The sequence below is a fragment of the Phyllobates terribilis genome, unplaced genomic scaffold (assembly GCF_046119375.1).
Source record: "Phyllobates terribilis strain yellow unplaced genomic scaffold, ASM4611937v1 Scaffold_140__1_contigs__length_4765195, whole genome shotgun sequence".
Taxonomy (NCBI): Eukaryota; Metazoa; Chordata; class Amphibia; order Anura; family Dendrobatidae; genus Phyllobates; species Phyllobates terribilis.
In genome coordinates this window covers 4621112-4765196 of record NW_027362900.1, presented here as the reverse complement: position 1 = coordinate 4765196, position 144085 = coordinate 4621112, and the positions used below count along the sequence as shown (strand labels likewise).

General features: G+C 44.7%; 4 protein-coding genes across 5 annotated transcripts in view; 2 read left to right on the top strand and 2 right to left on the bottom strand.

The window, feature by feature from the left end:
* Positions 1 to 6152: 6152 nt before the first annotated feature.
* On the bottom strand, positions 6153 to 8272 carry LOC141205531 (gastrula zinc finger protein XlCGF66.1-like). Its single transcript, XM_073664099.1, has 6 exons — positions 7937 to 8272; positions 7732 to 7833; positions 7423 to 7602; positions 7216 to 7339; positions 7035 to 7132; positions 6153 to 6585 (listed from the first exon to the last, which is right to left on the bottom strand). Exons 2-6 carry the CDS (start codon positions 7807 to 7809, stop codon positions 6487 to 6489), a joined length of 579 nt encoding a protein of 192 aa, XP_073520200.1. The 5' UTR covers positions 7810 to 7833; positions 7937 to 8272; the 3' UTR covers positions 6153 to 6486.
* Positions 8273 to 23048: 14776 nt separating this feature from the next.
* On the bottom strand, positions 23049 to 117249 carry LOC141205548 (uncharacterized). The gene is made up of 9 exons (XM_073664114.1): positions 117163 to 117249; positions 88716 to 88861; positions 88407 to 88586; positions 88202 to 88325; positions 88021 to 88118; positions 87732 to 87822; positions 83709 to 84626; positions 73774 to 73779; positions 23049 to 23644 (listed from the first exon to the last, which is right to left on the bottom strand). The coding sequence occupies exons 2-9, from the start codon at positions 88791 to 88793 to the stop codon at positions 23064 to 23066; spliced, it is 2076 nt and encodes a 691-aa protein (XP_073520215.1). The 5' UTR covers positions 88794 to 88861; positions 117163 to 117249; the 3' UTR covers positions 23049 to 23063.
* On the top strand, positions 40575 to 46407 carry LOC141205564 (oocyte zinc finger protein XlCOF7.1-like). 2 transcript variants are annotated; one of them, XM_073664133.1, is made up of 7 exons: positions 40575 to 40941; positions 42035 to 42184; positions 42314 to 42493; positions 42578 to 42701; positions 42785 to 42882; positions 43081 to 43171; positions 45444 to 46407. In XM_073664133.1, the coding sequence occupies exons 1-7, from the start codon at positions 40867 to 40869 to the stop codon at positions 46364 to 46366; spliced, it is 1641 nt and encodes a 546-aa protein (XP_073520234.1). In that variant the 5' UTR covers positions 40575 to 40866; the 3' UTR covers positions 46367 to 46407. The 2 variants fall into 2 exon arrangements, with proteins under 2 accessions (XP_073520234.1, XP_073520233.1); XM_073664132.1 differs by having other exon boundaries at positions 40576 to 40941; positions 45441 to 46407.
* Positions 117250 to 135212: 17963 nt separating the features above from the next.
* The window catches only part of LOC141205565 (uncharacterized), a 13686-nt gene continuing 4813 nt past the window's right edge, over positions 135213 to 144085 (top strand). Inside the window, exons 1-6 of the mRNA XM_073664134.1 lie at positions 135213 to 135288; positions 140983 to 141122; positions 141252 to 141356; positions 141440 to 141563; positions 141643 to 141740; positions 141899 to 141989. Of these exons, the coding sequence (XP_073520235.1) occupies positions 141045 to 141122; positions 141252 to 141356; positions 141440 to 141563; positions 141643 to 141740; positions 141899 to 141989 (496 nt within the window). The 5' untranslated portion in view covers positions 135213 to 135288; positions 140983 to 141044. The remainder of the gene's footprint in view (positions 135289 to 140982; positions 141123 to 141251; positions 141357 to 141439; positions 141564 to 141642; positions 141741 to 141898; positions 141990 to 144085) is intronic.

The following is a 144085-nucleotide window of genomic DNA, read 5'->3' as shown; positions in this document are numbered from 1 at the left end:
ACCCCACGGCCCAGGGGGCGCGTCACTTACCTGGAAGCACCTGCCAGTTACCAGTTGTGCCCACCAGCCTGTCTACCCGGAGCACCCGTCTGGCTATCTGCCGAATCAGCCTGCTTATCCGCTGTACCGGTCTGTTCCTGCCATCTGACCCATGGGAGTCACCTGCTCTAATACAAGGTTGGTCCCAGAGTGGCACCTGGTCCCCCTGCTCGGTCCCTCCCTGGTTCACGGAGTAGACTGAGACACCATGCGACCTTGGTCAGGAGGAGTAGGCACTTAGTCACGCCCCTCTGGTCCCTCCTTGCACCACAGCACAGAGGTTCCACCACCCGGACCCGTAACACAGCGCAAGCTGCTTTTCTGCTAAGCCACACTCAAGAGGCACAAATATCAGTTTTGTAGGCTACTATTGGTAGAAAAATTTAAGGATAGTAACACAGGTTGTTGACTGAAAGTAAGTGCAGGCCTGCCGGTCTGGGAGCCCTCCTGCTACAGGCAACACACATGAAGGAGACCCAACCACAAGTCTCCACATTTCTAAAAATTATTGCCATACACCACTAAAGTGGCATCAATTTCACCATAGTAGAAATAGTATAATGGGGCTCTGACACCCCTTCCACTACAGGCAACCCAGCAGACGGAGACCCAACTTGGAGTCTCCACATTTCAAAAAATTGGTAGTAACATCAGCAGCAGTAGCAACAGCAGGTACAGAAGGCACGACAAAGGTGTCACAGGCTGCAATAATGCGAGATCAATGCAGCACACTAAAAACTACACCATTGCCTAGTCTGCACAGTCTGCGATTGGGGTGCAAAAGTCATTGGAGATCCAGGACTTGTTCATCTTGATGAAGGTTAGGGGTCTACACTTTCATGGGAAAGTCAGCTGCGCTTATCAGTCATGACACCACCAGCAGCGCTGAAGACACATTCTGAGAGAACGCTGGCTGCCGGGCATGACAAAACCTCCAAGGTGTGACAAGTGAGCTCAGGCCACTCTTCCATTTTTGAAGACCAAAATGCATAAGGGTCCAAACCCCTCTTATGACATTGATATTGAGATACTCCAGCACCATCCTCTCCAGTTGTTCATTATGCGTCAGACTTGTACTCTGTTCTGCTGGTGAACGAACTGGTCTAAAAAATGTGTGAAACAACTTACAGAAATTGCTTGTGCCACTTACCCCTGCTGCTGCTAATGTTTTTGCGTTGACAACTCGACGTTCCCAGGATTGGAAGTCTAGAACTGCGATGCACATTGTGTGCCTCACTGCTGTCTTGGGGAAAAGCACTCTTAAGATTGTCTACAAGTGTGTTTCGATACTCCAGCATGCATGCGTCCCTTTCTAGAGGAAAAAGCATCTGGTAAAATTTACTCTTGTATCGTGGATCTAAAGGAAGGGCAATGTCAGGATTCTGTTGCCCTTCTACAGTTTGACCACTAGTGGCCGCTATTGTTCACTTTAATATTGTGTTCACTCCTTACCACAAGAGACTGCTGTTGTGTTCTGCAATTGCCCTTTACTAAGATGGCGGATTCTGAATCTATGGAATCCATCTTGTTTCCTGTTTGGGCCTACTTAAAGCCACATGGATCTCTCACTCATTGCTTGAGTAGTGTGTCTTGTTATTAGCCTAGTTTCAGTCTCCAGATCTTGAACATTCTTACCCAGACTGATCTATTCACCCTGGATTGTATCCTGCAAACTCCTTGCTATCTCCAAGAACTTTTACTACCACTTGCTTGCTGTTCCTGCTGGTGCTCCTTTGGCCACTGGTTTCCAACAGTACTACGCCAGTATCGTAACAAGCAACCCAGTAGTCAGCATTATTTCTAATCCTAACAATACGGCCATCATGTTGCAGATAGTACAGCAAGAAAGCGCTCATGTGAGGTCCAAGTCAATGATGTGTTGGTGGCGGGGTAACACTCAAGCTTGCTTCCTCTGTCCCCTCCCACCAACCACGGACAACAGAGGGGGGGGATCATTATCCTCTTCATCTCCTGACTGTTGCGTGCCCATCACCACTTCCTCCTCGTCCTCCTCCATTTGTTCCTCGGCTCCTGCACCTTCACTAACAGTTTGTCTGGTATCATGAGACCCCTCGATCACTGTAATCCACCCTCCCATGGCACCAGCTTGTGCGACGACAGTCCGGAACTTAGAAATATTGTTATCCTTTACGCATCCTCCTCTTCCTGTAGGACCACCACCTCCTCCAGCAGACTATTCTATGTGTGCTTCAGCATGTAGATGACCAGAATAGTGATGCGGATGATGGCATAGTCAGCGCTAACCATTTCGAAACTGTGCAGAAGGGTGCAGAGGTCCTTCATCTGTGCCAACTCCCCAAGCGTAATTCGCACGTCCGTACTGCGTTGGCCTGGGCTATGCAAAATTACATACTTCACCAGGGCTTGTCGTAACATGTGCAGAGTTGAATTCCATCATATCGGCACATTGCATATCAACCGGTTAACCAGTAAGCTGAAAGACCTCTGTAATGATGCAAGTTGATGAACTGTGGGGTGCGAACTGCAAAAGTGAGAACACATTGACGTGCTTTCTGCAGCAGCACATCCAGGCTGGGATATTGGAGAAGAAATTGCTTTACCACCAGGTTGAGGACATGAGCCATGCATGGCAAATGTGTGAAGTTGCCCTGGCGTAGGGCCGCCACCAGGTTCACACCGTTATCACACACGGCCTTTCCTGGCTCCAAGGTCAGTGGAGACAGCCATTGCTCAACTCGGCCTGGATAGCTGTCCACAACTCTTGAGCTGTGTGACTGTGGTCTCCAAGGCATATTCATTTAAACACTGCCTGACTGGGGTTAGCCCTGGCTGCGCAGTACGGAGTTGAGGGTATTCTCTGTCCACTGTTGGAACCCGTGTCTCATTAAGGCATAGGTTTAAGGCACAGGTGGAGGCCCTAGAGGAGATGGAGGCCCTAGAGGAGATGGAGGAAGGAGAAGCAGTTTTAGATACAGAGGTTTGTCCGGCAAGACTTGGGTATTCCAAGACTTGTGGAGCAGTCCCTTTCCCACCTGCCCCCACAGTTTCACAGTGCCCAGTCATCAAGATGTAATGCCCCTGGCCATGCTTGCTCTTCCAGGTGTCAGTGGTGAAATGCACCCTGTCAGACTTAGATTTTTTCAAGGAACGTGTGATGTTCCTTGACGTATGGCCCAAGACATCTGTAGCGATGCAAGTCGATGACTCGCAGGGTGCCAATGGTGGAAGTGAGCACACAGTGACCATACTTTCTGCAGCAGTGCAGCCAGGACGGGAGAGTGGCAGAGAAATTGCTGTACCACCAGGTTGAGTACGTCAGCCATACGAGGCACATGTGTGAGGTTGCACTGGCGTAGAGCCGCCACCAGGTTCTCACAGTTATCGCACACGGGCTTCCCTGGAACGCAGGTCTCATAAAGGCACAGGTTGAGGGCGCAGTTGGAGGCCCTGGTGGAGGGGGAGGAGGCAGAAGCAGAGGATGTAGTGTTACATACAGAGGTTTGTCCCGCAAGCCTTGGGAATTCCAAGACTTGTGGAGCAGTCCCTTCCCCTTATGCCCCCACAGCCACCAGAGTCACCAGTGCCCAGTCAGCAAGATGTAACGCCACTGGCCATTCTTGCTCGTCCAGGCGTTTGTGGTGAAAGCATCCTGGCGGACATAGATTTCTTTCATGAAATCGGTGATGTTGTCTGCAACATGCTGGTGTAGCACAGGCACAGCTTTCTTAGAGTAGTAATGGTGATTGGGCAGCTGGTACTGGGGGACTGCGATGGCCATCAGCTTTAGGAAACCGTCTGTATCCACCAGTAAGAAAGGCAGCATTTCTGTAGCCAACAGATTGGAGATGGTGAAGTTCAAGCTCTTAGCTTTGGCATGTGTAGGAGGAAACAATCTTTTACCTGACTACAACTGCGGGACCGAGGACTGGCTGCTGTGCTGAGAGGGTGGAGTAGGGTGAACACGACAAACTGCTGGACTGTGAGTGAGGTGCAGGCAGAGATGTTATGGTGAATTGAGAAAGATGTGGTGTGCTTGGTGTCTGAGATCGTGGGGCGGCCGGTGGTTGGCGAGGCCCGCTAGTCCGCATTTTAGCGTAGTGAGATTCTAACGCATGTTGATCGCACATGTGCCGGTTCATGCATATAGTAGTCAAATTATTGGAATTTTTGCCTCTACTGAATTGTTTTTTACAAAGTTGGCAGATAAAGTGAGTTTGGTCATCCTTTGCGGTCTCAAAAAAGGCCCAGGATAGCCAACCCTTCCGCCCCTGCAAACTGCAGACCCGTGACCACTGCTGGTCACAGCCAGAGTTGTGGCTGAGGATGCAGTGTTTGTCGTGATTGCACCACTCCGTGTCTGTGCCTGAAACTGCAACGTAATCTCCTCGTCTTCCTCCTCCTCCATCATCTCTGCTGAACTACTCAGCTGTGTGCCTCTGGGTTTACACCAATTGGGATCTAGAAGCTCATCATTATCCTTTCTATTCTCCCACTCCTCGCCCCGATAGTCACCCTCCTCCTCTTCCTGCCCTGACAGCACAGTACAGTCCATGTGCGCCTCAGGAATCTGAGTCTCATCAGGATCACCTCCACCCCCAGGGGTTAACGTCTGGTGACGAGGGCCTGGATTCTGCTTAGACCCTACTTCATTTGGCCCCGGATCCAACTGAAAAAAATTTGGGCATCGGTGCAGATGCTTTCCTCCTCTAAAGTCTTTAAATCTTTGGAGCAGACCTCTGATGCCCATGGAATTGAGTGTGTGAACAGCTCTGCAGACTCACCCATCTGTGGTTCTGCACAGTCAGTTGGATGGTTGGAGATTTGTGATGTGGGGGGAAACAAGAATAATTGGGGTGCCATCTCTGAGGATTGTACTGTGTGTGATGTTAAGGTGGAGGAAGAGGACACTTGATGCAGTGCTTGCCATCTATTGGAGCACATGCTCTTTCTGGCCCTGGTCTACAAAGCGCACCGCTGTGCGACTGCCAAAGAAAGGGAGTGGAGTAGTCCGTCCAGTAACAGAAGTTGTCAGTTGTCTTTGGATAGGACGAGCCGGTGTTTGTTCAGTAAAGCTTTCAGTAACATTACCACCTACCCCACATACACCTGGTACACCAAGCCTATTTCCCCTTCCACCATGACCTTGCTTTCCCCACTCATGTTGGATGTACCCTTCTCCTCTTTTAACCAGCTGTTTCACAACCCTAGACCCAGACCTGTCCGTCAACTGTCACTAGAATAACAATCAGTATTTATTTGCTGAGATAGTGTGGCTAGACCACAGAATTAGCACAAAAGATTTATATGCTGAAATGTGGAATCCTGGCTGGACCACACAATTAGCGCAAAGGATTTAGATGCTGAAATGTGCAATCCTGGCTGGACCACACAATTAGAGCTAAGGATTTAGAAGCTAAAATGTGGACTGCTGGCTGGACCACACAATTAGCACAAAGGATTGATCTGCTGAAATGTGGATTATTGGTGGGACCACACAACTAGTACAAAGGATTGATCTGCTGGAAGGCCGATTTGACACAATATCCTATCTATCTGAACGAGCTGACAAAAAGCCACCTAGCGAACGATCTGACTATTTCCAGCAGCAGCCTCACTATGCTGTTACACTGACAAAATAGCGCCAAAGCCACATGTCTGCTTTTTATATGGTGAGGGACATGTGGCTTCGGCAGCCAATGACACAAGCCCTTGTTTCTGGACGTTGTGGATTGTTTCTGCACCCTGATTGGCTGCCGGAATCTCCACACATTAAGTTAATAAACAACAAAAAAAAAGGATAACAGTCTGCCGCTCCTCTTCCCTCATCAAACATGTCATCCCCACACATCATACAGAACCACTATCCTAGACAAAGTCCTAACAAAAGCATTAGTGGAAACTCTATCATTTACCAAACTTTGGCCGAATTTTGCCGATTTTGAGGAAAATGCTCGGGGGTCCAAACATGAATCTGAATGTGCCATGTTCGCGTCGACTTTGAGATTGGCGAACGTTTTCCGAACAAGTTCACTCATCTTTACTTATAAACCCTTTCCTAATCTGTCTACATACTTCTTGTTGACCTCAAAACGGTTTGGCTTTTCACTTGACTGCACTTCCGAGACGTGTAGTGCTGCTAGATATTGACCTTGGCTTCTCCAGCTTAGATGTCCACCTGCCTGACTTCTGTGTGTGACCCGGCTTTCTTCTTGACATTCAGCTGTAATCTGGCAACTCACAACTACATTACAATTGGAGACATGGTGCCTTTCTGCAGCAAATAAAATACCATTTAACCACTGAAACTTTGCTACCAAAATGCGTTAATCAAAAAAGGTGTAAAAAAAAGCTTTTTTTGTTATGCATCAAATCTATCAGTAAGTAAAATGCACGTCAATTAATTGTGTGATCAAACTCATAACATAATGAGCACAGGATCTGTGACTTCTCTGCATTTTGCGGTCACTACTCACCTGGGCGGTCATATGTAGGAATCTCCTCTTTACGAGGCTCATCACCCCTCACATATGTCTCTGTAGTATTAATATGGGTCAGATCTTCACCCTGAAAAAATATTGTAAAAGTCATAGAAAAATGATGACCAAAACCAACATGACAGCAGTAGTTATAGGAGACAAATAGCTGCCAATCTCCTGTATAAATCTAACCTCTCAGCTCCATATTAAAAATATGAAGGTATTTTACACTACAAAACTGGTGAAAATACCGTGATAAATTGGGGCCCTAATGGCTATGGCCAACTTTATTCCTGTTATCTCCACCATTGTGGGTGGGTATTTGGGTCAGATCTTAACCCTGAAACAAATACTGTAAAAGTCACAGACAGATGAGAAGTCACATTTACGATCAGCTTTAATCCTGCCATCTCCACCGTTTTCATTACACAAGTAGAAACCATATAATACTGGTGGATAAAACAAGACTGAACACAAGACCTTTACAGCCATCTACACATCATAGGGGGGATCTCATGACACCTTCTCTCCATCTACCTGATGATCCTGAAGAACATTGGGATCTTCTTGTTTACAGTCCTGTGGAAGAAGAGGACAGGGACATCTCTCTGGTGTTGTCCTCTTACTGGATAGATCTGGAGGAAACACATACAGGGACTGAATTCATTCTTTACATACAGACAATTATAGGCCGTGTGTGTTTAGTCCTGTCTATTACCTGGTGATGTGAGGGGCTGGGGAACCTCCATCATGACGTCCTTGTACAGATCTTTGTGTCCTTCTAAATACTCCCACTCCTCCATGGAGAAATAGACAGCAACATCCTGACACCTTATAGGAACCTGACACATACAATGATACCATCATCCCCCCGATCCCTTCATAGCGTTACTGTATAATGTCCCAGCATTCCCAGCAGTGTCACCTCTCCATTCAGCAGCTCAATCATCTTGTAGGTGAGTTCTAGGATCTTTTGGTCATTGATGTCCTCATTTATCAGGGGGTGAGGTGGAGGCCCCGTGATTGGGCTCAGAGGTCTTCCCCATCCCTCAGAGACAGGGTCCTGACAGCACTCACTAGAGGTCTTCTTCACTACTGTGTAATCCTGGTTATGGAGAGACACATTAATAAATCTCACTCCAGACATTTCCCGAGTACTCACCTCTCCAGTTCTGTCCATCTGTTATTCCCATAGATAAGAATGATGTAATGTGACGTCATCAGAATCTCTCACCTCTCCAGTAAGCCGGAAGAGGATCTCTAGGGTGAGGTGTAATATCCTCTCCGCCATCTTCTTCTTGTCTTTATCCATCCACTAAGGTTTAAGGTAAATTTTCTAGAAGATGGAAGATAATGATGAACAACTCGCTGTTCACACGTTCAGTTTTTTCAGCTTCTTTTAACCCTTTCAGGTTTCTAAAACAGTTAGAAGAAGTGACCTGAAACAGCAGATAAGACCCCAAAGTCCTGTCAGGCGGCGTTCTGCTCTGAGGCCTGAGACGGGTGTTATAGTGGGATCACAGGACTCCGTCTGTTATTAGGGAGATTCACATTAACGAGAAAAGGAAAAGGATCGTTCCGTAATGGCCTCAATGTGCTGCGTGTGATCGAGGGAGCGGCTGCTGGAGGATCCTTCATTACATGAAGAACACGAGAAGAAAACGACGTCCAAGAGACCGAACCCGAATCCTGCGAGAGAGTAATGGAGACGGCACCGACCTCCACCTGCAGAGCCACCACCACATATATGGCTGCTCTGTGCGCACAGGACCTGTGATGAGGTCACAGGAGGGGAGGAGTCAGGGGTCACATGATCAGGGGCCTCAGTGGATGCAGGACTCTGCTGTGCTGGTTGTCATGGTGCTGGATGAGCTGAAGTTTATGTGTGGGGTCAGGAGGGGTTTACAGTGTGGATGTAGCAGAGCCGCGTGTGTACGAGGTGTACGGAGCGGAGCCGTGTGTGCACGAGGTGTACGGAGCGGAGCCGCGTGTGTACGAGGTGTATGGAGCGGAGCCGCGTGTGTACGAGGTGTACGGAGCAGAGCCGCGTGTGTACGAGGTGTACGGAGCGGAGCCGCTTGTGCACGAGGTGTACGGAGCGGAGCCGCGTGTGTAAGAGGTGTACGGAGCGGAGCCGTGTGTGTACGAGGTGTGCGGAACACTTAAGAATACTTATTAATCCACAAAGCTGTAAATATCCTAGAAATCAAGACTGAGGGGCTTTTATTTGTTTCTTCACCTTGACCATGAAGCTTCTAATCAATATATCCCGATTTATCTATCTGCATCCTCTGAATAGAGCGACTTCTGTGTCACTAAGACGAATGATGATGGAAGTGTATGTGCATGAAGGAAGTGTGGCAAGACGACTCGCTCGGCTCTCCTGGAGGCAGACTCAGGACACACGTTCTCAGGTTTCCTTTCTGCTGGTTTATTATCAGCCATAAACTCATGCAGGTTTCACGGGAAAAACAAACATGACCCCTCTGGGTTAAACGAAAAAAAACAAAAAACAAAGTATAACTCAGTCCATAGATGAGCGGGTTCCGCCCGCTCTCAGTAGCATAAACTGCACTGCTAAAGTCCATGTGAAAAGCTCTGCAGCTTCCACAATACTGTCTGGAGACTTCCCTCTCCAGACCACACTCCAGAGAAAAAAAAAGGGACTGAGCTTTTACACATTGCTCAGCCACACCCTGAGGGGAGGTAGGGGGAATGGCGTCCCACCCTCTTTGCCATTCCCATAAAACCGCACACCCTTTAACAGAGTAAGCCTACCAGCATATAACACGCTGGCAGAAAAAATAAAGTAGGTCTTAGTTCACACAGGAGAGCATCCTGAGTGACACATACCTCCCCTCACATATAAAACCAGTGACACTGTCACAGAAGCTATCAGTTTCTATGCACCTTCATTTACCTCACTATGGCTGTATACATGTTTGTATGTATTTCAGTCATAAACACCTTGCTCGGTCTAAGATGATGTGATGTGGCTTCCGGACACATAGTTGATGGGAGGTATGTATCACAGAGGTGGTAGTCCTCTGTGATGTAAACCTGGAGTATTGCTCTAGCGCACATAGTACTAAGAAGCTTGTTCTGTGCTTCTAGACCAGGGTTTTAAGGGCAGCTTGAGAGATGGGTAGGCCTGGCTGCCCACATACCCACCTGTGGGTGTGGTCCATAGGGTAAAATGGAGTCTGTTTGTTTTGACACGTGGTCTGTGTGTGTGGAGGTAAGAAGTCCTCCTGTGTGTTATCTCCAAACTGAGCCGGTGTACTGGATACTATCCAGCTTGTCTGATCTGGACTGTCTCTAAAGTGCCATTGTTGGAACTGTTTACTTTGTTTTGCCTGCATTGAAAGGCCATTTATTTTGCTATGCTTGTGATGTGGTTTATGAAGAACCAATAACCCAGCAAGGACATATAAATGGAAAAGGTTCCCATGTTGCTTCACCACGCACCCAAGTGAGTAGCATTCCCACAATTGGTGTTAGAAATACGGGCAGCGTTCCCAGGGAACACGTGTGACTGCTACAGAGGTCCTGCATGCCCTGGGCGAAGGCGGCCATAAGCCAGCAAATAGCGTCAGATAGCATGGAGAACCTAGTGAAACACCTGGTACAAGCCCAGCTGTAGCAGCAGTACCAACAACAGCTGGCGCAACAGGAGACAAATAAGCTGCTTTTTCAACAGAGGTTCGTGGCATGGCGGCAGATTCGACTCAAAGGTCAGCTGATGATTTTCCCATCCTGAAGGCGGTAAGGAGAGCCCTACAGAAAATGACCAAGGGTGATGACATACAGACCTTTTTGACCATTTTTGAAAGGGTCGCTGAGAGGGAGAAACTCTAGCCAGAGCAATGGAAGGAAGTGCTGGTGCCATACTTAACGGGGGAGCTCCAGAAGACCTACTATGACTTAGCCTTAAAAGACGCGCTTGAGAGTGACAATGTCAGGGTACAACGGGTCCACCGCTGGGCATATCACAGTGACAAACCCCCTCGCTACCAAATGTTTGATTTGCTGAACCACGTCCAAAAATGGTTGCAGGCAAAGTCCTCTACCCCTGCGCAGATGGTTGAGCAAGTGGTAATGTACTAGTTTGTGCACTCCTTTCCGAGGCCAATACAGACTTGGGTTGCCCAGGGTGATCCCCGGAATGCCAATGACCTGGTCAGACTGTTCAAAAGATATCAGGGGGTTGATGGTTCCTTGGGAAGGCAACCTACTCCACACTGGGGGTCCCAACAGGGATCGAAGACCCAAAAAGGGGTGGGGTGTCCATGGTCGAAAGGGTCAGTGCAGGGTATGCCAAAGGTCCCAGCTGGCAATATTATATGCTGGAAATGTCACGGCCCAGGCCATATAGCCCCATGTAGTCCCCTGACCTCCAAGCAGATGGACTGTAGCCTGGGTCGCCACTGTTCATACTACAGTCATGGCCAAAAGTTTTGAGAATGACACCAAAATTATATTTTCACATGATCTGCTGGCCTCTGGTTTTTATTAGTGTTTGTCTGATGTTTATATCACATACAGAAATATAATTGCAATCATATTATGAGTACCAATAGGTTCTATTGACAGTTAGAATGAGTTAATGCAGCAAGTCAATATTTGCAGTGTTGCCCCTTCTTCTTCAAGACCTCTGTAATTCTCCCTGGCATGCTCTCAATCAACTTTTGGACCAAATCCTGACTGATAGCAGTCCATTCTTGCATAATCAATGCTTGCATTTTGCCAGAATTTGTTGGTTTTTGTTTGTCTACCCGTCTCTTGATGATTGACCACAAGTTCTCAATGGGATTAAGATCTGGGGAGTTTCCAGGCCATGGACCCAAAATCTCTATGTTTTGTTCCATGAGCCATTTAGTTATCACCTTTGCTTTATGGCAAGGTGCTCCATCATGCTGGAAAAGGTATTGTTGGGCGCCAAACTGCTCTTGGACGGTTGGGAGAAGTTGCTCTTGGAGGACATTCTGGTACCATTCTTTATTCATGGCTGTGTTTTTAGGCAAGACTGTGAGTGAGCCGATTCCCTTGGCTGAGAAGCAACCCCACACATGAATGGTTTCAGGATGCTTTACAGTTGGCATGAGACAAGACTGGTGGTAGCGCTCACCTCTTCTTCTCCGAATAAGCTGTTTTCCAGATGTCCCAAACAATCGAAAAGGGGATTCATCAGAGAAAATGACTTTGCCCCAGTCCTCAGCAGTCCACTCCCTGTACCTTTTGCAGAATATCAGTCGGTCCCTGATGTTTTTTCTGGAGAGAAGTGGCTTCTTTGCTGCCCTCCTTGAAACCAGCCCTTGCTCAAAGAGTCTCCGCCTCACAGTGCGTGCAGAAGCACTCACACCAGCCTGCTGCCATTCCTGAGCAAGCTCGGCACTGCTGGTAGTCCGATCCCGCAGCTGAAACAGTTTAAAGATACGGTCCTGGCGCTTGCTGGTCTTTCTTGGGCGCCCTGGAGCCTTTTTGACAACAATGGAAGCTCTCTCCTTGAAGTTCTTGATGATGCGATAGATTGTTGACTGAGGTGCAATCTTTGTAGCTGCGATACTCTTCCCTGTTAGGCCATTTTTGTGCAGTGCAATGATGGCTGCACGTGTTTCTTTAGAGATAACCATGGTTAACTGAAGAGAAACAATGATACCAAGAGCCAGCCTCCTTTTAAAGTGTCCAGTGATATCATTCTTACTTAATCATGACTGATTGATCGCCAGCCCTGTCCTCATCAACACCCACACCTGTGTTAATGGATCAATCACTAAAACGATGTTAGCTGCTCCTTTTAAGGCAGGACTGCAATGATGTTGAAATGTGCTTTGGGGGTTAAAGTTCATTTTCTGGGCAAATATTGACTTTGCAAGTACAGTAATTGCTGTTAAGCTGATCACTCTTTGACATTCAGGAGTATATGCAAATTGCCATTACAAAAAATGAAGCAGTAAACTTTGGAAAAATTACTATTTGTCTCATTCTCAATACTTTTGGCCATGACTGTATGTGTATCCAGATTGCAGTGCGAACTTTCCACACAACAAGGGGCCACAAGCTTGTCCTTTAATGGGGAATGGTCAGCAAGTGCCTGGACTGCTAGGCTCAGGAAGTTTGGTGACCCTTGTGAGGGCCACATTTCCTCTCCAGCTTATCCCTGGGAAGAAGGTTGACGTCAATTGCTTTCACGAGGATGCTAAAGACTATCCAGTGGCCAGAGTGGACATTGAAATGCGCCCAGATACTGAGTCTCACGAGATTGGCATGGTCTAGGACTTTCTGCACCCCATTATTATAGGTCAGGACTTTTGTTTGTTTTAGGACTTTTGAGGGAGGGTGACAGTGCTCGATTAAGAGACGGGTGTGACACGCTGAGGGGAGGAATCATGACACCTAACATTTAATTAATTTTCCTTGATGGTAAACATGTAAACTTTTTGTCACTCGGCCTATAGGTGACCCCTCACCAGGTGGGACTATATCTTTTGATCTTCCAACAAATACGACTAGATCTGCAGTGGACTATTTACTATGAATTGTATCTGATCACTCCTCATTGTGGCCAGAGGCTAGAAATCTACTCTCTTAGCCTCGGGAATGGTCATCCCTTTTTGGTAAACTATTATATTCTTTGTCACTCTAAGCTCATAAACACTAAGATCATAAAAAGGCTATGATCAAACATGTTGCATTTTTCAGCGTTTTTTGCTGCAGATTTTTATGCAAATTTTCAGCTGCGTTTTGCAGCACCAGCAAAGTCTATGAGAAACCAGAATACTCTGTGTTACGCATCATGGTTTATTTTTGTTGCGTATTTTGTGCCTTGGTTGAGTTTTTGGAAAATAGAGCATGTCACTTCTTTCAGCGTTTTTTCACCCATAGGAAGTAATGGGTGGTGAAAAAACGCACCAAAATTTGCATCAGCGTTTTTTCTGCGTTTTTGATGGCAAAATAGAATGGGGTCTTTTTTTTCACAGAACTTTATGTACATGCATAAATAAAGACAGAAGGACAGTGAAAAAAATGCTGAAAAAAAGGCACAAAAACACATAAAAAAAGCAACAAAACCTGTGTTTTTGACGCAGCTGATTTCCTGCCAGAGATTAGGTTTTGCTGCAAATTTGTGATGCTGAAAAACCCAACATGTGTGAACATAGCCTAAAACTACTGAGTCCTGTGTTGGAAAATCACTTGCAGATGAGGATCTTATTGTAATAATGTGCAATTGTATGTTCAGGAGAATTAAACTAGGAGAGTCACTTGTATAAAAGGATCTGGGTGTAATAATGTGCAGTCATCGTATGTTCAGGGAAATTATACTAGAAGAGTCACTTATAGAGAAGGATCTGGGTGTAATAATGTGCAGTCATCGTATGTTCAGGGGAGTTAAACTAGGTGTCAGGATTTCTGTTGCCCTTCCACAGTTTGACCACTAGTGGCCGCTATTGTTCACTTTAAAAATTGTGCTGCAGTTTCACTCCTTACCACTGGAGGCTGCTGTTATGTTTTTCAATTGCCCTTTACCAAGATGGTGGATTCTGAATCTATGGAATCCATCTTGTTTCCTGTTTGGGCCTACTTAAAGCCACATGGAACTCTCACTCATTGCTTGAGTATTGTGTCTAGCTGTTAGCCTAGTTTCAGTTTCCATCTACGGATTGTTTCCTACAACTCCTGTTGCTAACTCCAAGAACTTCTAGAACCGCTTGCTATTCCTGCTTGTGCTCGTTCGGCCACTGGTTTCCAGCAGTACTATGCCAGTATCGTAAAAGGATACTCAAGCCTTCATCATGGATGCCGCCAAGGGAGGAAAATTGGAGGTTTGTGTATATAAGATGAACTGTTTGCTTACCAACATCTATGCAGATATGCAAACACTAAAAACAAAAGACACGACATTTGAAAATCAGACAACTCATAATGTTAACATTTTTGGACAAGCTACACAGGATCTACAGAATATTGTGCAAGATGTAAGCAATAAGATTGCACTGCAGTCTGAACAGATCCTTCAGTTACAAAATAAACTTATTGCTCTGGCCCCTCCACCCACTCTTCTGCTTCCACCTTCTAGGTTTGGTGGAGACCATGATAAATTTTGTGCATTCATCAATCAGTGCAGATTGTACTTTGGTGCACACCCTGCTCACTTCCAGACAGATCAAAAGTATTGTGTATAACTATGCTACTGACACATAAAGCATTGGCCTGGGCCAGCTCCCTCATTGAAACTCATGATGATCGACGTAATAATCTGCAGGCTTTCCTAGCAGCCATGAGACAGGTGTTTGATGACTCTAATCATTGTGCAACAGCTTAATCTACACTGATGGTGCTACATCAGGGTAAACCATCTGCTGCGGAGTACACTACAGAATTCAGATGGTGGGTGATTGATACTGAATGAAATAATGCTGCATAATTATCTTTTTATTAAGAACGGACTCTCCAGCGCACTCAAAGATGAACTAGCCCGGGCCGATGCTCCCACCAATTTTGATGACTTCATGCACAATCGTATTCGTATAGACAACCGATTATCAGAGAGAAGATTGGAAAAGTGGAATTCAAACTGCTCCCGCAACAATAATCGTTATCCACCTGCATTAACCACCAGTCCCACAGACTTTGAGATAAAGAGTCCTCACATATCTGAAGTTGAATCCATGCAGTTCGCCAGCCTGTTAAAACATGAAAGTGCTGAGAGAAAAGAACGGAGACTTCGGAAAAATCAGTGTTTTTATTGTGGCAAGACTGACCACTTTCTGGTCAATTGTCCTTCTCGACTACGTAAAACAGTGGCAGTTGTAGCGGAAGAATCAGTCTTGTCTGAACGGGCGCCTCCAGTGAATGCTGTCATCCATTCAATTTTCTCTATTGCACTCAAAATTAATAAAAAAAAATAAGGACTCTCATTGCTTCATTTCTATCAAGTTTCTACCCTAGTTGATTCAAGCGCAGAAATTTTATGGACATCTCTTTCGCAAAGGAACATGTGGTAAAAATTCAAAACAGACTTTCATCTATTATCATGGAAACTGTTGATGGATCTCCACTAAATTCGCAACCAGTGAATCAAGAGACTGAACCCTTAGAGATAGTTATGGAACCTAATCACCATGAGGTTTTATCTTTCCTACTAATCTCATCTCCATATTTTCCAATAATCCTGGGGTTGCCATGGCTTCAGACTCGAAATCCCACAATCAATTGGGGAACCAAAGAAGTGTTTTTTGTACCATCTGCTGTACACTCCCCACAGGCTTCACCAAATAAAGTTGTAAAGGATCCTGAACAATCTTCTAAATTACCATCCATTTTGTAAGGAATTTGTTGATGTAGGTGATAAGAAAAATGCAGACAAACTCCCTTCTCATCGGCCATATGATTGTCCAATTGATCTATTGCCTGGAGCAGCAATACCCTTTAGAAGCATTTACCCACTAGCAGAGCAGGAATTTAAAACACTCAAGGAGTACATTGATGTAGCTAAAGGGTTTATTCGTCCATCTTCATCACCAGCAGGTGCACCTATATTTTTTGTCAAAAAGAAAGATGGTTCCTTAAGACCAAGTTCCTTATCTTCTGCATTCTATCCCCAATCTAATGGTCAGACTGAACGCACAAACCAAACCTTAGAGCAATATCTCAGATACTAGATTTGTCATCTCCAGGATGACTGGGTTGATTAGAGAATTTAATAAAACTACTGTAAAGAATCATTACCCCCTGCCTTTGATCCCTGAGTTGCTGGACAGAGTTCGTCATGCAAAGTTGTTATCTAGAAGGAGAGGCTCAACAAATTGTTGTTCTAACTGACCATCGTAACCTTTAAGTTAGCAGATCTGCCAAATGTTTGCCCCTCCCCCTCCAGGGTCGATGGAGCCTCTTTCTTAACAGATTCAACTTTGTTATCTTTTACAGACCTGACCCCCGTAAGGTAAGGCAGATGCTTTATCTAGGATCTTCTCCAAAGACTTGCTGGAAGATATATTCGGGAAGCATATGAAACAGACTCAATTCTTCTACATCCACCAGATGATATATTTCTTACCTTTCAAAATAAAGTATGGAGTCATAATCTTTGCATCTATGTTCCAGAAACTGTGAGACTTAAAGTATTAAAACTAATCCATGACTCTAAGTTAGCAGGACACAAAGGAATTAAAAAACACAAGAATTTCTTTCTTGGTTTTTTTGGTGGTCCAATTGCCAAAAAGGTGTTAAACAATATGTATCTTCCTGTAGCACCTGTGCTATGTATAAAACTCCCGCATATCACCAATGGGATTACTGCAGCCTCTGAAAACGTCATTTTGTCCTTGGGGCTCTATATCTATGGACTTTATTGTGGAACTACCAGTTTCAAAAGGAAAGAGTTCAATCCTAGTAGTGGTGGACCGACTCACCAAAGCAGCACATTTTGTCCTGCTCTGGTTTACCATCTGCTAAAGAGACTGCTGATCTTATAATTCAATATGTGTTTAGTCTTCATGGGGTTCCAGACGAATTTTTGTGCAGCATTGGACATTGATGTCAGTATATCTTCTGCATTCCATCCCCAATCTAATGGTCAGACTGAACGCACAAACCAAACCTTAGGGCAATATATCAGATACTACATTTGTCATCTCCAGGATGACTAGGTAGATTTGCTTCCTATGGCAGAATTTTCATACAACAATTCGCAAAATGCTTAGACCAAACAAACACCGTTCTTCGCAAATTCTCGGTACCATCCAAGTATCCTTCCTAATTTTCCAAGAGAAACGCCTATCCCTACTATCAATGACAGGATACAATCCCTGCAATAGAATCTGGAAATACTAAAAGACACTTTAAGAATTGACCAGGAGAAACATAAGGAAGCAGCAGATAAATCTCGCAGACCTTCTCCAAGCTTCCAAGTATAAAGTATGGATTTCCACCAAGAATTTGAAACTCCATATACCTTCACCAAAACTGGGTCAAAAATGTATTGGTCCATTTAAAATAATTGGATAAGTTAGCTCAGTAGCTTTCCGCCTTCAACTTCCCAGAACAATGAAGATGCATCCAGTGTTCCATGTCTCCTTACTAAAGCCATTTGTTCCAAATCCTTTTCCAGGGCGTTGTCTGCCTCCTAATCCTATTGAAGTGGATCGGCAAGAACATTACACAGTTGAAAAGGTCCTGAATTCCAGAATATTCAGAAACAAGTTGCAGTACTTAATAGAGTGGCAAAGGTACGGCCCTGAAGATAACTCCTGGGGACCTGTTGAAAATCTCAGTGCTCCTCGACTGCTTATGTCCGGAGCATTTTCCGTTTCTGAGTTTTCGCTTTTTGCTCCCCTTCTTCCCAGAGCCATAGCCTCTTTACTTTTTGGTCAATATGGCCATGTGAGGGCTTATTTTTTGCAGGACGAGTTGTACTTTTAAAATCCATTACTAGTTTTACCATATCATGTACTGGAAAACGGGAAAAAAATTCCAAGAAAGATGAAATTGCAAAAAAAATGCAATTCCACAGTTGTTTTTTCTTTCCCATGTTTAATGATTGCTAAAACTGACCTGCGATTATTATTCTCCAGGTCATTCCGAGTTCGTAGACACCAAACATGTATAGGTTCTTTTTTATTTAAGTGGTGAAAACAAATTCCAAAGTTTGCTAAAAATAAATAAATAAATAAATAAATAAATAAATAAATGACGCCATTTTCAAAGACCGGTAGCGTCTAAATTTTTCGTGATCTGGGGCCAAGTGAAGGCTTATTTTTTGCGCGCCGGGCTGACGTTTTTATTGACACCATTTTGGGGTAGATCGAATGTTTTGATCGCCCATTATTGCATTTTATTGCAATGTTGGAGCGACCAATAAAACGTAATTCTGGCGTTTGGAATTTTTTTCACGTTACGCCGTTTACCGATTGGATTATTTTTTTATATTGATAGATCGGGCAATTCTGAACGCGGCGATACCAAAAATGTGTATGTGGGGTTTATTTTTTATTATTTTAATTTGAATGGGACAAAAGGGGGGTGATTTAAACTTTTATATTTTTTAATTTTTTTTTTTATATTTCAAACATTTTTTTACACTTTTTGCATGCTTCTCTAGTCTCCATAGGAGACTACAGAAGCAGCAACTGTCCGATCGCTTCTGCTACATAGAGGTGATGAGCAGATCACCTCTATGTAGCAGAAATGCTCCTGTGCTATGAGCTCCGACCACTAGATGGCGCTCATAGCAATCTTTACATGACAACCACTGGGGTCTACGGGAAAGACCCAGGGTTGTCATGCCCTCCCATCAGTGACCCGCGATCACGTGACGGGGTCACCGATGGGCGGAGTAAGTGATGTGCTTCCGGCGCTGCGCTGTTAAATGCCGCTGTCAGAGATTGACAGCGGCATTTAACTAGTTAACAGCTGCGGGTGGATCGCGATTCCACCCGCGGCTGTTGCGGGCACATGTCAGCTGTAATAATCAGCTGACATTTGCTCGGTTCAGTGCGGGCTCAGCGATGGAGCCCCCGCTGAACCGACCTTTCCGATGTGGTGCGTACTATTACTGACCACGTCGAAAAGGGGTTACAGAGTTTCACAAAAAATACCCACATACATCAAGCCAAGCATCATTCGGAGGCCGCTGTTGAAAGGGGGACTAATGTCAGGATTTCTCTTGACCTTCTACAGTTTAACCACCAGTGGCCGCTATTGTTCTTTTTAATAATTGTACTGCAGTTTCACTCCTTACCACTGGAGGCTGCTTTTGTGTTTGACAATTCCCCTTTACCAAGATTGCGGATTCTGAATCTATGGAATCCATCTTGTTTCCTGTTTGGGCCTACTAAAAGCCACATGGATCTTTCACTCATTGCTTTAGTATTGTGTCTAGCTGTTAGCCTAGTTTCAGGCTCCAGCTCCTGAAAAGTCTTACCCAGACTATTGTAATTCTTCTACGGATTGTTTCCTACAACTCCTTGCTATCTCCAAGAACTTCTATTACCAGTTGCTGTTCCTGCTTGTGCTCCTTCGGCCACAACAGACAGTCCCAGTAATATTAGTAGTAATGGATGGGGTAATATAGAGGTAACACGTGCCATGTCATCTGCCAGTGACAATTAGAGAGGCTGTAACACAAATATCCTTAGTATAGTAATATCAAAATGCAGCTTTTTGCTATTTGCGTTAAAGGGTTGGATATGGTCCTGGGAAACCTTAGAGTGTCATGGCTTTTCCGGGGAAATGGAGAGTTTGGCGTATTTTCATGTGTTAACTAATCGATTAGGTAGAAAATAATTTTTTTGGCTGATTTGGACTGCCATATATGGAGATATACAGATCAAAGTCTGGGAGCATCTGATCACTGCCTGCACCCCACACAGTGAATTGATGTAGGTTATCTGATGGAGAGCAGACATGGAGACTGTATACACAGTAATGAACAGATAGCTGTCACTGTTGGATAACTATTTGGACCAGCAGATGTGTCCCTGTAGGCCTCCACTGGCACATAGGTATTAAACGCAGGGGCTGGGGGTTTTCATCTTGAGCAGCTTCTCTGTCCCAGCTGTTTGTTTAATGTATGACTTTTTGTTATTGCTTAATTTGTAAATTTTTAAAAAAGCACTGTGCTTCTTTTGGATGTTAAATCTAACATTTAATAAGTTTGTTTTTCGTTGCTTTAAACACACCAACAATCTCGGGGAGAGAAAATAGCTTGGTTGTGTTGCCTGGTAGCCAGAGTGCAAGTAGTAAACTGTTCAGGAGCTTGGGAAAGCTGGATGTGCATGTATACCAATGTCTTGCCCAGTAAAGGCATCTTTCTGGCGTTGTAAAATGGCTAGTGGTGGACGTGTATGGTGCCCAGGGCAATAGCTGTGGGCAAGCTGCTACTTCTCTAAGCCCTAGCACCTCACAAAGTGTCCAGTCCATATGTAGTGTGCTGTGAAGTTTCTTTTGCGATCACATGTAGGACAGAGGCCTTCGCTGTATCCACGTCCTTAGGTCCAGGATCAGCCGCATACACATCAGGGGACAACCGGTTCATTATAAACAAGTACAACTTTACTGGACAGTTCAGATACAACAGTCTATAACACGCAGTTTCGGGAACAGCACCCTCCAGTTTCATCAACATAATACATTTCAAGCTTTTGCTTACGTTCAGCTCAGACTATCCCTATGCTTGATCTTCCTGTTAGCCCCAGAGATTTCCCATCTGGCACCACAGCACTCCCGAGATCTGTTACATTATTTCCCTCTCACATTTCCCAGTCCGGCTTCCTATGTATGAAAGGGATTAAGGCACACTTCTCAGTGCCTAGTTCGGCTGTAGGCCCCATACGTTACAGGAATTTTTGCAGAAAATTTGGTACGGCCTCATGCTGCCAGAATGATATCGTGCCCCCAGCCCACTGCAGCTTGAACCTCAACTTGACACAAACCTCACACTTTCTCTGTCTAACTAAACCAGGAAGTAATTCCCGTTTTTGCTTGACCCACCCCCTCCAATGCTGGGCTGGTCCCAAACATTTAACTGTATCCTAACCTATACCTATATCTTGCACACTATTAGGCCCACCACCGCCTATCTGCTCTAATGGTCTTATTTATCACTAGCTAAGCCCTAAACTATGTTCCTCACTTTCCCTACCCCTGAGCTGAGTGTACCAAGTTACCTTATGCATCACGAATACAGTATCCACACAGCAGTATCGGTACCTATAACACTATGCATTTTACATTACACCATAAAAACACAATACAGCCGCATGTTAGTATTCACACTACAATTGTCTTCAGGGGCAGTCTCTGTCACACCCTTAAAGCAGCGTTAAGGGTGGTGTGGATGTGTGGACCATCTGGGGGGGGCGCTTAGCGCACTGTTGACCCATTTCCATAGATGAGTGGACGAATGAGTGGAAGCAGAGTCCCCCTTTGCGGTTACATCCGAGGAACGCGCGTTGTGCTTGAGTGGAGTTTGTGACAAACTGGTGGCAGCGATAGTGGTTTTCATGACATGAACTAATGGAAAATTCGCTCATCTCTATTTCCTAATCATGATTTAGTTCTGAAAATAATTTCTCTTTCTCTTCTAAAACTTTGACTTTAATTTGAATGTAACCGTTAGATTTTTTTTTCTTTGTAAAATTTGGCAATAAAATTATTTTAATAAATAAGGTAATTGCTATATCCCTATGTCAGAAAAATATTAAGAAAATATTAAGAATTTCTCCCTCCCAGACCCCTCTTCATCCCCCCGTTCTCTATAGTATTTGGCATAGGAGAGGAGCTGGCACTCCACGCAGCTGTCCCCATGCAAATTAAGCCCACACAGGAGAAATAGCTTGTAGACAAATGCTAGCACAAAGGGTTCTACCAAACCCAATTAACACAGGCTAGCGATAAATCTACATCTAGCTGAGAAGGTTGTATTCCCAGAGCTTCAAAGGAAATTCAACAGAAATCTTTAGCCGGGCCGGCGCCGACATGGAATATGGAATATCTAAAGTTCTATACCTCCAATAATTACGGGACCTATATTTTAAGTGACAGGGTCAACCAAGGAACAATATGCTTATTTTTCAGTTGCTGTGAGCCCCTCCGTGGAGCAGTGGCGCAAAAGTAACAAAATAGCAGACTGCAACTATGTCATGTGTGGTCTCTAAAGAAAGGCAAATTCATAATGGAAATTATGGCGTCGTTTGCAAGCTTCCGCAATCAACGAGCGATAATTTACCCCAGAAGTTAGCGATTTTAATAAAAATGTGAAGACTGGAGCCCAGCTCACATGATGTCAGCAGAGGAGGTGTGTGGGCCGGCCTCCAACCTTCGGCATAAAAGACCCCACTGAGGATGGATCCGGATTCATTGCCAGGGGGTATAGAGACTATAAGCAATGGATCCCTTTCGATAACGGTCAAGGTAATAAGTGGGGTGCCCCCCCTCCAGCTACACTGAATCGTCTTTGCGATCTTATAGTAAGTCTTCCTTAATCCTTATTATTTTGTGTAACTGCATATGTATTGTATTGTCTCCATTTGTAAAATCTTGTATATTTTTCATAAACACTGCCCTTTTGAATTAATTATAAAATTTAATAGTCCTGTTTCTTTTGCTCTGTAATCGTTCCCTCCCCCGAAGCCATACGCTACCAGAACACAGGCGTCCGACCAGGCCTGTATTATATTTCAAACTCGGTCAGTGGTGGCAGCGAATTTAAAAAAATAAGTGGGTTATCGTGAAGATGGCAGTAACCATACTCGGCGTATACACATATTCCGTGGGTTGGAATCTGGAGGTGTGCACGCCATACGCTCACTGGGCGCTTGCCGATACCTACGTAGTGAGTAATCGGGGTTGTGTGCTCGCGAATCCCTGCTCAATGCTGACAATGTGATGGCAGCGGTGGAATATTGTTTGATCTCCCCAGTTTCGTCCCTGTCGTTCCCTGACAAATTGTTGGCAGCGGTGGGATATTGTGTGATCTCCCCAGTGTCGTCTCTGACACCTTACATGAATTTTTAGATGATGAAGAAGATATGATTCCCGAGAAGAATGTTTCCCACATTCTGAACATTAAAATGGTTCCTTCCCTGTATGAGTTCTCTGATGTGCAACAAGTTTTGACTTCCAACCATAACATTTCCTACATTCTGGACATGAATATGGCTTCTCTCCAGTGTGAGTTCTTTGATGTTTAAGAAGATCTGATTTGTAGATAAAACATTTCCCACATTCTGAACATGCATATGGCTTCTCTCCTGTGTGAATTCTTTGATGTTTACGAAGATCTGGTTTCTGGATAAAACATTTCCCACATTCTAAACACGAATATGGCCTCTCCCCTGTATGACTTCTGTAATGTATAAGCAAATTTGACGTATGGTAAAAACATTTCCCACATTCAGAACAAGAAAATGGCTTCTCCCCTGTGTGAATTCGCTGACGCATGAGGAAATGTGATTTCTGGTTGAAACATTTCCCACATTCTGGGCATGAATATGGCTTCTCCCCTGTGTGAATTCTTTCATGTTTAAGAAGGTCTTGTCTCTGGATAAAACATTTCCCACATTCTGAACATGAATATGGCTTCTCCCCTGTGTGACTTCTGAAATGTGTATGTAAATTTGACTTATGGTTAAAACATTTCCCACATTCTGAACATGAAAACGGCTTTTCTCCTGTGTGAATTCTCTGATGTGTAAGCAATTTAGATTTATGTTCAAAACATTTCCCACATTCTGAACAGGATAATGGTTTCTTCCCTGTGGGAATTATTTGATGTTCGACATCCCTTCTCTGGCTTTCATTTTGCTTAACAGTCTGTGATGAATCCAAGTAGATGATGGATTGAAAAGGCTCAGATGACTGATTTCTGCTCTGAAGGGCTGGAGGTATAGCTGGAATAATGGCACGCTTTTCATGGGTATCTGGTTTGACACCACAGTCATCTGCCAAGAATAAATCTGATTTTATTATTTTTCAATATCAATGCCTTATATTTTATAACATTTCCCTATACATAATTCTATACAAATCAAAGTATAATGAAACTATGACCTAAGACAGTGGTGAGCCATCTGTTCACAAATCCCATGGTACTGAACCCCTAACATCCAAGCGACAAACATAATACATACAGGCAGAAACATTTGAGGCAATAAAGGGAGGATTAAAAATAAGCTTTATTACATTACAATCTACAGCAACAGATAAAAATACACGCCATAAAAACATGTAAGATCGGGTATTCCCATCTCCGAGAAACTATCCCAGTATGTAGTAGGTGTAATAATATTAGCAATTATCTCCAATTAGAAATGTAGTATAGTTCTTCTGATGTTGCTTACGCCATTTGCAGGCCATTGCAGTAGCTTAGGTATCCATTTTTACTACCACTCATACAGTGACAGTTAGGTATCCATGCTTATGACCACTAGCAACTAAGTTACTGCAATACCGTGCACATGGGGTAAGCGACATTGAGAATCAGAACTATACTACATTTCTAATATTTCTATTTCTATTATTACACCTACTATATTTTGGAATAGGATTTTGGAGGTGAGAATACCCCTTTAAGGCTGTATGCTTAGGACTTATCCAGGGCTCATCCAGATGCCCCATTCCATTGTCTTGTGATTACATTTAGGCTGTGTGCCCACGTAGCGTTTTTCAAGCGTATATGCTGCGGAATTTCCGCAGCGTAAACGCTTGAAAAACGCATGTATATCCGCACCCCATGGTCCCCAATGGCATTCCGCAATGTCAATGCCCATGCTGCGGATTTTTCCGCAGCGTATATGCTGCGGTCAAAAATCCGCAGCATGTTCATTAATTTTGCGGAAGCGCAGCGGAATCAATGTGCGGATGGTACCCAAGTCTGGATGAGAGGAGACTCTCATCCAGACCTGGGTACCAAAGAACCTGTAAAAAAAAGAATAAAATAAAGTTTATACTTATCTTCTGATGTTTTCCCTCCGTCGCGCTGTTGTCTGAAGGACCTGCCACGTCATTGAGTCATGTGACCCACCACATGACTCAATGACGTCACCGCAGGTCTTGCACAACAGCGTGAGCCGCTCAAGACTCCGGACGGGGCAGAGAATGCATCAGAAGGTGAGTATAAAGTTTATTTTTTTATTTTTTACCATTCTGAACAAGTTGTCAAGCACTTTTCCAAGTGATGCTTGGAGAAGTGCTTGATAACCCGCATGCAAAGACGCCTCACAAACGCTTCTACCTGGCGGGAAAACCGCATTTAATATCCGCATGCGATTTTCCCGCCAGGGAGAAGCGTAAAAAATATGCTTCAGGTCCGCAACGTGGGCACATAGCCTTATCCCTCTTGACATTTTGTATTTTTATGTGATTTGAATTGTGATTAATAAAGTGTATTTTTAATCTCTATATTGTCTCACATTTATCTATATACAGTGTGACAAAGTCACTGGCAAAGTTCTGGAGGGGAGAAATGTTTCACTGAGGCTATTAGTGTCAGTGATTTGAAACCTAGAAGATTTTCTCCAGCACACTATGTGTTGAGAGGGGTTAATCTGCCATTTTAGAGGGCTCGGTTTTTTATGACTATAGAGCGGGTGGGAGGTCATTCACCATATCTCCACCCCAGGGTGTGGTCTGGGATATAAATAACCAGCCTTTGGAATCATTAGCTGTTCAGTGTGTCTGAAGAGGCTAACTCCAGGGAGGCACTAGTGTGTTGCTAAACTTAACTGGGTGTGTTTGCTAACCTTGTGCGTATTGACTGTGCTATATATTTTATTTTGTTTTCCCATTATGCCAGAAGGGCAGTATTTGTTTTGATAGCCTTTACATTGTTTTATGCTGTGCTTGAACAAGCTACTGAAAGTTTTAAAGAGGCGTACGGAGCGGAGCCGCGCGTGTACGAGGCGTACGGAGCGTAGTCGCGCGTGTACGAGGCGTACGGAGCGTAGTCGCGCGTGTACGAGGCGTACGGAGCGTAGCCGCACGTGTACGAGGCGTACGGAGCGTAGCCGCGCGTGTACGAGGCGTACGGAGCGTAGCCGCGCGTGTACGAGGCGTACGGAGCGTAGCCGCGCGTGTACGAGGCGTACGGAGCGTAGCCGCGCGTGTACGAGGCGTACGGAGCGTAGCCGCGCGTGTACGAGGCGTACGGAGAGGAGCCGAGCGTGTACGAGGCGTACGGAGCGGAGCCGCGTGTGTACCAGGTGTACGGAGCGGAGCCGCGTGTGTACCAGGTGTGCGGAGCCACGTGCGTGTGTGCGGAGTGGAGAAGCGTGTGTACCAGGTGTACGAAGCGGAGCCGTGTGTACGAGGTGTACGGAGCAGAGCCGTGTGTGTACGAGGTGTACGGAGCGGAGCCAAGTGTGTACGAGGTGTACGGAGCAGAGCCGTGTGTGTGCGAGGTGTACAGATTAATACTTATTAATCCATAAAGCAGCAAATATCCTAGAAATCAAGACTCTCTTCACCTTGACCATGAAGCTTCTGATCAATATATCCCGAGTTATCTATCTGCACCCTCTGAATAGAGCGAGTTCTGTGTCACTAAGATGAATGATGATGGGAGTGTATGTGCATGAAGGAAGCTGTCAGTTTCTATGTACCTCCATTTACCTCACTATGGCTGTATACATGTTTGTATGTATTTCAGCCATTAACTCCTTGTTCGGTCTAAGATGATGTGATGTGGCTTCCGTACACATAGTTGATGGGAGGTATGTATCACAGAGGTGGTTGTCCTCTGTGATGTAAACCTGGAGTATTGCTCTAGTGCACATAGTACTAAGAGGCTTGTTTTGTGCTTCTGGACCAGGGTTTTAGGGGCAGCTTGAGAGATGGGTAGGCCTGGCTGCCCACATACCCACCCCTGGGTGTGGTCCATAGGGTAAAATGGAGTCTGTTTGTTTTGACACGTGGTCTGTGTGTGTGGAGGTAAGAAGGCCCCCGTGTGTCATCTCCAAACTGGACTGTCTCTAAAGTGCCATTGTTGGAACTGTTTACTTTGTTTTGCCTGCATTGAAAGGCCATTTCTTTTCCTTTGCTTGTGATGTGGTTTATGAAGAACCAATAACCCAGCAAGGACATATGGATGGAAACGGTTCCCGTGTTGCTTCACCACGCACCAAAGTGAGTAGCATTCCCACAATTGGTGTTAGAAATACGGGCAGCGTTCCCAGGGAACACGTGTGACTGCTACAGAGGTCCTGCATGCCCTAGGCAAAGGCGGCCATAAGCCAGCAAATAACGTCAGATAGCATGGAGAACCTAGTGAAACACCTGGTACAAGCCCAGCTGCAGCAGCAGTACCAACAACAGCTGGCGTAACAGGAGACAAATAAGCTGCTTATGCAACAGAGTTTTGTGGCATGGCAGCTGATTCGACTCAAAGGTCAGCTGATGATTTTCCCATCCTGAAGGCGGTAAGGAGAGTCCTGCAGAAAATGACCAAGGGTGACCACATACAGGCCTTTTTGACCATTTTTGAAAGGGTCGCTGAGAGGGAGAAACTCTAGCCAGAGCAATGGGCAAAAGTGCTGGTGCCATACTTAACGGGGGAGCTCCAGAAGGCCTACTATGACTTAGCCTTAAAAGACGTGCTTGAGAGTGACAATGTCAGGGTACAACGGGTCCACCGCTGGGCATATCACAGTGACAAACCCCCTCGCTACCAAATGTTTGATTTGCTGAACCACGTCCAAAAATGGTTGCAGGCAAAGTCCTCTACCCCTGCGCAGATGGTAGAGCAAGTGGTAATGTACTAGTTTGTGCACTCCTTTCCGAGGCCAATACAGACTTGGGTTGCCCAGGGTGATCCCCGAAATGCCAATGACCTGGTCAGACTGTTCAAAAGATATCAGGGGGTCGATGGTTCCTTGAGGAGGCAACCTACTCCACACTGGAGGTCCCAAGAGGGGGCTGAGACCCAAAAAGAGGTTGGGTGTCCAAGGTCCAAAGGGTCAGTGCAGGTATGCCAAAGGTCCCAGCTGGCAATATTATATGCTGGAAATGTCACAGCCCAGGCCATATAGCCCCCTGTAGTCCCCTGACCTCCAAGCAGATGGACTGTAGCCTGGGTCGCCACTGTTCATACTATGTGTATCCAGATTGCAGTGCGAACTTTCCACACAACAAGGGGCCACAAGCTTGTCCTGTAATGGGGAATGGTCAGCAAGTGCCTGGACTGCTAGGCTCAGGAAGTTTGGTGACCCTTGTGAGGGCCACATTTCCTCTCCAGCTTATCCCTGGGAAGAAGGTTGACGTCAATTGCTTTCACGAGGATGCTAAAGACTATCCAGTGGCCAGAGTGGACATTGAAATGTGCCCAGATACTGAGTCTCATGAGATTGGCATGGTCTAGGACTTACTGCACCCCATTATTATAGGTCAGGACTTTTGTTTGTTTTAGGACTTTTGGGGGAGGGTGACAGTGCTCGATTAAGAGACGGGTCGCCCCTAAAGAACTGTCACCACACTCAGAGTCTGACAGGTTTCCCTTCTATGTCCTTGTGGGGGATGACGAGGTAGTGACCCTTGGGGCTAACATATCAGATTTAGGGGTGACCAGCAAAAATGTTGGGTCTGCCCAGGATTGGGAGCTAACTCTAAAGGAGGAATTCAATAATGTAACCGTCTTAAACGGTATAGCGCAAGAGCCAGGGGCTGACACCAGGTTTCCCTATTTTATGTTGAGTGGGGACTTATTGTACAGGGTTACTAAGGTCAGAGAGGAAATAGTGGAGCAATTGTTGGCACCATGACCATGTAGACGGAGGAAGATGAACATGGTCCATGCACATGTCTTGACCATTTGGACGTGGATAAAACTTTAGAACGGGTTGTGCGGAGGTTCTATTGGCCCAGATGTAACCTAGTAACATAGTTTTTAAGGTTGAAGGAAGACTAAGTCCATCTAGTTAACCCATAGCCTAACATGTTGATCCAGAGGAAGGCAAAAAAAAACCATGTGGCAAACACTAAGCTCCACATTGGGGAAAAAAAATTCCTTCCTGACTCCACATACGGCAATCAGACTAGTTTCCTGGATCAACGCCCTATCAAGGAATCTAGTATACATAACCGGTAATATTATACTTTTCAAGAAAGGAATCCAGGCCCTTCTTAAATTTTAGTAGTGAATCACTCATTACAACATCATGCGGCAGAGAGTTCCATAGTCTCACTGCTCTTACAGTAAAAATCCCCGTCTGTGATTATGATTAAACCTTCTTTCCTCCAGACGTAGATGATGCCCCCTTGTCCCTGTCTCAGGCCTCAGAGTAAAAAGATCAGTAGAAAGGTCTTTGTACTGTCCCCTCATATACTTGTACATAGTAATAAGATTACCCCTAAGCATTCGTTTTTCCAAACTAAATAACCCCAAGTGTAATAACCTGTCTTGGTATTGCAGACCCCCCAGTCTTCTAACAACCTTGGTTGCTCTTCTCTGCACCAATTCTAGTTCAGCTATGTCTTTCTTATACACCGGAGACCAGAACTGTACACAGTATTCTAAGTGTGGTCGCACTAGTGACTTGTATAGAGGTAAAATTATGTTCTCCTCATGAGCATCTATGCCTCTTTTAATGCATCCCATTATTTTATTTGCCTTTGCAGCAGCTGCCTGACACTGGCCACCAAACGTGAGCTTGTCGTCCACCAATACACCCAGGTCTTTTTCAGTGACAGTTTTGCCCAGTGTTTTACAATTAAGCATATAATTATACATTTTATTTCCTCTGCCCAAGTGCATTACCTTACATTTATCCCCATTAAAGCTCATTTGCCATTTATCAGCCCAAGCTTCTAGTTTACATAGATCCTCCTGTAATATAAAATTGTCCTCCTCTGTATTGATTACCCTGCAGAGTTTAGTGTCATCTGCAAATATTGAAATATTACTCTGTATGCCCCCTACAAGGTCATTAATAAATATGTTAAAAAGAAGCGGGCCCAATACTGACCCCTGTGGTACCCCACTGTTAACTGAGACCCAGTCTGAGTGTTTTCCATTAATAACAACCCTTTGTTTCCTATCACTGAGCCAATTCTTAACCCACATACATATATTTTCCCCTATCCCCATTGTTCTCATTTTATGTATCAACCTTTTGTGTGGAACCGTATCAAAAGCTTTTGAAAAGTCCATATACACAACATCCACTGCATTTCCTCGGTCCAGTCCGGAACTTGCCTCCTCATAAAAGCTGATCAGATTAGTTTGACAGAAACGGTCCCTCGTAAACCCATTTTGATATTGGGTCATGAGGTTATTCTTCTTCAGATACTCTAGTATAGCATCTCTTAGGAAACCCTCCAGGATTTTACCCACAGTAGACGTTAAGCTTACCGGCCTTTTAATTTCCAAGTTCAGTTTTTGTCCCCTTTTTGAATATTGGCACCACATTTGCTATACGCCAGTCCTGAGGTACAGACCCTGTTATTATGGAATCTTTAAAGATTAAAAATAATGGTCTATCTATGACGTTACTTAATTCCTGCAGTACTCGCGGGTGTATCCCATCTGGGCCCGGGGATTTGTCAACTTTAGTGATTTTTAGACGCCGCCATACTTCCTGCTGGGTTAAGCAAGTGACATTTAATGGAGAATTTTGGTTATCACTGATCATGTTTTCTGTCATGTGATTTTCTTGTGTAAATATTGTTGAGAAAAATCATTTAGCATATTGGCTGTTTCCTCATCCTCATCCACCATTTCACCCAGACTATTTTTAAGGGGGCCAACACTATCATTTTTTACTATTTATGTAGTTAAAGAATATTTTGGGATTATTTTTACTTTCTCTGGCAATGATTCTCTCTATCTTAATCTTTGCTGCCTTGATTTGGTTTTTACAGAATTTATTTAATTTTCTGTATTTATTCTGTATTTATTTAATGCCTCATCATTACCTACTTGCTTTAGTTCTATAAATGCTTTCTTTTTGTCACTTATTGCGCCCCTTACAGCTCTATTCAGCCATAGTGGTTTCCTCCTATTTCTAGCATGTTTATTCCCATAGGGTATATATTGTGCACAGGTCCTATTCAGGATGCTAATAAATGTCTCCCATTTGCTTTGTGTAGTTTTATGTCTCAGGATATCGTCCCAGTTTATTGCACTAAGATTATCTCTCAACCGTTGGAAATTTGCCTTCCTGAAGTGTAATGTCCTTGTAACCCTTCTACTACACATCTTATTAAAAGATACATGAAAGCTTATTATTTTTTGATCACTAATACCCAAGTGACCCCCAACTCGTTTATTTGATATGCGGTCTGGCCTGTTGGTTAATATTAGGTCTAGCAGTGTCCCCCTTCTTGTTGGGTCCTGAACCAGTTGTGAAAGGTAATTGTCTCTCATAGTTGTCAAAAACCTATTACCTTTGCTGGAACTACAGGTTTCTGTCCCCAATGTATTTCAGGGTAGTTGAAGTCCCCGATAATAATGACTTCTCCTTGAGTCGCTGCTTCATCTATTTGCTTTATGAGGATATTCTCCGCTGCTTCCATTATTTTTGCAGACTTACAACAAACCCCTATCAGTAATTTATTATTTTTTCCCCCTCCCCTTATCTCCACCCATGGGGACTCTACGTTTTCATTAGATTCACATATATTCTCACGCAAGATGGGTTTTAAGGGTGATTTTACATATAAATATACACCCGCCCCTCGCTTGTTTGTATGGTCATTTCTGAACAGACTATAGCCCTGTAAATTAACAGCCAAGTCATGGCTGTCGTCCAGCCATGTCTCAGATATCCCCACCATGTCATAATTATTTTCCAACAAAATTCTAATTCCTCCATTTTGTTGGTGAGGCTTCTGGCGTTAGTGTACATGCATTTTATGTATCTCTCTGTACCTCTATTCCTTCTTACTATTTTGACTGTTCTAACTCCACCCCCAATTTCTTTATTTGTGCTCTAGGTCACTATCTGCACTATCTGCCCCACCTATAAAATGAATACCCTCCCCCCAATCCCTAGTTTAAACACTTTTCGAACCTTCTAGCCATTTTCTCCCCCAGCACAGCTGCACCCTCCCCATTGAGGTGCAGCCCGTCCCTAGCGTAGAACCTGTAGCCAAATGAGAAGTCGGCCCAGTTCTCCAGGAACCCAAACCCCTCCTTCCTACACCAATTCCTGAGGCACTTATTTATCTCCCTAATCTTCCATTGCCTCTCTGGCATGGCACGTGGTACAGGCAGTATTTCAGAGAATACCACCTTGGAGGTCCTTGCTTTAAGCTTGCAGCTTAATTCCCTGAAATCATCTTTAAGGACCTTCCACCTACCTCTAACTTTGTCATTTTTGCCAATGTGCACCATGACTGCTGGGTCCTCACCAGCCCCTCCCATTAATCTGTCAACCCAATCGGCGATGTGCCGGACTCCAGAGCCAGGTAGGCAGCACACTGTTCGAAAATCCCTGTTTTTGTTACAGATAGCCCTTTCTGTTCCCCTAATAATTGAGTCCCCCACTACCAGAACCTGCCTGGCCTGCCCCGCTCTCTTATTTCCCCCCTTACTGGGAGGACATGCCTTGCTGCAGCAGTGCTACCCCTGTACTGACACCCCCCTCATTTGCCAACTTTGCAAACTTTATGGGGTGTGCCAGATCAGGACTAGCCACCCTGGCACTCTTCCCTCTACCTCCCCTTCTAACTTGTCACCCAGCTAGCTGCCTCACTGTCCTGAAGCTCCCTACTACCACCCTCCCCCACACCTACCCCAGTGAGCAGCAGACTCCTTTCCATATTGTCAATGGATCTCAGTGTTGCCAGCTGCTCATTTAGATCCAGAACCTGGGCTTCCAAACGCACAAGATGCGCACATCTCACACAGCAGTATGCACCCATGACCGGCTGTTCCAAGGATTGCATACATGTGGCAAGATGTACACTGGATAGCATTGTCAATTATGGAGCTCATTTCCTAATTGGGATTGCACTAGACAGAAAATTTAAGTAAAAAAGAAATGTAAAGAATTAATAAAATACAGATAGCAATTTCGTCCAAATTCCTCCCTTCCAAATTCCTTGAATCCAAAGTCACTAAATCACAAGTCACACACTTACTTCCTTTTGCACTTACGCTCCGGCCACACTCAGCTCGTTCACACTCGCTATAGAAGAAGATTTAAAGAGTTTTTTTTTTCACCTTTATCAGCAATCCAACCTACAGCTCAATGCACTTCCAAAGGACTTCCAAGTGCTGCGGAATATGATGGCGCTATATAACTAAAAATTGTTGTTATTATTATATTAAAGTACAAATATTTATCATAACATTAGAAACAGCAAAAAATAGATTTTTTTACTTTGCATAAGTTCTTCATACAGCTGAATTTCACCACCACTAAAGGATTAGGTGGCTTATAGCAGAGTGTAACACGTTTGCAAGAGAAAAAGAAAAAAATATGTTTTGTTCTCTGGCTAGCTACAGAAAACATCTATTTTTTTACTCTGAAAATAACAGAAGTTCACCGCCTCTAAAGTAGTAGCTGGCTTATAGCAGAGTGTATCAAGTTTGTCACAGAAAAAAATATTTTTTGGACTCTGCCTAGCAAGAGAAAAAAATCTATTTTTTTTACCCTGAAAACAGCTGAAGTTCAATGCCACTAAAGTAGTAGGTGGCTTTTAGCAGAGTGTATCACGTTTGCGACAGATAAAAATACTTTTGTGGACTCTGCGTAGCAACAGAAAAAATATTTTTTTTTTACTGTGCATACAGCTGAATTTCACCCAGCAAAAAATGACAAAGTGGGCTACTATAGCTTGCACTATCACATTAGTAAATGAAAAAAAGTCTGCATCCAGCTGAATTTCAACCCCACAAAATCAAAAGTTGGGCTACAAGGGCTTGCTTGCGTTATCACATTAGCAAGTGTAAAAATATATACAGTACAGACCAAAAGTTTGGAAACACCTTCTCATTTAAAGATTTTTTGTATTTTCATGACTATGAAAATTGTACATTCACACTGAAGGCATCAAAACTATGAATTACCACATGTGGAATTATATACTTAACAAAAAAGTGTGAAACAACTGAAAATATGTCTGATATTCTAGGTTCTTCAAAGTAGCCACCTTTTGCTTTGATGACTGCTTTGCACAATCTTGGCATTCTCTTGATGAGCTTCAAGAGGTAGTCACCGGAAATGGTTTTCACTTCACAGGTGTGCCCTGTCAGGTTTAATAAGTGGGATTTCTTGCCTTATAAATGGGGTTGGGACCATCAGTTGTGTTGTGCAGAAGTCTGGAGGATACACAGCTGATAGTCCTACTGAATAGACTGTTAGAATTTGTATTATGGCAAGAAAAAAGCAGCTAAGTAAAGAAAAATGAGTGGCAATCATTACTTTAAGAAATGAAGGTCAGTCAGTGCGAAAAATTGGGAAAACTTTGAATGTGTCCCCAAGTCCAGTTGCAAAAACCATCAAGCGCTACAAAGAAACTGGCTCACATGAGGACCGCCCCAGGAAAGGAAGACCAAGAGTCACCTCTGCTTCTGAGGATAAGTTTATCCGAATGACCAGCCTCAGAAATCGCAGGTTAACAGCAGCTCAGATTAGAGACCAGGTCAATGCCACACAGAGTTCTAGCAGCAGACACATCTCTTCAACAACTGTTAAGAGGAGACTTTGTGCAGCAGGCCTTCATGGTATAATAGCTGCTAGGAAACCACTGCTAAGGACAGGCAACAAGTAGAAGAGACATGTTTGGGCTAAAGAACACAAGGAATGGACATTAGACCAGTGGAAATCTGTGCTTTGGTCTGATGAGTCCAAATTTGAGATCTTTGGTCCAACCACCGTGTCTTTGTGCGACGCAGAAAAGGTGAACGGATGGACTCTACATGCTTGGTTCACACCGTGAAGCATGGAGGAGGAGGTGTGATGGTGTGGGTGGTGCTTTGCTGGTGACACTGTTGGGGATTTATTCAAAATTGAAGGCATACTGAACCAGCATGGCTACCACAGCATCTTGCAGCGTCATGCTATTCCATCCGGTTTGCGTTTAGTTGGACTATCATTTATTTTTCAACAGGACAATGACCCCAAATACACCTCCAGGCTGTGTAAGGGCTATTTGACCAAGAAGGAGAGTGATGGGGTGCTACGCCAGATGCCTGGCCTCCACAGTCACCAGACCTGAACCCAATCGAGATGGTTTGGGGTGAGCTGGACTGCAGAGTGAAGGCAAAAGGGCCAACAAGTGCTAAGCATCTCTGGGAACTCCTTCAAGATTGTTGGAAGACCATTTCCGGTGACTACCTCTTGAAGCTCATCAAGAGAATGCCAAGAGTGTGCAAAGCAGTCATCAAAGCAAAAGGTGGCTACTTTGAAGGACCTAGAATATAAGACATATTTTCAGTTGTTTCACACTTTTTTGTTAAGTATATAATTCCACATGTGTTAATTCATCATTTTGATGCCTTCAGTGTGAATGTACAATTTTCATAGTCATGAAAATACAGAAAAATCTTTAAATGAGGTGTGTCCAAACTTTTGGTCTGTACTGTATATATGGGATACTCGTGCATACCGCACAATACAAGCAGTGCACAACACAGTTCTATGCCATGGGCCCTTCTGTTTCTGTCTGAATCTCAGTAATTGCATAAGAAAAAAAAAAAGTGCTGCAAGGTTGATTTCACAGGCACACAGCAGAGGACTTATCTACGCTATCTGACTTCCAAACAAGCCCTCATCTATCTAGCTAAAATCTCTCATTAAACAGGAGCATATTCAGCAGGAGGGTCTGGCAGCAGTGACATGCGCTTGGGAACGTGGCTGAATGGCGCTGAGGGAACATGGCTGCTCTTTATATAGAGAGGACATGTGATTTTAGCAGCCAATGGCAGAAGCCCTTGTGTCTGGACAGTGTGGATGCTTCCTGTGCTCTGATTGGCTAGCCGCACTTTCCTCACTTAAAGTTACAGGAAAAAAAAAAGATTACAAGCGCTCCGCTGCTCTGACCTCTTCTGCGGTCTCCCCACCCCCCTTCCACTCATTTAACACGCCCCCCACTCATAATAAGCAAGCACTAAGCTAACCAAACTGTTAAAAATCTTGTAGTTGCCCCGCAATCAAGTTTCTGCACTTATTCGCTGAACGTTGCCAATTTTCCTGAATTTAAGTAAAAATGCTCGCCTTTGTGAACACGAATCCGAATGTGCCACACTCGTGCAGAACTTAAAATTGAGATCGGATTTTCAACATATTTGCTCATCAATATTCACAATAACACTAATTTTGACCAGGGGTGCCCAAACTTTCACATGCCATGGTAAGTCGTAAGGACCATTTATTTCCTACTATCGTTTGTGAAGAATTCCAACGTTATCACCACATAAAGTACAGAAAAGAAGTTTTTTTTGTCCTGATGAAGAAGTCTGTAGTACTTTGAAATGCGTTGACTAAGTAAAGAAAATGTCTAGGTCTCTTGAAACCAAGTTCATCTTTAATTAAGAAAAAATGGTCACCTGCAGTAGTCAAAGTGCTTTATTTGAGTTTACTACCACCGAAATGTACCACATAGCTTGTAATACTCTATGGGTGAGTAATTGAACCCAGAAAAAAAATGTCAATGCTTTTTTGGAGGGTTAGGTAACACTGATTTGTATCACAAAGCACGTAATACTCTATGGATAAATAATTGAATTCAGAAAAAAAATTCAACGCTTTTTTGGAGTGTTATATAACACCAAAATCTACCACAAAGCACGTAATACTCTATGAATGACAATATAGTAAATGTTTTCAACCCCCCCAAAAAAGAATGTGGTCAACTGCCTCAGCTATATATTTAGCAATGGACTGCAAAGCCCTAAGCCCTGCCTAAAGACTGTACTTAGCCACTATCTCTAGGCTAAATGCAGAATGTATCTGATACAAACAGCAAAGCACATAATTAGCACTTACAAAGACTGTTAGTATGATAGTTCAGCTACAGCGCCAGTATCAACACTAGAGGTGTCTGATTCATTAAAGTCCTGGACAAGCATTCTTTCACTCCAATAAGAACTGTCCCTGAGCTGTGAAATGGCGTCAGTGTGCCAAGCCTAGCGCCGCCTGTCCTTTTATACCTCTAATGATATAATACGGCCAACCAATCTCAGTAATGGTACTACCAAGATGGCTAAGGCATTACAGTGACCGCAGGCAATCCCCGCATGTTTATTGGTTGTGTAACAGAAGCCAAATATGCAGGGGCGGGGATTAGAGTTTCAAATTCGAACACTGGCTAATGCTCACCAAGTAACAAGCACATCCAAGCCCCCAGATACTCGAGTGATATCCGGGTATAACCGAGCGCATTCGCTCATCCCTAATGCAGACATAAAACACTCTTTCAATTATTCAAAATCCCTCATAACATTCGTTGGCTAAACCTTGATATCCGCCCCGTACGTGTGAGGTCAGTAAGAGGTTTAGCAATCGGAAAAAACCCCTAAGAAATATCTTATAATAGTTGGCGAATCCTAGAAAACGTTGCCACACTTTCAGGTCACTAGGTTGGACCCAATCTATTATGGCTTTCACCTTCCCAGGATCCATCGTAAACCCATCAGCCGATAAAATGACCCCAAGAATGAAACTTCCTGAACAGAAAAAAATTCTCAATTTTAGCAAACTAAGAATTTTTTGAGCAGTGCAATTTTTTTTAAACATGCAGCGTCAAACCCGCAGCAAATCCTGATCGTGAGCACATATCCTAATACTACACGGACATATTCCTGGTGAGAAATCCAAGTCAGGCAAAAAAATCATCACTGTAAATCACAACAAATCTCCCAATGTAATCAGAGAAATATCATTCAGAAAGTTGTGAAATCCTGTTGGTGCATTGGAGAATCTGAATGGGAGGACGAGATTATCGAATAAATCCTCAGACGATAAAGACGCCGTTTTCCACTCATCACCCTTCTTGCTGAGAATCAAATTGTAAGAACCATTAGGTTCAAGGTTAGGAAAGCATTTAGCCCCCAAAAGCTGATTATAGTTACGGCTCTGCACGGCATACACCTCGTACACATACGGCTCCGCTCCGTACACCTCGTACACACATGGGTCCGCTCCGTACACCTCATACGCGCGCGGCTCCGCACACCTCGTCGCGCGTGGCTCGGCTCTGTACACCTCGTACACACGCGGCTCCACTCCGTACACCTCGTACATGCGCGGCTCCGCTCCATACACCTCGTACACACAAGGCTCCGCTCCGTACACCTCGTACGCGCGCGGCTCCGCACACCTCGTACAAGCGCGGCTCCGCTCCGTACACTTCGTACACACGTGGCTCCACTCCGTACACCTCGTACACGCGCAGCTCCGCTCCGTACACCTTGTACACACACAGCTCCGCTCCGTACACCTCGTACGCACATCTCCGCTCCGTACACCTCGTACTCGCGTGGCTCCGCTCCTTACACTTCGTACACACACGCGGCTCCGCACACCTCGTACACATGTGGCTCCGTTCCGTACACCTCGTACACACACACGGCTCCGCTCTGCACACCTCATACACATGCGGCACTGCTCCGTAAACCTCGAACACGTGCGGCTCTGCTCCATACAAACACGGCTCTGCTTCGTAAACCTCATACACTCACGGCTCCCCTCCTTATATGTCACAAATACACGGCTCCGCTCGGTACACCTCGTACGCGCGCGGCTCCGCTCCGTACACCTCGTGCATGTGCGGCTCTGCTCCTTACACCTCGTACACCCGCGGCTCTGCTCCCTACACCTCGTACACCCGCGGCTCTGCTCCCTACACCTCCTACACACGCGGCTCTGCTCCCTACACCTCGTACACACGCGGCTCTGCTCCCTACACCTCGTACACACGCGGCTCTGCTCCCTACACCTCGTACACACGCGGCTCTGCTCCCTACACCTCGTACACACGCGGCTCTGCTCCCTACACCTCGTACACACGCGGCTCTGCTCCCTACACCTCGTACACCCGCGGCTCTGCTTCCTACACCTCGTACACCCGCGGCTCTGCTCCCTACACCTCGTACACCCGCGGCTCTGCTCCCTACACCTCGTACACCCGCGGCTCTGCTCCCTACACCTCGTACACGCGCGGCTCCGCTCCCTACACCTCGTACACGCGCGGCTCCGCTCCCTACACCTCGTACACGCGCGGCTCCGCTCCCTACACCTCGTACACGCGCGGCTCCGCTCCCTACACCTCGTACACGTGCGGCTCCGCTCCCTACACCTCGTACACACGCGGCTCCGCTCCCTACACCTCGTACACGCGCGGCTTGGCTCCGTACACCTCGTACACGTGCAGCTCTGCTCCGTACACCTCATACACACGCGGCTCCGCTCCGTACACCTCGTACACATGCGGCTCCGCTCCGTACACCTCGTACACGCACGGCTCCGCTCTGTACACCTCGTACACGCACGGCTCCGCTCTGTACACCTCGTACACGCACGGCTCCGCTCCGTACACCTCGTACACGCGCGGCTCCGCTCCGTACACCTCGTACACGCACGGCTCCGCTCCCTACACCTCGTACACGCGCGGCTCCGCTCCCTACACCTCGTACACGCGCGGCTCCGCTCCCTACACCTCGTACACACGCGGCTCCGCTCCCTACACCTCGTACACACGCGGCTCCGCTCCCTACACCTCGTACACGCGCGGCTTGGCTCCGTACACCTCGTACACGTGCAGCTCTGCTCCGTACACCTCATACACACACGGCTCCGCTCCGTACACCTCGTACACATGCGGCTCTGCTCCGTACACCTCGTACACGCACGGCTCCGCTCTGTACACCTCGTACACGCACGGCTCCGCTCTGTACACCTCGTACACGCGCGGCTCCGCTCCGTACACCTCGTACACGCGCGGCTCCGCTCCGTACATCTCGTACACGCGCGGCTCCGCTCCGTACATCTCGTACACACGCGGCTCCGCTCCGTACACCTCGTACACACGCGGCTCTGCTCCGTACACCTCGTACACGCGCGGCTCAGCTCCGTACACCTCGTACACGCGCGGCTCTGCTCCGTACACCTCGTACACACGCGGCTCTGCTCCGTACACCTCGTACACACGCGGCTCTGCTCCGTACACCTCGTACACACGCGGCTCCGCTCCGTACACCTCGTACACACGCGGCTCCGCTCCGTACGCCTCGTACACACGCGGCTCCGCTCCGTACGCCTCGTACACACGCGGCTCTGCTCCGTACACCTCGTACACAGGGCTCTGCTCCGTACACCTCGTACACACGCGGCTCCGCTCCATACACCTTGTACACACGCGGCTCCGCTCCGTACACCTCGTACACACACGGCTCTGCTCCGTACACCTCGTACACACACGGCTCTGCTCCGTACACCTCGTACACACGCGGCTCCGCTCCGTACACCTCGTACACAGGCGGCTCTGCTCCGTACACACTGTAAACCCCTCCTGACCCCACACATAAACTTCAGCTCATCCAGCACCATGACAACCAGCACAGCAGAGTCCTGCATCCACTGAGGCCCCTGATCATGTGACCCCTGACTCCTCCCCTCCTGTGACCTCATCACAGCTCCTGTGCGCACAGAGCAGCCATATATGTGGTGGCGGCTCTGCAGGTGGAGGTATGTGGAGACCCCCATTACTGGGCGCAGGGGGCATTAACCCCTTCAGCACGGAGACTCTTTTGGGGTCTCTGTGTGGTGTGAACAGTGAGGTAACAGCTGTGGACAGAATGCGGCTTAGCTGGTTCCCGTCCACATTAGATCCATTCAGACGACTGCAGGATGAAGGACAGAAGCCCAGAGAAGTCCTCACACAACGCCATTATTCCTCTCCTAGCTCCAGCACAGTAATGTAGATACTAGTGATGACATTCGGGGGATTTGCAGGAATATGTGGCAGATATTTGCTGGATCTTCTGCTTTCTGGACCGCTTCCTCCTGTAAGTCCTATGAAACAACCCAGACGATCCTGTCAGGTCTGTGACGTGAGATCCATCAGCTGTCGGCACAAGCAGCGTTTCATGGGGAGGGAGTTGTGGTGTGAACATGCTCCTGTTTACACCTTACGGGGCCAGACGCTTTCTATAAGCCGGCGTCATGTCCATTGGGTGTTCCTTATATAGTGATTGTCACATGACAACAAGATCACGAATGTCAGAACCAATACACACACGTTACATAAAGGTAAGAAATGACAAAAGAAACAACAAAAATGGGAAAGAAACAACAACCACCACACGCCCATACGATATGCTACCACCCAAAGCACTAAATAATATATCCTCACTTATCCCCATTCTTCATGCTGTGCGGTGGCCTTTTTTTGATTCCCGCACCACACTATGTTCCTGCCATACCTGCATCCCCAATTTTCTTTTGTAACATTTTAACACCTGGGTTGTTTTAGTGTTTTTTTATATACTATATGGAAGAATGGAAAAAATAAAATATTTCCAGAGAAAAAAAATACATTGTACAGGGAGATATTGGCATCAAATAACTCCTGTCTTGGTGTTCTTATAAACAAGCTTTTATAAAAGCCTCAAACATCTGTGTGTGAATCAGACCTGAGATCTAACGTGATAGATTACAGTCCGGTGAAGACAGGAAACATTCATATAGACAGACGGTGGAGATGTAGTCAGTGACGGACTCTGGCCAAATATGTTTCTAGAGCCGTAGTAGAAGATGAAGATGTCGTCCTCATCATAAAGTCGTTATTTCTCATGTCACGTGTAATGAATATCTCCTGCAGTATTGCTAATGACCAATTCCAGTGTACGTAAATGAGCCGAAAATTAGCAATAAGGAAGATGAGTCTATGAGAAATGTATGCAGCTGCAGACTCCGAGGAAGAAACTGCTTGTTGTCTGTGGCCTAAAATATATAGGTTTTATTACTAGATGTAAAGAAGAAAACTAAATACTGTAAAATAATAAATCTCCTCATATGTTTCCCCTTATTATCTCCAGTAATTGTATTATTACACAGGATTTTTATGATGTTACATCGGCTCATCTTCTTCTCATTGAGGTCTCTACAATATCGGATCCTCTCAGTGAAGATCGTCTATATAAGAGAATTTTCCTGATTTACCCATCAAAGATGGATATGGACAGAGACAAGATGGCGGAGAGGATATTACACCTCACCCTAGAGATCCTCTTCCGGCTTACTGGAGAGGTGAGAGATTCTGATGACGTCACATTACATCATTCTTATCTATGGGAATAACAGATGGACAGAACTGGAGAGGTGAGGACTCTGGAAATGTCTGGAGTGAGATTTATTAATGTGTCTCTCCATAACCAGGATTACTCAGTAGTGAAGAAGACCTCTAGTGAGCGCCGTCAGGACACTGTGTCTGAGGGATGGGAAAGAACCCAGAGCCCAATCACTGGGCCTCCACCTCTCCCCCTGATTCATGAGGACATCAATGACCATAAGATCCTAGAACTCACCTACAAGATGATTGAGCTGCTGACTGGAGAGGTGACACTGCTGGGAATACTGGGACATTATACAGTAACGCTATGAAGGGATCAGGGGGGATGACTGTATCATTGTATGTGTCAGGTTCCTATACGGTGTCAAGATGCCACTGTCTATTTCTCCATGGAGAAGTGGGAGTATTTAGAAGGACACAAAGATCTGTACAAAGACGTCATGACAGAGGTTCCCCAGCCCCTCACATCACCAGGTAATAGACAGGACTAAATACACACGGCCTATATTTATCTGTATGTAAAGAATGAATTCAGCCCCTGTATGTGTTTCCTCCAGTTTTATCCAGTAAGAGGACAACACCAGGGAGATGTCCCTATCCTCTTCTTCTGCAGGACTGTAAACAAGAAGACCCCAATGTTCCTCAGGATCATCAGGTAGATGGAGAGAAGGTGTCATGAGATCTCCCCTATGATGTGTAGACGGCTGTGAAGGTCTTGTGCTCAGTCTTGTTTTATCCACCAGTATTATATGTTTTATACTTGTGTAATGAGAACGGTGGAGATGGCAGGATTAGAGCTGATCATAGATGTGATTTCTCCATCTGTCTGTGACTTTTACAATATTTTTTTCAGGGTGAAGATCTGACCCATATTATTACTACAGAGACATATGTGAGGGGTGATGAGCGGTGTAAAGAGGAGATTCCTACATATGACTACCCAGGTGAGTAGTAACCACTAAATGCAGAGAAGTCACAGATTCTTCTCAGTCAGCGGCTGTGGCTGCTTTATTGGTGGTGTAGTCTGGCCGTATCACAATCGTGTGATCACCATTTTGCCGCTAGACCACAACATTCTCACCCACCAAAAATTGTTCAAATGACTTTAGGAATTGAAAGCCCTTTTCTATAGAGCTTACAACCTGGAGGATCCACCTACTCACTGGGATTAGAAGACGCTGACCCTTACCTGACCAGATCTGTAAACTACAAAGCCAAAATTACAGCATACGTAGAATGTACTGACAAGTTAGAAAATCACTTGAAGAAAAATATTATGATGAATCTGTAAGAGAAAGCGGAGGGTAATGATGCTGTTGGCTTCCTAGATCCCTGATATCTTATTGGATGAATCTACCTTCTCTCCCTTCTGTGCTGCTGAATGTGCTCATATGGTTCCTACATGTTCCTACATGACCAGGTCCAGTCTTTCTGGCCAAACTTCACTTTTATGATCGACAGCATTAAATGTGCAGTGAGGGCCAAGAACGGATTTCTGTACAAAAACAGCAGAGTTTCCCTTTATCCTGACTTTTCAATTTCTTTTTAACCCAACTAACTTCAAACAGGATCATGATAAACTATACAGAAAACATTACACCTGTGCCATGATATATCTCTAAGCTGTGCGTGGCTGATGGCTGTAATATACATTTATTCACACCTGCAGGAGATGTGTTGGCATGGCTCGAGCCCTGGTTTCATGGATTCGCTCCACGTCATAAATTCCATTATGTTTTCAATCCTAAAGAATTCAGATTACTGCACAATCTCTCCTGAAATGGGGGCACTAATACTTTCTCTACTCTTCTGGTCAGGATTCATAGTAGCTCCAATGGTCCACCATAAATGAGTGCAACTCCGGTTTAGTAATGGAGTTCTCCCCTCATACATACGTTGTTGTTGGGGATGTAACATATTTTTTTATGTCTTTTTTTTAACAGGTTCATTCTGTATGATAGTTTGATTGTGGTGGGATCGGCCGGCCTCACTTATGTGAGACTGTAACTCCCTAGTAGTCTTTATAAAAAGATCTCCATTACTTCTTCCAAATGCCCGAGATCTAAATTTAAGACACCTCAGCTCTGCACTATTATAAAAAGTTCTCTTTAAATGTCTAATTTTTTTTCTTGAAACTCATCTGATAGAAAATATTGGCCCTTACGATAATTTAGATTCCCAAGAGCCTCCGAGCCCCATACTCTAATTACCCCAGAAAGGTTTCACCACTAGTTACTCTTTATTTTTTTCTGAAGAATACAGTTCAGCTTCATCATTTCGGTAGTTGTGTTATTGGCTTTGGTCACAGTTTTGCCCATCACCCTTTAACTTTTTTAACCCCTCCATATGGATCTGGACTTACTTAGAGACCTCTAGGCTTGGGCCACGGTGTTACCTACTGGTCTGTGGAGTGAGATGGGAAGGAGAATAATCAAGTAGACGGATCGCTATCAGGAGGGCAGAGAAAATACAAAATCAATAGACACAAGAGTGGTCAGTAAACGGGCCGGGGTCACAACTGGAAACAAATACACAAGCTGGGAGCTGAGCACAGAGGACTGAACCAGAGGAGAACAAGGCTGTATCTGGTAGCTTATAGCAATATGCTTTAAGATTTAGTAGGGTGCGGTGCTTTCCCATTGGCTGAAGTAGGGAGCAGATTACGTCAGCTGGACAGCACACACACCCATACTGCCAGACTGGATGGTAATACTGGTCCCAGGCACCCTAATCTTAGGGGCTGGACAGAGCCAGAGCTTTTGATTCTGATATCTCCTCCATCACCAACGCCGCCTGCAAAATGAATAAGGCGGCTCCTGCTGCGAGAAGCAGACGTCGCAGGAGCTGATCCCAGAGAAAATGGGACACACCAATTGCAGAAGTTCTAATATGACAAAATGGTAGAAATCCCCATAGAGTAGTGACGATTTTGACTTCACAGCCACTTTCCGGAAATTAGCACGCCGCGGATGTTGGAGAGTGAAAATAGCAAATCTGCCATTTTATTGCCCAACACATAGTGCCGAGATTGTGCTCCAGGAGACACACACACCGTAAATTAAGTCTATTAGACTGTGAACTGTCATTGTCTTGGTGAATAATACAATATTTTTACATAACTTGCCATTTCTACGGACAATTTAAGTAGAAATATTCAAAAATATAAAATTCAAGGATATTTTATTAAAAAATAACAATTTGTTTTATTCTTAGCAGATGACTGTACCAAGAGATCAGAGGAACAGCTGACATCGTCTTCAATTTTTAAATGGTATGAGCTTGATATTACACAGGATACAACTGAAGTGAATGCCATTACTCCAGATATACCATCATCCCTTCACAGCAAAGATCTGTCATCTGATCCTATGAAACAGGTTATATCTTCTGATTCATTACCGACTACTAAGGAAATTCAAAGTCACAAAATAAGCATTAAAAAACGAACTGCTCCCAAAGCAAAGAAGCCATTTTCACATTCAGAATATGGAAATGGTTATCCCCTCTTTCCCCTTTATTTTCTTAAACATCAAAAAAATCACACAGTGAAGAATAGATTTTCTTGTTCCTGGTGTGGGAGATGTTTTAACCAGAAATCAGATCTTGTTAGGCACCAGAGAACTCACTCAGGGGAGAAGCCATTTTCATGTTCAGAATGTGGGAAATATTTTATCCAGAAATTGAATCTTGTTATACACCAGAGAACTCACACAGGGGAGAAGCCTTTTTCATGTTCAGAATGTGGGAAATGTTTTAACCATAAATCAGTTTTGGTGAATCACCAGAGAACCCACACAGGGGAGAAGCCTTTTTACTGTTTAGAATGTGGGAAATGTTTTAACCAAAAATCAGCTTTGGTTAAGCACAAGAGAACCCACACGGCGGAGAAGCCTTTTTCCTGTTCAGAATGTGGGAAATGTTTTAACCAGAAATCAGATTTGGTTAGTCACCAGAGAACCCACACAGGGGAGAAGCCTTTTTCATGTTCAGAATGTGGGAAATGTTTTGTATTCAAATTTTACCTTGTTAGTCACCAGAGAACTCACACAGGAGAGAAGCCTTTTTCATGTTCGGAATGTGGGAAATGTTTTGTATGCAAATCCCACCTTGCTAGTCACCAGAGAACTCACACAGGGTAGAAGCCATTTTCATGTTCAGAGTGTGGGAAAAGTTGTAACCAGAAGTCAGATTTCATTAAGCACCAGAGAACCCACACAGGGGAAAAGCCTTTTTCTTGCTCAGAATGTGGAAAATGTTTTGTATGCAATTCACACCTTGTTAGTCACCAGAGAACTCACACAGGGGAGAAGCATTTTTCATGTTCAGAGTGTGGGAAACGTTTTAACCACAAGTCAGATTTCATTAAGCACCAGAGAACCCACACAGGGGAAAAGCCTTTTTCTTGCTCAGAATGTGGAAAATGTTTTAACCAGAAGGTGCATCTTGATAGCCACCAGAGAACTCACACAGGGAAGAAGTATTTTCCATGTTCAGAATGTGGGAAATGTTTTATCCAGAAATGGAATCTTGTTATATACCAGAGAATCCACACAGGAGAGAAGCCTTTTTCATGTTTAGAATGTGGAAAATGTTTTAACCAGAAATCGCATTTTGTTAGACACCAGAGGACCCACACAGGGAAAAAGCCTTTTTCCTGTTCATAGAATCATAGAATGTTAGAGTTGGAAGGGACGTCCAGAGTCATCGTGTCCAGCCTCCTGCTCTTTGCAGGATTTACCAAACCAGCTCAGACAGATGCCTGTCCAGACTCTGTTTGAAGACTTCCATTGAAGGAGAGCTCACCACCTTTTGTGGCAGCCTGTTCCACTCATTGAACACCCTCACTGTCAAAATGTTTTTTCTAATATCTAGTCTGTATCCTCTCCCTTTCAGTTTCATTCCATTGCTTCTCGTGTTTCCATGTGCAAATGAGTGTAACTACACTGTGACATCCCTTCAGATATTTGTAGACCGCTTTTAAGACTCGTCTTAGCCTTCATTTTTGCTAGCTTAACATTCCCAAATCCTTTAACCTTTCCTCATAGGCCATAGTTTGCAGTCCTTTCGCCATTTTGGTCGCTCTTCTTTGAACTTGCTCCAGTTTTTCAATGTCCTTTTTAAAATGTGGTTCCCAGAACTAGACACTATTCCAGATGAGGCCTGACCAAGGAGGAGTACAGAGTGATAACTACTTCACGTGATCTAGACTATGCTTCTCTTAATACATCCCAGAACTGTATTTGCCTTTTTTGCTGCTGCAGCACACTGTTGACTCAAGTGTTAAAAAGGGCTGTTGCTTAGTTCTATTCCTCCCATTCTGTAACTGTAATTTTCCTTTTCCTTGCACAGATGTAGAATCTTGCATTTCTCCCTGTTAATTACCATTTTATTAGTCGCTGCCCATTGTTCAAACTTATCTAGATCCTTCAGAATCCTTACTCTGTCTTCTCTAGTGTTCGCTATCCCTCCTAGTTTTGCATCATCTGCAAATTTGATTACTTTACCTTCAGTTCCCTTATCTAGATCATCTATAAAAATGTTGAACAACATTGGGGCCAGGACAGAGCCTTGTGGTACCCCACTTGAAACACTCTTCCAATTGGATGACCAATCATTTTTACCACTCTTTGCGTACGATCACTGAGCCAGTTATGAATCCACCTAACCGTAGCCTTGTCAATCTCATACTTGGTCATTTTTTCAATAAGGATAGTATGGATAGTATGAGATACTTTATCAAATGGTTTGCTGCCGTTGAGATTTATTATATCTACCGCATTTCCCTGATCCAGCCTCACAGTGATTTCATCATAGTAGGGAATTAGATTAGTCTGATATAACTTGTTTGCTACAAATCCATGCTGGCTCTGGTTCATTACTGTATTTTTTATCCAAGTACTTGCATACATGCTGTTTAATTATTTGTTCAAAGATCTTTCCTGGTATAGAAGTAAGGCTCACTGGCCTGTAATTTCTAGGCTCCATCTTCTTTCCTTTTTTGAAGATAGGAACAACATTTGCCCTTCTCCAATCTTCTGGGATGTCTCCTACAGGATTTTTCAAAGATTCTGGCTAGTGGTTCTGCAATTTACTATGCTAACTCTTTAATACCCTAGGATGTAATTTATCTGGACCACAGCTTCTAAGCTTAATCAGCCAGACGTTTAGATTTGTTAAGCCAGGAGAAATACACTATTATCTTTGTTGACTTTTGAATGTGTGTGTTTCTTTGGCTAATAATAATAATTTTTATTTATATAGCGCCAACATATTCCGCAGCACTTTATAATTAAGTAGGGACATGTACAGACAATAAAAACAATACAATGTATGACATTTCAACAGTCATATGAGGAATGAGGGCCCTGCTCGCAAGCTTACAATCTATATGGAAATAGGGGGACACAATAGGTAGAACATGGTCATCAGCCAGTATCAGTATCTAAGTGCAGTTACTGTGTGCCATTGGTTGCATGGAGGATGCGGAGACAGATGAATAGGCAGGAGCAGATTAAGATGAACATTTAGAAGGGAACGGGAGAGTTAGGTTAGTGAGTTGAGGTGATAGGTTTGTCCAAACAGATGTGTTTTTAAAGCACGTTTGAAAACATGGGGGCTAGATATTAGTTGAATCGTTTGAGGTAGTGCATTCCAGGAAACTGGCGCAGCATGAGAGAAGTCTTGGAGACGGATTAAGTGAAGTTCGGATTAAGGAGGATGTTAGTCTTAGATCAGTTGCAGAATGGAGGGCACGGGAAGGGTGATAGACAGAAATGAGGGAAGAGATATAGGGCGGTGCAGAACTGTGGAGAGCTTTGTGGGTGAGAAAGATGAGTTTTTATTGTATTCTGTAGTAAATGGGTAACCAGTGTAATGACTGGCACAGGGTAGAGGCGTCAGTGAAGCGGACTGATAGAAATGCTACCCTGGCTGCTGCATTAAGAATGGACTGGAGAGGAGTTTGTTTAGAGGGAGGGCTGGTCAAGAAGGACAGTGACTCAGTGTTTGGGAACAATGATGTTTGTTGCTATGCTAATTGCATATTGTACTAACCCAGCTGGTTTATTTACAAGAGCAGAGGGATAAGCTCAAACAGTGAGACCTGAGTGAGCCCTGTACCTTCCCCTCAACTTGTGACTAATAACCCTAGCCACATATGTAAATATAAAAAGGGTTTTCTATGCTGCTGCAAAGAGAATCAAGGAGAATCAGAGAGACATTCCTCAGGACAGAAGATGGATAGCATGGCTCCATCCAGAGAGACATAGATTTGGATTCTACAGGTTTGCAGCCTAAAAGTATATAGTACTGACTGGAAGGATGCAGATCTGCTCCATTGACCATCAGAGAATTCATGGATACTTTTGGGGATCAGGGTAGGGATAATGAGGTCACCTGGCCCCATGGATATATTGTTTGGGCTTGCCAGGTGGGACCCTACATCGCCTGTAACCCATGGAGACATTCGGAGAAGCCAGATTGGGACCAGCCGTTCATCTGGCCCAATGGAAACTCGGAGAGGTCAGGGTGGGACCCTCGGGTCTCCTGGCCTTGTACCTCGATGGACTGTCAGCTTTCTAAGCTTGCCGCTACCTCCTCTCTGTGGGGACCCGCCAAAAGTGAGGGGCCACTAGTTGAGGTAGTTGGCCCTGGAAATCCCAAAGTCGCAGCTGCTCTATTCTCGACAGGCCAGTGGAAGGGTGAGACAGTAATTTTGCAACATCTCGGATATTTTCTCGGACTGTTCTATATGTTTGTCTGTTTAGTGGTTCAATAAAATATTGCCACACTGTTTTACCCTCACCCTGTCTTGTCTGAGTAGTATTATGCCCATGGAAGACCCTCGGATCTTCACACTCACCATCTCTCTGTTTATAGATAATGTGGATTCTTGTATTCCTTCAATAGCACCATGAAGATCAGTTGATGTTACAATTTCTTTCTTAAAGAAGACGTATACAAAATAGGAATTTAAAAGTTCAGCCTTCTCAACATAATTTTTGACCAATTCACCCTGTTCATCCTGTAAAAATTCTATAGCATCTGACTTTTCTTTTGTTTTGACATACCCCCAAAATCCATTTTTATTGCTTTTGGTCTCCCTTGCAAGCCTCACTTCATTACTGGCTTTAACTCTTCTAATGCTTGCCCTGCATTACCTGCAAACAGCATTACATTCTTTAGATATGCCCCCCTCTTTCCATTCAATATACACTTCTTTTTTCCTTTTTAACAAGTGTTTCAGTTCTGTGTATATCCATCCTGGTCTCTTTAAATGCTTCCAATTCTTTCTTCTTTTCAGGATTGTTACTGTGCAGTGAGAATTTCATTTAGCAAAATCTCCCCTCATTGGACATTTCTGTCTTTTAGAACATCCAGTCATTGAACCTTTCTGAGTCCATTAAAATCTGCCTTTCTGAAGTCCAACCTTAAAGTCTGAGTCCTCGCTGTATTCCATTCATGTGTATCATCCCACCAACTTTCAGTGATGTCTATGACATCATATCTCTCTTCCTTTGTTAGCAGCTCCAATTCTCCTTGTTTGTTTCTCATGCTCTGTGTATTTGTATAGGCACATTTTAGTTTGTAGTCGGTTTCTCTTGCTCTTCTATTTTCAATCAGAATTTGTTGTTTTTGTTCTTTATTTCCATTTCTAATAGCAGGGTTCTCAAAAGAATCCTTTGACTGCATTTTTTTTTTTTCTGGTCATGTATTTTCCATCCCATAAAAGTTTAGAATGTGGAAAAACTTTTGTGAAGAAATCATTTCTTTCTAGTCACCAAAGTAGTCACACAGGGGAGAAGCCATTTTCATGTTCAGAATGTGGGAAATGTTTTAACTGAAAATTGTATCTTCTTAAATGAATTGTCCACTTTTAGGACAACCCTCATGTTTGTCATTGTTAAAAGTGACGCCAGCAATGATTGGGCGCAGGGCTCACATAACACAAGTACTGATACAGCTGGAACGGCACCAGCATGCGAGGATTGTAATAATAATCATTATTTTTATATAGCGGCCTCATATTCCGCAGCACTTTACATACATATCATTTATCCATTATGTATATATTCAATGTGTTCATTAATAGAGATTTAAAACCTTAGTTATATATAGGTTTATCAAAAGATCATAGCATGACTGAAAAGTAGACAGATGTTATCTTTGCAGTTAGAAACAACTGACGTTCTGAGATATGTGTAGACAGTAACCGTATCTTTTGAAACACAGTATGCTTAGAATATTATCTATAGTCGGCAGCGAGTATTAGTGTTAACTGCCTGTCATATCTGATTGTGTATATTTTGCATTGCCTGTATAAGCTTGATCGGAATGAATTAGCGTCAGACAGCCTGCTGAGTATCTCACTTGTCTCTTTGTTAACAAACAAAATAAACAGATTTTTACTCCAGAATTCAGATTATCTTTTTTTGGAAAATAGAACATGTCACTTCTTTCAGTGTTTTTACAGCAGAAAACACACCTGCGTTTTTGCATTGTTTTTTCACCCATAGGAAGTAATGGGTGGTCAAAAAAACACAGCAAAAAAACCTGTGTTTTTTTAAACAGCTGTTTTCCTACCAGAGAAAAGATAACAGCAGATTTGCATCAGAAAAAAACACAACGTGTGTGAACATAGCCTAAGGGTTTACATTTCAGCAATACAATGATTCCAAACACACAGCCAAGGAAACTCTCAATTGGTTTCAGATAAAAAATAAAGCTGCTAGAATGACCCAGCCAATCACTTGACCTTAATCCAATAGAAAATTTATGGAAGTAACTGAAACGCAGAGTTCATAGAAATAGCCCACGGGACCTTCAGGATTTGAATAGTGCTTGTGTGGAAGAATGGGCCAAAATCACACCTGAGCAATGCATGCGACTAGTTTCTCCATACAGAAGGCGTATTGAAGCTGTCATCACCAACAAAGGCTTTTGTATGTAGTATTAAAATAATTGCAGACGGCAACTTCAATACTCTTTTCCTGTGTCATTTCTCATAACTTAATTTACGGACATCTATGGTTTGATTTCTTTGCCTGTTTGGATTACATTGGTTGTTACCGTCATCTGCTGAGAATTTCATGTCAATAGCACCTTTAGTTGGGTCCGCTAAATATTTGGACAGTGACACAAGTTTTGGCATTTTATCTGTTTACCAAAACATATTGAAGATACATATGTACAAGAGAGGAGGAATCCAGCAGTGACACATCATTCCAGGTAAGCATATAAAGCTTTACTTGTATTTCACCATTAAAAACATCCAGAAGCAGTACCTGGCTGGTCAGCAAGATAAAATAGGTATCGGGACGGACCTTCGCGTTTCAGCAATAAGCCTTATTCATGGTCTGAACATGATACTTCTAGCTCCCTATATATATGATATATCTATGCACTCTTTGAATATGACCCATGTCAGGGGCTAATTGGAGATTAATTGTCAGCTGGTACCTAAAATTAAAAACACAAAAAATATATACCCAAAAATAGAATATATAGATGACTGGGGTGACAATGACCCCAGTCATCTATTCATGAACATTAGGGATTTTTTACAGAGACAAGCAGTTGGCATCGGAGACTTATTTTCACCTTCCCTGGCTAATATAGTCATGTCCAAATGGGATGAACAATTTTTATATGGAGACTGTAATTTTCAATCAAGTATCATATGGTACGTCTGTTTTATTGACGACATTTTGATATTCTGGTAGGGTACACGAGAGGAAATAGAGAACTTTGGTCACTACATTAATAACAATCCTTTCAATTGAAGGTTCACTAATTTTTCTCATTAAAAAAAAAATAATAATTTTCTTGATATTAATCTTACTGTTAAACAAGGTAGTAGTAGAATATATTTCGCACCATACAGAAAACTTGTGAATATTCACATAAATCTAAAAACATTTATCCCCTTAGTGACAGAGCCCATTTTCACCTTCCTAACCAGGTGAAATTTTTGAAATCTGACCAGTGTCACTTCATATGATAACTCTGGAACGCTTCAACGGATCCCAGTGATTCTGAGACGGTTTTCCATGACACATTTTACTTTATGTTAATGGTAAATTTGGGTCCATATATTTTTGCGCTTATTTGTGAAAATATTGGAAGTTTGGGGAAAATTTCCAAACTTTCAATTTTTATATCCTTAAACCAGTTAGTTCTGCTGTACAAAATAATTAATAAATAACATTTCCCACATGTCTACTTTACATCTACATCATTTTTCAAATGTCACTTTATTTTGGTAGAATGTTAGAAAGGTTAAAACTTTAGCAGCAATTTCTCATTTTTGCAAGAAATTTTCAAAACCTTTTTTTTTAAGGACCTATTCAGATTTCAAAGAACTTTAAGGGGCCTATATACCGTAAACTCCCCAAAAGTGATGCCATTTTAAGAACCACATCCCTCAATTATTTCAAAATCGCTGTCAAGAAATTTTTTAACCCTTCAGGTGCTACACAGGAATTAATGCAAAGTGGAATTAAAAAAATATTAATTTAAATCTTGCCTCTGAAATGTTACTTTAGCCCCAATTTTTTACTTTACAAGGGATAGCACGACAAAATGGACACCAAAATTTGATTTGTTACACAGTTTATGTGGGCAAAAACCTCTGTTTGGACAAATGGCCGGGTTCGGAAGGGAAGGAGCACTATTTGAATTTTGGAACACAAATTTGGGTAAAATAAATTGTGGGCACTGTGTCGCATTTGCAGGGACCCTGAGGTGCCCAAACAGCAGAAACCCCCCACAAGTGACCCCATTTTGGAAACTACACACCTCAAAGATTTTTTTACAGGGGTATAGTGAGCATTTTGAACCCACAGGTACCACACAGATAACATTAGGTTGACATATTGAAAATTTTCATTTTAATTTTTTCAATGTTGTTTTAGTTCCAAATTTGTAATTTTCACAATGGATAACAGGAGAAAACGGACCCCATAATTTGTAATGCAATTTCTACTGAACTCGATGATACCCCATATGTGGTCAAAAACTACTGTTTGGGCATATGGCAGGGCTAGGAAAGGAAAGAGAGCTATTTGTCTGGAATAGATGAATGCCATGTCGCATTTGGAGAGCCCCTGGCATAGAAAAACAGAAGAAACCTCCCAATGAATTCATCTAGGGGTGTACTGAGCATTTCTAACCTACAAGTGATTCACAAAACTTCATAACATTTAGGTGTGAGAACAAAAAATATATTTTTTCCACTAAAATACTGTTTTAGCACCAAATTTATAATTTACACAAGGGATAATGGGAGAAACTGGACCCCACAATTTGTTAAGCAATTTCTCCCAAATGTGGCAGTACCCCATATGTGGTTGCACACTAGTGTTTGAGCACACAGCAGGGATCGGATGGGACGGAGCGCTACTTGGCTTTTAAAACAACAAAAACAAAAAAACGGAGCAAATAATATGTATCAAACCAAAGGAAAGTATCTACGTATCAGACAATTGTCTAGTACCAATAGGATGGTGATATATCTATGCTAGGATATGAATGGCAGAACATTTGGGAATAATCAGAAACCCAAAGCAGAAACACCAATCATGAGGTCAGTCAAAAACCTTTATTTCACAAGCAATTGGTTACATGGTGGCACTGCAGAAGCGGGTGCCCACGCTATATATATATTTACACACACAAGTATCCTGAACCACAAAGGAGCAAGTATGTACAAGTAGAATGAGGCCAAGCGTATAAAGCAATATACCTAGTGTAGCATGTCAATGATCCTGGGGTAGCCTAAAAATAATAACATATAGATGAGCTTAATTGTATATCATAAGATGATTGTAGATATAAAGTGGTCCTACACAGGCGGCGAGCCAACTGATGGCACCAGGGAATGAATCCCTCTTGTAAAGATTTAAATAGAGTCAATGACTAATGAAGGAAGTGTAATGTAAGGTACGGAGTATTCCAAAGAGAGGGAAGGGGGATGGGAAACAATGGACACAACACCAGATCAATGGCAGACAGCGTTATATATAAGAAAGAGGCTTAATGACCGGCTGTGGAGTGAAGTGCCCAGAAGATGCTGGTTAGATGTTAGAGGAAGTGTTCAACATGAGGGCCAGGTCAAAACTTGTAGACAAGACAAGATAGGTAATATGCCTTATACTTCTGCTCTAAGTGGTCCAGGGTACCGAGTGTGGCGCAAAAGCCAAAACCTAAAAGCCAAAACCAAGGTAACGCCTTCCATGACGTCATGTTCAGTGTTTCTGCTTTGGGTTTTGGCTTTTAGAATGCAGATTTCTAAAAGCCACCCTGAGGTGGCAGAACCGTTCCCCCTCCCCATGTTACACCATTTTGGAAACTTCACTGCCTATGAAATCCATCTAGGGGTGTAGTGAGTATTTTTAACCCATAGGTGCCTTACAGAATTTTATAACATTGAGTTGTGGAAATATGACATTTTAGTGGTAAAAATGCAATTTTTGTATTTGCTGCAAATTTGTCAGGTACACAAGGGTTAATAGGTGAAACTGAACCCCATAACATATTGCACAATTTCTCCTGAAAGCGGTGATGTCCCATATGTCATCAGGAATTAGTTACCTCAGGAGCCGATCATTGCCATGGTGACTCGATGTCGTCATGATGACATCCGGGTGACCAGAGCTAACAAGTTATTTAGGTCGTGCATAGTGCACGATCTACCTAACTGGTGTCAGTGCAGCACCGACTGTTATAAAGCATAGCAAAGCTCTTACATTGCTGCTATGCTTTACAACTGACTGCGATCAGAGCTGTGAAAGTGAAAGTCCCAGAGTGGAACTAAGTAAAAAAAAAGTACAATAGAAAATAGTAAAAACTTTTTTAAAAAAATGACAAAATAATAGTAATATATATATATATACACACACACTGTACATATAAATATATTGTACCGATAAATATTTTTTATGGAAAAAAAAATATAAAAAAGTACACACATTTGGTATCGTCGCATCCAGAATGACCCGACCTATAAAACGGTCCTACTAGTTAACCCCTTCAGTGAACACCGTAAAAAATAATTAAAAAACAAGGCAAGGGGCGTGGCCTGAGGCTTGATGTGAGCAGACACACGGACTGAGAGCTCCTGCTCATAATCTTGTAATCCCAGCCTGCACCGACAGAAAACAGATTTATACCGCTGATCCTACCTCCTAACACACTCCAGGACCTGTAAGGAGTTGATTTCGGGGGCCCCCGAGGAGAATGACCCATCAAAAGAGCCGCACTGGCAAGGAGGACAGCCAGCCCAACATGGCGCCAGCCGAAGAAGCACAACAGGGAAATAAGATGTTGGAGGCTGCATCTCGTCTGAGACGCTTTGCCCGGGTGGCAGAGGCGACTGTAGAGGATTCTCCTAAAGGTCAGCGTGGGGAGGAACAGGAGGAGCAGGGAGAAGCGTGTGCTCCTGATAAAGAGCAGCTGACGCAGCAAAAAAATCAGCAGCAACTTTCCTGGGTATCAAGTGAAGGAATTTATTTGGCTCTGGCAGTAAACATAGAGCATACCACAGATCAGGAACCCACCATGAGGGATGTGCTATCTGAGGTCAATATGTCCAACAAGTCCCTGACCAGCATTACCACCCATACGGGATTTATGAAGGAAGATATGTCATCTATAAGGAGAGACATTCAAAGGGCGTTTGAAAGAATTAAAGAAACAGAGGGCAGAATTAGTAATATTGAGGATGAATTGTCTCCTATACAGGATATTGAAACATACAAGCAAAATCTGATTAATAAAACAGATGACTTGGAAAAGAAACCCTGTAGAAACAATCTACTCCTCATAGAAGTCTCAGAAAGATCTGAAGGCAAAAACCCGGTTGAATTTATGGAGACCTGGTTCAGGGATGTGTTTGGAAGAGAGGTTCTGTCTCCTATGTTGGCAATAGAACGTGCTCATAGGGTGGCTTTCAGACCCCCTCCACCAGGAGCTCCGCCACCACCCTTTGTATTGAAGTTACTGCATTATAGAGATACTATCACGTGACTATCCTAACTTATCCAAGACCAAAGGTGGTCATCTTTCCTGACTTCTCTGCTGAAGTGCAGAAACGCAGAGCACCATTTACATCTGTAAAGAAAAGGCTGCGAGACTTACTACTCCCATATTCTGTGATGTGTCCAGCATACCTGAGGATTGTAGTCTCAGGAAAGGTGCTTATCCATGAACCTCCCCGGGAAACTACACAATGGTTGGACATCAGCGAAGGTAAATTGAAAGCGGATAAATCCGGACCTCCATAAAAATCAAAACACTTTTGCTTTGGTGGTTTTTGAATCTTGATGCCATTTGATATGGACAGCGGGAATCTCTGAAAAGGTTTTGAAGAAGAGCTTTTCTTTTTAGGTCAGGCTTTGGACTTATAAAGGCTCCCAATCTCCCCTCCGGGAAGAAATGTCTGTAATGTTTGATTGGTTGTATTGCAATGTTAGAAGTTATTTATGTTATGTGTTAAAAAGGGGTACATGCAAAAAAGAAGGGAGGGTGGAGGAACAGCTCAAAACGGTCTACTGGTTATTCTGTTTCCCTGCGCACATATGGCTAAGCATGTAAATACTATAGCGTGAAATGTGCGGGACATGGGAGAACCAACTAAGAGGTGGCTGTATATACTTGGTTATATCAATACCAGCCAGCTATTGTCTGCTTGTTAGAAACACATTTGACCCATGAAACAAAACAAATTCATAGGTCGTGGATAGGCCATGTTTTTCATTCAGTATTTTCTTTTAATGCCAGAGGGGTATCTGTTTTGATTTATAAATCAATCCCATTTAAATGCCTTAAAACTGTCATGGATACTGAAGGGCGGTATATTGGTATATTAGGCTATATATACGGAATTCAAATAATTTTGGTAGCTTTATATAAACCCCCTGCATATAAGGATACAATTATTAAAAAAAATATTATACTTTACATTGGAATTTCCTACGACTCCAGTTTTGTTGGTGGGAGATTTCAATAATTATTTCCACCCACATTGGGATAGACTACATATGGGTAACATCCCTGACCCGGCCTCCTCTACGGGGATGGCTAGATTATTTTCAGAAATTGGGTATGTGGATATTGGGAGACAGAGAAATCCTTCAATTAGACAATATTCATGCCACTCAATGTCACACCATTCCTTGTCAAGGACTGACTTGGCAATTGGACCAGAATCTCCGAATCCGTTAATGCACAAAGTAAAATATTTACACAGGGGAATCTTAGACCATTCTCCGATATGTGCGCAATTGAGAACAGGGGGAATAGAGGGGGCAATGAAATACCCGTGACGATTGAATCCATATTGGCTAATGTTGGTGGGTAATTCTTTAAAATAGGATCTGATAGAACTTTTTTAAATAAACGAGGGATCAACATCAAAAATCAAGATGATGAGTTGATTGAGAAATTTCCTCTAAGCCCTAATCAGACATTACAATTGTAACAAATTAGACACTATATAATGAGTCACCTGAAAGACACCTCCCTAGAAATTACTACTAATGACTTTGATTGCTTAGTGAGGGCCACGAGGACGTCATCATCTATCTTTCTGCAATGAGGGATGTGATGTTGGGAGTAAATACTGAATTTTTTTTTCAAACACTGGGAGAAACAATTTAATGATCAAGACATTGGAGTTAAGATAAGAGAAGGTTGGGGAAAAACAGTAAAGCAATAACTAATGAGATGTGGAGGGAAACCCAATTTAAGATCATTCATAAAGCAAGATACGCCTTTGATCTCCCCAAAATGCCCCTTAAACCTGATAGAATTAGTTATTGTCCTAAATGTAAAACCCCTTCTACGGATTTGTTACATGGACTTTTGGCTGTGTCCAAAACTACGCATCTTCTGGGGGCTATTCTAGATTGCATTAAAGAAATGTGGAACTTTAAAACACAACTCCCTCTTACGATGATATTGTTTCACTACTGGCCTAGAGATAAAACGAAAGAAGGAAGGTCTCCATTTAAGATCCCTCCATTATTCTATGTTTTGGTTCTATTGGCAAAGCGTATGTTACTAGGCTGCTGGTTGGAACCTTCAATCCCGACTTTACAGGATTTCACCTTACAATTAAAAAATCTATTATATCTAGAAAGAATAGAAGCAGAAAAAAATAAACTCATGAGCAAATACTTTGTTAAATGGAAAACTTTTATTGGAAAACACTGTACTCAAGGAGATATCACATATTGTAACGTCGTGTGTTAACTCTGTTTGGTGTCATGCTGAGAGATTGAGAGGGTCCCTAAGAAAACTCCTACAAGACCCAACAGATGATTCTGCAAATATTGTTTGATACATAAGAATCTATTGGGAAAAGTAATAGATATTAGAACTAGTGTTGAGTGAGTATGTTCTATTAAACCTTTCGCCGAGTACGCTCGGGCCGAGCTCCGAGTATTTATAGCTGCTTGGTGATATGGTTGAATCGCTCCCGTGTGTATGATTTGTGACTGTTTGACAGTTTTATTACATGTGAGGAATGTCTATTTCTTACACATTCCTCACATGTAATAAAACTGTCAAACAGTTGCAAATCATGCACACGGGAGCGATTCAACCATATCACCGAGCAGCTATAAATACTCGGAGCTCGGCCCGAGCATACTCGGAACAGAACATACTCGCTCAACCCTAATTAGAACACATAATGAGAAACCAACATGCATAAAGGTGTGAAATGGTTAGACAAAGATTAATAATCAATAGCATGTAGATCAGGGAAAGGAAGGAGGAGGAGAATAAGAACAAATTAGAAAGGAAGGATTGGTCTATGTCACAAGGTATGGCTGAAAGCTCAAGAATCAACAGCAAGACCCATTTGGATTGATTATTTCTTGTGTTTATGTTTGGATGTGTTTTGTATTATCTTTACAATAAAACCAATAAAACGTTAACAAAAAAAAAAAAAAAAATAAAACTATGGGAGGCCATGAAGGCCGATGTTAGAGGAACACTTATAAGAGATATTATTAGATACAAAGATAAAACTAAAGAATTCACACAAGATCTCCAAAATGGGGTGCAACAGGCTGAGGTGCAATACATCCTAAACCCGTCAGCTGGTAATGGCCGGGAGTTAGAGACCGCTCAGAGATTATTTCATGATCATCTTATCTCTAAGGCAGAAAACAAGCAGTTCTTTACAAAGCAAAAATATTTTGAACAGGGGGAAATGTGGGGCATCTTCTTTCTACCGTAGATAAATCACAAGAAATAAATAATAAATAAAAATAAATAAAAGAGGGTCCATCTGATGTCACTCAGTTGATTATGGAAAATGGAGACACCATAACGGAAAACAATAATGTGCTAAATGCCTTTCATACTTACTATTCTAATATTTATGAATTAAGATTTAGAGGTAATGAGGACGAACTTGGATTGTTTCTTGATGATATAAACTTACCTAAAGTTTAAAGAGGAAAGTAGCTCCTAGAAAACCCACTGACAATGTCTGAACTTGAGGATGCATTACAGTCCACTACTAATGAAAAGGCACCGGCTCTGATCGACTGCTATGTGAAGTTTTTTAAAAATATAAGGATCTCCTAATCCCTAAACTATTAGATACTTTTAATGAAGCATTGGAATCAGGTCACACACCAAAATCTATGCTGTCATATCGTCCCATTTTTCTTCTATCGGTAGACACTAAAATTATTGCAAAGGCCCTGGCAAATAGATTATTTTACATTATTACAGAGATTATTCATCAGGATCAATCAGGCTTTATTCCAAACTTGTCCACAGCAATGAATTTATTATAAGGCTTTTTTTGAATATTCAGAAATCAGATGTAATAATAGGACATAAAGCTATTCTTTCTTTCTCTCTCTATGCGGCTAAAGCATTCGATGGCGTAGAATGGAAATACCTGTGGGAGGTTCTTACAAGGTTTGGGGTGGGTCCCAAATTCCTATTATACATACAGGTTTTGTACTCGGGACCTCAGGCTAAAATAAGAACAGTCTCTTATCTGCTTCAATCACGTTGGGGAGAGGCACACGGCAGGGATGCCCCGTCTCCCCTCCTTTCCGCGATAGCCATTGAACCTTTGGCCTGTATGTTGAGTGCTAGTCCGGATAGTGTAGGCTTTAAATATGGTATCTTAGATGAACGAGTTTCACTCTATGCTGACGATTTACTGATATATATACAGTTAAAAAAAGAAGTTTACATACACTATATAAAAAGACACATATGCATGTTTTTCTCAATATCTGACATTAATGATGAGCGAGGGGGCTCGTTTAACCCTTTAAATGAGCACGCTTGGGTACTTGCTGAGTAGTTTTGGCGTGCTCGGCGTTTCCGTTGCAGCCACCACGGCTGCATGTGTCGTGGCTGTTACACAGCTGTGACACATGCAGGGATTGCCTGTTTGTTAGCTCGCTCATCAGTATCTGACATGAAATCAAAATAAACTTTTCCCGCTTTAAGTCAATTAGGATTATCATAATTTTTAATATTTACCAAATGCCAGAATAATGAGAGATAGAGAATGTTTTAAGGCATTTTTATTACTTACTGCAAAGTCAAAAGTTTACATACACTACGATTACTATGCCTTTAAACAATTCTGGACTGCCCATATGATGTCATGTGTTTGGAAGTTTCTGATTGTCTGACAACATTTCAGTTAATTAGAGACACACCTATAAATGTATTTTCATGTACACCTGAAACACACTGATTCTTTGTGTAGCATCATGGGAAAGTCTAAAGAAATCAGCCAAGATATCAGGAAGAGAATTGTGGACTTGCACAAGTGTGGCTTATCCTTGGGTACAATTACAAGATACCTGAAGGTACCTCGTTCATCTGTACAAACACTTATACACAAGTACAAACAAGATGGGAATGTCCAGCGGTATCTCAGGAAGGAGACGGGTTCTGTGTCCTAGAGATGAACGTGCTTTGGTCCAACATGTGCATATCAACCCAAGGACAAACGCAAAAGACCTTGTGAAGATGATGGCGGAAGCTGGTAAGATTGTGTCAATATCCACAGTGAAACGAGTACTGTATCAACATGGGCTGAAAGGCCACTCTGCCAGGAAGAAGCTATTACTCCAAAAGAAACATAAAAAGTAAGATTAATGTTTGCAAATGCACACAGGAACAAAGACCTTTATTTTTGGAGACATGTCCTGTAGTCTGATAAAACTAAAATTTAACTTTTGGGTCATAATGACTGTCATAAAAATATTAAGAAAATATTAATAATTTCGCACTCCCAGACCCCTCTTCATCCTCCCCTCCCCTATAGTATTTGTCAAAGGAGAAGAGATGACACTTTGGCCAGTAGCTTCTATGCAAATTAGCACACACATGAGAAGTGGCTAAGAGGCAGATGACAGTAAAAAGAGAGGTGGCAAACCCAATTAACATGAGAGTGTGTTTTCCAGTGATACAGACCTGAGATAAATTCACACCTGGAAGAGGAAGACACAGCTTGTTAAGTTCAAACACTACTCACAATAACCAGGACAATTCCCAGCTGCAATCTCCAGGATTTTCAGCACCGACATGAAATATGGAATATCTGCAGTTCCATATGTCCGATAATAATGGGGCCCATAGTTTTAGTGGCAGGGTCGGCCAAGGACCAATACACATCTTTTCCATAGCTGTATGCCCCTCCGGGGAGCTGTAGTGCAAAAGTACCAGAATAAAGGACTGCAGCTACACCATGTGTGGTCTCTACAGAAAAGTAAATTCATAATGGAAAATATGGCGTCGCTTACAAGCTTCTGTGATCAACCAACGATAAGCTAGCCCAGAAGATAGAGATGATAATAAAAAAAATGAAGGCTGGAGCCCAGCCCACGTGAGGTCATCACAGGGGGTGAGTGGGCATGACTCCCCCTTCCGCATAAAATACACAGCCGAAGGGGGGGTCAGTGTTCATTGCCAGGGGTATAGATTCTATAACGGTCAAATCAAGTGGAGCATCCCCCCTCCAGCTATACTGAATCGTCTCTGTGATCTGTCTAGTACGCAAGTCTTCTTTAATCCTGTTTATTCATTGTAACTGTATATTCTGTACTGTAAATGTCCATTTGTAAAATCTTTGTATAGTTTTCATAAACACTGCCTCCCTTTTGGATTAAAAATATAAAATTTAATAGTTCCGTTTCTTTTGCCCTGTAATCAATCGTTCCCTCCCCCGAAGCCATGCGCTACCAGAATGCAGGCGTCCGACCCGGCCTGTATTATATTTCAAATTGGGTCGGCGTGGCAGCGAATAATAATAATTGGGCTATCGTGAAGCTGTCAGTAACCGTACGGGGGTGTATACACATATTCCATGTGTTGGAATCCAGAGGTGTGTACGCCATACGCTTTCTGCTCGATTGCCGATAGCTACATAGTGAGTAATCGGGATCGTGTGTGAGCGAATCCCTGCTCAATCCTGACAAAGTGACAGTGATCTCCCTGGTGTCGTCACTGACGTCTCTGACAATGACCATCATTATGTTTGGAAGAAAAAGGAAGAAGCTTGAAAGCCTAAGAACACCATCCCAACTGTGAAACACGGGGTGGGAGCATCATGTTGTGGTGTTGTTTTGCTGCAGGAGGGACTGGTGCACTTCACAAAATAGATGGCATCATGAGAAAATAGGAATTATTCCTACCGTTAATTACGTTTCCAGGATTCCATCATAACGGCACGACAGGAGTTAAGTCCTCTGTTCCTCTAGGGACAGGAAACACATGAGAGGTTAAAAGCCCCACTCCCCATCACACCCTCAGTGTTAGTACTAATCACCAAACCAGGATGGATGCAACTCTATTTTATTATATACATATACCAATGTTACATTCACATTAGTGTCAAGAGCGGGGCGGGAAATATGGTGCCGTTATGATGGACTCCTGGAAACGTAATTAACGGTAGGAATAATTCCTATTTTACCAGTACGTCCATCATAACGGCACGACAGGAGACATACCAAATCAAAGAAATGGAACTGTCAGGGTAAAAAAGAATATATATTTCTCTACTTTTATACGCTTTGCTTATGTACTAACCACCATTTTGTGTCTTATAACAATAAGCTTTCCTTGCTACGTGTTACATAGATTGAAATTTATGCTAAGATGGTGCCAGTATCAGCCAAGCACCTGTTTCAGAGAAACGAAACCAAAACATCAACTGACTGTTGTCTGCCCAGAGACTGAGTTAAGGAGACGTGGACCAATCAGGAGTGGCCGGATACTAGACATTTATGGCTTACCCCGCCCCGAACAATCCATTTATGGCTTACCCCGCCCCGAACAACCCCTTTCCCCTCCCCATTATGTAGTGTATTTAAGTTTGTGCATGCGGAAATAAAGAGGAACATTGCTGAGATCGTGGCTTGCCAGTAGCCTTCTGAGCATGCTCTGAGTTTGAACCAGCTTGTTGTCTGACTCATTCTTTGAATGGTTGACCCATGCTCATAGCCTTAATTTGGAGTGACTGGAGGACGAGTGGAATGTCGCTACGACCCCGAAAAATGGCGCCCAACGTGGGGCGTGGCTAGCGGTACGCCGCCCTCTCGGACCCATATTGCTGACTTCCCTGGTGGTGACTGCGGCGGCTGAATTTGAGGCCTGATCAACCTCCATCGAACACGGTAAGTCGAGATGTATATTATATGTCTCACTTGCCTGTGTGTCAGCCGCAGCGGTTCCTGTGGGATTGTCAGTTTGGATCTGGGTGGGTGACCGGTCGAGTGGTGAGACCTCAGGCGTCCCGCGCCACGTCCCGTACCAGCAACTGTGAGACCGAGTGACGTCGCATGCCTGCGCGTGCTCGTGTGAACACCACCTCCTCCTCCCCCGGTCACTGTACTTTTCTTAGATAGCTGCCTCCCGTGACTGATAGTCGATTCCAAGCCATCCCTAGATTGTAGTGTAAGGAAGAAAGAATCTGTGACGAATTGAGGAGTGCTCTTCGTCTACCACAGAGACTGCTGTAAAGTCAAGGTTAGGAAAGGAGATAGATTGAGGTGTCTCTCTATTTCACCAGTGTATTGAGGAGTGCTCTACACTGACGGGTGGTGACCTGTAATCAGGGTGCCGTGGTGAGTCGCACTGTAAAGTCGCCATTCAAGGTTAGGGAAGGGGATAGATTGAGGTGTCTCTCTATCTCACCAGTGTATTGAGGAGTGCTCTACACTGACCGGTGGCGACCTGTGGACTGCATCAGTGATCTGAGTCGCGACAGATCATTGCATTCTATAAGAAAATGTTGCGTATGTTCAAATCTGAAAGACCTGGCAAGTTGCCGGATGGTGCTGTGGGAGTTATCCAGCTACTAGAGTCACGGGAAAGCAAGGAGGCTGTTAAGAATGTTAGGAATCTGTATTAAATGATAAGACTACCCAGTACGGGCAGACTTCAGCCTTCAGTGTAGAAGGAATGCGTTATACAAAATAAGGGAAGTTGAGTGATGAAGGACACCTGCACCAGGCTCAGACACATCTTAGAGTAGATGGTGCAGGGGGGAACAGAGAATGCCGAGCCTTTGTTCGGATACATGAAAGCTGCAGAATGTGATTTGTTATGTGACCCTAAATTGGCCATAACCCCGTTGATGCCTGTCACTACACCGAGCCCTCAGCCACCACCCTATAATGGCGCCGACGCTAAATCATCGGAAGGATGGACGTGTCGTATGTGCGAAGAGCAGAACCCGCCCTGGGCGAAGTTCTGCTGTGTCTGTCGGGCAGGCCGCCCATGGCACGATGCCCAGCCTGCCTCCAAGAACAATCCCACTCCCACTCCTACTCCTCCCTCCAACGGCCATCTTACTACACCTTTTACTTGTTGTGGGAGGCCCGGAAAGCCCCAATCCGGCCTATATCCACTATTAGATCCGTCCGGTGCTTATTACCAGCCGCCAGCACGGGTGGAAAAGCCCGCAGTCCCAGAGCACCCATCTGAAACTAATGTGATACCCTCTGCTCCAGTCCACGATGCTGAGGCGCTCCCTCTGTTCCCCATGGGGGTCGCCCATAACCCTGGGGATATCCTCCTCAACTCCCCAGAATTTCAGGCCAGACTGCTCTCCCTCCGCCAACATACTGTTACTCAAGACGATACGGAGCCAGATGAGGGATGGGCTCAAGATACTCCAGCACCCCCCCCCTTTACCCCATACGTCTCCTATGGCATCTTCCACCCCACATCCATTACCCATACTCCGGCCCTTGCTCCAAGCAACTGCTGAAAGAGCACCACCCCCCAGCCCCTCAGAAGTCTGGGACCCCTGCCGCTCCCGGAACCTAGTAGACCCATCAGGACGCCCTGTCACTCTGTCAATAGGCTATGGTGACATCCTTACACATCGGGTGGGGGCTATAGTCAACCCTGCAAACACCCGTATGAGCCATGCTGGAGGATTGGCTCGTAAAATTGCCCTTGCTGCTGGTTCCACTCTGGCTGCAGAATGCCAGGCTCACTTAGCCGAAAACGGAGAGCTTTCAAAAGGCCATGGATTCCACAAAAGCAGGATCCCTTAGTACGTATGAATCCGGCCTAGAATACATGAAACAGTTAAAAGCCTGGGCTCAGAATCGCTTGTCAGATCAAGCTGGGTCTGTACAAGATGTTCAACAAGACCCTGATGAATCTGTGGAAAGATATGCTGCAAGACTCAGCATGCATTTTGAGGATCTCGGATACAGTCCTCACGTCAAGACGCAGGCCGCCCTGTTGGTTCAGGCCCTAGTAGATGGCCTACAAGACGCTCTCAGAGATGACGTTCTGAGGGTACGCCCCGAGATTCGTTCTTCTTCTTTTAACGATGCGGTGGACATTGTCAAAGCTTTCCAAAAAGCCATGCTAAAAATGGAAAAGGATACTAAGCCAAAGAAGAAAGCCGCTCCTGCCATGGTATATCAAGCTCAAGAAAGCTACCCACCCCCCGGCAACCAACATGGAATCAAGTGGGTAATGGTTAAAGGCACAGGTGATGATACTCCTCCCACATATAGAAAACAAGACAGAAGAAATGACAAGGGGCCACCTAGAGACAAGAGACAATCTCGTGATTCTGAAGGACGCATACTGTGTTGGGAATGTGGTAGCCCTAATCACCTTCTCAGAGACTGTCCAACCCTGCCACTTTGCTTCCACCTTCTAGGGGGGAAGACGAACAGGGTGAAGGTCCATTGGTGGAACCTCATGATTGTATAAAAATTTTTGCAGGAAGAGACTTCTGCTCCAGAGCATATGGTGGCACATCCGCTCGCACACCCTGCCTTTCACCTATGGACTGATAGATCCCGTTTCGCAGACCCTCAAGGGAAGTTCCACACGGGATATGCTGTCACAACAGACCTAACAGTCCTCAAGGCTGAAGCTCTACCACCATACATGTCTGCACAAGAAGCTGAACTTGTAGCTCTCACAGAAGCCTGCCACCTGGAACAACGGCAAACATATATACCGATTCTAGGTATGGACATGGAATTTGCAATGATTTTGGACTCTTGTGGAAGTCTAGAGGATTCATCACAGCTGCAGGTACACCAGTGAAACATGCCTCATGGATTAAGGCCCTAATGTAGGCCCTGGAACTACCCATTCAGGTTGCTGTTATCAAGGTCAAGGCTCATGGAAGACTAAATTCCAGGGAAGCCAGGGGCAACCACCTAGCTGACCAAGCAGCCAAGACTGCAGCAGTGGAGAATGTGTCATCAAAGTGGCAGGAAAAGTAAGAAGAGATGGGGGAGACCCTCCAAACCGTAGCTGTGGCGCTCACTAGAGCAAGGGCCAAAGAACAGCCGGCGGAAGACCATACAAGTCCAGCGGAGACATGAGTGGAATCCAGGGGGGTCAGGATGCCTGAAGAAAAATTGTGTGAAGAGCAAAGGAAGACCCCCACTGAAGAAGTCAAGCAATGGAAAGCGGCGGGAGCCGTGCTGGCAGGTCGTAAAGATTTAAAGGTCGACTCAGCTCTTTACCAAGTGGACGGAAAACCTTGCTTGCCTAGGCGTATGTACTCAGCCGTGGCAGCATGGGCTCACGGGCCTACACACAGAGGAAAGAATCAAGCCTTGGCATGTATCAAGAAACTGTACTTTGCACCCGGAATCTCTTCCACTGTGACTGCATACTCAAAATCTTGCTCTGTCTGCGCTACCTGCAACCCAACGTTTGCGGCACGGGTCCCTCTCCAACACCTGGCTAAACCAGACTATACTTGGCAAAGAATACAAGTCGACCATATCCAAATGCCTAAAGCAGGAAAATATGAGTACGTTTTGGTAGCCGTGGATATGTTCTCAGCCTGGCCCGAGGCCTACCCGCTTGTCAACATGACTGCTAAAGTCACAGCCAAGAAACTGATCACTGAAGTTGCCTGCAGATTTGGAGTTCCCCAAGTCATAGAATCGGATCAAGGACCAGCTTTCACAGCAAATATCTACAAAGAACTTTGGAACATGTTGGGAACAGATTTGAGCCTCCACACTCCATACCATCCTGCCAGTTCAGGCAAAGTGGAAAGGATGAATTCCACACTCAAGACCCAGCTCTTGAAAATGACCCAAGATCATCCCCTCCCCTGGCCCGACCTACTCCCTATAGTATTGTATCATATCAGACACACCCCACAAGCTAAACATGGGCTAACTCCCTATGAAATTTTGTTCGGGACCCCACCTAAAATAGGAAAAATTAGGCCCCAAGAGTTGTCTGAAACACATGATAGAGTAGTAAAATTTGTGATTGCTCTGTCTAAAGAATTGACTAACACCCGCTCTACAGTATCTGCTTCTCTCCCAGAATCCACAGGTGATGCGGTACATGATTTCACCCCAGGCGACCTGGTGTACGTAAAGAAGTTTGTCCAGAAAGACTGTCTCCAACCCAGATTTGAGGGCCCCTACTCTGTGATCCTGACTACTCCTACAGCTCTGAAGCTTGAGGGCAAGAGCACCTGGATTCACGCCTCCCACTGCAAGACAGACAAAACGAGCCTATAAAAGATGACTACCTTCTTCTATATCCTTTCCATATGCTTACTGTCTGTCCCAGGGTGGACAGCTACCACATTTTGGGTAGATACGCAAAAATCCAGACGTATCGATTTGATTACTGTGACATAGGGAATTGCGCAGGAATGATATGGTATGCTGCATAGTCCCCTTATACAGGAAAGCTATAAACAATGCTGTTCCAACCCCCCATGACAGAGTCCAATTGAGAGATCTAGTTTAGGGTCAGTTGGGAGAACTCCATGTGTCACTTAGGGTAGGGCTCAATTGTTTGGGGGCGTCCCATAAGGGGGCAGCTTCTAAGATAATTGGGTGAAGAAATCCACCTCCCCTCTCCCCACACATGGACAGTCTCAAAGGCCCCGAAGCAAGGGAAAGCTTAGTTGTCACGCTGTCTCTGTATACTGGAGGTAGGGGGCCTAAGCTGACCCTAAGCTGGGGCCCTGACTAATCCCTCAACCTGGAGGTACTGTTAAAGGTACAGAGGTCCAGGCCGCCAGCGTAACCCCTACCTCCTGAAGATCCCTGCACCTCAGTAATCTAGTCCTGAGAAGGACCCCGATCACAACCAAAGGGAACAAGAAATAATATGCCCAAACACAGTATTTAGACGAACGAGACAGTACAAGGGAAAAACCAAAACCACCTTGCATACAAACAACTACAACAGAGGGAAAACCAACGGGAAAGGAGATAAATGATAAAGCGAGGAAAGGGAAAAACACTTCCAAATACACTTATCTCAGCAACTCCAAACACCACGATCCGCTCTGTCAGTCTGAATGAAATGCTTTCACCGACACCTCCCAAACAGACCAGCAGGTATATGAAGGAGTCTCACTACAGAAGTATTGATTGCAGCTGGGTGAGGCTGGACCTCAACTAGCCCAGAGAGAGAGAGAGAATTAACTCCCTCACTGCCGAGAAACACAAAGCACCAACAAGTCAGCTGCGAGAAGTCAGGCTGTGTACTCGTGACGATCTTCGTGGCAACACACCCGTGACATTAGTGTTTAGGGGGGATTGTCAGGGTAAAAAAGAATATATATTTCTCTACTTTTATACGCTTTGCTTATGTACTAACCACCATTTTGTGTCTTATAACAATAAGCTTTCCTTGCTACGTGTTACTTAGATTGAAATTTATGCTAAGATGGTGCCAGTATCAGCCAAGCACCTGTTTCAGAGAAACGAAACCAAAACATCAACTGACTGTTGTCTGCCCAGAGACTGAGTTAAGGAGACGTGGACCAATCAGGAGTGGCCGGATACTAGACATTTATGGCTTACCCCGCCCCGAACAATCCATTTATGGCTTACCCCGCCCCGAACAACCCCTTTCCCCTCCCCATTATGTAGTGTATTTAAGTTTGTGCATGCGGAAATAAAGAGGAACATTGCTGAGATCGTGGCTTGCTAGTAGCCTTCTGAGCATGCTCTGAGTTTGAACCAGCTTGTTGTCTGACTCATTCTTTGAATGGTTGACCCATGCTCATAGCCTTAATTTGGAGTGACTGGAGGACGAGTGGAATGTCGCTACGACCCCGACAGAACATTTAGGGCGGGACCACTGCCTGAAGGACTTTAAGGCCATAGGCTAAATGTTGACCGGACAACACATCCAATTTATAATGTTTACTAAATGTGGATATATTGGCCCAGGTTGCTGCCTGGCAAATTTGGCCCACTGACGCTCCAGCTCTCTCTGCCCAAGAAGCGGAGATTGCCCGAGTAGAATGAGCTTTAAGCGAAATTGGTGGATCCTTCCCCTCAGATTCATATGTGAGGGCGATAGTCTTTGTCAACCACCTTGCTAGAGTCGGCTTAGAAGCTTTCTTGCCCTTATTCACACCCGAAAATTGCAAAAAAAGGTTTGAGTCTCTCCTCCAGGGGGCTGTGACTTCTATATAACGAACAATTGCCCTCCTGACGTCCAAGGTATGGAAGGATTTTTCCTTTTCATTTTTGGGGGACTGGCAGAAAGACGGCAGTATTATCTCCTGATTCAGGTTTGAGCTGGACACCACCTTAGGGAGAAAGGAGGGGTCCAGTTTAAGAACCAATCTGTCTTCCAGAATCTTAAGGTATGGGTCCAGAACTGAGAGAGCCTGGATCTTGCCTACCCGTTTCACTGTAGTAACTGCAACAAGAAAGGCTGATTTCATAAAAAGCAGGTCTATTGATGTTTCTTCTAGTGGTTCAAAGGGAGACTTACATAAAGCCCTCAACACAAGGTTCAGATCCCACGGCGGTACTAGACTCCTTATCGTGGGTTTTAAACGAGCGGTGGCTTTTATGAACCTTGATATCCATGGGTGGTCTATTAAGGAGTAGTCCAAAAAAGCACTCAGGGCCGAGATATGAACTTTTAACGTATTTGGCCTCAGACCCTTATCAAATCCCTCTTGGTGGAAATCCAATATCGCTGGGATATTCGGGTGAGTCGAATTTCCCACAGACTGACCTGCAAAGTTACAGAACTGTTTCCAAATCCTAGCATAGATGGCTGACATTACTGGTTTCCTACAGGCCTGTAGAGTCGTAATTACCCGATGGGAAAGGCCCTTAGAGGCTAGGATCCGCCTCTCAGGTTCCATGCTGTCAATTGGAGGAATTGGATGTTCGGATGTAACAAGGGACCCTGCAATAGAAGATCTCTCCTGGCTGGGAGTCTGAATGGGAGATCCACCGCCATCCGGTATAGCAGAGGGAACCAGCTCTTTTTGGGCCAGTAGGGCGCTATCAGAATAAGAGCTCCCCTCTCCTGTTGGATTTTCCTTAGTACTCTTGAGATGAGAGGGACTGGAGGAAAGGCGTACACCAGTTTTGTCCCCCACGACTGAGAAAGGGCATCTATTCCTTCTGGACTGTCGGCTGGGTCCAAGGAAAAAAAGCGCTGCAGCTTTCTGTTTTTCCTTGTTGCGAACAGGTCTATAAACGGGGTGCCCCATCGTTGAATGATTTGAAGAAACGCCTCCGGATTCAGCTCCCAATCTGAGGGACCAACTCTTGCCCTGCTGAGAAAGTCTGCTACCACATTTTCGGACCCCCTTAGATGAATAGCCGATATTGAAAGGACATTTCTCTCCGCCCAGTAGAAAATTCTTGCCGCCAAGGATTGTAACCATTTTCCTTTTGGACCTCCTTGTCGACGAAGAAAAGCGATGGTGGTGCTGTTGTCTGAGAAAATTCTTAGATGATTTCCTCTGAGCAAATGCTGACATCTTTGAAGAGTCTCCCAGACCGCCTTTAGCTCTCTGAAATTTGACGACCTGTGTTGCATCTCTTTGGGCCACGTCCCTTGTAGATATCTGTTTCCTATGCTTGCTCCCCAGCCTCTTTGGCTGGCATCCATATGGATCTGGATTGAAGGAAGAAGGATCCAGTCTACCGCGTTTTCCAAGTTTGAAAGGTCTGTCCACCAGGAAAGGGAGTTTTTTAGCTCTCTTGACAGCCTCATTTTCTTGTCTAACCCCGATGGTCGTCTGTTCCAAACTGACAGGATCGACTTCTGTAATGGCCTTGAACGGGCCTGTGCCCATTTCACGCTTGGAATGCATGAGGTCATCAGTTCTCAGACCCGCATGGCGTATCTGATTGAGGTGGTCTTCCGTTTCTTGAAGCTGTAAATTTCCAGTTTTATTTTTTGTCTTTTCTCCTGGTGCAAGGAGGACTTCTGAAGACTGGAGTCTAAGAGTACCCCTAGAAATACTTTTGTAGTACTTGGATGGAGGTTTGATTTTTCCCAATTGATTTTCCATCCCAAGTATTCCAGGGTTTCGATCGTATGCTCTTGTTGAATAAGAAGAGGAGACTCTGACTCTGCCACCAACAATATATCGTCCAGGTAAGGGATGATTATAATCCCCTGTGTTCTTAAGAAGGCCGCTACTTCTGTCATAACCTTTGTGAATATTCGAGGGGCCGAGGATAGACCGAAGGGTAGGCAAGTGAATTGAAAGTGGTGTACTGTGCCCTCCTGTTCTAGAGCGAACCTTAGGTATTGCTGGTGACTTGGGTGAATTGGAACATGGTAATATGCATCCTTGAGGTCTAGGGTGCACATTACCGATCCCTTCTCTATCAATGGAGTGCTGGTTTTTATAGTTTCCATTTTGAATCTTTTGTATTCCACCCACTGGTTTAAGGGCTTGAGGTTTATAACCGTACGGCGTTTGCCCGAGGGTTTTAACACCGAGAAGAGGGAGGAGTAATGGCCTAAACCTTGCTCTGAAGGGGGAACCTGTCTCACCACGTGTAGGGATTGAAGGACTAATATATTCTGCCATAGACTCTTGAGATCTACGGGGGAGCGAGGACGAGTGATTTGGAAACGACGAGGGGGAGTATGGGAGAAGTCTATTTTGAAACCTTCCCCTAAGGAATGTAGGATCCATTGATTTTTTGTAACGGATGCCCACTTGTCCTGAAAGAAAAGAAGCCTGCCCCCTACTCCTGATCTGCTCTGTCCTTTCCTCCTTTCCTGTAAGACCATCTCCCCATCTTACCCTTACCTTTGTAATCACGTTTAGGGGATCGACGGGGTCCACGAAAGGGCCGGTATCTTTTAACCCTATCTTCGGGAAATCCTTTTTTCTTGTCGGATGCTCTTTCTAGGATCTCGTCCAACGCTGGACCAAAGACCCGAGCACCCGAAAAGGGAATTGAGCACAATTTATTCTTTGAGTGGCTATCCCCCGACCACGTCTTTAGCCATCATGCCCGTCTAGCTGTATTAGATAATACGCTACATCTAGCTGCGAATCTGACCGATTCGGCCGAGGCATCAGCCATGAATTGCGTTGCCAGCTTTAACATGGGAAGAGAGTCTGATGGCATCTCTACAGGGGAGTCTGACCTAATTTGATCTGACAGCTCGTCCAACCAAAGGCACATGGATCTTGCTACTGAAGTGGCTGCGATATTTGATTTAATTATGGCTGCTGAAGCTTCCCAGCTCCTCTTGAGCATACTCTCAGCCTTCCTATCCATTGAGTCCTTGAGGCAAGACGAGTCTTCAAAGGGGATGGATGTTTTTTTAGCCACTTTCGCTATTGGAACATCTACTTTAGGGATCTCCTCCCAGAGTTTGATATCCTCCGGATTGAAAGGAAGACGGGATTTAAAGTCTCTTGGCACAATGAGTCTTTTCTCCACTTCTTCCCATTCCTCCATAATCATTGATTTTAAATGCTCATTTACAGGGAACACTCTATTTCTCCGAGTTCTCAGACCTGCGAACATTTCATCTTGTCTGGAATGGGAGACCCGAGTGTCCTCCAAGTTCATAGTATGCCTGACGGACTTTAACAGTTCGTCCGTATGTTCTGTAGAGAAGATATATTTCTTTCTCTCTTGTGAGGGTAACTGAGAGAAGCGATCCTCATCCTCTTCTAAACTGTGCTCTGATGCTGAGTCTGAATATTCTCCTTCCTCAGACACCTCTTCCATCTCCCACCTAGGTCTTTTCTGATGAGGAGAAGGCTGTACTATCTGGGGTGACGGTTGTGTATGGGAAGACATGAGGGTCGAGACTGTACTCTGGACCTCCTCACGTATCATAGATTTTATATCCGTCAAAAAAGAAGGTTTTTCTTCCTTTAGGACCTCGGCTATACATTATTTACACAGCCGCTTTTTATACGAGTCCTGAAGCTTTGTGTTGCAGTCTACACATCGTCTTGACTTTTTGGAAGAAGATCCAGACCTCTGGGTTCCCCTCTCCTAATCCATAAAAACATATAAAAGGACACCGGAGATTTACTATAAAACCCTGTCCTAGAATACTCTGATCTATCCAGAGAAGGGTTTTAAGCCTGTACTCACACTGCCCAGGGACTCTGAGGGGGCTTCTGACCGTGAAGGATTAGCTTCCATGGTGTCAGTGTGTGTGTGGCAGAGGTGCACCCTTTAATAGGGTCTTACCTGATCCAGGTGATGGCTTATCGCTGGGGCGTGGCTTTCTCAATGCCCTGGAGGTTCATCACTGCCTCCGGGCACCTGCGTTGAAGCCCCTCTCATATAGGAGAAGAAGCGGCGTGCGTTCCACCCTGGAACGCAAGAAGGCCAAAGCGGACGTCCGCTCTTCTGACTCCGCCCACCGGAAGTCTCGCACAGCGTGCGGCGTGCGTTCCACCCTGGAGCGCACGCCGGCCCCAAAGCGGATGTTCCTGGATGACTCCGCCTCCCGCCGGAAGCCATACACCGCGCTCCTCTGTGGAGCGCACGCCGGCACAGCGCAACGCTCAGAGCCCCCGGGGGATACAGCGGTAAGTGGCGGTCTTCTGGCTGAGGGACCCCGCAAAGGGGCATCAGCATGGAGCCTCTGGACTGAAGGAAGGGGAGAGTTCTGAGACCCCCCAATCCCCCTAGCTCTCAGGTAACGCTTTATCTTCGGAAACCTCCCATAGCGTCCTGTCCTGCTAGGGACAAGAAAAACACTGAGGGTGTGATGGGGGGGTGGGGCTTTTAACCTCTCATGTGTTTCCTGTCCCTAGAGGAACAGAGGACTTAACTCCTGTCGTGCAATTATGATGGACGTACTGGTAAAAGAAGATCATGTGGCAATACTAAAGCAACATCTCAAGACATCAGCCAGGAAGTTAAAGCTTGGGCGGAAATGGGTCTTCCAAATGGACAATGACATGAAGTATACTGCCAAAATGGTAACAAAGTGGCTTAAGGATAACAAAGTCAATGTTTTAGAGTGACCATCATAAAGCCCTGATCTCAATCTTATTGAAAATTTATGGGCAAAGCTGAAAAGGCAGAGACGAGCAAGGCGACCTACAAACCTGGATCAGTCACACCAGTTTTGTCAGGAGGAATGGGCCCAAATTCCGACCAACTATTGTGAGAAGCTTGTGGAAGGATATCCCAAACGTTTGATCCAAGTCTTTCAGTTTAAGGGCAATGGTACCAAATGCTATTGAAATGTATGTAAACTTTTGACTTTGCAGTAAGTTATAAAAATTCCTTAAAATATTCTCTCTCTCATTATTCTGGCATTTGGCAAATATTATAAATGATGGTAATCCTAATTGACCTAAAACGGGAAAGGTTTATTCTGATTTCATGTCAGATATTGAAAAAAACATGCAGATGTGTCTTTTTATGTATTGTATGTAAAGTTCTGGTTTCTACTGTAGGTGATATCCAGAAGTCTATTGATCCTATTCTGAACATTATTGGAGAGTTTGGTGAATGGTCAGGCCTGTCCATTAATCGGGATAAGTCGGTTATTCTACCATTTGATGATATCCCTGATTCGAGCATATTAGAACATACACGAATACAAACGGTTGAGAAATTCTAATACCGAGTATAAGTATAACGATAAGATCTCCGGATTACATTGTACTGAATCTATATCTTCTTCTGGAAAAGTATTAAAAGAAAATCGATGCGTGGTGGAAATTACCATTATCAGCTGTAGGAAGAGGGAACTTATTACAAATGACATTGATGCCCCAACTCTTATACATTCTGCATAATGCCCCTATTTGGATCCATAATTCCCATTTTCAGAAAATTCATAGCAAGTTTCATTCTCTTATATGGAAAAAGAAATCGGCTAGGATAAAATGTGAATATCTACAAAGTGACAAGGAATCTGGTGGATTGGCGATTCCTAATGCACTAATATATTATATTGCAATATTTGGGTGGGAAGCATAGCGCTGCAAACCCAAATAGTATTAAGGGGTTAATTACCTCAAGAACACGGTGGAATATTCCTATTCATATAGTGGAGGAAGTGGGAGGAGGCCTGACAGGAAGTGGTGGATGCGGAGCCTGCCGTGTGCTGCAAGAGTTGTGCTGTGTGTGGAGAGAGCTCCTGGGAAGGGAGGAGAGCCAGGCGGAGGTGACCGAGTGGACCAGTAGGAGGCGACCGGAGGGACGAGCGCAAGAGAGCGCTGTGGCAGCGTGCAGTGCCGGCCAGCGGAGGGTGCCAGGTGGTGGTGACCAGGAGGTGATCAGGAGGACCGGTAAGAGGCGACCGGAGGGACAAGCGCGCTGTGATAGCGTGCAGCGTCCCTAGAGGAGGTGAGTGAGGGGCAGGAGGCCGCGATAAGCGGCCCTACTGAACCCAAGTGTGTACTGTACTGTATTGTATTTGTATCTGTATTGTAATTGTATTGTATTCCCTAGTCCATATTTAATTGATCACCCCCGTCCATATTTAACTGATCCCTCTGACCACATTAAATTGACCCCCCGTCCTCATTTAATTGATCCCCGACCACCCCCCATCCATATTAAAGTGATCCCCCTGACCACATTTAAATGATTGATCCCCCTTGTCCTATTTAATAGATTCCCCTTGTCCACTTTTACTCATCCCCAGTCCCTATCTATTTGCCTTATCCCCCACCATATTTTATTAACCCCTGTCCATAATTAATTGATTGATTCCCCAGACCACAATTAATTATTTCCCCAGTCCATATTTATTGATATTATTGATACTTATTGATCCCCAGTCCTTAGTTAATTGACCCACCGTCCATACCTATTTATTTGCTTTACCCCCCATCCTATTTAATTAAACCCCCTGTCCATAATTAATTGATTGATTCCCTAGTCCACAATTAATTATTTCCCCAGTTCATACTTATTGATCCCAGTCCATAGTTAATTGACACACCGTCCATACTTAATTAATCCACCTGACCCACTCAGCTGATCCCCCGTCCATACTTAATTGATACTTAATTGATCCCCGTCCATACTTAACTGATCCCGCGCCGATATCTAATCGATACACTTGCACATCCCTAATTGATCCCCGTCCATACACCAATATATAAATAATTGTGTTTTGTACTTGTACATATATACTGACTGTATCCCCATATTTAGAATGACGTCCATGTTGGCTGGAGCCGTGCAGTGTACATCTTGCGCAATGTATGCATTCCCTGAGCTACCGCTCAGGGATCCATACTGCTGCGAGAGATGTGAGCATATCGTGCACTTGGAAGCCCAAATCCTGGATCTAAGTGCTCAGATAGCGGTACTGAGGAGCATCGACAACATGGAACGGAGTTTGCTGCTCACCGAGCAGACACTCAATGGGTCAACACTGGGGGTGGAGCTTAGTGGGGAAGCGCAGGCTGAACAGGCAGGGAGCTGGGTAACAGTTAGAAGGGATAGAGGGAAGAAGTATAGGAAGGCTGGTTCAGAACCGGCATTATTGGAGCACGACAGATCCTCTGACCGCCGGGGGAGTGTATGCTCCAGTAATGAGGGGGAGGGGGGAAGTGTAGGGCAGGCTAGACAGGTCCTGGTAGTGGGTGACTATTATTAGGGGGACAGACAGGGCAATCTGTCACAAAGACCGGGATCGCCGAACGGTGTGCTGCCTCCCTGGCGCTCGAGTCCGGCACATCGCGGATCGGGTTGACAGGTTACTGGGTGGGGCTGGCGAAGACCCAGCGGTCATGGTCCACATTGGCACCAATGACAAAGTGAGTGGTAGATGGAGGGTCCTTAAAAATGATTTCAGGGATCTAGGTAGGAAGCTTAGGGCAAGGACCTCCAAGGTAGTTTTCTCAGAAATACTACCAATCCCGCGAGCCACACAGGAGCGCCAACGGGAGGTTAGGGAGGTGAATAAGTGGCTAAAGAGTTGGTGCAAGGCAGAAGGGTTTGGGTTCATGGAGAACTGGGCCGACTTCGCTGTCGGCTACAGGCTCTACCGTACGGACGGGCTGCACCTCAATGGGGAGGGTGCAGCGGTGCTGGGGAAGAAGATGGCTAATAGGTTGGAGGAGTTTTTAAACTAGAGACGGGGGGGGGGGGAAACCAAGGAAATAGGTGGGATGTGAGGCAAGCAAGGGGGAAGGGGAGAAGTGAATATAATGAGGGTGGAGAGGGGGGTGGGGATAGTACAGTTAGATCGTTAGAGAAGAATAGGATGCTAAATAACCCCAAAGTTTTATCTTGCATGCTGACCAACGCAAGAAGCCTGACCAATAAGGCGGATGAGCTGCGGGCGCTTATATCGGAAGAGAGGTATGACATCGTAGGTATAACAGAGACTTGGCTAGACGATAGCTACGACTGGGCGGTAAATTTAACAGATTATAGTTTATTTAGAAGGGACCGGAAACAGGGGAAGGGCGGAGGAGTCTGCTTATATGTAAAGTCACGTCTAAAGCCCAGACTAAGGGAAGATATAGGAGCGGGAGAAGAGGGGGTCGAGTCCATGTGGGTAGAGATAGAGGGGGCAAAAAATAATAATAAAATATTACTGGGGGTCTGCTATAAGCCACCCAATATAACAGAGGAGAATGAGAAACTGCTATTAGGACAAATAGACAAAGTAGCAAAACATAATGAGGTGATTGTAATGGGGGACTTCAACTACCCGGATATTGACTGGGAAACAGAAACCTGTAGATCTCAGAAAGGAAAAAGGTTCTTGACAAATATCAAGGATAATTATCTCTCCCAACTAGTGCAGGAACCAACGAGAGGGAAGGCCGTGTTGGACTTAATATTGACTAATAGGCCTGATAGAATAACTGAGGTACAGATAGGGGGGCACCTAGGTAATAGCGATCATAATATTATCAATTTCAAAATGCCCTTCAGTAGGGTTATCAATAAGGGAACAACTAAAACATTAAACTTTAGGAGGGCGAAGTTTGATCAGCTGAAAGAAAACCTTCAACTTATAGACTGGGACAAAGTTCTTAATCAAGGAAATACGAATAGTAAATGGGAAACCTTCAAAAGAATTCTGAATACTCAGTGCGAGAGGTATATACCGTATGGGAATAAAAGGGCCAGAAATAAGAGGAAACCAATATGGTTGAATAAGAACGTAAAAGGGGCATTAAATAGCAAAAAAGAGGCATTCAAGAGATTAAAACAGGAAAACAGCAAGGAGGCACTAATGTGTTACAAGGAAAAAACGAGAACCTGCAAAAAACAAATAAAAATAGCAAAGGAGGAAACAGAGACGTATTGCTAGGGAAAGTAGATCAAATCCCAAACTGTTCTTTACGTATATAAATAGTAAAAGGATTAAATCGAATAATATTGGACCGATAAAAAGTGATGAAGGCAAAATCATAGAGAAAGATGAGGATAAAGCTAATCTATTAAATAATTTTTTTTCGTCAACTTTCACAAAGGAAAAAGAACTAACAGGAGAAATGAGAAGTGACAAGCTTAATCCTCCACTAAGTATGACAAATCTAACCCAAGCTGGGGTACAGAAACGCCTCAGTAACATTAAAATAAACAAATCACCAGGACCTGATGGCATACACCCACGGGTACTAAGGGAACTAAGTAATATGATAGACAGACCGTTATATCTTATATTTAAGGACTCTGTTGAGACTGGGTCTGTACCACTTAATTGGCGACAGGCGAATGTAGTGCCAGTATTCAAAAAGGGAGCAAAAAGTAACACCGGAAACTATCGGCCGGTGAGTCTGACGTCCGTTGTGGGCAAAATTTTTGAAGGCTTTATTAATGAGGCAATCAAGGAGCATCTTGATGCTAATAATCTATTAACCCCGAACCAACATGGATTCATGAGGAATCGTTCCTGCCAAACAAACCTGATTGACTTCTACGAGGAGGTTAGCTCTCGAGAAGATCAGGGGGAACCAGTGGATGTCGTGTATCTCGACTTCTCAAAAGCGTTCGATAGCGTGCCACATAATAGGTTGGTATACAAAATGAGAATGATGGGGCTGGGGGAAAATGTCTGCAAGTGGGTAGCTAACTGGCTAAAGGATAGAAGGCAGAGGGTGGTTATAAATGGAATATACTCAGATTGGGTAAGCGTCACTAGTGGGGTACCACAGGGGTCTGTACTAGGCCCAATGTTATTTAATATCTTTATTAATGACATAGTCAACGGGATAAATAGTAAAATATCAATATTTGCAGATGACACAAAGTTATGTAAAACAATTAATACAAAAGAGGATAGTGAAGACCTACAGAGGGATTTGGATAAGCTGGGTAGGTGGAGCATTAAATGGCAAATGAGGTTTAACGAGGAGAAATGTAAGGTCATACATATGGGAAGGAAAAATGGAAGTCACCAGTACTCACTGAATGGGAAATCATTGGGGAATTCAGAGATGGAGAAGGACTTGGGCATCTTGATTGATAGCAAACTAAATTGGAGTGCCCAAAGTCAGGCCGCTGCTGTAAGGGCAAACAGGGTAATGGGATGTATCAGAAGAGGTATAGCTGCAAAGGATGAGAACATTGTTCTTCCACTGTACAAAGCACTGGTCAGACCACACTTGGAATACTGTGCTCAGTTATGGGCCCCAATATATAGAAAGGATATAAATGAGCTTGAAAAGGTACAAAGGAGGGCAACAAAATTAATAAGGGGAATGGAGGGACTGCAATACCCAGAGAGGTTGGCAAAACTAGGACTATTCAGCCTGGAAAAGAGAAGGTTGAGGGGGGACATAATAAATGTGTACAAATATGTTAGGGGACAGTATAGAGACCTTGCCTGGGATTTGTTCAAAAGGAGGGATATTACGGTAACAAGAGGGCATTCACTAAGACTGGAAGAGAAAAGGTTTCAGCACCAGCATAGGAAGGGGTTCTTTACGGTAAGAGCAGTGAGAATATGGAATTCACTGAGTGAGGAGACGGTAATGTCGGATTCACTGCACCAGTTCAAGCGGGGACTGGATGCTTTTCTAGATACCAGGCAGATTTCTGCATATACTTAAAAATAGAATAAAATAGTAGGTTGATACAGGGATTTATTCTGACTGCTGGTTTCAGAGTCGGGAGGGAATTTTTCCTCAGGTGAAGATTGGCTAAATCATTTGGGGTTTTTGCCCTCCTCTGGATCAACTTTAGCAATTACAGAACTAACAGGTCGAACTTGATGGACGCAAGTCTTTATTCGGCTTTACTAACTATGTAACTGAATGACCTCGCACACAAGAAATCAATATACCCTACACTTGCTCTACTCTACAAGGTCCGGGATAGGGGTAAAGATATAATGGAAATAGGAGACTGCAATGAATATACACCTATATGGTTTAATAATGAATATGCAGAGGTCTATAAATTAGAGGGATTCCGGAGTTGGGTGGATAAAGGAATATATACGATATAAAACATATATACGATATAAAACATATTGTCTGAAGGGATACTTAAGTCCTTTAATGAATTAAAGGGGGGATTTGGGTTAACAAATAAACAATTCTAGAAATATCTACAGTTTCGGCATTCATTTAATGCACAATCAAGATGGACGCCCTTTTGGGTAGAAAATAATACTTTTGTTAAGTTGGTATTAGAGAAGGGAAATACTAAGGGTCGTATTTCTGATATTTACTGAGTCCTTCTTGATAATTATTTAAAAATATTTCCTTCTCCAGCTAGACAAAAATGGATGGAGATATAGGTCCAATTTCTGAGGATCAATGGAGAGCGGTATTAGAACTGGTACCCCAATTATCTGTAAATGAGGCTGAGATTTCCCCAGATCATATTAATACATAGGAAATATAAGACGCCTAGATTCCTATGTAACATAGGATACCGGACTGCCGCTGAATGTCCAAGATGTAACATGGATGCTGCGGGCCTATTACATACGCTATGGGAATGCCGGGAGTCAGGTAAATACTGGAAAGGAGTTCTGTCTATTATAAAGAGGGTATATAAAATAGATATTCAACCAGACCACAAAAAATGCCTATTAGGTTATATTAGAGGATGATATGGAATTTGACCCAATTTCAATAGGGATTTCACATATTTTATTTCAAGCTAGGAAACATATTGCATCCAAATGGATTAACCCCTCACCTCCAGAAATGAGTGAACCCAAAAATAGGATAAATAATATTATCAGATTAGAAAAAGGGGTATGTAAAAAACAAAACTCAATGAATAAATTAGAGAAAATATAGGGCTTATGGTTGGATACACCAGGAATGCCATCAAGGGGGTTATTGCTGGAGAGACAATTTAACTGATGGGATGGGGGGGGGCGGGGACTGGCGAGGTCTAATGTTTCATTGTAATGTGTATTGGAATTCCCTAACATGTGGTATGGGTAATATAGCACACCTATATGTGTATAGGATTATAATGTTTATTACAATATTATAGTTATATAAGAGATTTCAAGAATGTGGAATGTTAATTGTAAGATATAGTAACTGCAAGTTATCAGATGGTAATGGGCAAGCTGAAAGGATATATAGGAGAGATGCATGTATGTCATCCCTATGATATGTTATTTTATTTCATTATTGTATGTACTGATTTCTTGTTTTATCCAAAAAAAAAAATAGTGAAAAAAATCTCAAAAGTGTATTGGATTAAAAAAAAAAAGATCACGAAAAAAGGTTCTCCACTGTGTGGGTTCTCTTGTGACTATCAAGAATCATTTTACGATTAAAACATTTCCCACATTCTGAACATGAAAAAGGCTTCTCCCCTGTGTGAGTTCTCTGGTGTTTAACCAAAGCTGATTTAAGGTTAAAACATTTCCCACATTCTGGACATGAAAAAGGCTTCTCCCCTGTGTGGGTTCTCTGGTGCCTAATCAAAACTGATTTTTGGTTAAAACATTTCCCACATTCTGAACAAGAAAAAGGCTTCTCCCCTGTGTGGGTTCTCTTGTGGCAATCAAGAACCATTTTACGATTAAAACATTTCCCACATTCTGAACATGAAAAAGGCTTCTCTCCTGTGTGAGTTCTTTGGTGAGTAACAAGATCTGATTTCTGGTTAAAACATTTCCCACATTCTGAACAGGAAAAGGGCTTCTCTCCTGTGTGAGTTATCTGGTGTCTATCAAGATGCACTTTCTGGTTAAAACATTTCCCACATTCTGAACATGAAAAAGGCTTCTCCCCTGTGTGAGTTCTCTGGTGACGAACAAGAGCTGATTTCTGGTTACAACATTTCCCACATTCTGAACATGAAAATGAATTCTCCACTGCGTGGATTCTCTGGTGATTAACAAAAACTGATTTCTGGTTAAAACATTTTCCACATTTGGAATAAAAAAATCTATTCTCCATTGTGTGTATTTTTTGATGTTTAAGAATATGCTTTTTGAGGGTAAAACTGTTTCCATTTTCTGAATGTGAAAATGATTTCTTTGCATTAGGAGCAGTTTGTATTGTAATGCTTATTTTATTTTGATTTTCCTTAGTAGTCGGTAATGAATCAGCAGACAGGACATGTTTCATAGAATTAGATGATAGATCTTTGCTGTGAAGGGATGATGGTATATCTGGAGTAATGGCATTCACTTCAGTTGTATCCTGTGGGATCTCAACATCATCCAATTTAAAAATCTTCTGTCCATCTGATCTTCTGGTACAGTCATCTGCCAAGAAAAAAAAAAATTATTAATTTTTAATAAAATATCCTTGAAATTTATATTTTTTAACATTTCTACTTAAAATGTCTAAACAAACAGATCCCTGGGCTACAAGCTAGTCCAGGAAAATGAAAAAATATATGCTCAAGCTTAAAAATCTATTTTATTAGACACAAATCTAAAAAATAGAGGATTTTAAATATTCCTCTATTTTTTAGATTTGTGTCTAATAAAATTGATTTTTAAACTTGAGCATATATCCCTTCATTTCCCTGGATTAGCATTTAGCCCAAGGATGTGTTTGTTTAGATTGATTTAGAAGTGGTATGCAATCTTTATTTCTTTTTCAGTGGGATTCTTGTGTTAATTGTACTTAAAATGTCTGTAGAAATGGCAAGTTATTGACCGAATGACAGTTCACAGTCTAATAGAAAACCTCATAGGATGAACCAGTAGAGCGTGATGTCCAACTGTTTGTTCATTCTGCCTCCAAAATATGGAATAAGAAGCCACCAAACAATGTTATGTAGGCAAAAATAATATCAATAAAAACTTCTACTCATCTCACAAAAAACAAGTCCCCACTCAAGTCAAACAGAGGATTCCACATTATTAGATTTTCAAAGGCTCTTTAGAATCAACATGGCTTCCATAAACCAATCCAGCAAAATCCGCTCTTTCTAAGTCAGATCTCCCCCTCGCTTCTGAGCCTTGCAGTGCGCCCAAACAACATTTAGCATCCATGTATTTGGCATTACTATAGTGAGAATAACTCACTTAATTTACGGTGTGTGTCTCCTGGAGCTCAATCTGGGCACTATGTGTTTGGTAAAAAAAAATGGCCAATGTGCAATTATTACTCTCCAACATCCACTGCGTGCTAATTTTCAGAAAGTGCCTATGTAGTCAAAATAATCAAAACTTTTATAGATTAATTCACTGAGGGTTATAATTTCCAAAATGAATTCACTTTATGGGGATTTTTACTTTCCGGGTTTTCTGACATTTTGTCATATTAGGGCTTCTGCAAATGGTGGGTCCCATCTCCTCTGGGATCTGCTCCTGCGACGTCTGCTTCTGTCACCAGTAGAGAAATTTTTACCGCACACTCATTCTGCAGACGGCGCTGGTGATGGAGGAGACGTCAGAACCAGAAGCTCTGGGCGGCGCAGACTCTGTCCAGCCACTAAGATTAGGGTGCCTGGGACCTGTAGTACTATCCAGTCTGGCAGTATAGGTGTGTGTGCTGTCCAGCTGGAGTAATCTGCTCCCTGCTTCAGCCATTTGGAAAGCACCGCACCCTACTAAAGCTCGGAGCATATTGCCGGAAGCTGCCAGATACAGCCTTGTTCTCCTCTGGTTCAGTCCTCTGTGCTCAGCTCCCGGCTTGTGTAGTTGTTTACTGTTGTGACCCCGGCCCGTTTACTGACTACTCTTGTGTCTTCTGATTTTGTATTTTCTCTTCCCTCATGGTTCTGACCCAACTACCTGAATATTCTTCCTGCCATCTCACTCCACAGAACAGCAGGTAACACCGTGGCCCAAGCCTAAGGATTTCTGTGTAAGAACAGATCCATGTAGTGGAGTTAAATAAGTGATGAGCAAGACGATCCCTGGGATCTAGAAAATGAAGTAGATAGCGCCAAGCCTGTTCGTGGTGGCCATCTTTTGAGCTGCCAGGTGACCATGAACAGTGCCCCCAATACATTGTGTCTGCAAACTATTCCAGCAAAATCTGCATTCAAATAGCTAAATGGCGCTTCTTCTCTTCTTAACCTGCCATGTGCCCAGACAGTAGTGTACAACCATATATAGGGGATTGTCAGATTCAAGAGAAGTTAGAAAATAATTTGTAAGGTCCATTTGTTTCCTATTATCCTTTGTGAAGAATCTCAAAGTTATCACCACATAAAGTGACACGTTAGATTAGAAAAATGGGACCTGATTAAAAAGCAAAACTGGCTGCGGGAAGGGGTTAAATCAGAGTATTTTGGGCACCAACTACTATAGTCAAAAACTGTAAGTATAGACAATAACATCTACTGAAATTATCAAACTCAACAGTCTCCATTAGCAAATAGTGAGTAACTAGTGGTGAAACCTCTCTGGGGTAATTAGAGTCTGGGGCTCGGTGGCTCTTGGGAATCTAAACTATCGTAAGGGACAATATTTTCTATCAGATGAGTTTCAAGAAGAAATATTAGACGTTCAAAGAGAACTTTTTATAATAGTGCAGAGATGAGGTGTCTTAAATTTAGACCTTGGGCATTTGGAAAAAGCAATGGAGATCTTTTTTCAAAGACTAGCAGAGTGTAATGAGTCTCACATAAGTGAGGCCGGCCGATCCCACCACAACCTGTAAAAAAAAAGAATTTTTTTTATTCTATGTTAGATCCCCAACAACAATGTATATTTGGGGAGAGACCTCCAACAATAAACTGGAGTTTAGAGAAAGTATTAGTGCCCCCATTTCAGGAGAGATTGTGCAGTAATCTGAATTCCTTAGGATTGAAAACATAATGGAATTTATGACGTGGAGTGAATCCATGAAACCAGGGCTCGAGCCAACACATCTCCTGCAGACGTGAATAAATGTATATTACAGCCATCAGCCACGCACAGCTTAGAGATATATCATGGCACAGGTGTAATGTTTTCTGTATAGTTTATCACAATCCTGTTTGAAGTTAGATTTAAAATAAATTTTAAAGTTTAGATAAAAGGAAACTCTGTTGTTATTGCATCATTACCCTCCGCTTTCTCTTACAGGCCCATCATAATATTTTTCTTTAAGTGATTTTCTCACTAGTCAGCACATTCTACGTACGCTGTCATTTGGCTTTGTGGTTTACAGATCTGGGCAGGTAACGGTCAGCGTCTTCTAATCCCAGGGGGTAGGTGGATCCTCCAGGTTGTAAGTTCTACAGAAAAGGGCTTTCACAATTCACAAAGTCATTTGAACATTTTCAGATGGAGGAGAATGCTATGCTCTAGCAGCAAAATGCTGATCACACGATTGTGATACGGCCGGACTACACTACCAATAAAGCAGCCACAGCCGGTGTCTGAGAAGACTATATGACCTCTCTGCATTTAGTGTTTACTACTCACCTGGGTAGTCATATGTAGGAATCTCCTCTTTACACCGCTCATCACCCCTCACATATGTCTCTGTAGTATTAATATGGGTCAGATCTTCACCCTGAAACAAATATTGTAAAAGTCACAGACAGATGGAGAAGTCACATCTATGATCAGCTCTAATCCTGCCATCTCCACCGTTCTCATTACACAAGTCGAAAACATATAAAACTGGTAGATAAAACAAGACTGAACACAAGACCTTCACAGTCGTCTACACATCATAGGGGAGATCTCATGACACCTTCTCTCCATCTACCTGATGATCCTGAGGAACATTGGGATCTTCTTGTTTACAGTCCTGTGGAAGAAGAGGATGGGGACATCTCTCTGGTGTTGTCCTCTTACTGGATAGATCTGGAAGAAACACATACAGGGTCTGAATTCATTCTTTACATACAGATAATTTTAGGCCGTGTGTATTCAGTTCTGTCTATTACCTGGTGATGTGAGGGGCTGGGGAACCTCCATCATGACGTCCTTGTACAGATCTTTGTGTCCTTTTAAATACTCCCACTCCTCCATGGAGAAATAGACAGCGACATCCTGACACCTTATAGGAACCTGACACATACAATGATATCATCATTCCCCAATCCCTTAATAGCGTACTGTATAATGTCCAAGCATTCCCAGCAGTGTCACCTCTCCAGTCAGCAGCTCAATCATCTTGTAGGTGAGTTCTAGGATCTTCTGGTCATTGATGTCCTCATGTATGAAGGGATGAGGTGGAGGCCCCGTGATTGGGCTCAGGGGTCTTCTCCATTCCTCAGACATAGGGTCCTGACAGCGCTCACTAGAGGTCTTCTTCACTACTGTGTAATCCTGATAATGGAGAAACGCCTTAATAAATCTCAGTACAGACATTTCCAGAGTCCTCACCTCTCCAGTTCTGCCCATCTGTTATTCCCATAGATAAGAATGATGTAATGTGACGTCATCAGAATCTCTCACCTCTCCAGTAAGCCGGAAGAGGATCTCTAGGGTGAGGTGTAATATCCTCTCCGCCATCTTGTGTCTGTCCATATCCATCCTTGATGGGTAAAATCAGGAAAATGCTCTTCTATAAAAGAACTGAGAGGATCCAAAATTGTAGAGACCTGAATGAGAAGATGATGAGCCGATGTAACATCATAAATATTCTGTGTAATAATACAATTACTGGAGACAATAAGGGAAATATATGAGATTTTTTATTTTACAGTATCTAGTTTTCTTCTTTACATCTAGTAATAAAACCTATATATTTTAGGCCACAGACAACAAGCAGTTTCTTCCTTGGAGTCTGTAGCTGAACACGTTTCTCAAAGACTCATCTTCCTTATTGCTAATTCTCATCTCATTTACCGACACTAGAATCGGCATTAGCAATACTGCAGGAGATATTCATTACACGTAACATGAGAAATAAATACTTCATGATGAAGACGACATCTTCATCTTCTTCTACGGCTCTGTAAATATATTTGGCCAGAGTCCATCACTGACTACATCTCCACCGGCCGTCTATATGAATGTTTCCCGTCTTTCCCGGACTGTAATCTTCTATCTCGTTAGATCTTATGTCTCATTCACACATAGAAGTTTGAGGCATTTAGAAAACCTTTTTTATTTTCACAAACACCTCGGACAGAAATTATTTGATACCAAAGTCTCCATGTACAGTGTTTTATGGAGTTTATTTCTGGCCTTAGACTTTCCTATATTACAAGAAAAACACCAGAAAAAAAACAGATATTAAAATGTTTCAAAAGAAAATTGGTACCAACAATTCTTGTAAAAAGAAAAAAAACATGCAAAAATAAATTTTCTTATTTTTTAATACGTTAAACATTTAAGAAAAACAAAAAACCTCTTTTGGGCACCAGAACATAGATGTTCACCGCAGGGATGGCACAAGTGCGGCGGAAACACAAACCCTGGCAGTTTAACCACTTGCTGCTGACAAAAACAAACATGGCATCTAAGAAGGTTTGGTAGAGTTTTGCTGAAAGCCCCTTCTCCCCCAAGGTCTTGATAATATGGGGCAGTCTAGTTACAACGATACCATGGTAGTTTAACCACTTGCTACTGTCAAAAGCAAACATGGCATCTAATAAGGTTTGACAGAGTTGGGCTAAATGCCCCTCCTTCCCCAAGTACTCGATTGTTTGGGGCTACTTAGTTACTATAATACTTAAATGCCTAATAATGGTGTCTGGGCCTGCAATGTACAAAAGTCTATTAGGTCGGGCCTTTTACAAGGTCAAACCTGGCCTAAACAAGTTAGATAACAGAGTGTCTGACAAAATGTTCTCTTGAGAAAAAGTTAGTGTGAGATACATTCTTTCTTTCTCTTCCCATAGAACTTATGTTATGCAAGGAGTGATAATAACATGATTTTAAAGCAAGCCGACAAAATGGAGTTGCTCTAGCATGAGTATCAATATGTCCTTTACACTTTTAACGCCCCCATACACATTCGACAAAAGTTGCATGAAAGCACTGATTTCGGGGGTTTGGTCGACTATATAATGTATTTGGGGGCCTCCCGACAGATGATGTCAGGGCAGAGAAGGATCTGGCATCCTGAATTTCAGAGGCTAATCCGTTTGTTTTTCCTGTAGATAATCCTCCGCTAGAGGAGTCTGGAGGCGACTCTCTCATACAGACCACAGGAAAGCTGGAATATTTGTGTGTATGGGGGAGGGAGTCAGGAGAGATAGCCGTCTGCCAAATGACCGTTCAGTCAACACTTATCTCATGTGTATGGGGCCGTTAGTATTACACTGACAGGCAGTGATAATACACGGCACTACAGTAGTACAGTGCATCACCGGAGCAATCAGAGGCTTGTATGTTGTATGATCGCACTAATGAGAGTTGTTTAAAAAAAGTTTTAAAAAAAAGTTTAACATGAAAAAAAAATAGATCAGTTTTAGCAACAAGAAAAATCGGTCACTATACAGACTCACTGCACAATATTGGTTGAGTCACGTCCATAACAACTTTACTATATTCTATTATCCTATAGACATCCTATACACAGTGGAGTAGACTGAAATCACAGCTCCAAATATAAAACATAAATATAACCATATATACATAACTGAGACCAGATAGTATGGAGATGAATGAGGGAGACCAAAGTCCAAAAATAAACTTTACTTTACAAGAACTTGATATACATCAGATAGCAGGCACAACACTTCATGGATGCTTCTTTTGTATTATGCAGAGTCATGAACCGGTTACACGTGTCGGTACTTAACTTTTGTTACAAGCTACAACAGTCCAGCAAATCATTATAAGTAGGCCAAACATCCCCTGTGGGGACCATACGGGTAACCTCAGCTCCCAGCTGATTTGTGAGTACCGTTCATAAGCGATAAATATAAATATATATATATATATATATATTTACACACACACACACACACACACACACACACACACACACACACACACACACACAGTACAGTACAGACCAAAAGTTTGGACACACCTCATTTAAATATTTTTCTGTATTTTCTTGACTATGAACATTGTACATTCACACTGAAGGCATCAAAACTATGAATTAACACGTGTGGAATTATATACTTAACAAAAAAAGTGTGAAACAACTGAAAATATGTCTTATATTCTAGGTTCTTCAAAGTAGCCACCTTTTGCTTTGATGACTGCTTTGCACACTCTTGGCATTCTCTTGATGGTGTGTCCAAACTTTTGGTCTGTACTGCATATACAACACGGCTGCAAGGACAGTGCACGCACACTCAGCTCTGCTACATATGCACATTTATATGTTATATAATAATAATAATTTTTATTTATATAGCGCCAACATATTCCGCAGCAAACTTTTGGTCTGTACTGTATGTATGTATGTATATATTATATTATATTATATAATATATATACATACACACACACACACACACACACACACACACACACACACATACACTGTGGCTGGTGGGGGAGCGGCAGCGTAGCGGGGCACAGGAGGCAGGAGCCACCTACTGTAGACTACACTGTGCTCGCTGCTAAAGAAAATGAATATTCGCTGCTTCCCACGCCCATGGATGTGGGGAGCAGTGAATATTCATTCTCCTTAATAGCTCTCACAATGTTGCCGCAGCACGGCTACTGCTGCGGCTCGGCGGTCACGTGTGCTCACTATTAAAGAGAATGAATATTAAATTTCATCTTCAGTTCTTCGTAGGAGAACTCATGTCCCAGTTTGGCGACACTGTAGTTTCCTCTCCAGACAATTGTTTGCTTAAATTCTGTTAGTCTAAGATAAGGAATCGTCCATATCATTTCCCTTCCGCTGACATCCCCACTATCATCATGGGTCACTTCAACATCCCCATTGACACTTCCCTCTCATCTGCCTCTAAGCTTCTATCTCTCACTTCCTCTTTCGGCCTCGCTCAATGGTCCTCCACAGACACACTCAAAGATGTCCACACTCTGGACCTCATCTTCACCCGCCTCTGTTCCCTATCTAACCTCTCTAACTCACCTCTCCTTCTTTCTGACCACAACCTACTTATATTCTCTTCCCTCTCCTCTCGAGGTGCTCAATCCCCACTCCACAAACCTGCACACCCTCGCAGAAATCTTAAACACCTTGATCTACATTCACTTTCAGAGTCTCTTCTCCCTCTTGCAAACATAAGCTCCTTACACAATGCAGATGCTGCCGCTTTATATAACACCACTATATCTGCATCTCCCAAATCGGCTTCCCCTCTCAGACATACCAAAGCTCACAAAATTAACAGGCAACCCTGGCACAGCAGCCTGACTAAAGAACTGAGGCGGGCTTCCAGAGTTGCTGAGCAGAGATGGAAAAGATCCCACTCCAAAGAGCACTTCATTGCACTACTTTCAAGTCCACACTCACTGCAGCAAAGCAAACATACTGCTCATCTCTCATAGCTTCCCTGTCTCACAACCCTAAAAAGCTATTCAACACTTTCAATTCTCTCCTCCATCCCCCAGCACATCCTTCCTCTCCAATCATCTCAGCTGAAGACTTTGCCTCATTCTTCAAGCAGAAGATTGATAACATCAGAGAAAGCTTTGGCCGACAACCCCCACAGCCCCTGCTCATATCTACTCAGTCCTCCTCCTCCAAAACCAGCTTTTCCGCCATCACGGAAGATCAACTTTCCGCTCTACTCTCAAGATCACATCTCACCACAATGACTGCTCATTCTCCCTAGTCCCGCAAGCTTGCTGCCCCGGGGTAACCTTGGACTCTGATCTCTCCTTCAAACCACATATCCAAACCCTTTACACTTCCTGCCGACTCCAACTCAAAAATATTTTCCGGATCAGTACATTCCTTACTTAATAATCTGCAAAAACCATAGTCCATGCCCTCATCATCTCCCGCCTCGACTACTGCAACCTCCTGCTCTGTGTGGCCTCTGTTCTAACACTCTCGCACCTCTCCAATTTATACTAAACTCTGCTGCCTGACTAATCCACCTGTTACCTCGCTATTCGCTAGCCTCTCCCCTCTGTCAATCCCTTCACTGGTTCCCCATTACCCAGAGACTCCAGTACAAAGCCCTACCCATGACATACAAAGCCATCCACAACCTGTCTCCTCCATACATCTGTGACCTAGTCTCCCGGTACTTACCTACACACAACCTTCAATCCTCACAAGATCTCCTTCTCTACTCCACTCTATGCTCTTTGTCTCTGTTTTGCTCTCGCCTTGGAATCCAGATTCCCACTGCTATTATATCTTTGTTTTCCTTCAGAACGTACCATCTGATGTCTACCTTTGGGCACACAACACCATATCAATTCAAGTCACCAGGTAGACCAAAAATTGGTATTTCTCACTTAATTTTCCCTATCTGACTCATCACCAGGAAATTGTTCTCCTGTATGCCCATGTAGCTCAGAATGAGGCTCCTACAAAGTATAATGGCCCCCACACAGTATGATGGCCCCCACAGCCCCTCATAGAGTATTATGGCCACAATAGCCTGCTAAACAAAATGAGGACACGCACTCAATATGGAGGCCATTAAAGTCCATCAAAGCACCCAACACAGTTTAACGGCCCCCAGCAGCCGCCCACTCTCTATGAGAGCCCCAACAGCCCTTCACTTAATATGATGCCACCATAATTCCTTAAGAAAAAAAACACACACACACACACACACACACACACACACCTCAACCAACCCCGTTCCTGGGTGCACTGCTCCGGTCTGTGCAGTGTGAGTACTGAGGCTCCATACTACAGGTGTGATGTAGTGACATCATTCTGCCTGCAGTGCACAGAGACTCAGATTCACAGGCGAAGGCTGAATGATGGATAAGTGAGCTTTCGACTTCCTGATTCATTATCGTATTCAATGGTATTACCGTCACAGGTAGCTGAAATTTTGATGATTGGGAAGGAGAGGGTGCCCATTGCTGACCCGCACCGAGCACTCTCAATTCACAGGCATTATAGTGGCCACATGGGCTGCCACTATGGATGATATGCCCCTGCCTATCCAACTATTGTGTGGTAAATATCTTATAGGTTCTGGGTTCATTAGTATCTGCACCAAGAATGGTGCTGAGTTTTTATTAATTGCCATGGGGTAGTCGGTGAGATGGGTGGTACAAAATTGTGTGTCTAATGGGTAGTACTGTGGGAAACCCTCCGCCCCCCAAATTAAAATATATGCACTAAAAACTGGACTAACATATATATACTTAAAACTACAAGCTGAATGGCTTACCCTATCCTGTACCTAAACAAAGCTGTTACAGCCTAAGTGTGGAGTTTGGCACCCCTAAGAGACGACAATGGCATCCCCACTCACCGGTGGCTGTCCCTCAGAAGCCCTAGATAACCCTGATACATAACCCTGATATATATATATATATATATATATATGTATGTATATGTATCTATATCTCAAACAATACACTGATACATTAAATAAGACCACGTATGTCTCAAGGTATATGTAAAGGAAAGGGTATGGTACTCATCAGAGAATGTTTCAATAATCCGCCTCAACGTGTTTCCCCAACAGCTTCATCAGGAGGCTTGATACAAGGATGTTAATTCATGATGTTCAGCATAGTGTGCCTAACAGCCAGGTGTCCATGTTTAAATATCCCAAAACCCCTCCCCAGACTAGGAGAACCATTCCCTTTCCTAGAAGTGAATTGTCATAGGATATACAGAATGGAGTCTGTCTACAATAATGTACTGCGCTTGAGCTTCTTCTCATGCGCGAGAGGTCCGATAATGTCCATCTCCTAGTGTGCATGTCCGGAAGTGACTAGCTATAAAGTTTAACGGCAGATAAACTGATTGCTGCCACGCTACTCGTATCCTTCACTGCGCATGACCGTAGTTATGCATTCCACGCCGGAGAGCATCTAGGGTAATTTTTGGCGATTGTGCAGGTCCGGACGTGCCGGAGTGCATATTGAATCTGGATTGCATTCCTCCCATATAGAAAAGTCCTGTCTCTGAGATCAGCGTCATGGGAGACTAAAAACAAGTATTGCACACCCTCCCATCATGAAATAGGCATGTAGATCTACTTTATCACTACATAAAATATGGGATGAGAGCCCACAGTATATTCCTAAATGGCCAAATTTGACCCCCATTACATAATTGGAGATATACAATGATCACCACACTTGTTAATTACTAAATAGTATATGTGTATGATATAACTGATAAGAACTAATTCTGATATAGAAGCTCAGATATCTTGATGAAGTAAAACAGTATGTGACCCTCATTCACTGGGAACTGAGTAGAAATGGGTAGAGCATAAAACCCAAAAATGTAATTCAGAATATGGATGTATTCACACAAACAGGCATAGGAAATTTGCTCATCGAGTCCCTTAGGGGCTCGTGAATCCAGTCTGGAAATCCACTCTCTTTCCTTTTTGATACATCTATTGTGATCACCTCCTCTGACACTGGGTTTAACCACCACAATGATACAAAAGGAGATGTTTCCCTCGATGTGCACTGTTCATGTGTCTCACTAATTGGGGTGTCCTGACCATGGCATAAATTACCCAAAAGCCCCTTCCCCCACCCTCCTCCTAGACTGCCTCTTGCTCGTTCATACATAATCTAGGGGACAGGTGCATGTGGCCATATATAAAAGTCCTGAGGTTTTACAGTTGGAATAATCCCTCTGAAAAAAGATTTTAACTGTAGAGGAACTCAAGAAAGATTTACATGGTCTCATCCAACTAAATGTACAGCATTATCCACATCTAAAGAAACCGCAGACTCTTCAATCCAGCTAAGTCCACTTGGGTGCAGGTTTTTATAGAAACTATGCTCTAAACGGTCCCTAATTGACCAACCCTTTCTGAAAGTTATTGTGGGAGTAGATCACACAGCACCCTCAGGTCCAGGGTTTTCTCAGGATATTAAAGATATGGTCACTCTGATTCTCGTAAGTTCCTATTACTCGTGTTATCCCATCTTTTTCTTGCTCTCTTGGTTAGGTATGGAGGAGTGTCGGTCTCTCCCGATTTTCTGCAAATAATTGTGTGAAATCCAAAATCTACTGTAGGTACCTTTTTCCATGAATCTGGTGTTCATGTCTATTGCCTGTATATTAAAATCTGTGACATTAGAGCAGTCTCATCTCAACCGTAAAAATTGGCCCTTGGATATTGCTTTTTTTAAGGAGGATGGGGTGGTGACTATCCCACTTCAATAGTTTATTAGTGCTTCTAGGTTTATGGTAGATGAGTGTCCCTAGGGTCCCATCCCCTTCATTCTTGATTAGTACATACAGGAAAGGCAACTGGCAATATTTAACCCCTTTCTGACGTATGACCTAATTGTACGTCTTGGTGACCTGGGCCTATTAGACCAATGACGTACTATTAGGTCATACGGCAATCGCGCCCGCACACAAGCGGTGCGATCGTCGACGGGTGTCAGCTGATTGTCACAGCTGACACCCGGTACTATGTGCAGGGAGCGGTCCCGCACCGTTCCCGGCACATTAACCCCCTCAATGCTGCGATCGAAGTCGATCACAGCATTGCGGTGGCAAGGGGAGGTGATCAGGATACTCACCTCCTCTTCCGGCCTCAAGCGCTGTCTGCCGCGGCTTCCCGGATGTTGCCATGACGACCCGATCTCGTCAGGACAACATCCGGGTCACCAGACAGCAGGAAGATTCTTTGGACATGCGCAGTGCATGACAAAAGAATCTTCTCCCTGTGCAGCACTGACAGCCTGTACAACACAGGAATGGTGCAGCATTCCTGTGCTATACAGGCAATCAGAATAAAAAAAAGTGAAAGTCCCAGAGTGGAACACAGAATAAAAGTCCACAAAGTGTTAAAAAATGAAAATAAAAATAAAATAAAAAAATTGTAAAAATATTATAAAAAAAAATAAAAAAAAAGAATCCACCAAAAATAAAAATATAATGTACCCATCAATAAATATTATGGAAAAAAGAAATCAAAAAACAAAAAAGTACACATATTTGGTATCGCCACGTCCGGAACGACCCGATGTATAAAACTGTCCCACTAGTTAACCCCTTCAGTGAGCACGGTAAAAAAATAAAATAAAAAAAGAAGCAAAAAACAATGCTTTATCATCATATGGCCAAACAAAAACTGAAATAACACGCAATCAAAAAGACGAATATAAATAAAAAGGTTACCGCTGAAAACGTAATCTTTTCCCGCAAAAAACAAGCTGCCATACAGCTCCATCAGCCGAAAAATAAAAAGTTATAGCTCTCAGAATAAAGCGATGCAAAAAAATATTTTTTTCTATAAAATAGCTTTTATTGTGTAAAAGCGCCAAAACATAGAAAAACAATATAAATGTGGTACCGCTGTAAACGTACTGACCCAAAGAATAAAGCTACCTTATCAATTTTACCACTCGCGGAACAGCATAAAAAAAAAAACATGAAAAAAATTCTGGAATTGCTGTGTTTTGTTTATTCTGCCTCCCAAAAATCGGAATAGAAAGCGATCAAAAATTGTCAAGTGCCTGAAAATGGTACCAATAAAAACGTCAAGTCATCCCGCAAAAAGCTAGCCATCATATGACTGTCGGCCAAAATATGGAAAAATTATAGCTCTCAAAATATGGCGATGCAAAAACTAGATTTTACAAATAAATGCGTCTTTTAGTGTGTGACAGCTGTCAATCATAAAAACCCGATATGATTCTGGCATCTCTGTAATCGCACCGACCCGAAGAATAAAGTCGTCTAATCACTTATACTGCACGAGGAACGGCGCAAAAAATAAACTCTAGGGTTAGGGTTGGGTAGGGATTTTTTTCAAAAGTTAAAAAAAAAAAGATGACGATATGGCGACTAGTGTTGAGCACAAGTGCTCGCTACTTGAGTTTGCATCGGGTGCTTGGGTATGCACTGAGTATCGTGAGTGCTCAAGTGACATGCTCGAGTCTCTGCCCCATATGCTTCATGGCCAAAAAACCTTGCGGGGATTGCCTGCTATGCACGAGTGATCCCCGCATGTTTTTTTTGGGGTGTCTAATAACCATGAAACATGCGAGCGGGGACTCGAGCATGTCACTCGAGCACGCACGATACATGGTGCATACCCGTGTACCTGATGTAGACTCAAGTAGCGAGCACTTGCGCTCAACACTAATGATAACATTAGGTCATCATATTGAATAAGTTATCAAATTCTGTGTCGTACCTCTGGGTTCAAAATGTTCACTATACCCCTTGATAAAATCCTTGAGGGGTGTAGTTTCCAAAATGGGGTCACGTGTGGGGGGGTTTCCACTGTTTAGGCACATCAGGGGCTCTCCAAACGTGACATGGCGTCCGCTCTCAATTCCAGCCAATTTTGCGTTCAAAAAGTCACACAATGCTCCTTCCCTTCTGAACTCTGCCGTGCGCCCAAACACTGTATTTTCCCCACCTATGGGGTATTGGCGTACTCAGGAGAAATTGCACAACAGTTTTTGGGGTCAATTTTCTCCTCTTACCCTTGTGAAAATAAAAAAAACGGGGGCTAAAACATTTTTGTGGAAAAAGTTAGATTTTTTTTATTTTCACAGCTCCATGTTATAAACTTCTCCAAAGCACTTGGGGGTTCAGGGTGCTCACCACACATCTAGATAAGTTCCCTGAGGGGTCTAGTTTCCAAAATTGTGTCACTTGTGGGTTTTTTCCGCTGTTTTAGGCACACCAGGGGCACATCCGCTAAGTATTCAAGTAAATTTTACATTCAAAAAGTCAGATGGCGCTCCTTCCCTTCGGAACCCTGCCGTGCGCTCAAACAGTGGTTTTCCCCCCACATATGGGGTATCTGGGTGCTCAGGAGGAATTGTACAACAAATTGCATGGTGCAATTTCTCCAGTTACCCACAAATGCAAAATTGGAGGCTGAAAAACATTTTTGTGGGAAAAATGTGAAAATGTTATTTTTACGGCTCAATGTTCTAAACTTCGGTGAAGCACCTGGGGGTTCAAGGTGCTCACCACAGATCTAGATTAGTTCCCTGAGGGGGTCTAGTTTCCAAAATGGTGTTACTTGTGGGGGTTTCCACTGTTTAGGCTCTCCAAACGCAACATGGTGTCTGCTAATTATTCAAGCAAATTTTACAATGAAAAAGTCAAATGGCGCTCCTTCCCTTCCGAACCCTGCCGAATGCCCAAGCAGTGGTTTTCTCCCACATATGGGGTATCGGCTTACTCAGGAGAAATGGCACAACAAACTATATGGTGCAATTTTTCCTGTTACCCTTCTGAAAATGCAAAATTGGGGGCTGAAAAACATTTTTGTGGGAAAAATGTGAAAATTGTATTTTTACGGCTCAATGTTCTAAACTTCGGTGAAGCACCTGGGCGCTCCTTCTCTTCCGAGCTCTGCTGTGCGCCCAAACAGTGTTTTTTCCCCACATATGGGGTATCTGCGTGCTCAGGGCAAATTGCACAACAAATTTTGGGGTCCATTTTTCCTATTACCTCTGCGAAAAAAAAAAAAAAAAATGGATCTAAAGTAACATTTTTGTGAAAAAAGTTAAAAGTTCATTTTTTCCTTCCACATTCCAAAAATTCCTGTGAAGCACCTGAAGGGTTAATAAAGTTCTTGAATGTGGTTTTGAGCACCTTGAGGGGTGTAGTTTTTAGAATGGTGTCACTTTTGGGTATTTTCTGTCATAAAGACCCCTCAAAGTGACTTCAAATGTGATGTGGTCCCTAAAAAAATGATTTTGTAAATTTTGTTGGAAAAATGAGAAATCAATGGTCATCTTTTAACCCTTATAGCTCCCTAATAAAAAAAAATTTTGGTTCCAAAACTGTGCTGATGTAAAGTAGATATGTGGGAAATGATATTTATTAACTATTTTGTGTGACATATATCTCTGATTTAAGGGCATAAAAATTAAAATTTTGAAAATTGCAAAATTTTCGCCAAATTTCCGTTTTTTTTTTCACCAATAAACGCAAGTGTTATCGGAGAAATTTTACCACTATCATGAAGTACAATATGTCACAAAAAAACAATCTCAGAATCAGGGGGATCCGTTGAAGCATTCCAGAGTAATTACCTCATAAAGTGACAGTGGTCAGAATTGTAAAAATTGGCCCGGTCATTAACGTGCAAACCACCCTCGGGGGTAAAGAGGTTAAACTCTGATATAAATCTAAGGCCCACTCTATTGATGTTGAGTTACCTGACAAATTCAAGAAACTTTTCACTCGTTCCTGACCAGATGATAAAAATGTCGTCAATATATTTATACTAAGCCCCAAGATATGGTTGCCACCACTTATGATCATCTATGAATATTGTGTTTTCCTCCCACCAGCCCAGAAATAGGTTAACATTCGAGGGGGCACAGCGGCTCCCCATCGCAGTACCCCTGAGCTGGTGGAAGTACTTCCTGTCAAAAAGAAAGAAGTTATTATTAGTAAGAGTGAATTTTAGAAGATCCTCCATGAAGTCATTATGTCTGCTACACTCTACTGATCTCGATTTCAAGAAACGTCTTACTCCTCTAATACCATCCTCATGCGGAATATTACTGTACAAAGACTAGACATCTACACTGTGTTCCAAATTATTATGCAAATAATATTTTCTCAGATTTTCCCAAATTACCTATATGAATTGCAGTCATTGTAATTTTCCAGTCAAATAACTATTAGAGTACAATTGAAAGGTTTTTGTACAAACTGCCTATGATAACAGTATATTTTTTTAAAAATAAAACACTCAAACTGCACTCAAAATGCATGTTCCAAATTATTATGCACAGCAGAGTTTTCAACCTTTTCATTTTAATAAAGAACAAAAAAATGGTCATTTTTGAAATAAGCATTAGCAGGTTATTACAAACTGAAATCAAACAGTTTTCAACTCAAAACTTTATTCTAGGTGATGTTACATTTGCACATAGGACCGCATGTTCGAAAGGAGCTTCTGAACTCTCTCGTCCATTGAATTTGTCAGGTTTTGGATGGTTTCTGCTACAATTGTTTTGCATGAGTACAGAATACCCTCCCAGAGCTGTTGCTTAGATGTGAACTGCCTCCGGCCATCATAGACACTCCTTTTGATAATGCTCCAGAGGTTCTCAATGAGGTTGAGGTCAGGGGATCATGGGGGCCACACCATAAGTTTGTCCCCTTTTATGCCCATAGCAGCCAGAGATGCAGATGTGTTATGTGCAGCACGAGACGGTGCATTATCATGCATGAAAATGATCATGCTGCGGAATGCACGGTTCTTCTTCTTGAACCATGGCAGGAAGTGCTGCTTGAGAAACTCAACATACATTATGGAGTTCATCTTTACCCCTTCAGGGATCCTAAAGGGGCCGACAATCCCTCTCCCCATGATTCCAGCCCAAAACATTACTCCACCTCCTCCTTGTTGGCGCCGTAGCCGTGTTTGCATGGGGTGTCCATCAACCAGCCATCCTCCACTCCATCCATCTGGACCATCGAGCGTTGCACGGCACTCATCGGTGAACAAAACAGTTCGATGGTCCAGATGGATGGAGTGGGCATAAAAGGGTACAAACTTATGGTGTGGCCCCCATGCTCCCCTGATCTCAACCCCATTGAGAACCTCTGGAGCATCATCAAAAGGAGTGTCTATGATGGCGGGAGGCAGTTCACATCTAAGCAACAGCTCTGGGAGGGTATTCTGTCCTCATGCAAAACAATTGAAGCAGAAACCATCCAAAACCTGACAAATTCAATGGACGAGAGAGTTCAGAAGCTCCTTTCGAACAAGGGGTCCTATGTGCAAATGTAACATCACCTAGAATAAAGTTTTGAGTTGAAAACTGTTTGATTTCAGTGTGTAATAACCTGCTAATGCTTATAATTTCAAAAATGACCATTTTTTTGTTCTTTATTAAAATGAAAAGGTTGAAAACTCTGCTGTGCATAATAATTTGGAACATGCATTTTGAGGGCAGTTTGAGTGTTTTATTTTTTTAAAAATATACTGTTATCATAGGCAGTTTGTACAAAAACCTTTCAATTGTACTCTAATAGTTATTTGACTGGAAAATTACAATGACTGCAATTCATATAGGTAATTTGGGGAAATCTGAGAAAATATTATTTGCATAATAATTTGGAACACAGTGTAGTAAGGCCTGCTCCCCTACATGCATGTATACATTATTATTATTATTATAGCGCCATTTATTCCATGGCGCATTACATGTGAAAAGGGGTATACATAGCAAAAACAAGTACAATAATCTTGAACACAATGTGACAGCGACTGGTACAGGAGGAGAGAGGACCCTGCCCGTGAGGACTCACAATCTACAAGGGATGGGTGAGGATACATTAGGTGAGGGTAGAGCTGGTCATGCAGCGGTGGTTACTGCAGGTTGTAGACTTGTCGGAAGAGGAGGGTCTTCAGGCCCCTTTTGAAGGCTTCCACGGTCGACGAGAATCTGATGTGTTGGGGTAGAGAGTTCCAGAGTAGGGGGGAAGCACGGGAGAAATCTTGTATGCGATTGTGGGAGGAGGAGATAAGAGGGGAGTAGAGAAAGAGATCTTATGAGGATCGGAGGTTGCGTGCAGGTATGTAACGGGAGACTAGGTCAGAGATATATGGAGGAGACAGGTTGTGAATGGCTGTGTATGCCATGGTTAGGGTTTTGAACTGGATTCTCTGAGCAATGGGGAGCCAGTGAAGATTGACAGAGAGGAGAGGCCGGGGAATAGCGGGGGGACAGCTGGATTAGTCGGGCAGCAGAGTTTAGTATAGATTGGAGGGGTGCAAGAGTGGTAGAAGGGAGGCCATAGAGCAGGAGGTTGCAGCAGTCAAGGCAGGAGATGATGAGGGCGTGCACTAGTGTTTTTGCAGATTCATGGTTGAGGAATGTGCGGATCCGGGAGATATTTTTGAGTTGGAGTCAGCAGGAAGTGGAAAGGTCTTGGATATGTGGTTTGAAGGAGAGTTCAAAGTCCAGGGTTACTTCAAGGCAGCGAGCTTGAGGGACTGGGTAGAGTGGACAGCCATTGACATTGATAGGTCAGTTGGGATGGGGGAAAGATGATGAATTCTGTTTTGTCCATGTTAAGTTTTAGAAATCTAGCAGAGAAGAAGGATGAAATAGCGGAAAGACATTGTGGGATTTTGGTTAGTAGGGAGGAGATATCGGGTTCAGAGAGGTATATCTGTGTGTCATCAGAATAGAGGTGATAATGAAAGCCATGAGACTCTAGGAGCTGTCCCAGGCCGAAGGTGCAGATGGGGAAGAGCAGGGGTCCTAGAACTGAACCTTGGGGGACACCGACAGATAGGGGGCGAGATGAGGAGGTGGTGTGTGAGTGGGAGACACTGAATGTCCGGTCTGTTAGGTATGAGGAGATCCAGGATAGGGCAAGTCTGTGATGCCGATAGATGAGAGAGTCTGTAGTAAGAGGGAATGGTCCACTGTGTCAAAGGCAGATGACAGGTCTAGGAGGAGGAGGATACAGAGTAGTGTCGCTTAGATTTGGCGGTTAGTAGGTCGTTGGTGACTTTAGTCAGTGCAGTTTCAATAGAATGGTGCGGTCGGAAACCAGATTGTAGGCGGTCGAAGAGAGAGCAGGAGGAGAGGTGGGAGGACAGTTCAGAATGGATGTGTTGTTCCAGTAGTTTTGAGACATAGGGGAGAAGTGATATGGGGCGATAGCTAGTCAGAGAGGATGGGTCAAGGGAGCGCTTTTTGAGGATGGGTGTGATTAAGGCATGTTTGCAGCATGAGGGGAAGACACCAGTTGTTAGTGACAGGTTTAAGAGGTGGGCTAGGGTTGGGATGAAGATAGTGGTAAGGTTTGGGATGAGGTGGGACGGGATTGGGTCAAGTTCACAGGTGGTGAGGTGTGATTTGTCGAGTAAAGAGGATAGTTGATCTTCCGTAATGGCGGAGAAGGTGGTTTTGGAGAAGGAGGGTTGAGTAGGTGTGGGGAGGGGCTGTGGGGGCTTTAGGCAAAAGCTTTGTCTGATGGTGTCAATTTTCTGCTTGAAGAATGAGGCAAAGTCTTCGGCTGAAATAAGAGGAGAGGGAGGAGGCACTGGGGGACGGAGGAGAGAATTGAAGGTGTTGAATAGTTGTTTGGGGTTGTGAGACAGGAGGATATGAGAGATGCGGAGTATGTTTGTTTTGCTGCAGTGAGTGTGGACTTGAAGGTAGTGGGGGATTGTTTGAATGCAATGAAGTGCTCATTGGAGGGGGACTTTTTCCATCTACGCTCGGCAACCCTGGAGGCCCGTCGCAGTTCTTTAGTTAGGCTGGTCTGCCAGGGTTGTCTATTGATTGTGCAAGCTTTGGTATGTGTGAGGGGGGCGACCGAATCGAGAGCTGCAGCTGTTGTGGTGTTGTATAAAGTGGCAGCAACATCGGCATCATGTAAGGAACTAATGTCTGTAAGAGGGAGGAGGGATTCAGAGAGTGAGTGTAGGTCAAGGTGTCTGAGATTTCTGCGAGGGTGTGCAAGTTTGTGGAGTGGGGATTGTTGACCTGGAGAGGAGAGGGTAGAGAATGTAAGTAGGTTGTGGTCAGAGAGAGGGAGAGGCGAGTTAGAGAGGTTAGATAGGGAACAGAGGCGGGTGAAGATGAGGTCCAGCATGTGGCCGTCTTTGTGGGTGGGTGTGGAAGACCACTGAGTTAGACCGAAGGAGGAAGTGAGGGATAGAATCTTAGAGGCCGCTGAGAGGGAAGTGTCAATGGGGATGTTAAAGTCACCCATGAGGATAGTGGGGATGTCAACGGAGAGGAAATTAACTAGCCAAGTGGTAAAGTGGTCAAAGAAAGTGGTGGTTGATCCTGGGGGGCGGTAGATGACAGCCAGTTGGGGGTTGGAGGGGGGAGTAGATGCGCACGCTGTGCACTTCAAAAGAGGGGAGAGTAATTGAGGGTGGCAGTGGGATATGGGTGAAGGAGCAGTTATCTGAGAGGAGGAAACCTATTCCTCCACCGTGCTTGCAGGTGCGGCGGGGGGTATGGGAGAGGTGGAATTCCGCGGTACGAAAGTGCAGCAGGAGAGGCCGTGTTAGAGGGGTTGAGCCAGGTTTCAGTGATGCCGAGGAAGGAAAGGTTGTTAGTGATGAAGATAGTGCTCCTGTTAGGGGGACTGGGGAAGCAGGGGCTGGGCGGATGGGTATAAGGTTAGAAGGGTTACGAGAGTTTGGGATAGATTGTGGGTAGGAGGTGGAAGTGATTGTAGGGATGTGGTGAGGAGGGCCGGGATGTGGAGAGATGTCGCAAGCAGTGAGGAGGAGCAGAGAAAGCATTAGTACGTGGGAGCAGGAGAGGGCATGAGGTGGCTGTCTGTGTTTGGAGACAAAGGATTGTACAGTACAGACCAAAAGTTTGGACAAACCTTATAATTTAAAGATTTTTCTGTATTTTCTTGACTATGAAAATTGTACATTCACACTGAAGGCATCAAAACTATGAATTAACACATGTGGAATTATATACTTAACAAAAAAGTATGAAACAACTGAAAATATGTCTTATATTCTAGGTTCATCAAAGTAGCCACCTTTTGCTTTGATGACTGCTTTGCACATTCTTGGCATTCTCTTCATGAGCTTCAAGAGGTAGTCACCGGAAATGGTGTTCACTTCACAGGTGTGCCCTGTCAGGTTTAATAAGTGGGATTTCTTGCCTTATAAATGGGGTTGGGACCATCAGTTGTGTTGTGCAGAAGTCTGGTGGATACACAGCTGATAGTCCCACTGAATAGACTGTTAGAATTTGTATTATGGCAAGAAAAGCCTTAGTTACTTACCGGTAACGGGATTTTTCGGAGCCCATGACAGCACCACGTGAGAGAGAGAGGATCCGCCCATCAAGGACAGGAAACCTACAGGTTAAAAAGGGCGGCCCTCTCTTTCCGCCTCAGTTTAGTTAACAGAGCATGAGAGTACCGCCAAGGTTAGTTATAACAAAACATAATCACATTAAGTACATTACTTTTCATCAATTTCCCGCAAGGGTGCACAAAAAGAAATCAAATCTACAGGAGTGCACAACACCAGTGAAGGGAGGGAATATAAAGGTGCTGTCATGGGCTCCGAAAAATCCCGTTACCGGTAAGTAACTAAGGCTTTATTCGGTCGCCCATGACAGCACCACGTGAGAGAATTACAGAGACGAAGGAAATTAGGGAGGGACCACAGCTTGAAGCACCCTTCTCCCGAAAGTGAGATCTGCAGAGCCACCCAGATCCAATCTATAGTGCCTATAGAAAGTAGGGGGAGAAGACCAAGTGGCAGCCTTACAAATTTCCTCAATGGAAAGCCCTGTCTTCTCCGCCCAGGAGGTTGATACCGCTCTGGTAGAATGCGCCCTCAATCCCTCCGGCATCTCTTTATCCCCTGAGGAGTATGCGAGGGAAATGGCCTCCTTGATCCATCTAGCGATTGTAGCCTTTGAGGCCTTACAACCCTTCCTAGCCCCCTGATAGCAAATAAATAGGGACTTATCCTTTCTAAAGCCACGTGATACTTCTAAGTACCTTAGTACGCACCTCCTAACGTCTAAAGTGTGAAGTCTCTCCTCTTTTTGATTTTTGGGCGGAAAGCAAAAAGTTGGGAGAACTATTTCCTGGGTTCTATGGAATCGAGTAGCCACTTTAGGAAGAAAGGCTGGATCAGGTTTTAATATAATCCTATCGTCCAGAATTTGCGTAAATGGAGGGCATATTGAAAGGGCCTGTAGGTCACTGACTCTCCTGGCTGAAGTTAGGGCTACTAACAGGACCGTCTTTAGGAAAATAATTTTGGGGGAAACTAAATCTAGTGGCTCAAAAGGAGGACTGGTCAAGGCATCTAAGACAAAATTCAAATCTCAGGGAGACATCTTTACTTTGGTAATGGGTCTACACCTAAAGGAAGCTTTTAAAAAACTGGCTATCCAATAGTTATCTGCAATATTGGAAGAAAATAAAGCTCCCAACGCCGACACCTGTACTTTCAAGGTACTGGTAGTGAGACCTAATTCTAAGCCTCGCTGCAGAAATTCCAGAATTTTCCCAATAGGGGGCCCCTCCTCCACCTTAACTTCTGCAAAGGACAGAAACTTCCTCCAGGTCCTGGCATAAATACGGGTGGTAACAGGTTTTCTGCTAGCCAGGAGAGTATTCACTACATTTGCGGGGAATCCTTTGTTGGTCAATAACACCCTCTCAAATTCCACGCCGTCAAATGTAGGCTCGGGGTTGGAGGATGGGAAAGTGGCCCTTGAGTGAGGAGGTCCGGAATCTCCGGAAGAACCCAGGGATCTGATATGGACATCTTCCGGAGACAAGGGAACCACGGTCTTTTGGGCCAAAAGGGACATATGAGTATCACTCTGGCTCGGTCTGCCTGATCTTTCTTATCACCGCTGGGAGCAGGATCATGGGAGGGAAGGCATATGCCAGAGGAAATCTCCAGGGAACCATGAAGGCGTCCACTGCCAGGGGTCCTTCTCTGGGGTCTAAGGAACAAAAATTTTCCACTTTCCGATTGGCTCTTGTTGCGAATAAGTCCACAGTCGGAAGGCCCCACATTTCTACGATTCTGGAGAATATTTGTGTATTTAGGGACCACTCTCCCTCTTTTACAGAAGTACAGCTGAGGAAATCCGCTGTGATGTTTTCCTTGCCTTTTAGATGAGTAGCCGAAAGAGAGAGACAGTGATCTTCGGCTTTCAGCAGAAGTGCGTTCGCTACCCTCATCAAGTTTCTTGAGCGGGTTCCCCCTTGGTGGTTTATGTAAGCTACCGTGACTTGATTGTCCGAGAGTACACGGACATGCTGGTCCTGAAAATATATAAGGAACTCGTTGAACGCATGCTGCACCGCCAGAAGCTCCTTAACATTTGATGACAACTGTTGCTCACTGCTTGACCAGGTTCCCTGCACTAATTTCCCTTCAAAGTGAGCTCCCCAACCTGTAGCACTTGCATCAGTGGACAAGACTGCAGTTGGACTACATTCCCAGGGAACCCCTTTAGCAAGATTGTCTTGTCGTAACCACCAACGAAGGGACCATATGGCACGAGGACCTAGCGTAAACTTACGGTCTAGATGCCCCTCTAAAGCTGCGTTATTGTACAACACATCCCACTGAAAGGCTCTTGAATGCAATTGTGACCAACGAACCGCAGGAAAAGTGGAGGTGAAGGTTCCCAATAGTGACATGGCCTTACGGAGTGACATAGAAGGTTTACGTATACATTGTTCTACCAACTCCCGGATTCTATCAATTTTCTGTTCTGGAAGACAACATAGCTGTTTCCTGGAATCTAATATGACCCCCAGATATTGTTGTACCTTGAGTGGAGATAGTCTAGACTTTTCTAAATTTAGAAACCACCCAAAACTCTTTAAGACTGACATGGTCTCCTGCAGGTGGGTCTCGCACTGAACCAACGAATTCCCCACTATCAGGAGATCATCCAGGTAAGGGATAATTAGAATGTCCCTTTCTCTTATATGGGCCATAACTTCCGCCATTACTTTAGTAAAAACCCGTGGGGCTATAGCTAAACCGAAGTGGAGTTCAGTGTATTGGAAGTGTTTAACCACCCCGTCTATTTCAATGGCCAGCCTCAAGTATTTCTGGTAATTACTATGAATTGGGATATGGTAATACGCATCTTTGAGATCGAGCACTACCATACAGCAGTGGGGAAAAAGTAACTTTATTACGGATTTTAAAGACTCCATTTTAAAGGTGTGTATTTTAAGGAAATTATTCAGGGATTTCAGATTTATAATTGTCCTGAAACTTCCATCCGGTTTCGGAATCAAGAAGAGCAGGGAGTAGAAACCAAGACCCTTTTCAGCTTCCGGAACCTCAATCAGGACGTGCTTTCTTATTAGGGTTTGTACTTCCGAAACGAGGGCAGCCTGGCATTCTGGGGAAGAACTGGAGGGAACAACCATGAACCTTTTGTGAGGCAATGCTTTAAATTGAAATTTAAGACCATACTTAATCAGGCTCCAAATCCAATTACTATGAGAAATCTGTTCCCAAGCTGGGACAAAAAAATGACAATCTCCCTCCCACCTGGGCTGATTGTGTATCCCCTGGCTTCTGCTCAATTTTTGGAGACGGACCAAAGAGTAGACCTCTACCTTTTCGACCTCTTTCATCAGACTTGTCTTGCTCCCTGAAATATCTCTTCCGGAAAAATTTCCTCTTCCGGAACGATCTCTTAAAGGAGGGTAGAGGTACTGATGGAAACCCCTTCTTAGGGTCCCCCGCTTTCTCCAATAAGTCGTCCATGGTCTGACCAAAGAGGTATTCCCCTTCACACGGGATTGTACACAGTCTGGACTTAGTCTGTAAATCCCCTGGCCAGCTTTTAATCCACAAGGCTCGCCGAGCCGCATTTGACAGTACTGCTGACTTTGCTGCCAACCTCACCGAGTCCACAGATGCATCAGCAAGAAAAGCTGCCGCCCCCTGAACCAGTGGAAGGGAAGAAATAATGTCTTTCCTAGAAGTCCCATCCTTCAACTGACTGTCTAGCTGTTCAAGCCACACCATCAGGGCTCTGGACGTACAGGTAGCTGCTACTGTTGGTCTCAGTGCTCCCGCAGCTGTCTCCCATGCCCCTTTCAGGAAAGTATCAGCCCGTCTGTCTAGGGGATCTCTCAATGCACCCATATCATCGAACGGGAGGGAAGTTCTTTTCGCTGCTTTGGTAACAGAAACATCCAGCTTGGGTGCTTTTAACCAGGAGGAACACATAGCATCCTCAAACGGATATTTCCTTTTAAAGGATGGAGGAACACTACCCTTCTTGTCAGGCTTTCTCCACTCCTTATCAATGAGGTCTTTCACCTTTGAATTTACTGGAAAGACCCTTCTCTTCTTTAGCCCCAGACCACCAAACATAACATCCTCAGCTGACTTCTCTACCCTCGAGTCCACTATCCCCATTGTAGATCGGACGGCTTTTACTAGGGCATCGACCTCCTTCAGGGGGAAGCACTGTCTATCTGGCTCACTATCAGAGGAAGAGAAGGCGGAGGAGGAAGCGACCGATAGCTCAGAGTCTAAACCCAGCTGGGTTTCTTGAGGAATATGCCCAGACTCTGAACCTTGCAATGCTTTGCCTATTTCTTCCCTTATTAAAGTTCTTAGGCCTAGGGAAAAATCTAGGGTCTCCTCCGATATCAATTTGCTGATACAAAGCTGACATAACCTTTTGCTATATGAATCAGGGAGCGGACAGCTGCATAAGGCACACTCTCTGTGCTTGGACTTCGAGGAACATTTCTTGCTCTAAAAGAAAGTCATAGATAGAAAGAAGGAGGAAACATTAGTAGAACTTTCACGAAGATTCCACTCACCCCACAGAACCTTCGGTACCGTAGAAGCAGAAGAATCCAGCATGCATGGCGAGGAATCACGCCGCACCGGACCGTCCTTCCTGCTCTTAGTGGTAGCTCTTCTAGCTGTACGACCAGACCCTAGCCGGGAATGACGCTGCGCCACTAGTTGTGAGGGCTCCCCAGAGGGCTGCTCCTGCAGCAGATGTTGTTGCCTAGGTGACAGCTCCTGTGAATCTTCCATAGCTTACAATGTAAGAATGGGCTGGGACGCACCTCTGTATGTTACCAGACCATTTATATACTGGCCATACCGGTACCATGTGTGGGTGTGTGTTTCCTTTTTTTTTTTTTTTACCCAGGAGGGCGTTTCCTGCTCCTTGGTGTTCCTCCCCAGGTCCAGGTGGGATCCAGATGGGCTCCTCGCCGCCAGGTCCTCAATCCCCCGGCGTTCAGCTGCTCGCGCCAAGAATTCAAACGAGCCCCGCCCCTTCCGGTGATGTCACAGGGCTTCCTGCCCGGCGCACCGGAAGTCACGTCAGAAGGTCGCGGGGGGGGGGGGAAAGCCCGCTAGCGGCCCCACACCTGGCGGACATCTACCTCCCGTGAGGCGATGTCGCGCCCGCCGCAACGGTCACGCAGGCGCCCCCATGAGCCCTGCCGTGGCGTCTCCAGAGGACCGGGACGGACCGGCTCCAACCACCTGCTGTGGCCCTCTCTGGGACAGGAGTCCATCTTCTGCAGGTAAGCCTGCAAGGTCCCCCATCATGGACAGGAAACCTAAACTGAGGCGGGAAGAGTGGGCCGCCCTTTTTAACCTGTAGGTTTCCTGTCCTTGATGGGCGGATCCTCTCTCTCTCACGTGGTGCTGTCATGGGCGACCGAATAAAAAGCAGCTAAGTAAAGAAAAACGAGTGGCCATCATTACTTTAAGAAATGAAGGTCAGTCAGTCTGAAAAATTGGGAAAACTTTGAAAGTGTCGCCCAGTGCAGTTGCAAAAACCATCAAGCGCTACAAAGAAACTGGCTCACATGAGGACCGCCCCAGGAAAGGAAGACCAAGAGTCACCTCTGCTTCTGAGGATAAGTTTATCCGAGTCACCAGCCTCAGAAATCGCAGGTTAACAGCAGCTCAGATTAGAGACCAGGTCAATGCCACACAGAGTTCTAGCAGCAGACACATCTCTACAACAACTGTTAAGAGGAGACTTTGTGCAGCAGGCCTTCATGGTAAAATAGCTTCTAGGAAACCACTGCTAAGGACAGGCAACAAGCAGAAGAGACTTGTTTGGGCTAAAGAACACAAGGAATGGACATTAGACCAGTGGAAATCTGTGCTTTGGTCTCATGAGTCCAAATTTGAGATCTTTGGTTCCAACCAGCGCGTCTTTGTGCGACGCAGAAAAGGTGAACGGAAGGACTCTGCATGCCTGGTTCCCACCGTGAAGCATGGAGGAGGAGGTGTGATGGTGTGGGGGGTGCTTTGCTGGTGACACTGTTGGGGATTTATTCAAAATTGAAGGCATACTGAACCAGCATGGCTACCACAGCATCTTGCAGTGGCATGCTATTCCATCCGGTTTGCGTTTAGTTGGACCATCATTTATTTTTCAACAGGACAATGACCCCAAACACACCTTCAGGCTGTGTAAGGGCTATTTGACCAAGAAGGAGAGTGATGGGGTGCTACGCCAGATGACCTGGCCTCCACAGTCACCAGACCTGAACCCAATCGAGATGGTTTGGGGTGAGCTGGACCGCAGAGTGAAGGCAAAAGGGCCAACAAGTGCTAAGCATCTCTGGGAACTCCTTCAAGATTGTTGGAAGACCATTTCCGGTGACTACCTCTTGAAGCTCATCAAGAGAATGCCAAGAGTGTGCAAAGCAGTCATCAAAGCAAAAGGTGGCTACTTTGAAGAACCTAGAACATAAGACATATTTTCAGTTGTTTCACACTTTTTTGTTAAGTATATAATTCCACGTGTTAATTCATAGTTTTGATGCCTTCAGTGTGAATGTACAATTTTCATAGTCAAGAAAATACAGAAAAATCTTTAAATGATAAGGTGCGTCCAAACTTTTGGTCTGTACTGTATGTTGAGGAATAGCTCTGAGGAGGAGGTGAGATGGATGAGGAGAATGGAGGGAGAGATGAAGAGTTCCTTACTAGGTGTAGGGATTAGGGGTGGTTGTAAGAAGTGAAGGATTAAGGGGGTAAGAGTGAAAACAAAGACAAACTTTGTTTACTAGGACTTAGCATCCAGTTACCTTCAGTTGCCTTCAGGATTAATTCTTATTTCTCATACTTCAGCTAATGGCCACAGACTAAAGTCTGACACAGACTCCTGGCCCACAATATATTTGTAAAAGAATGCATTTAGCTGTGAACCAGAGGGGAGTGGTCTGTGCTCATCTTGATCAGCTGATTAGGGCTCAAACAGATCCTGGATAGTCAAAGACTAAGTAAACAAGGTCATAAATGAAAGTAGGGGGTAGCAGGTGTAACTTGGAGGACATACCATTAGTAAATAGTAGTAGAGAAGTATAGAGAAATCGGCATGGGAGTCAAGACGGAAAAGCTGGGTCACATACCATTAGTAAATAGGAGTATACATGGAGGGGAGCAGGCAAAGGCAAAAGCATTTTCCAGAGGGATTATTACAACTATAAAACCTCAGGACTTATTCTAACTGCAGAACATCAGGCGGTACTATGACAACATTATACTGTGTGTGGGGGCAGCATACATACTGCATAAGGGGCATTACGCTGGGTGGGGACATTCATACTGTATAAGGGGCATAATGGGGGCATCATACATCCTCCATACTTTCGTATGGCGGATTCCACCTTTCCCACACTCCCCGCCCCAATGGCAAACATGGTGGAGGCGTAGGTTTTCTCCTGTCAGATACCAGCGCTTTCACCCAAATCCCACTGCCACCCTCCGTTACACTCCCCTCTTTTGAGGTGCACTGTGTGCGCATCTATTCCCTCTCTGACCTCCAACTGGCCGTCATTTACCAACCTCCAGGGCTAGCCACCACTTTCTTAGACCACTTCACCACCTGGCTGCTTCACTTCCTTTCCGCTGACATCCCCACTACCATAATGGGCGACTTCAACATTCCCATTGACACTTCCCACTTGTCTGTCTCTAAGTTCCTATCCCTCACTTCCTCCTTCGGCCTTGCTCAATGGTCTTCTGCAGCTACTCATAAAGATGGCCACACACTGGACCTCATCTTCACCCGCCTCTGTTCCCTATCTAACCTCTCTGACCATAACCTCCTCACATTCTCTACCCTCTCCTCTCCAGGTGCACAATCCCCACTCCACGAACTTACACACCCTCGCAGAAACCTCAAACACCTTGACCTACACTCACTCTCTGAATCCCTCCTCCCTCTTACAGACATAAATTCCTTACACAATGCAGATGTTGCTGCCGCTTTATATAACACCACAATAGCTGCAGCTCTCGACTCGATCGCCCCTCTCACACATACCAAAGCTTGCAGAATCAACAGGCAACCCTTGCACACCAAACTTACTAAAGAACTGCGACGGGCCTCCAGGGTTGCAGAGCGGAGATGGAAAAGATCTCACTCCATCGAGCACTTCATCGCATTCAAACAATCCCTCACCATTTTCAAGTCCACACTCACTGCAGCAAAACAAACATACTTCTCATCTCTCATATCTTCCCCGTTCCACAACCCTAAACAGCTATTTAACAAATTCAATTCTCTCCTTCGTCCACAAGCGCCTCCTCCCTCTTCTCTCATCTCAGCCGAAGACTTTGCCTCATTCTTCAAGCAGAAGATTGACACCGTCAGACAAAGCTTTTGCCTAAGTCCGCACAACCCCTCCTCATATCTACTCAACCTTCCTCCTCCAAACCCCACTTCTCCACCATTACAGAAGGTCAAGTCTCCTCTTTACTCTCCAAATCACACCTCACCACCTGCGAACTTGACCCAATCCCATCCCACCTCATCTCTAACCTTACCACAGTCTTCATCCCAACCCTAACCCACCTCTTCAACCTGTCACTAACAACCGGTGTCTCCCACTCATGTCTAAACCACGCCTTAATCACACCCATCCTCAAAAAGCCCTCCCTTGACCCATCCTCTCTGACTAGCTTCCGCCCCATATCACTTCTCCCCTATGCCTCAAAACTACTAGAACAACATGTCCACCTTGAAATGTCCTCCCACCTCTCCTCCTGCTCCCTCTTCGACAGCCTACAATCTGGCTTCCGACCGCATCACTCGACTGAAACTGCCCTGACCAAAGTCACCAAAGACCTACTAACCGCCAAATCCAAGCGACACTACTCCATCCTCCTCCTTCTGGACCTGTCATCCGCCTTCAACACAGTCGACCATTCGCTCTTACTACAGATTCTCTCATCTCTTGGCATCACGGACTTGGCCCTATCTTGGATCTCCTCATACCTAACATACAGGACATTCAGCGTCTCCCACTCACGCACCACCTCCTCATCTCGCCCCCTATCTGTCGGTGTCCCCCAAGGTTCAGTTCTAGGACCTCTGCTCTTCTCCATCTACACCCTCGGCCTGGGACAGCTCATAGAGTCTCACGGCTTTCAGTATCACCTCTATGATAATGACACACAGATATACCTCTCTGGACCCGATATCTCCTCTCTACTAACCAAAATCCCACAATGTCTGTCCGCCATCTCATCCTTCTTCTCTGCCAGATTTCTAAAACTCAACATGGATAAAACAGAGTTCATCATCTTTCCACCCTCTCATTCATATCCCCCGACTGACCTATCCATTAACGTCAATGGCTGTTCACTCTCCCCAGTCCCACAAGCTCGCTGCCTTGAGGTAGCCCTGGACCCTGATCTCTCCTTCAAACCACATATCCAAACCCTTTCCACTTCCTGCCGACTCCAACTCAAAAATATCTCCCGGATCCGTGCATTCCTCAGCAAAGACTCTGCAAAAACACTAGTGCATGCCCTCATCATCTCCCGCCTTGACTACTGCAACCTCCTGCTCTGTGGCCTCCCATCCAACACTCTTGCACCCCTCCAATCTATCCTAAAATCTACTGCTCGACTAATCCACCTGTCCCCCCGCTATTCCTCGGCCTCTCCGCTCTGTCAATCCCTTCACTGGCTCCCCATTGCCCAGAGGCTCAAGTTCAAAACCCTAACTATGGCATACAAAGCCATCCACAACCTGTCTCCTCCATACATCTGTGATTTAGTTTCCCGGTACTTACCTGCACGCAACCTCCAATCCTCACAAGATCTCCTTCTCTACTCCCCTTTTATCTCCTCTTCCCACAATCGCATACAAGATTTCTCCCGTGCATTCCCCCTACTCTGGAACTCTCTACCCCAACATATCAGACTCTCGCCTACCATGGAAGCCTTCAAAAGAAACCTGAAGACCTACCTCTTCCGACAAGCCTAAAACCTGCAGTAACCGCCACCCACCACATTACTGCATGACCTCCTCTACCCCCACCCATGCCTTGTAGACTGTGAGCCCTTGCGGGCAGGGTCCTTTCTCCTCCTGTACCAGTCGCTGACTCATTTTGTTAAGATTATGTAAATGTTTTTGCTATGTATATCCCTATCACATGTAAAAGCGCCATGGAATAAATGGTGCTATAATAATAAAGGGCACAATGGGGGCATTACACTGTGTGGGGGCATCATTCATACTGCATAAGGGGCATAATGGGGGCATTACACTGTGTGGGGGCATCATACATCCTGCATAAGGGGCATAATGGGGGCTTTACACTGTGTGGGGGGCATCATACATCCTGCATAAGGGCCATAATGGGGGCATTACACTGTGGGGGGCATCATACATCCTGCACAAGGGGCATAATGGGGGCATCATACATCCTGCATAAGGGACATTACAGTGTGTGGGGGCATCATACATACTGCATAAGGGACATAATGGGGGCATTACGCTGTGTGGGGTCATTATACATCCTGCATAAGGGGCATAATGGGGGCATTACACTGTGTGGGGGCATCATACATACTGCATAAGGGGCATAATGGGGGCATTACACTGTGTGGGGGGGCATCATACATCCTGCATAAGGGGCATTACACTGTGTGGGGGCATTATACATCCTGCATAAGGGGCATAATGGGGGCATTACACTGTGTGGGGGCATCATACATACTGCATAAGGAGCATAATGGGGGCATTACACTGTGTTGGGGCATCATACATCCTGCATAAGGGGCATAATGGGGGCATTACACTGTGTGGGGGCATCATACATACTGCATAAGGGGCATAATGGGGGCATTACACTGTGTGGGGGCATCATACATCCTGCATAAGGGGCATAATGGGGGCATTACACTGTGGGGCCAGTAAAGGGGTCCTGTACTATGAGAACAATACGTTTCTTCCCTTCCTGTCTCTATAGTTGGGTCGTATGTATCTATTACAGGAAACAGAACAAAAACCTTATGATTCTTATAAAGGGGCAACACAAGACCCCAAAACAGTCTCCGTGCTGAAGGGGTTAATGCCCCCTGCGCCCAGTAATGGGGTCTCCACATACCTCCACCTGCAGAGCCGCCACCACATATATGGCTGCTCTGTGCGCACAGGAGCTGTGATGAGGTCACAGGAGGGGAGGAGTCAGGGGTCACATGATCAGGGGCCTCAGTGGATGCAGGACTCTGCTGTGCTGGTTGTCATGGTGCTGGATGAGCTGAAGTTTATGTGTGGGGTCAGGAGGGGTTTACAGTGTGGATGTAGCAGAGCCGCGTGTACGAAGTGTACGGAGCGGAGCCGCGAGTGTACGAGGCGTACGGAGCAGAGCCGTGTGTGTACGAGGTGTACGGAGCGGAGCCGTGTGTGTACGAGGTGTACGGAGCGGAGCCGCGCGCGTACGAGGCGTGCGGAGCCGTGTGTACGAGGCGTACGGAGCGGAGCCGCGCGTGTACGAGGCGTACGGAGCGGAGCCGTGTGTACGAGGCGTACGGAGCGGAGCCGCGCGTGTGGACGAGGCGTACAGAGTGGAGCCGCGCGTGTGGACGAGGCGTACGGAGCGGAGCCGCGCGTGTGGACGAGGCGTACGGAGCGGAGCCGCGCGTGTGGACGAGGCGTACGGAGCAGAGCCGCGCGTGTGGACGAGGCGTACGGAGCGGAGCCGCGCGTGTGGACGAGGAGTACGGAGCGGAGCCGCGTGTGTACGAGGCATACGGAGCAGAGCCGCGTGTGTACGAGCCGTATGGAGCGAAGCCGCGTGTGTACGAGGCGTGCGGAGCCGCGTGTGTACGAGGCGTATGGAGCGGAGCCGCGTGTGTACGAGGCGTGAGGAGCCGCGTGTGTACGAGGCATACGGAGCCGCGTGTGTACGAGGCGTACGGAGCGAAGCCGCGTGTGTACGAGGCGTACGGAGCGGAGCCGCGTGTGTACGAGACGTACGGAGCGGAGCCGCATGTGTACGAGACGTACGGAGCAGAGCCGCGTGTGTACGAGGCGTACGGAGCGGAGCCGCGTGTGTACGAGGCGTACGGAGTGAAGCCGCATGTGTACGAGGCGTACGGAGCGGAGCCGCGTGTGTACGAGGCGTACGGAGCGGAGCCGCGTGTGTACGAGGCGTACGGAGCGGAGCCGCGTGTGTACGAGGCGTATGGAGCGGAGTCGCATGTGTACGAGGTGTACGGAGCGGAGAAATCCTATCCACTATGCTGTAACACCTTGCCAAACCTGCAGCTGCTCTGACCATGTGCACATACCCTAACAGTTCCCATAGAACACCAGATCACATACATAGCAGCAGCTTTTGTTTTGGCCAAAAGATTTTGTAAGCCGCCGCCACGACAAGGAGACTCTTCTGGCAGGGCCCTACTCTACTCTAACCTATTAAACATTTCTTAAAATATCCAGTACTCTATCTAGGTATATTTTTATTTATTTTTCTTTAAGGGAATGTGTCGCATACATTTTTTCAAATAATATCACATACAAAGGGACAAAAACCATCACACCATGGCCGGACTACATATTACCACCACATAGTGACCAAATAATACCACATACAAAGAATACCGACACACCATGAGTAGACCATATATTGACCGAATAATACTACATACAAGGAACAAATACCACCACACCATGACCAGACCACATATTACCACCACATAGTGACCAAATAATACTACATACAAGGAACATAGAATTAAACCTCATATTCTTGTTTATGCATATTTGTATCCCACCCTGTATATAAACTGTTTATTGCAGGAAATTTGTGTGAAAACCACCGATGTTAGAAAATACACCCACATCTGATCTGGTGCAAAGCATAATATCCTGGCAAAGGATCATAGAGCCGCAGATATATCAAGCATTATCAATCATATCAACGGGAGGCATCATTGTAAAACAGACGAAAACAAGTATGTACAAAACACTGGTGAGATTACTGTGGAACATTGCAATGGTGAATCAGATTAGATGGAATTTACAAATCCTGCTATCCAGGAGTTGGATGTATAACAGATCAATTGCAATGGGATACGTCTGCATAGAGTCTGATGCAAAACTTGATTGTGAGGCTATAGGTATAGCAAGCATTTCTATCTGTATCAATGAAAAACAGATTGTCATGGAAATATTGAAAATCTTTTCTTCTCCCCTGTCATAGATATTAAGAAGTCTCTCTCTCAGACTCCTCTTCCCTCCTTCCCTATAGTAATTGTCCACGGGAGAAGAGCTGACACTTTGGCCAGTGGCCTCTATGCAAGTTAACACATACATGAGAAGGGCCTTGTAAGCTAATGCTGGCCCAAAAGGTGCTACCAAACCCAATTAACACAGGCTTGTGATAGATATACCGCTAACTGAGAAGGTTGTATTTCCAGTGCTTCGAAGGGAATGTAGCAAAGGCCTGCAGACAGCCCAAAGCCGATACAGAGTAGGGAATAACTAAAGTTCCATATGTCCGATAATAGTGGAGCCTATATTTTGGGTGGCAGGGTCAGCTAAGGAACAATATGGATATTTTCCCGTCGCTGTAAGCCCCTCTGGGGAGCTGTGGCACAAAAGTAGCAAAATAGCAGATGGCAGCTATACCGTGTGTGGTCTCTGGAGAAAGGTAAAATCATAACGGAAAATATGGTATCACTTTCGGGCCTCTACGATCAACCCACGATAAGTTATTGCAAAAACCAGATATCTAATAAAAATATGAAGGCTGGAGACCAGCCCCCGTGATGTCATCACGGGGTATGTGGGCAGGTCTCCCCGTAGGCATAAAAGAATCCATGGAGGATGGATCAGCACTTATGTTGGAAGTTACAAATTTTGTGTAGTGCGGGTCACATTCTCTGAACGGGCATCGGAGTGCTTCCCTCCACCTATACTGAGTCATCCCTGCGAACTGTATAGAGTAAGTTGAGAATTGGAAGACTACAGTAATGTGTTGCCTGACAAAGTTTTTCTATAGAGTGTGGTGTCCACTTTATGAGATGTTACTATCCCTGTCAGGAAAATATCCAGAAATGGAGTGGAAATCATAGGTTCGCTGACAGTGAATTTTAAATTTAAGGAATAGGAATTCAATTACAAAACAAATTGTGACACTAACTGGGAGTCACCTCTCCATACCAAAAGTACATCATCAACATATCTACCAAGCAAAAAAAATGTGCTCAAAAAATGGATTATCATCAGAAAAAATTTAAATTTCTTCCCACGACGACATGTACAGAATAGCCAAAGATGGTGAGAATTTGGAGCCCATGGGGGCTCCAAATACTTGTGAATAATATTTAGAATCAAACATAAAATTGTTGTGGGACAACAAATATTTTATGTTATAATGAACCTTTTTAAATTCACAGAATATCCACTATATTTATTTAAATGGTGTTGAACGGCAATGACGGCCAATGCGTGAGGGATGGAGGAATACAGGTTGACAACATTGCTGGTGACAAACCTATACTCTTCCTGCCACACGAACCTGTCAAAAACCCTCAGGACAGACGTAGTATCTTTCACATAGCCTGGTGTTTGAATAACCAGAGGATACAAATGTTCACCAGCCATTGGTTAAATTCTCATTCAATGAACCCATACCCTAGATCAGAGGTCCCCAACCGCCGGTCCGCGGACCAGGACCGGGCCGTTGGGGTTTTTCAGCCGGTCCGCGGCGCCGCTGACAGCTAGCTCCGCGGCCCTGCGCCTGGTCAGAGCTCGCTCTGTGTGGATTTATAATGTTTTCTGCCATAGCCGTGACAGCTCGCAGCTCCTGGCAGAGAACATTATGCAGGACGGGGTGGGGCGTCGGGCGGGTCTTAGTGACGCGGCCCTCCACAGCACAGCATGGTGTGTTCCTGACGGGGTGGGGCGGCAGGCTCTCCTCACTGACACGCCCCCGGCAGAACATGTTATGTGGGGTGTGCTGGGGCAGCAGACTGGCTTCAGTGACGCGGCTCCCGGTACCGGTGTTCAGTGTGTAGCGCTGCTAAGCAGCAGCGCTGTATACACTGACGCTCAATGTACAATGCTGCTACTTAGCAGCGCTGTACACCGAGGTCCCGCCAGCATCCTCCCCATACAGCTCCACCCCTCCATAACCCCACCCCCATATGACCAAAGCCCCGCCCCCACCCCCACCGGGCCATGGAAAACTGGTCTTCCTTATAGCCGGTCCCTGGTGCAAAAAAGGTTGGGGACCTCTGCCCTAGATAATAGGGTGAAGGGTGGGGGAGGGGAGATACCCATGTGTGTTTTGGGGAGCCCATGAAAAATTGGATAATCAGGAAAGAGACAGAGCTTTGTTATTAAACACCGACAAATAAATGCCTTCTTCCAGAATAGTGGACAACATTGTTTTATACAAATTGGTAGGATTCATAGAGACCACCGGAGCAGATTTCAAATATCAACAGTTCTAATAGCACATACTCCGGGGCATCAAAACATTTTGTGTCCATAGAGAATAATGATCTCACACATTTTTCTTTCTTTGGTCATGACAAAGTTAGTTATCCGGTAAGGGGTGGAAACAGACAGAAACCCCTTAATATGTGTGAAGCCTTCTGGATCTGACGTGTAAATACTAAATACCCTTCGGGTAATGAATTTCCGCAATGACCTGTTTTACATCTATTGATGAAATTCATACTGGTTTCTTCCCAGCAGACATCTATATGGTGACATTCCAGGTTTTCTGAATTTATTTTGTGTTTTTCCGGTTATTATTTGCCGGTGTACTTATTTGCCTTTCTGTATATTGCGCTATCATTGCTGATTCATCTTCGCAGAACGCACAGAAATGATGCAAATATCTTAAAGATTTTCAGCAATGACTGAGTATTTCCATTGCAATGTTCTGCAGCTTATTTATCTTCCATTTCTCATATATTTATTTTTGTCAGTTTTTTCACAATATAATTCAATGATTTGTTTTTCGTTGATACAGATAGAAATTCCCGCTACATCCACAGCTTCACGATTAAGTTCTGCATCAGATATTTGTTTTTGTCAGTTTTATTATAATGTAATTAACTGTTTTTCGTTGATACAGATAGAAATGCTTGCTCCATCTATAGCCTCACGATCAGGTTCTCCATCAGACTCTATGCAGACGTCTCACATTGCCATTGATCTGTTATACATCCAGCTCCTGGATATCATGGATTTGTACGCTCCATCTAATCTGATTCGCCATTACAATTCTCCACAGTAATCTGATTCGCCATTACAATGTTCCACAGTAATCTGATTCGCCATTACAATGCTCCACAGTAATCTGATTCGCCATTACAATGCTCCACAGTAATCTCACCAGTGTTCTGTACTTGTTCTCGTCTGTTTTACAATGATGCATCTATTTGCCTCCCGTTGATATGACAGATAATGCTCGGTATATCTGCGGCTCTATGATCCTTTACCAGGATATTATACTTTGCACCAGATCAGATGCGGGTGGATTTCCGTGTAAATTTTCTACTATGTATTGAATTTTGATTTGCATATTTTTTTTCCCCTTTATATGTTCATTGTTATAGGTTTATAGTTTCTCCATATTGGTTATTGTGCATATTATTTTATATTATATTTTTACGTGTGTCAGATCGATAAGAACAATATTTCTAATAACAATTTAGACATTGATGCGTTTTCTCTGTTTATTGGACATTGTTATTGCGATGCTCTATACTGAATCTAGCATCCATCTCATGTATACATGTTCCTGTCCCTCTATAATCAGTATATCCTCCCACCTTCCGTTGCTATAGTTGATGGCATTTGCGATGTTCTGACCCTGTGATCTCACACCTGTACACTTAATCCCGGTGTTGTGTTCCTATATGGGATAATCCCCTGGCAGCTAACACCGGTGGTCTTCACACAAATGTCCTGCAATAAACAGTTTATATACAGAGGGGGATACAGATATGCATGAACAAGAGTATGAGGTCTAATTCTATCTTATTTTTCACCATCATGGTGTTTTGCATTTCTGGCTTGTTGTGTGACGCTTGCAATGATCATCTTGTCTGTATTTGATCTCGTCTCCCTCAATGTGAACTGTGGCTTGGATTTTCTTCACACCTTTTTAATGTCTAATTGATTTCTCATTTCGTGTCATGTGACTCCATTGTACTTGTATATATATGACTTCATTGTCCTTTTCTCATCTGCTATGACTAGGGGCGCAACCCTAGCGCCAGAAACGCATAAGAATTTTAAATTGTTTCCCTTTTTTTAAATGAAACAATAAAGTTTTTTCATATTGTACCTGTTGGAGTGGCGATTTTCTCCTTTTAGTTTTCTGCATATGGCTGTGCTCACCAGCCAGACCGGCACCGTACAGTGGACTATCTTCACCCTGTTTGAATTCAGGGTTGCAGCTCCCTAACCCTCTCACCTGTGTATAATGTCACCGGTGATCTCTGTATTATCTGTACTCTGACACTATATACAGAGCTCCTGTGTATAATGTCACTGGTGATCCCTGTATTACCTGTACACTGACACTATATACAGAGCTCCTGTGTATAATGTCACTGGTGATCCCTGTACACTGACACTATATACAGAGCTCCTGTGTATAATGTCACTGGTGATCCCTGTATTACCTGTATACTGACACTATATACAGAGCTCCTGTGTATAATGTCACTGGTGATCCCTGTATTACCTGTACACTGACACTATATACAGAGCTTCTGTGTATAATGTCACCAGTGATCACTATATTACCTATACACTGACACTATATACTGAGCTACTGTGTATAATGTCACTGGTGATCACTGTATTACCTGTACACTGACACTATATACAGAGCTGTGGTGTATAATGTCACTGGTGATCTCTGTATTACCTGTACACTGACACTATATACAGAGCTCCTGTGTATAATGTCACTAGTGATCCCTGTATTACCTGTACACTGACACTATACACTGTATACTATGTACAGAGCTCCTGTGTATAATGGCACTTATGGTAATATTAGTATTTTTTTTTATTAATGATCAGGATTGTAGTATTCGGTCACTATGTGGTAGTAATATGTGGTCTGGTAATGTTGTGGCGATATTTTTCCCTTGTACGTGGTATTATTCGGTCACTATGAGGTGGTAATATGTACTCCAGTCATGGTGTGGCGATATTTGTTCCTTGTATGTGGTATTATTCGGTCACTATGTTGTGGTAATATGTGGTCCGGCCATGGTTTGGTGGTATTTGTTCGTTGCATGTAGTATTATTCGGTCACTATGGGGTGGTAATATGTGGTCTAGTCATGGTGTGGCGGTATTCTTTGTATGTGGTAATATTCGGCCACTATGTGGTCCGGCCATAGTGTGACGGTATTTGTCCCTTGTATGTGTTATTATTGGTCATTTTAAAAAATTTATGTGACACATTCCCTTAAAGAAAAATAAATAAAAATATACCTAAAAAGAGTACAGGATATTTCCAGAAATGTTTAATAGGCTAGAGTAGAGCAGGGTCCAGCCAGAAAAGTCCACCTTGTCATGGTGTTGGCTTACAAACTCTTTTGGCCAAAACAAAAGCTGCTGGCTATGTATGTGATCTGGTGTTCTATAGGAATTTTTAGGTTTTGTGCATACAGTCAAGAACCACTGCGGGTTTGACACTGCGTGCGTATCCAGCATCAAACCTACAGCGGCCAGATGTTACAGCATAGTGCATGGATTTCTAGAAATTCCATATCCACTCTGCAATTCTGTGCACCTGCAGATTACCCGCGGAAATTGACATGCGGCGCATCTTTCAGACCCGCAGCATGTCAATTTAACTTGCGGGTTCACATGTGAACTTTCTCCACAGACTTTACCTTTATGTGGAAAGTCCGCATGTACAAAAAAAAAAAATCATGCCACTCATTTGCATAAAATGAGGGCAGAAGCCGTGCGGCTATCCCGCAGCTTTGCGGCCGCAGGCGACTCCTGACTGTGAGCACATAACCTTAATGTGTGATTACTAAGGATGTGGTGCAGAAGTGGAGTTTTTCCAAGAGTGAACGGTGTGACTGATGAAGGTTCGAGGAGTGAAGGCGGAGCTGGGGTGGAGCCTGGGTGGAGTCTCAGGGGGCCCGAAAATTTTGCCAGTAAGGGACCTGAATTTCCTGGTGGCAGCCCTGCACACATATACATACACTCATATACTAATCTTTTATGATATCAGGGTCTTCTGGAAAGGGCTGCAGAACCCACTGTAGAGGAGGAGACACAGCAGACAGGTCTGATTTCAGCTTCCTGCCCCTACGTGCTGTCCAATGCTGTGGACTCTCCTCCCCCACCCTCTACTCTTTGAGGAAATGCTGCTGGGAAGGGAACAGCAGGAGACAGAAAACCCACTGTAAGACCCTGCAGGAGGACAGACACAGCAGTCAATGAGCACTCTCAACAGTCTGATGGGGAATCGTTCAATGGCCAGCGACCTCTCTCCTGCATGACGCGTCCCCTTTTTCAATGCTCGCACTCTGCCCTGGGTATCAAAAATCATTATGGGTGGGAGTGGACGGGGTTAAGCAGAATCGGGCCCATTGACTGAGGGGCCCAAAAGCAGCTGCGTGGTCTACTGCCTGAGCAGTACGCCCCTTCCTGCATGGGCCCCCCTCCACCTCTGGGCACGGATGCAGCTGCATCGGCGGTGTGTCCGCCCCTGGCTGAACCCCTCGCGGCGGCTCTGAGCAAATGTAATATTATTTACACACAAATGAGTGGTAAAGAAATCAGTGAGACACCTGTGGGATAAGAACGCCCATTACCAGGGCCAGCCCAGGTTTTTGTGGGCCCCTGGCGAAAAAGTCTCAGTGGCCCCTTTAACACATACCACGATTCATGATGCACAGATACCTCAGAGAAATATATACAGTACAGACCAAAAGTTTGGACACACCTTCTCATTTAAAGATTTTTCTGTATTTTCATGACTATGAAAATTGTACATTCACACTGAAGGCATCAAAACTATGAATTAACACATGTGGAATTATATACTTAACAAAAAAGTGTGAAACAACTGAAAATATGTCTTATATTCTAGGTTCTTCAAAGTAGCCACCTTTTGCTTTGATGACTACTTTGCACACTCTTGGCATTCTCTTGATGAGCTTCAAGAGGTAGTCACCGGAAATGGTTTTCACTTCACAGGTGTGCCCTGTCAGGTTTAATAAGTGGGATTTCTTGCCTTATAAATGGGGTTGGGACCATCAGTTGTGTTGTGCAGAAGTCTGGTGGATACACAGCTGATAGTCCTACTGATTAGACTGTTAGAATTTGTATTATGGCAAGAAAAAAGCAGCTAAGTAAAGAAAAACGAGTGGCCATCATTACTTTAAGAAATTAAGGTCAGTCAGTGCGAAAAATTGGGCAAACTTTGAAAGTGTCCCAAAGTGCAGTTGCAAAAACCATCAAGCACTACAAAGAAACTGGCTCACATGAGGACCGCCCCAGGAAAGGAAGACCAAGAGTCACCTCTGCTTCTGAGGATAAGTTTATCCGAGTCACCAGCCTCAGAAATCGCAGGTTAACAGCAGCTCAGATTAGAGACCAGGTCAATGCCACACAGAGTTCTAGCAGCAGACACATCTCTTCAACAACTGTTAAGAGGAGACTTTGTGCAGCAGGCCTTCATGGTAAAATAGCTTCTAGGAAACCACTGCTAAGGACAGGCAACAAGCAGAAGAGACTTGTTTGGGCTAAAGAACACAAGGAATGGACATTAGACCAGTGGAAATTTGTGCTTTGGTCTCATGAGTCCAAATTTGAGATCTTTGGTTCCAACCACTGTGTCTTTGTGCAACGCAGAAAAGGTGAACAGAAGGACTCTACATGCCTGGTTCCCACCGTGAAGCATGGAGGAGGAGGTGTGATGGTGTGGGGGTGCTTTGCTGGTGACACTGTTGGGGATTTATTCAAAATTGAAGGCATACTGAACCAGCATGGATACCACAGCATCTTGCAGCGGCATGCTATTCCATCTGGTTTGCGTTTAGTTGGACCATCATTTATTTTTCAACAGGACAATGACCCCAAACACACCTCCAGGCTGTGTAAGGGCTATTTGACCAAGAAGGAGAGTGATGGGGTGCTATGACAGATGACCTGGCCTCCACAGTCACCAGACTTGAACCCAATCAAGATGGTTTGGGGTGAGCTGGACTGCAGAGTGAAGGCAAAAGGGCCAACAAGTGCTAAGCACCTCTGGGAATTCCTTCAAGATTGTTGGAAGACCATTTCCGGTGACTACCTCTCGAAGCTCATCAAGAGAATGCCAAGAGTGTGCAAAGCAGTCATCAAAGCAAAAGGTGGCTACTTTGAAGAACCTAGAATATAAGACATATTTTCAGTTGTTTCACACTTTTTTGTTAAGTATATTATTCCACATGTGTTAATTCATAGTTTTGATGCCTTCAGTGTGAATGTACAATTTTCATAGTCATGAAAATACAGAAAAATCTTTAAATGAGAAGGTGTGTCCAAACTTTTGGTCTGTACTGTATATAGTACAATGCCGAAGATTTCACTTCTTACATTACATGAGCGATATCTATTGTAAATTCTACAATAGTTCAGAAACCGGCAAATTGCTCCACACAGTATACTGGCCCCCATATAACGCTCCATACAGGATACTGGCCCCCATATAACGCTCCATACAGGATACTGGCCCCCATATAATGCTCCATATAGAATACTGGCCCCCATATATTGCTCCATACAGGATACTGGCCCCCATATAACGCTCCATACAGAATACTGGCCCCCATATAACGTTCCATGGAGGTTGCGCCCCGACATAATGCCTCATGCAGGCTGTTCCCCCCACATAATGCTCCATGCAGGCTGCTCCCCCCACATAATGCCTCATGCAGGCTGTTCCCCCCACATAATGTCCCACACAGGCTGTTCCCCCCACATAATTCCCCACGCAGGCTGTTCCCCCCACATAATGCCCCATGCAGGCTGTTCCCCCTACATAATGCCCCATGTAGGATGTCACCCCCCCTTATAATGCCCCATGCAGGATGTCACACCCCTCCTCCCTTATAATGCCCCATGCAGGATGTCACCCCCCCTCCCTTATAATGCCCCATACAGGATGTCACCCCACCCCCTTATAATGCCCCATATAGGATGTCACCCCCCCCCTTATAATGCCCCATGCAGGATGTCACACACCCCCTCCCTTATAATGCCCCATGCAGGATGTCAGGATGTCACCCCCCCTACCCTTACAATGCCCCATACAGGATGTCACACACCCCCCCTCATAATGCCCCATGCAGGATGTCAGGATGTCACACACCCCCTCTCCCCACCCCACCATATAATACCCCATGCCTCCATACAATAAAAAAAAAATCAAATACTCACCTCACTTCTCCTTACCTGCTGCCGCTGCTCCAGACTACTCAGCGTCTTCCCACTCTGCGCTGTGACGGCTCAGGAGAGAGCGCGGTGTAAAGACGTCACCGCAGCCTCTGACTTGAGACGTCACAGTGCAGCAGCCGCAGAAGAGAGCCGGGGAGAGATAAGTAATGTGCCGGATGCCGGGGCCGTGATCAAGGACGGGGGCGGGTGCTGGCACCGCTCTCCTCTGCTCACGGGTCCCATAGCGCAGCTGGGTGCCCAACGGCGAGTGGGCCCCCCCGCCTGCTCAGGGCCCCGGCACTTGCCCGGGTGCGCCGGGTGCTGACACCGGCCCTGCCCATTACACCGTCAGATGACTTCCATGGTGGGTACAGTGTCTGAAATGGGGTCACTTTAGGAGGTTGTATGTTCTTCACACCTTGGGGGCATTGCTATTGGCTCCCACCAGTGAGGACTGACAAAGATACACAGCTCCGCTCCGTACACCCCGTACACACGCGGCTCCGCTCCGTACACCTCGAACACACGTGGCTCCGCTCCGTACACCTCGTACACACGCGGCTCCGCTCCGTACACACGCGGCTCCGCTCCGTACACCTCGTACACACAGCTCCGCTCTGTACACCTCGTACACACAGCTCCGCTCCGTACACCTCGTACACACGCGGCTCCGCTCCGTACACCTCGTACACACGCGGCTCCGCTCCGTACGCCTCATACAAACGCGGCTCCGCTCCGTACGTCTCGTACACACGCGGCTACGCTCCGTACGCCTCGTACACTCGCGACTACGCTCCGTACACCTCGTACACACGACTCCGCTCCGTACACCTCGTACACGCGCGGCTGCGCTCTGTACTCCTCGTACACGCGCGACTCCGCTTCGCACACGCGCGACTCCGCTTCGCACACCTCGCACACGCGCGTCTCCGCTCCGCACACCTCGTACATGCGCGCCTCCGCTCCGTACACCTCGTACACGCGCGGCTCCGCTCCGTACACCTCGTACACGCGCGGCTCCGCTCCGTACACCTCGTACATGCGCGGCTCCGCTCCGTACACCTCGTACACACGCGGCTCCACTCCGTACACCTCGTACGCATGCGGCTCCGCTCCGTACACCTCGTACACACGCGGCTCTGCTCCGTACACCTCGTACACACGCGGCTCCGCATGCCTCGTACAAACGCGGCTTCGCTCCGTACACCTCGTACACGCGCGTCTCCGCTCCGTACACCTCGTACACGCGCGTCTCCGCTCCGTACACCTCGTACACGCGCGTCTCCGCTCCGTACACCTCGTACACGCGCGTCTCCGCTCCGTACACCTCGTACACGCGCGTCTCCGCTCCGTACACCTCGTACACGCGCGTCTCCGCTCCGTACACCTCGTACACGCGCGACTCCGCTCCGTACACCTCGTACACGCGCGGCTCCGCTCCGTACACCTCATACACGCGCGGCTCCGCTCCGTACACCTCGTACACGCGCGGCTCCGCTCCGTACACCTCGTACACACGCGGCTCCACTCCGTACACCTCGTACGCATGCGGCTCCGCTCCGTACACCTCGTACACACGCGGCTCTGCTCCGTACACCTCGTGCACACGCGGCTCCGCATGCCTCGTACAAACGCGGCTTCGCTCCGTACGCCTTGTACACACGCGGCTCCGCTCCGTACACCTCACACACACGCGGCTCCGCTCCATACGCCTCGCACACACGCGGCTACGCTCCGTACGCCTCGTACACACGCGGCTACGCTCCATACGCCTCACTGGTGTATATAATGTCACTGGTGATCCCTGTATTACCTGTACACTGACACTATATACAGAGCTCCTGTGTATAATGTCACTGGTGATCCCTGTACACTGACACTATATACAGAGCTCCTGTGTATGTCACTGGTGATCACTGTGTTACCTGTACACTGACACTATATACAGAACTGTGGTGTATAATGTCACTGGTGATCCCTGTATTACCTCTATACTGACACTATATACAGAGCTCCTGTGTATAATGTCAGTGGTGATCCCTGTATTACCTGTACACTGACACTATATACAGAGCTCCTGTGTATAATGTCACTGGTGATCCCTGTATTACCTGTATACTGACACTATATACAGAGCTCCTGTGTATAATGTCACTGGTGATCCCTGTATTACCTGTACACTGACACTATATACAGAGCTTCTGTGTATAATGTCACCAGTGATCACTATATTACCTATACACTGACACTATATACTGAGCTCCTGTGTATAATGTCACTGGTGATCACTGTATTACCTGTACACTGACACTATATACAGAGCTGTGGTGTATAATGCCACTGGTGATCCCTGTATTACCTGTACACTGACACTATATACAAAGCTGTGGTGTATAATGTCACTGGTGATCTCTGTATTACCTGTACACTGACACTATATACAGAGCTCCAGTGTATAATGTCACTGGTGATCCCTGTATTACCTGTACATTGACACTATACACTGTATACTATGTACAGAGCTCCTGTGTATAATGGCACTTATGGTAATATTAGTATTTTTTTTTATTAATGATCAGGATTGTAGTATTCGGTCACTATGTGGTAGTAATATGTGGTCTGGTAATGTTGTGGCGATATTTTTCCCTTGTACGTGGTATTATTCGGTCACTATGAGGTGGTAATATGTACTCCAGTCATGGTGTGGCGATATTTGTTCCTTGTATGTGGTATTATTCGGTCACTATGTTGTGGTAATATGTGGTCCGGCCATGGTTTGGTGGTATTTGTTCCTTGTATGTAGTATTATTCGGTCACTATGGGGTGGTAATATGTGGTCTAGTCATGGTGTGGCGGTATTCTTTGTATGTGGTAATATTCGGCCACTATGTGGTCCGGCCATAGTGTGACAGTATTTGTCCCTTGTATGTGTTATTATTGGTCATTTTAAAAAATGTATGTGATACATTCCCTTAAAGAAAAATAAATAAAAATATACCTAAAAAGAGTACAGGATATTTCCAGAAATGTTTAATAGGCTAGAGTAGAGCAGGGTCCAGCCAGAAAAGCCCACCTTGTCATGGTGTTGGCTTACAAACTCTTTTGGCCAAAACAAAAGCTGCTGGCTATGTATGTGATCTGGTGTTCTATGGGAATTTTTAGGTTTTGTGCACAGTCAAGAGCCACTGCGGGTTTGACACTGCGTGCGTATCCAGCATCAAACCTACAGCGGCCAGATGTTACAGCATAGTGCATGGATTTCTAGAAATCCCATATCCACTCTGCAATTCTGTGCACCTGCAGATTACCCGCGGAAATTGACATGCGGCACATCTTTCAGACCAGCAGCATGTCAATTTGACTTGCGGGTTCACATGTGGACTTTCTCCACAGACTTTACCTTTATGTGGAAAGTCCGCATGTACAAAAAAAAAAATCGCGCCACTCTTTTGCATAAAATGAGGGCAGAAGCCACGTGGCTATCCCGCAGCTTTGGGGCCGCAGGCGGCTACTGACTGTGAGCACATAACCTTAATGTGTGATTACTAAGGATGTGGTGCAGAAGTGGAGTTTTTCCAAGAGTGAACGGTGTGACTGATGAAGGTTCGAGGAGTGAAGGCGGAGCTGGGGTGGAGCCTGGGTGGAGTCTCAGGGGGCCCGAAAATTTTGCCAGTATGGGGCCTGAATTTCCTGGTGGCAGCCCTGCACACATGTACATACACTCATATACTAATCTTTTATGATATTGGGGTCTTCTGAAAAGGGCTGCAGAACGCACTGTGGAGGAGAGGACACAGCAGACAGGACTGATTTCAGGTTCCTGCCCCTACGTGCTGTCCGATGCTGTGGACTCTCCTCCCCCACCCTCTACTGTTTGAGGAAATGCTGCTGGGAAGGGAACAGCAGGAGACAGAAGACCCACTGTAAGACCCTGCAGGAGGACAGACAGCAGTCAATGAGCGCTCTCATCAGTCTGATGGAGAATCGTCCATTGGCCAGCGGCCTCTCTCCTGCATGACGCGTCCCCTTTTTCAATGCTCGCACTCTGCCCTGGGTATCAAAAATCATTATGGGTGGGAGTGGACGGGGTTAAGCAGAATCGGGCCCCTTGACTGAGGGGCCCAAAAGCAGCTGCGTGGTCTACTGCCTGAGCAGTACGCCCCTTCCTGCATGGGCCCCCCTCCACCTCTGGGCCCGGGTGCGGCTGCATCGGCGGTGTGTCCGCCCCTGGCTGAACCCCTCGCTGCGGCTCTGAGCAAATGTAATATTATTTACACACAAATGAGTGGTAAAGAAATCAGTGAGACACCTGTGGGATAAGAACGCCCATTACCAGGGCCAGCCCAGGTTTTTGTGAGCCCCGGGCGAAAAAGTCTCAGTGGCCCCTTTAACACATACCACGATTCATGATGCACAGATACCTCAGAGAAATATATATATATAGTACAAGGCCAAGGATTTCACTTACTACATTACATGAGCGATATCTATTGTAAATTCTACAATAGCTCAGAAACCGGCGAATCGCTCCACACAGTATACTGGCCCCCATATAACGCTCCATACAGGATACTGGCTCCCATATAACGCTGCATACAGGATACTGGCCCCCATATAATGCTCCATACAGAATACTGGCCCCCAGAAAATGCTCCATACAGGATACTGGCCCCCATATAATGCTCCATACAGGCTACTGGCCCCCATATAATGCTCCATACAGAATACTGGCCCCCATATAACGTTCCATGCAGGCTGCGCCCCGACATACTGCCTCATGCAGGCTGTTCCCTCCACATAATGCTCCATGCAGGCTGTTCCCCCCACATAATGCCTCACGCAGGCTGTTCCCCCCACATAATGTCCGACACAGGCTGTTCCCCCCACATAATTCCCCACACAGGCTGTTCCCCCCACATAATGCCCCATGCAGGCTGTTCCCCCCACATAATGCCCCATGTAGAATGTCACCCCCCCTTATAATGCCCCATGCAGGATGTCACACCCCTCCTCCCTTATAATGCCCCATGCAGGATGTCACACCCCGCCTCCCTTATAATGCCCCATACAGGATGTCACCCCACCCCCTTATAATGCCCCATATAGGATGTCACCCCCCCCTTATAATGACCCATGCAGGATGTCACACACCCCCTCCCTTATAATGCCCCATGCAGGATGTCAGGATGTCACACCCCCCTCCCTTACAATGCCCCATACAGGATGTCACACACACCCCCCTCATAATGCCCCATGCAGGATGTCAGGATGTCACACCCCCCTCTCCCCACCCCACCATATAATGCCCCATGCCTCCATACAATAAAAAAAAAATCAAATACTCACCTCACTTCTCCTTACCTGCTGCCGCTGCTCCAGACTCCTCAGCGTCTTCCCACTCTGCGCTGTGACGGCTCAGGAGAGAGCGCGGTGTAAAGACGTCACCGCACCCTCTGACTTGAGACGTCACAGTGCAGCAGCCGCAGAAAAGACCGGAACTGCTGCGGAGGCACGGGGAGCGGTAAGTAATGTGCCGGATGCCGGGGCCCTGATCAAGGACGGGGGCGGGTGCTGGCACCGCTCTCCTCCGCTCACGGGTCCCATAGCGCAGCTGGGTGCCCAACGGCGAGTGGGCCCCCCCCACCTGCTCAGGGCCCTGGCACTTGCCTGGGTGCGCCGGGTGCTGACACCGGCCCTGCCCATTACACCCTCAGATGACTTCCATGGTGGGTACAGTGTCTGAAATGGGGTCACTTTAGGAGGTTGTATGTTCTTCACACCTTGGGGGCATTGCTATTGGCTCCCACAAGTGAGGACTGAGAAAGATACACAGCTCCGCTCCGTACACCCCGTACACACGCGGCTCCGCTCCGTACAGCTCGTACACACGCGGCTCTGCTCCGTACACCTCGTACACACGCGGCTCCGCTCCGTACAGCTCGTACACACGCGGCTCCGCTCCGGACACCTCGTACACACGCGGCTCCGCTCCGGACACCTCGTACACGCGCGATTCTTCAGGCTTGAAATTATGTTGGTCAATGTTCCAGAAGGCAGAGGGAAAAATAATGGGAGGCAGGCGAGTGAAAAAACCCTCATCAACGAAAGGATGCAGTACACCTCGTACACGCGCGGCTCCGCTCCGTACACGCGCGGCTCCGCTCCGTACACCTCATACACGCGCGGCTCCGTACGCCTCGTACACAGGCGGCTCCGCTCCGTAAGCCTCGTACACACGCGGCTCCGCTCCGTACACCTCGTACACACGCGGCTCCGCTCCGTACGCCTCGTACACACGCGGCTCCGCTCCGTATGCCTCGCACACACGCGGCTCCGCTCCGTACACCTCGTACACACGCGGCTCTGCTCCGTACACCTCGTACACACGCGGCTCCGCTCCGTACACCTCGTACACACGCGGCTCCGCTCCGTACACCTCGTACACACGCGGCTCCGCTCCGTACACCTCGTACACACGCGGCTCTGCTCCGTACGCCTCGTACACACGCGGCTCTGCTCCGTACGCCTCGTACACACGCGGCTCTGCTCCGTACGCCTCGTACACACACGGCTCCGCTCCGTACACCTCGTACGCACGCGGCTCTGCTACATCCCCCCTGTAAACCCCTCCTGACCCCACACATAAACTTCAGCTCATCCAGCACCATGACAACCAGCACAGCAGAGTCCTGCATCCACTGAGGCCCCTGATCATGTGACCCCTGACTCCTCCCCTCCTGTGACCTCATCACAGCTCCTGTGCGCACAGAGCAGCCATATATGTGGTGGCGACTCTGCAGGTGGAGGTATGTGGAGACCCCATTACTGTGCGCAGGGGGCATTAACCCCTTCAGCACGGAGACTCTTTTGGGGTCTTGTGTTGCCCCTTTATAAGAATCATAAGGTTTTTGTTCTGTTTCCTGTAATAGATACATACGACCCAACTATGGAGACAGGAAGGGAGGAAACGTATTGTTCTCATAGTACAGGACCCCTTTACTGGCCCCACAGTGTAATGCCCCCATTATGCCCCTTATACAGGATGTATGATGCCCCCATTATGCCCCTTATGCAGGATGTATGATGCCCCCATTATGCCCCTTATGCAGGATGTATGATGCCCACACAGTGTAATGCCCCCATTATGCCCCTTATGCAGTATGTATGATGCCCCCACACAGTGTAATGCCCCCATTATGCCCCTTATGCTGGATGTATGATGCCCCCCACACAGTGTAATGCCCCCATTATGCCCCTTATGCAGTATGTATGATGCCCCCACACAGTGTAATGCCCCTATTATGCCCCTTATGCAGTATGTATGATGCCCCCACACAGTGTAATGCCCCCATTATGCCCCTTATGCAGTATGTATGATGCCCCCACACAGTGTAATGCCCCCATTATGCCCCTTATGCTGGATGTATGATGCCCCCCACACAGTGTAATGCCCCCATTATGCCCCTTATGCAGTATGTATGATGCCCCCACACAGTGTAATGCCCCCATTATGCCCCTTATGCAGTATGTATGATGCCCCCACACAGTGTAATGCCCCTATTATGCCCCTTATGCAGTATGTATGATGCCCCCACACAGTGTAATGCCCCCATTATGCCCCTTATGCTGGATGTATGATGCCCCCCACACAGTGTAATGCCCCCATTATGCCCCTTATGCAGTATGTATGATGCCCCCACACAGTGTAATGCCCCCATTATGCCCCTTATGCAGGATGTATGATGCCCCCACACAGTGTAATGCCCCCATTATGCCCCTTATGCGGTATGTATGATGCCCCCCACAGTGTAATGCCCCCATTATGCCCCTTATACAGTATGTATGATGCCCCCCACAGTGTAATGCCCCCATTATGCCCCTTATGCAGGATGTATGATGCCCCCACAGTGTAATGCCCCCATTATGCCCCTTAGTGAGTATGTATGATGCCCCACACAGTGTAATGCCCCCATTATGCCCCTTATACAGTATGTACGATGCCCCACACAGTGTAATGCCCCCATTATGCCCCTTATACAGTATGTACGATGCCCCCCACAGTGTAATGCCCCCATTATGCCCCTTATGCAGGATGTATGATGCCCCCACAGTGTAATGCCCCCATAATGCCCCTTAGTGAGTATGTATGATGCCCCACACAGTGTAATGCCCCCATTATGCCCCTTATACAGTATGTACGATGCCCCACACAGTGTAATGCCCCCATTATGCCCCTTATGCAGGAGGTATGATGCCCCCACAGTGTAATGCCCCCATTATTCCCCTTATGCAGGATGTATGATGCCCCCCACAGTGTAATGCCCCCATTATGCCCCTTATGCAGGATGTATGATGCCCCCACACAGTGTAATGCCCCCATTATGCCCCTTATGCAGTATGTATTATGCCCCCACACAGTGTAATGCTCCCATTATGCCCCTTATGCAGGATATATGATGCCCACACACAGTATAATGCCCCCATTATGCCCCTTATGCAGTATGTATGATGCCCCCCACACAGTATAATGTTCCCACAGCGCCACCTGAGGTTTTACAGTTGGAATAATCCCTTTGGAAAATGATTTTTCCTTTACCTAGATTTCGAGGCTTTGTACAGTAATATACCGCATGAGGATGGTATCAGAGGAGTAAGACATTTCTTGAAATCGAGATCAGTAGAGTGTAGCAGACATAATGATTTCATGGACGATCTTCTAAAATTCGCTATTACTCATAACTTCTTTCTTTTTGACCGGAAGTACTTCCACCAGCTCAGGGGTACTGCAATGGGGAGCCGCTGTGCCCCCTCGTATGCTAACCTATTCCTGGGCTGGTGGGAGGAAACCACAATATTCAGGGATGATCATAAGTGATGGCATCCATATATTGGGGTATGGTACAAATATATTGACTACATTTTTATCATCTGGTCAGGGACAAGTCAAAAATCTTTTGAATTTGTCAGGGAACTCAACATCAATAGAGTGGGCCTTAGATTTACATCTGAATTTAATTATTACCAGTTGCCTTTCCTGGATGTACTAATCAAGAAAGATTGGGATGGAACCCTAGGGACTCTCAACTACCATAAACCTTCAAGCACTATTATACTATTGAAGTGGGATATCAACCACCTCATCCCCATAAAAAGAGGAATACCCAGGAGCCAATTTTTATGGTTGAGAAGGTACTGCCATAATGTCACAGATTTTAATATACAGGCCATAGACCTGAACACCAGATTCAGGGAAAAAGGGTACTCATGGTACATTTTGGATTCCGCATCATCGTTTGCAAAAAAAAATGGGAGAGACAGACACTCCTCCATACCTAACCAAGAGACCAAGAAAAAGATGGGATAACACGAGTAATAGGAACTTATGACTATCAGAGTGACCATATCTTTAATATCCTCAGAAAACACTGGGATATACTTGTGGCTGACCCGGCCCTGAGGTTGCTGTGTGATCTACTCCCACAATAACTTTCAGAAAGGGTCAGTCCATTAGGGACCATTTAGTGCATAGTTTCTACAAAAAACCTGCACCGAAGGGGACATGGCTAGATACAAGAGTCTGCGGTTTCTTTAGATGTGGAGAAAGTTGTACATTTAGTTGGATGAGACCATGTAAATCTTTCTCGAGTTACTCCACGATTAAAATCTTTTTTCCAGTGGGATTATTCCAACTGTAAAACCTCAGGACTTGTATATATGGCCACATGCACCTGTCCCCTAGATTATGTAGGCAAGACCAAGAGGGTGTCTAGGAGGAGTGTGTGTGGGGGGGGGAATTTTGGTGATATATGCCATGGTCCGACACCCCATTAGCGAGACACATGAAAAGTGTACATCGAGGTGGAACCGGAGACATCTCCTTTTGCATCATTGAGGTGGTTAAACCCAATGTGAGAGGTGGTGATCACAATAGATGTATCCTCAAAAAGGAAAGTGATGGGATTTTTAGGATTCACGAGCCCCTAAGGGACTCAATGAGCAAATTTCCTGGGCCTGTTTTGTATGAATACAGCCCCATTCTGGATTACATTTTTGGATTGTATACTCTACCCATTGCTACTCAGTTCCCTGTGAATGGGGTTCACATATTGTTGTGCTTCATCGATATATCTGAGCTTCTATATCAGAATTATTTCTGATCAGTTATATCCTACATCTACTATTTCATAATTAAGAAGTGTGGTGATCCTTGGGTATCTCTATGCAATAGGGGTCAAATTTGACCATTTAGGAATATACTGTGGGCCATCATCCCATATTTTATGTAGTGATAAAGTAGATCTACATGCCTATTGCATGATGGGAGGATGTGCAATACTTGTTTTTAGTCTCCCATGACGCTGATCTCAGAGATAGGATTTTTCTATATTGGTGGAATGCAATCCAAAACCATTATACGCTCCGGCGTGGAACGCATGCTTCCGGACATGCGCATTCGCAGATAGGAGACTGTGATGCACTTCGGCATGGAACGCACATGTCCGGGCACATTTGTACTTTCTGCCCGCCCGTCTCCAGTGTTTTGTGCTGGATTGTGGGGAATACTTGAGAATTTATTTTTGTTCTGTCTTTAGTTGATGCCACTGATGCATCAGATAAGTCCTCAGAGAATTATAATTAGAGGAACCCATGGACACATTAGGATTTGTGAAGCTGACCTCCGCTCTCCGCTATTTCCTTTGAATTTATTGTGTGACTTGTATTTCTGAACAGTAGCTCTTGGTTTGTTTCATTTCCATGTGTAAATTGAATTTGACTCGTAGTCTTTGATATCTCTTTCAAACTTAGTTTTTTTGATGTCTGAGATCCATCCTCCAGACTTTGTAAATTCTTTTGCATATTTTGTTTGAGTTTTGTATCCAAAAAGGCTTCTACACTAGGCGGAAAACTTTCACCTAGTTTTTTTTCAAGAAAAAAATATCAAACGCAATGTGACTTGATTATCCTTTTACCAATTTATCTTTATTAAGTTTTGAAAAGGAAATACAAATACAAACACCGGGTACTAGTTGTGCAACAAGTAGTAGGTCAAACATGACCACATAACCATAACAATAACCAGTATTTCCAACACATTTGAAAATGAAATAAGTAAACACAATCCAAAGTAGAGTCGCTGGTAGAACATTGGAAGCCTCTGATCGCTCCGGTGATGCACTGTACTACTGTAGTGCTGTGTATTATCACTACCTGTGCAATAGTAACGTCCCCATACACATGAGATAAGTGTTGGCTGATCGGTCATTTGGCAGACGGCTATCTCTCCAGACTCCCCCATACACACAAATATTCCAGCTTTCCTGTGGTTTGTATGACTGACTGGTACTGTCGGGAGGCCCCCAAATACATTATATAGTCAACCAAAACCCCCAAAATCAGTGCTTCCATGCAACTTTAGTCTAATGTTTATGGGGCGTTAAAAGGTAACTTATTGGACGCTACCTATGGCCTGGCCTAATAGACTTTCGTACATTGCAGGCCCAGACACCATTATTAGGCATTTCAGTATTGTAGGAACTAGGCAGCCCCATACTATCGAGTACTTGGGGAGGAAGGGCATTCAGCCTAACTGTCACGCCTTCTTAGATGCCATGTTTGCTTTTTGCAGGACAACGCGCACAGCACCAGGAACTAGCGGTGGACACCGCGTTCCTCTAAGCCACTATTTGCAGCACCGCTTTATAACCAGGAACTCTGGGTCACAGGTGTGCTACGTCCAGCTCTATTCTGTCTATCTCTGCCTCCACAGTCCCTCTCAGCTGATAACTCTGAGTCTGCCACTCTTTGCTCTTTTCTGCAGACCCAAGCAGCCAGTGTCACCATATCTCCACACTTTTGAATTCCTACCTTTGAATACCATCCAGCAGTCTAGGAGGTGTCACCTCTCTTCAATTTGTATATATACTTGCTCTATACTGTGATGTTGTATCTGCATTAATGGGGTTTGACGAAATATTATACACTGTTTGACAGCATGTTTATTGTTCAGGTTAAACAAGAGATATTATCATGTTATTGCACAATGATCCATTTGTATATGCTTTTTTATTTTATTATTTATTATTATTCTTTTATTTATTGTTTTGTTCTTTGTGCTATTTCCAATAGTTCTTGATTAAGGTCAGATCGACCGAAACGTTTACTTTTGTTTTTGGACTGCATTAAAAAAATTTTTTTCTATAAGAACCATTGAGTGCCGAGGTTATTCTCAATGTCAATTCTAGTGTCAGAAAATTAGATGAGAATTCGCTTTATGGAAGATGAGTCTATGAGAAGCGTATTCAGCTACAGACTCCGAGGAAGAAACTGCTTGTTGTCTGTGGCCTAAAATATATAGGTTTTATTACTAGATGTAAAGGGAAAAAAATGAAATTCTGTAAAATAATAAATCTCCTTATATGTTTCCCTTATTATCTCCAATAGATGTATTATTACACATGATTTTTATGATGTTACATCGGCTCATCTTCTTCTCTCTACAGTGTCGGATCCTCTCAGTGAAGATCTTCTATATAAGAGAATTTTCCTGATTTCCCTATCAAAGATGGATATGGACAGAGACAAGATGGTGGAGAGGATATTACACCTCACCCTAGAGATCCTCTTCCGGCTTACTGGAGAGGTGAGAGATTCTGATGACGTCACATTACATCATTCTTATCTATGGGAATAACAGATGGACAGAACTGGAGAGGTGAGGACTCTGGAAATGTCTGGAGGGAGATTTATTAATGTGTCTCTCCATAACCAGAGATTAATCACGAGGCCTCCACCTTACCCCCTGATACATGAGGACATCAATGACCAGAAGATCCTAGAACTCACATACAAGATGATTGAGCTGCTGACTGGAGAGGTGACACTGCTGGGAATGCTGGGACATTATACAGTAACGCTATGGAGGGATCGGGGGGATGACGGTATCATTGTATGTGTCAGGTTCCTATAAGGTGTCAGAATGTCGCCCTCTATTTTTCCATGGAGGAGTGGGAGTATTTAGAAGGACACAAAGATGTGTACAAGGACATCATGATAGAGGTTCCCCAGCCCCTCACATCACCAGGTAATAGACAGGACTGAACACACACGGCCTATAATTGTATGTAAAGAATGAATTCAGTCCTTGTATGTGTTTCCTCCAGATATATCCAGTAAGAGGACAACACCAGAGAGATGTCCCCGTCCTCTTCTTCCACAGAACTGTAAACCAGAAGATCCCAGTGTTCCTCAGGATCATCAGGTAGATGGAGAGAAGGTGTCATGAGATCTCCCCTATGATATGTAGACTGCTGTGAAGGTCTTGTGCTCAGTCTTTTTTTATCCACCAGTATTATATATTTTATACTTGTGTAATGAGACTTCTCCATCTGTCTGTGACTTTTACAATATTTGTTTCAGGGTGAAGATCTGACCCATATTAATACTACAGAGACATATGTGAGGGGTGATGAGCGGTGTAAAGAGGAGATTCTTACATATGACTACCCAGGTGAGTAGGAACCACTAAATACAGAGAAGTCGTCACAGATTCTTCTCAGTCCCTGTCTGTGGCTGCTTTATCGGTGATGTAGTCCAGCTGTATCACAATCGTGTGATCACCATTTTGCCTCTAGACCACAACATTCTCCTCCATCTGAAAATGTTCAAATTACTTTGGGAAATTGTGAGAGCCCTTTTCTATAGAACTTACAACCTGGAGGATCCACCTCCCCCTGGGATTATAAGACACTGTCCATTACCTGCCCAGATCTGTAAACTATAAAGCCAAATGACAGCGTATGTAGAATGTGCTGACAAGTGAGAAAATCAGTTGAAGAAAAATATTATGATGGGTCTGTAAGAGAAAGCGGAGGGTAATGATGGTGTTGGGTTCCTAGATCCCTGATATCTTATTGGATGAATCTACCTTCTCTCCCTTCTGTGCTGCTGAATGTGCTCATATGGTCCCTACAAGATCAGGTCCAGTCTTTCTGGCCGAACTTCGCTTTTTTGATCAACAACATTAAATGTGCAGTGATGGCCAAGTGTGAATTTCTGTACAATAACAGCCGAGTTTCCCTTTATCCTGACTGTTCAATTTCTTTTAAAACCAACTAACTTCAAATAGGATCGCGATAACGTACACAAAATTTACACTGTGCCATGATATATCTCTAAGCTGTGCGTGGCTGATGGCTGTAATATACATTTATTCCCGCCTGCAGAAGATGTGTTGGCTCCAGCCCTGGTTTCATGGATTCACTCCACGTCATAAATTCCATTATGTTTTCAATCCTGAGGAATTCAGATTACTGCACAATCTCTCCTGAAATGGGGGCGCTAATACTTTCTCTACTCTTCTGGTCAGGGCTCATTATTGCTCCAATGGTCTACCATAAATGAGTGTAACTCCAGTTTAGTGTTGGATTTCTCCCTTCATACATACGTTGTTCTTGGGGATGTAACATGTTTTTATATTCTTTCTTTTTTCACAAGTTCATTCTGTATGATAGTTTGATTGTGGTGGGATCAGCCTGCCTCACTTATGTGAATCTGTAACTCCCTGGTAGTTCTTTCAGAAAGATCTCCATTATCTCTTCCAAATGCCCGAAATCTAAATTTAAGACACCTCAGCTCTGCGCTATTATAAAAAAAGTTCACTTTAAATGTCTAATATGTCTTCTCATCTGACAGAAAATATTGGCCCTTACGATAGTTTAGATTGCCAAGAGCCACCGAGCCCCATACTGTAATTACCCCAGAGAGGTTTCACCACTAGTTACTCACTACTTACTGATGGAGACTGTTTAGTTTGATCATTTCAGTAGATGTTTTATTGTGTATAATCACAGTTTTTGACTTTGTAATCCTCTGATTTAACCCCTTCCCACAGTCAGTTTTGTGTTTCTAATCAGGCCCCATTTTTCAAATCACTTTATGTGGTGAAAACTTTGGAATTCTTCACAAAGGATAATAGGAAACAAATGGACGTTACAAATAATATTCCAACTTCTTTTGAATCTGACAATACCCTATATACGGTTGTACACTACTGTCTGGGCACATGGTAGGTTAAGAAGGGAAGGAGCGACATTTAGCTATTTGAATGCAGATCTTGCTGGAATAGTTAGCAGACACAATGTATTGGGGGCACTGTTCATGGTCACCTGGAAGCTCAAAAGATGGCCACCACGAACAGGCTTGCCTTATCTAACCCATTTACAGATTTCACAAATTAATAATAATAATAATTTTTTTTATTTTTATAGCGCCAACATATTCCGCAGCACTTTACAAATTTTAGGGGGGACTTATTCAGACAATACAGAATAAGCATATCTCATATCGAAAGGAGTGAGGGCCCTGCTCGCAAGCTTACAGTCTATGAGGAAATGGGGGAGACACAAAAGGTAGAATGTACATATATTGTATAATGCAGCCTTGATATACTAAATAGGATAAATAATACATGGACTGGTCGCCTGCCAGTATGTGTGCAGTCCTGACCGAGGCTATTATGTGCATGGTTGGTATGAACCTGAAATTGAAGAAGATTTTAATATGGGGGAAAACTGGGATGGACAACTGGGATGGACAGATAGTGTG

What these genes read in the sequence shown, in the direction of transcription:
- LOC141205564 (XM_073664132.1), top strand. Translation starts at nt 40,867, where the DNA reads ATGACATTCGGGGGATTTGCAGGAATATGTGGCAGATATTTGCTGGAT. An exon ending in TTGAGCTGCTGACTGGAGAG is followed by an intron (nt 42,494 to 42,577) that starts GTGACACTGCTG and finishes TGTATGTGTCAG; the next exon opens with GTTCCTATACGGTGTCAAGA. An exon ending in CCAGCCCCTCACATCACCAG is followed by an intron (nt 42,702 to 42,784) that starts GTAATAGACAGG and finishes TGTTTCCTCCAG; the next exon opens with TTTTATCCAGTAAGAGGACA.
- LOC141205531 (XM_073664099.1), bottom strand. Translation starts at nt 7,809, where the DNA reads ATGGATAAAGACAAGAAGAAGATGGCGGAGAGGATATTACACCTCACC. An exon ending in TCTTCCGGCTTACTGGAGAG is followed by an intron (nt 7,603 to 7,731) that starts GTGAGAGATTCT and finishes CTCCATAACCAG; the next exon opens with GATTACACAGTAGTGAAGAA. An exon ending in CCAGCCCCTCACATCACCAG is followed by an intron (nt 7,133 to 7,215) that starts GTAATAGACAGG and finishes TGTTTCCTCCAG; the next exon opens with ATCTATCCAGTAAGAGGACA.
- LOC141205548 (XM_073664114.1), bottom strand. Translation starts at nt 88,793, where the DNA reads ATGGATATGGACAGACACAAGATGGCGGAGAGGATATTACACCTCACC. An exon ending in TCTTCCGGCTTACTGGAGAG is followed by an intron (nt 88,587 to 88,715) that starts GTGAGAGATTCT and finishes CTCCATTATCAG; the next exon opens with GATTACACAGTAGTGAAGAA. An exon ending in TCCTACATATGACTACCCAG is followed by an intron (nt 84,627 to 87,731) that starts GTGAGTAGTAAA and finishes TTTTCTTGGCAG; the next exon opens with ATGACTGTACCAGAAGATCA.